We start from the raw sequence: 137,413 nt of genomic DNA, 5'->3' as shown, positions 1-137,413 counted from the left end.
GAATAATGCGGTTAAGCTTTAGAATAAGCTTGGCCGCAGCAGTAAAAAAAAAAAATAATTAATTAATTTTTTTTTTTTTAAGTTTTGGGGTTTTTTTGCACACACACTGCACACACTCACTGACCACTGCATACATTCACAGCACACTGCATACACTCACAGCACACTGCACAAACTCACAGCACACTGCATACATTCACAGCACACTGCACACACTCACAGCACACTGAACACACTCACAGCACACTGCACATACTCACAGCACACTGCACACTCACAGCACACTGCATACACTCACAGCACACTGCACACACTCACAGCACACTGCAAAAACTCACAGCACACTGCATACATTCACAGCACACTGCACACACTCACAGCACACTGAACACACTAACAGCACACTGCACATACTCACAGCACACTGCATACATTCACAGCACACTGCACACACTCACAGCACACTGCACACACTCACAGCACACTGTACACACTCACAGCAAACTGCACACACTCACAGCACACTGCACACACTCACAGCACACTGCACATACTCACAGCACATTGCATACACTCACAGCACACTGCATACACTCACAGCACACTGCATACATTCACAGCACACTGCACACACTCACAGCACACTGCACACACACACTCACAGCACACTGCACACACACACTCAAGCACACTGCACACACACACACACACACACTGACACACACAGCACACTGCATACACTCATAGCACACACTCACAGCACACTGCATACATTCACAGCACACTGCATACACTCACAGCACACTGCACACACTCACAGCACACTGCACACACTCAGCACACACTCACAGCACATTGCATACACTCAAAGCACACTGCACACACTCAGCACACTGCACACACACAGCACACTGCACACTGCACACACACACAGACACACTGACACACACACACACACAGTCTCACACAGTCAAATACACACACACACACACACACACACAGAGAGACACACTGTCTGTTTAAGGGAGCTTGCTCTCACAAGACAGAAGCAGAAGCAGGAAGCAGAGACAGGGAGAAGAGCTGCCAGATGCCAGGTAAGTGCTGTGTGCTGTTGCCGCTGCCCCACCGGCTCTGGGAACGCTGGGAGAGATCTCAGCTTCCTCCTCCGGCAAACACGGTACCACCACAGAAAAAAAAATTTAAAAAAACATTTCGGCGGCCATTTTTTCCCCGCGACCCCGTTTATAACGTGGTGGTCACGGGTAGCCCCCGAGGATCGCACTATAATGGGGTTAAGCTGTATTTTACTTTTGAGCAGATTAAAATAGATTTTATCTACACTCATATTGCTGTGTTTCACGGATTATTATCAGCAAACCACCATCCGATTGATCCGCAATTGGAACCACACTCAAATTGGCAGACAATCAACGTACGTGCATCTAGATAGCCATTCTACCCTTTTTGGGGATAGCTATATTATTTCTATTGGAATTGAGTGCAGCTAAGGGCTCAGTCCCCCTGTTGTTTTTATTCTTTATATTATTTACTTTGCCCATTGCACCATCCAAGAGTCAATTATGCGGAAACAGGAGCTCATTGCCATTTGTCCAAAATCAAATCAAAGCTAGATTTAAAAAACAGATATTTTTTTTTCAAACACAGAGGCCCTTTATCGATTATTTAACAAAGTATATTATAAATCGAAAAGGCTTTTGCCAATGCCACATGGAATGTATACAGACAATTCTGTTCAAATAATTTATGTAGTTGGTATACATTTATGTTTTCTTAGTTTCTTATTATAAAGGTATGTAAAATAGGTGGACTGAGACCAAATATTTTTTTATGATAGCTGATAGCTTTATGATAGCTGTCACTCATAAAAAAAAAGACACCTATTTGGTAAAGAGTTTAGTTTTCCTAGTGAAATTTAACTACATATCATGTAATACATGTGGAGGAGGTGACTTTTTTCAGATCTATGAATATTTTGCAAGGTCTTTTCTTGAATTTAAATGTTAAAAATATGCAAATGTTAGACCTTGCATCAATCTGCAATTCTGATTGACTGACAACTCCCAGACATGACTGAGGCAGTACTCTTTAATGTATAGTATAAAACAATAGGGGAGCCCATGCTACTGCCACAATGTATAGGGCGAGCTAGCGGCAGAAATAGGTAAAGAACACCTAGGTTGTAATGTATAAAACAATAGGGGAGCCCCTGCTACTGCCACAGGTCACCTTAGGTCAAACTACCTATAAGGGCACAGCACTACTTGCTTCATCACTACAAACCGATTTGAGAGGATTAAGCTGAGATCCATTTTTATTACTTGGTCTCATTATGGTATATTACTAAAACACGCCTGGATACCATAATTATGTACCAAATACTGTAAATCCAACTGACATTACGCCCATACTTGTGTAGCCCTGTTTCTGACGCCTTCCTAAGGGACTACTGGTACTGTACTCAACCTGCGGCTCCAGGAGATAGGAGCCTCCGCTAGCTGGGAGCCTGGGGTAAGGGTTCTAGTGCAGCGCTTCCACTTGTCCAGGATCCCCGTTACGTAAGATCGCCCTGGGCAAGAAACATACCAACAATGCGTGCAACCAAGTTTACTGTGCATAGGCAACCATATCTTACTCTCTATATAACATCACACATAACTTATATAATTATACTATAACGTTAGAGTCCTTATATTACCGTGGCTCAGCCACATTCCTAGCGAAATTGTCCCGTTATAACAGTGGCTCCGCCACGCTCTATAGAGTGTTGTCCTTGTAAGAGGTTAGCTAATATACTCAGTCCGCTAGCCACTTGCTAGTGTCACTACTAAGTCAGTCCTAAGGCGGGATCAGCTCCTGATGACCGGTGTTGGTGCACTTGCTTTACAATTGTACCTTCCGGTCACGGCGGTGACCGGTGCCTCTTCGCAAAGGGTCCGTTGCCTCCGCTCTGGACCTCCGGATGTCGCGGTGTCCAGCTGTCTGATCTCAGATGACTGTGACCGTCCACAAACTCCGTGCGCTGTCCCTAACTAAGGTGACAATTCCTTCCACTATCGGGCGTCCCTGCAGTACAGCAGCCTACTGTGACTCAGGGCAACTTCCTATGGGCCTGGGGAGTAATAGCTGGCCTATGCAGGCGGGTCACGGACCCCCTGCATTCACACTACCTCCTCTCGCTCTGTCCCGATCTCCTCTGCTAGCGTGGTCTCTCCCCCACGCTTCCTGTTCCTCCTTCCTTAATTCCTGCCCTCTCATTCGCTCCTAGCATCAGGTGACTGTCCCAGAGCTCGCGGGAGTTGTGGTCCATTATCAGAGCCTTTCCTTATTGGCCTGTCATTCGCGCGCTCCCATTGCGCATGCGCGACCTCTTCACCCCGTCAGTGTCCTTTGCAATATTGCGCAACAACATGGCGGCACCCTGTACTACCGTGCCGTCGCGGAACCTGCCGTACTCTCTCCGCGCGCACACACATATGGTATCTAACACACCCTTACATTCTCCCCCCCGCAGAACCCAACGTCCCCGCTTGGGCTACATCTACATAACTTTATACACAGATCAACGCAACACAGTACATATAACTTAGACTCTAGATTAAATTGCACAGTACAGTGAACATTACCACTACTGACTGTACACTGCGCCGAGCCCACTGCTGAGCCTCATAATGGGGTGCCCCAAATTGATCGTAAGCCATCCTCATTGGAGGTTGAACTGTTCTTTGGCTTCGACGAGGTTGTTCTTCAGCTGCCTCCTTTGGAGGGTAGCAAGTCTCAGTTGGCATTTCCATTTCCGCCCTTGAGGGGTTCAATAGATCTACAAAGTCTTTGTGTGGCACAAAGCACGGGCTCTGCGGGTCTAACGGCTGGCTCATTGGAGTCAGCGTATTTGTCTTTGGACCAAGGGGCTCTTTACCCGTAGCTCCTTCGGGAGATGCCCCTGTGGTCGGAAGGCCCCTTTGAGAGGTTCCCTCCATCGGATTCTCAGAGGTGGCATTTATTACAGTCTTTGGGCCAGCCTCTGTATTCTCATCTTCTCCATCTATTGCGACCGTGGGCACTTCCAGTTCGTTGTCCCCTACTTGCGGTATGGGGAGCAGATGATTCCTATGCCATACCTTTACCCGGCCTTCTTAATCCTTGATATGGTACACCGGGAGGCCAGGCATATGTGATTCTACCTCGTACACCCCGTCTCTCCAAAGATCAGCCAACTTGTGTTTCCCAGGAACGCCTAAATTACGTAGAAGGACAGCATCCCCCGGACGAATCTCTTTATGTCTCACCTTGTGGTCATAGCGCCTCTTGTTGCCCGCATTTAATTGCGCCGCCGTCTTTTCCGCTAATTTATACGCCTGCTGTAGACTGTCTTGCAGTCTCTGTACATATCGGAAATGCGTTCTGTTGGATACCCCATCAGTAGATATCCGTAGTCGCACATTTACAGGCAGTCTCGCTTCCCTTCCAAACATCAAAAAGTAGGGGGTGTATCCTGTAGACTCGTGGCGAGTACAGTTATATGCGTGCACCAGTGTCTCCACATGCTTGCTCCACTCCGTCTTCTGAGAGCCAGTTAGTGTCCCCAGCATGTCAGTCCTAAGGCGGGATCAGCTCCTGATGACCGGTGTTGGTGCACTTGCTTTACAATTGTACCTTCCGGTCACGGCGGTGACCGGTGCCTCTTCGCAAAGGGTCCGTTGCCTCCGCTCTGGACCTCCGGATGTCGCGGTGTCCAGCTGTCTGATCTCAGATGACTGTGACCGTCCACAAACTCCGTGCGCTGTCCCTAACTAAGGTGACAATTCCTTCCACTATCGGGCGTCCCTGCAGTACAGCAGCCTACTGTGACTCAGGGCAACTTCCTATGGGCCTGGGGAGTAATAGCTGGCCTATGCAGGCGGGTCACGGACCCCCTGCATTCACACTACCTCCTCTCGCTCTGTCCCGATCTCCTCTGCTAGCGTGGTCTCTCCCCCACGCTTCCTGTTCCTCCTTCCTTAATTCCTGCCCTCTCATTCGCTCCTAGCATCAGGTGACTGTCCCAGAGCTCGCGGGAGTTGTGGTCCATTATCAGAGCCTTTCCCTTATTGGCCTGTCATTCGCGCGCTCCCATTGCGCATGCGCGACCTCTTCACCCCGTCAGTGTCCTTTGCAATATTGCGCAACAACATGGCGGCACCCTGTACTACCGTGCCGTCGCGGAACCTGCCGTACTCTCTCCGCGCGCACACACATATGGTATCTAACACACCCTTACATTCTCCCCCCCGCAGAACCCAACGTCCCCGCTTGGGCTACATCTACATAACTTTATACACAGATCAACGCAACACAGTACATATAACTTAGACTCTAGATTAAATTGCACAGTACAGTGAACATTACCACTACTGACTGTACACTGCGCCGAGCCCACTGCTGAGCCTCATAATGGGGTGCCCCAAATTGATCGTAAGCCATCCTCATTGGAGGTTGAACTGTTCTTTGGCTTCGACGAGGTTGTTCTTCAGCTGCCTCCTTTGGAGGGTAGCAAGTCTCAGTTGGCATTTCCATTTCCGCCCTTGAGGGGTTCAATAGATCTACAAAGTCTTTGTGTGGCACAAAGCACGGGCTCTGCGGGTCTAACGGCTGGCTCATTGGAGTCAGCGTATTTGTCTTTGGACCAAGGGGCTCTTTACCCGTAGCTCCTTCGGGAGATGCCCCTGTGGTCGGAAGGCCCCTTTGAGAGGTTCCCTCCATCGGATTCTCAGAGGTGGCATTTATTACAGTCTTTGGGCCAGCCTCTGTATTCTCATCTTCTCCATCTATTGCGACCGTGGGCACTTCCAGTTCGTTGTCCCCTACTTGCGGTATGGGGAGCAGATGATTCCTATGCCATACCTTTACCCGGCCTTCTTAATCCTTGATATGGTACACCGGGAGGCCAGGCATATGTGATTCTACCTCGTACACCCCGTCTCTCCAAAGATCAGCCAACTTGTGTTTCCCAGGAACGCCTAAATTACGTAGAAGGACAGCATCCCCCGGACGAATCTCTTTATGTCTCACCTTGTGGTCATAGCGCCTCTTGTTGCCCGCATTTAATTGCGCCGCCGTCTTTTCCGCTAATTTATACGCCTGCTGTAGACTGTCTTGCAGTCTCTGTACATATCGGAAATGCGTTCTGTTGGATACCCCATCAGTAGATATCCGTAGTCGCACATTTACAGGCAGTCTCGCTTCCCTTCCAAACATCAAAAAGTAGGGGGTGTATCCTGTAGACTCGTGGCGAGTACAGTTATATGCGTGCACCAGTGTCTCCACATGCTTGCTCCACTCCGTCTTCTGAGAGCCAGTTAGTGTCCCCAGCATGTCAAGTAGTGTGCGGTTGAACCTTTCCGGCATAGCATCCCCTTCCGGGTGGTACGGAGTCGTGCGTGACTTGGCTATATTTAACAATTTCAACAGTTCTCTAATGAGAGTGCTCTCGAAGTCTCGGCCTTGATCCGAATGTAGTCGATTCGGTAATCCATAGTGAATTAAGTATTTTTCCCATAATACCCTAGCCACGGTAACTGCCCGTTGATCCTTGGTGGGAAATGCTTGGGCGTATCTTGTGTAATGGTCCGTGATCACTAGCACATTACTGATGCCCCTGGAGTCTGGCTCGATGCATAAGACGTCCATGCACACCAAATCCATGGGGCCAGAGCTTTTCAGATGCGCCATGGGGGCAGCTCGAGTGGGTAGAGTCTTCCTCTGTATGCAGCAGGTACACTGTCGGCAATGAACCTCCACGGATTCTCTCATCTTCGGCCAGTAGAACCGGTCCCGAATTAACCCGAATGTTTTGTCGACACCTAGATGGCCATGATCATCGTGTAGGGCCCTTAGGACCATATTCCGCAGAGTCTTGGGCAGGAATAGCTGTCGTCGGTCGGGATGGTTATGGTAGAGTATGACCCGATACAGGAGGCAATTGTCCAGTTCGAATTTTCCGAACTCATTTAACAAGAGTTTCACCAACTCTCTGGGGGCTTGCTTAAGAATAGAAGGGTTTCCTTGCTGCAGGGCTTGGCGGGCTAATTCTATCACTGGGTCTTGAATTTGATACTGCACTAGCTTGTTCCAGGGGATAATCTTGTCTTCTGTAATATTCATTTCGTCCCCGCTTCGGTAAGCCCGAGGGACAGCACGGGATTGACACCCTAATGAGTCGGCTACTCTTAATTCCGAAAATGCGATCTGATTGTCGATTACTGCGGCTGTGGAGCATAGAGCACGTATACCAGGCCCCGGAATCTCTTCCCACACCTCCTCATCCAGGACAGGTGGAAGCCCCGGTCTTCGTGACAAAGCATCGGCCCCCACGTTGGTGGGCCCTGGTTTATACTTGAGGTTGAAACGGTAGTTGGCCAGTGCCGCCAACAACCGGTGACCGGTCGCATCTAGTTTGGCGGACGTGTTAATGTATGTCATGGGATTATTGTCGGTCCGCACTTCAAACTGTACCCCATACAAGTAATCGTGTAACTTGTCCACTACTGCCCATTTGAGGGCTAGGAACTCCAGCTTGTGGACAGGGTAGTTCTGTTCGCTTGAGGTCAAGCTCCGAATCGCGTACGCCACGGGCGGAGCCCGGTGTCGTATTTCTGGTGCAACACTGCTCCTAGTCCGGTAAAACTGGCATCCACATGTAGCACATACTCGCGATTAGGGTTGGCATATGCCAGTACTGGGGCCTGCGTTAGACTGTCTTTCAGTTTCAAGAACGCTTGCTCACAAGCCGGGGTCCACTTTTCTCCAAAGTGTGTTTGCGCCGTGACACTTTTCCGACCCGTATCCTCAGGATAAATCTTTAACAGGTTATTCAGGAGTTTAGCTTTGCTTGAGTAGCCATCCATGAAACGTCGGTAATAGCCACAGAACCCCAGGAAGGATCGCAGTTCCTGGACGTTACTGGGCCTGGGCCAATTCACTACGGCCTCTATCTTCCCTGGGTCGGTGGAAATCCCTTCAGCTGAGACGATGTGGCCCATGTATGTCACGGACGTGCGACAAAATTTGCATTTGTCCAGGGACAGTTTGAGTCCCTCCTTCTGAAGTCGATCCAATACTTTCAGTAACCGCTCCTCGTGCTCCTCCAAGGTTTTTCCGAACACTATAATGTCATCCAAGTACACTAGGCATTCTTGCGGGTTCATGTCTCCCAGGGTCTGTTCCATCAACCTCTGAAAGGTGGCAGGGGCTCCGCAGATCCCTTGTGGCATGCGGGTGAACTGATAGAACCCTAGCAGACAGATGAAGGCTGTCCTCTCCTGGTCTTCCAGATCCATTGGTACTTGATAGTATCCTGACCGCAAATCTAGTACACTGAACCATTTGCTTCCCGTCAAGGCGTTCAGAAGGTCCTCGATGCGCGGTAGAGTATACTGGTCAGGTACCGTACGGTTGTTCAATGTTCTGTAATCTACGCATAGACGTACCGTCCCATTCTTCTTACGGACTACCACGATGGGAGAGGCGTAGGGACTGTGTGATCCTTGAACAATACCAGCTTTCTCCATTTCGGCTATTAACCTCCGCACTTCTTCCACATCTCGGGGAGCTAGACGGCGGGAACGCTCCCAGAACGGGGCAGCGTCGTTCATCCGAATGGTATGGCGGGCGCTGTGACTGCATCCCACATCCATATCACTCGTGGAGAACACCCCTCGTCGCTCTCCTAGCTTGGTCTGCAGTCTTTTTCTCCAGTCTTCCGTTAGCAGCGAGTCTCAGAAGTCAAAGGCCAACAGGGGTGTTACGGCATGAGTGGTGGCCGCCGGCCGTCATTCCAAAGCCTTCTTTTCGGGTATCACCGGATATATTCTGCCCAGCGGCTGCCGACGATCAATGCATATGGGGTACGGGGAGATGTTCTGCACATACACCCAGGTTCTGTTCGGAATCTTTCCCGGTCATTCCCTTACGGAAGCTAATAGTTCGTAGCCAAGCCGCTGATCATCCCGTGTCGTGCTTTCCACGGAGAAGAGCTGATCTTCCGGACGTCTATCCGGGTAGTGGCAGGCCGCGATCATCAATCTCCCTTCCCCGGGAGGGATCTGGGTCAGTCCCCACTCTTGACTGTACAACATTCCATGCTCCTCTTCAGTCGCGATTCTACCGCAAGCCTCTTGTAGGGCCGGACACGTAGCGAGGGCCAGCAGCGGGGCTTCGCCCACTTCTTGTAAGTACATGCGGATCACCGATTGCACAATGTCGGTGTTGGTCCCCATGATTATCGGGGCGCTGGGGTGGTCTTGCAGCTCGGGACACACCAAGGCTTCCACTTCCATGGGGTGGTGCTTACCGGTGTTCAGCTGGGGAATGTCCAGATGTACCTTCACCACTCTATCGATGGGATAATCTTCGTGGCTCAACCCCCTCAACCGTAAAGAATCAGCGGATAACAGCGGCAGCCTGTGTAAGTGTTGGTCATAGAAGGGCCGGTACACTATGGTCACCTGAGATCCCGTATCCATCAATGCCGAAGCATAGATACCTTCAATTACTACCCGAACGATGGCAGTGGGTCGGATCCGATTACTCGTTGAAGGCTGGGCCACGGCTCCACCGTCCTGGGGAGTACACGGCATAGACTGAGCCGGTCGAGACGCCGTTCTCCGTTGGGAGGGGCAGCGCGCCCGAAGGTGTCCCATCTTCCCGCAAATATAACACTGGATTTGACTGAGGTAGGTATCATTTCGTGCCGGAGGTGAGTTTCGCCCCGACACCGGGCGGTGCCGGGCAGCTGTCGGCGCCTCCGAATCCTCTTTGTCGGGGTCCCCGCTCTCTGATGCCTCGGCTTTAGCTTCTGACTTTTTGGTGTCCTTGTTTCCACCCGACGCCTTCTTCCCTGGGGTTAAGTCACGCCCCAGTAGCACAGTCTCATGCGCTTGGACTCGGTCCATTAGGTCACTAAACGCCAAGGCTTGTCCGGGTACTAGGCAGCCACTGACACGTACGGACACTGGATGCAGAGGCAGGAGCCCCCTCAGTAGCTGGGTAGTGCGCAATCCGTCGGCATCCACCTTCGGTACCACGCCCTTTCTCACCAGAGTCCACAGATCCAGATGCAGACGTCTAAGGAAGTCGGACACCATTTCTCCCTCTTTCTGGGCCAGAGCATGAAACTTGGCCATCGGGGCATAGACGTCCACAGGGGCTCCATAGGTCTTGGTAAGGCAGTAAATGAGTCCCGCCGCATCAGTGTCCGGGTGATCGTCCCGATAGCAGTGCACCATGTGGGACGCTGGGGGTCGGAGACATTCCACGATACGCTGCCTCCGAACGGCGTCAGTGCAGGACCATTCAGGCAGTACCTGTTCCGTGTGATCCAGCCACTCTTCAAATCCAACTTCTCCCTGAGGCATGGGTTTGTCACCTGAGAACGCCTTTAACTTCCGGTATTGGTGGGCCTGTTTGGAGTGGTGGATGGCTTCTGCAAGCACAGGGATAGAGGCATTATCCATTAGGCTACCCCCTGCTGGGGAGTAGGCATCTAGTCGCGACATACTGATTCTACCTAGTGCGGGCCTCAGGACGGAAGGGGTGAACGAAGTGCCCAGGCCCATTGCAGCAGGCCATCGAGGGTGCAAACTGGGGAGTAAAAGCTGGCCTATGCAGGCGGGTCACGGACCCCCTGCACTCACACTACCTCCTCTCGCTCTGTCCCAATCTCCTCTGCTAGCGTGGTCTCTCCCCCACGCTTCCTGTTCCTCCTTCCTTAATTCCTGCCCTCTCATTCGCTCCTAGCATCAGGTGACTGTCCCAGAGCTCGCGGGAGTTGTGGTCCATTATCAGAGCCTTTCCCTTATTGGCCTGTCGTTCGCGCGCTCCCATTGCGCATGCGCGACCTCTTCACCCCGTCAGTGTCCTTTGCAATATTGCGCAACAACATGGCGGCACCCTGTACTACCGTGCTGTCGCGGAACCTGCCGTACTCTCTCCGCGCGCACACACATATGGTATCTAACACACCCTTACATTTGGTTTATACAGCAATTGCCCTAGTGATTTACAGTTCAGTTATTTACCTATGGGAATTCCCTGTAACGATTCTTTTAACCCACAGATCCTTTACAAGGACTGTTGTCTAGTGTGTCATTAGGATTATCCTACTGAACACTTATATTGAGGATCCTAAGCCTATACGGCTATTAGTATCTGTATCTGAATACTTCTTCAGTTCGTCAAATCATACCCTTATTTTATTTGGTTGCTTATCAATAAAGATTATTTTTAACTACTTCATTAACCACCAGAGAGTGAACTTGAGTGCTATATGTGGGTTCTTTCTCTACCTGTTTCATACTCTTTAATGTATACAGTGGGTGGGGGAGTGGGGGAAGTGGATGGACTGGGCGCTTCCTAAACAATATAGTAATCAGTGTGATAAGTGACACACCTTAAATACACACAATAAACCTATCACCATATAGTGTTAAATAAAATAGTGTACAGTAGCAGCTCAACTTCCTCTGATGGGATCGTTCCTAATCCCAGGATGTGAAGTATTCTTTTCTTGGGGTTGAGGAGGAGCGCTGGATCTCGTGATATGTAAAAAATATAAATATATATAGTGCAGATGGTAATTCACTGCTTTAAACAATGTAAAACATAAGAAATGAACTCACAAAAATCGTATAAAATCACTGCATGTCAGAGATCCTTCTCTCTCTGACTGGAGCCCTTTGTGTTACTGGAGTCTATATCCTCTCAGTGAAGTGGATGATATGAAAAATAAAGAAAACCACAAATAGTGCAAATAGTATGAACTATACAAATGTATTATGCACAGGTTGTCAGGAAACTCACATTTTCCATTATAAGGTTGGGTGGTGGAGAGAACCGCCGATAGAAGCAGGCTGCTGTTCGGTGCTTCACTTTCCCCTCACAGTGTAGTTCAATGTCAATCTATGCCGTCGCGTCACTTCCGGTTTCGCGTCACGGGTGAGGGCGGGAAGCCAGAATGGGAGTGATCTCAGCAGTGGTTTGCCAGTCCTTCCAGGCGCAGAATCTCTCAGAACTCTAACTCTACGCGTTTTGCAACAGCTTCATTCCCCTCTCTGTATAACTCTCAGCAGTGTGTGTCTGGCAGCATGGGCTGCCACCCATGCTGCCAGACACACACTGCTGAGAGTTATACAGAGAGGGGAATGAAGCTGTTGCGAAACGCGTAGAGTTAGAGTTCTGAGAGATTCTGCGCCTGGAAGGACTGGCAAACCACTGCTGAGATCACTCCCATTCTGGCTTCCCGCCCTCACCCGTGACGCGAAACCGGAAGTGACGCGACGGCATAGATTGACATTGAACTAAACTGTGAGGGGAAAGTGAAGCACCGAACAGCAGCCTGCTTCTATCGGCGGTTCTCTCCACCACCCAACCTTATAATGGAAAATGTGAGTTTCCTGACAACCTGTGCATAATACATTTGTATAGTTCATACTATTTGCACTATTTGTGGTTTTCTTTATTTTTCATATCATCCACTTCACTGAGAGGATATAGACTCCAGTAACACAAAGGGCTCCAGTCAGAGAGAGAAGGATCTCTGACATGCAGTGATTTTATACGATTTTTGTGAGTTCATTTCTTATGTTTTACATTGTTTAAAGCAGTGAATTACCATCTGCACTATATATATTTATATTTTTTACATATCACGAGATCCAGCGCTCCTCCTCAACCCCAAGAAAAAAATCTTTAATGTATAACCTGTATTGAAAATGTTCCAATGAAAATATAGTTAAAAGAATCTAGAGCATAAACATGACGTGAGTGTACAAATGGTATATGTCATAATTTTTTGCATGAAACACGCACTAAGGAGCCTAATTGGTTGCTTTACCACTTGATTTCTAGCATGTTATGCAATATTACGACAGCCATACAAAAGGATGTGCCGCCGAATGATACAGTACTGTACTTTATTCTATGATTGAAAGGTAACGTGTCAACATCATCTCAGAGGAAAAAAGATCAACCAAGGGAGATGCCTTCAATGAATATTGTGAATCAGTTCTTTCGGTCCGAGGATAAACCCAAATAAAGATTTCCAGGCACATGGAATACATTTAAATGGGACTTTGTCAGCACATACTGTATTTGAGCTTTAAACTGTTCAACAAGGGAAGATTTTTTGGCCACTATATGGAGCAGGTTTTTGAAATATGTATTAACTGCAATTTATAGTTTTTATGTATTAATTTGTGTGCATACTGTTTTTAAGTGATGGATTAACAATACATTTGAAGTCTGTACGTTAATGTGGCTCCTGAAAGATATTCAAAAATGTTATACAGCAGGGCCCCTGGTATACGGCGGTTTCCGTTCCAGGGGCCTGCCGTATAGTGAAAATCGCCGGAAAGCAGATCCGGCGATTTTCAGTGATTTTGCATGCACAGAACGGCGTTTTTGCCATTCTGCGCATGCGCGGCCTATGGTCTGTGTGCGCAGACAATGGTCTGCGCATGCGCGCTTGGCGCAACCGCCCGTTCTGCGCATGCGCGACAGAAAATCAAAGATGGCGACCCCCTTCTCGGTGCCGCCGTATAGGCGCATCGCCGAAAAGCGAAGCGCCGAGAAGCGGGGCCTTGCTGTACTTATATTTTGTCAATTCAATAATAATTCAGATATTTTTTGAAAGAGGCAGTGCATGCTCATTATCTTCTTTCTTTTTCTTATTACATACATAGGGCCTCATGCAGTAAGCGCCGATAAGGCTTTTATCGCCATTTCCCCCAAAAATTGCCTTGCGATTTAGTAAGCGCCGATAAGTGGCCAAAATCGGCATTTTTTGTTACCGATAAAAATTTATCGGCAGGCGGGTGCCGATAAGCCACTTATCGGCACTTTTTGAACTCGGCTGAATTCAGATAGCCTCGATCAGCTTTTCGGTGCTGATCGGCACTCCCGAATTGAGATTTCACCGCCAATCCGTCCCGCCAAATAATGTTGGCAAGTTGTGGAGGATAAGCATCGGCAAGGTCGACACTTAGAAAAAATCAGGCCTTTTACCTGGCTGGGATTGATGCCGGGGGTCTCCGGAGCTGATACCCGCACCAGAGCCCCCCGGCATGCATCCGAGGCAGGCAAAAGGCATTTAAAGGCCACTTCATTACCTTAGCGGCTAACGCTAAGGCAATGAAGGGGTTAAGGCGCCGTGCCAGATTTATTGTGGGTAGCGGGGGTGGGTGAAGGGGGTATTTTGCCCTTCTTATTTGTTTAGGGCTTGCGGGGGGGTTGCGGGTGCACTAAACCCCTTCACGACCATAGCGGTTAATACCGCTACGGTCATGAAGGGGTTAAGGCCTCCCGCTACCCACCCGCAAGCCCTAAACAAACCATCGTTGGGGTCAATTACCCCCTTCACCCACCCCCGCTACAGACAATAAAAAAAAACACACACAACAGGCCCACACTTAAAAAAAAAAAAAACTATATAAATAAATACATATACATAAATATATATATATATATATATATGTATTTATTATATTTATAAAAATATATATATATATATATATATATATATATATATATATATATATATATGAAAATGGTCCCTAGGGGACTGAGGTTTACTAAAAAACCTACTTTTGAGACAAACATTTATTTTAAGACTAAATGGAATGATGCTTTGGAATCTTGTTCATTCACTTTAATTAAATTATTAATTACTTATAGGGAAGATAAATTGAATGAAATTGCCAAAGATATTGAGCAAATACAACATACTTCTGTCCCTTTTACAGAAAGTGATGAATTTTTAGAATTGGACAAATTGGTTGATTCTAGGGTGCTCCAATTTGAAAGAGAAACTAGTGAACGAAAAAGTAATAAGTATGTCAGAGATCAGACTGATTATGCTACTGACAAAGTCAGAGATTGGAGACGACATGATAGAAGTGACAGATCCAAACATTATACTCCAAAAAAATATAACAAATACAATAAATCTGACAACCATAGAGATAACAGCAGGGATAAAGGATCCACTCATTCAGGATCCAAAGATAAGGATAAATATGCTAATAAACCTGAAAAAACAGCACAAAAGTCCCAGTTTGTTTGTCCAGTGGAGAACAAATTTGAGGCTTTACAAGATATAAATGAATCATGTGAACAGATTATATTGGAGAAGAGAGAATCGGAAAAAAGTAGTGGTGCTATACCTAAGACCCAAAATAAAGAACCTAATAAAACTGGCTCTGAAAGCAACACTACCACTACAAATTCTCATACTGCGTCTTTTTTAGAATTGGTGACACAGCAGGAGACCCGAGAGAGGGGGAAATCCTACCCATTATGGGATCGACAACCGACTTACCAAGCATTCACACCTCAGCGAAGAAAGAGAACAGCGAGGAACCCGGGGAGGGAAGCGTGAACAAAGAAAGAAGGAGAGTAAGTTAAGGGCCAGCAATCCAGAAAGTCACAGTATTTTAAATTTATCTACATTTATTTTATCTACCAATCACATTTCGCTCCTGGCCAGGGGGCTCTCATTTGCACCCAGTAGTCTTCCTAATAGATTTGATCTATTTGTAGATTTGAATAAATATATTAGGAAGATTACTCTTATGAGACATTTTACATTACAAAATAAAGATCGACAGGATATATTCAGTGCACGAGAGGTTGCTTGTATCGATGCAATGACTGCATTACTTGTGGAAAATGCACCAACACCAGAGTTAATACAACTACAAGAGTTAAGTCAGTTGACAACACATGAATCAGATTGTCTACCTTCATCCAATGGTAATATTGTTTATGCTGCATCTCAATTAGAAGTGCTTATTGAACAGGATCAGGAGGGTTCATATTTGAATACAGAACATAATGAAATTCCTCAGAGTTCTATAGATATCAATCAAATGGATACTATAATACATTCTCCATTTACAACCAAATCCACGTTTTTCCGTACCATTCAAAGGGAGCCTTCATAGAAACTTTCTATGCAATGGTGCTAAAAGACTTTGAATCCATGTGTCAGAATACCACCACTATACATAAAAATAATTTATCCAAAGAAGAAAATATTGCATTAAAAGAGTTAAGTAATGTGGGTAATCTTATCATCAGACAGGCAGATAAGGGGGGGGGGGGAATAGTCCTGCAAGACAGAGTGAACTACCTAACTGAGGCATACCGCCTACTAGGTGATCAATCCTCCTATCGTGTTTTGGGTAAAGATCTTATAGAAGATTTCCAGGTTCAGTATAAGGATTTTCTGACTAAGGCTTTTGATATGAGTATTATCAGCAAATCAGAATTTAATTTTTTATACATTCGTTCACCCAGAACCCCTATATTTTACCACATCCCCAAACTACACAAACACATTACTATACCTCCAGGTAGACCTATCGTTTTGGGGGTGGAGTCGATGACGTCCAGCGTGTCCCAATATGTAGATTATTTTTTACAACCTATAGTGAGCAAATTAAGATCTTATCTTAGGGACACACTGCACGTCCTTGACTCCATCTCAAAAATTACATGGAAGCCCACATACATCTGGGCCACATGCGATATAGCATCTTTATATACATGTATCAAACATGATAAAAGTCTTCTGGCTACTAAACATTTTTTAGATCAAGAGAAAGGTATAGGTAATAGGCAGACTATATTCATACTACAAGCCATTTCATTTATTTTGGGGCACAATTATTTTTTGTTTGAAGATTTATATTATTTACAGGTATGTGGGACGGCCATGGGGCAGGTTTGCCCCCAGCTATGAGAACCTCTACATGGGTTTGTGGGAGGAACACCATGTTTGGTGTGAAGCACGTCTGGGGCCGGCCTGGTGTTCTATGACCGTTACATAGACGACATTATTATTATTTGGGATGGGCTTTAGAAGATTTGGAATCACAACTAAATTCTTTCAACAATAATTATATGGATTTGAAGTTTACGTTTGACATCAATAAGGAGAAAATAGTGTTTTTGGATCTAGAACTAGGTATCAATGAGGATCATAAAATTATCACAAAAACTCATTTTAAATCCGTTGCAGCAAATAGTTATCTACATAATAAAAGTAACCATTACAGAAAGTGGTTAGATAACATCCCCAGGGGCCAGTTTCTCAGAATCAGGAGAAATTGTTCTCTTGATTCTGATTTTCTGGCCTAGGGGGAATTGTTAGTTAAAACATTTACAGAAAAAGGTTATGATGTACACATTATTCATGAGACTTTCTGACAGGTCGGTGCTTTAAACCGTGTTGACCTGCTCGAGAAGTCAAAAAAGAAAATTTTTAGAGGTATTACTAAAAGAATTGATGAATCTAGAACATCTGATAAATCTCCTCTTTTTGTTATCACATATAACAACGCAGCTCAAGATATAACATCGATTTTAAATAGACATTGGAGTATTATTTTGAGAGATCCTATTATTGGCTCAAAATTACCATCAAGAATTCCTGTAGTTTTCAAAAAAGCAAGGAATCTAAAAACTTTATTGGCTCCAAGTCGTTTGAAGCAAAACATTGATCATTCCATACGTGTTATATCGAAGAATGGTAATTCATCCTGTGGGCGCACTAGATGTCTAACATGTAGACATTTACAAAAAGTGGATCACATTTCCTCACATTTCAATAAATCCATTCATGCAGTAAAAGGTCAGATCAACTGTCTATCTACTTTTGTTATTTACATCATTATATGCCCTTGTGGTTATCAATACATTGGTAGGACAGCACGTGCTTTGAGCACACGCTTTTTAGAGCACAGGCGTAATATCATTCATGGTCTGACTACACATAGCCTATCAAGACACTACCTTGAGAAACATAATAAAGATCCTTCTTCACTTTATGTTATGGGATTAGAATTAATCCCCTCCACATTACTGAGCGGTGATAGACACAAGAAACTAAATATCAGGGAGACCTATTGGATTTATATATTAGATATGTTGAATCCAAGGTGTCTCAATGATTGCATCGATACAAGTACCATAGTGTAATGGCTATTTTCCTTTTTTCATTGCCATTTGGGTTACAGAAGTCTGGTTTGAACATGTTTAGCATGTTCCCTCTGTTTCCCTATGTGGTTGCATCTGAAGGGTTCCCTGGCCAGGAGCATAATCTGAACACTTTAAATTTATATATAATTAAAATATGTAGTAATTTGTTAATTAATTATATCACATAATATCACTACACATATGAGTTTTTATTATTCACAAAATTATAGTATTTCATATAGACACATCATGCACATAGTTCTAATTATTTAAAGTATATAAATGGACACATATATTATTTATGAATTCATTTGGTTAATGTTAATTATATACATATCATTAGATATTTATATATGATGTATTTTACAATTTATCTAGTTATACATCTTTATATATATATATATATATATATATATATATATATATATATATATATATATATATATATATATATATATATATGTATATATATATAGAGAGAGAGAGAGAGAGAGAGAGAAGAAATGACCTAGGCGCAAATAAGCCAGGAAAGAAACAAAGAGAAAAATATCATAGGGCAGTATGTCTGTTACTTTCAGAGTTAAGGTGGTAAGATATACACTTACACTTAATCAGCCAAATATAAGCCTTTAATCCACCACTGGGATTCAGGAACACTGCTGCTGGGATTTCTTTGCTGTTTGCATGGATCTCAGACTCTCCACGTCTGCTGCTTGCTTCAGGGGTCACCTTTTCATCTGCAGCTGCATGTCTCCTTAACATGGGATATAGCTCACCAGGGAGGGGGGGGGGGGAGGGGGAAGAGGGACAATGGAACAAAAATAGTATAAAACCTTTTATTGTAAAAACTATCTAAAAAATAACAAACAGTATCTCACTCACATGGTGTGAAATAATTTCAAGCAGTTGAGAGTTTGAATTGAGTCTCTCACACTCGTAGAGTAAGCTGTCCGGTCCACTGCACTGCTGCTAGCCTGGTTTACTTCCGCTTCACGTGCTCCGGCTCCAATTCTCGCGAGACTTCGACCTCCAATGACGTCACAGCGCTATCTCCACTCCGTTCTGCAGCACGTCTCACTCTGCTCGGTTTGCAATGCCTGCAATGACTGCAGGGTCTGCCCTAACATAGTTCTAATTATTTAAAGTATATAAATGGACACATATATTATTTATGAATTCATTTGGTTAATGTTAATTATATACATATCATTAGATATTTATATATGATGTATTTTACAATTTATCTAGTTATACATCTTTATATATATATATATATATATATATATATATATATATATATATATATACATATATATATATATATATATATATATATATATATATATATATATATATATATATATTATTAATTTATACACTGTGAATTGCTGGTTTCTTTGCATCTGATCTCCATGTTTATTAATATTCATTCTTTGTTTACTCTTCCTTTCTTTTTCCTCTTTTTCCCCTTTTCCGTTTTCTATCTCCTTTTGTGACATTATATAATTGATGTATTAACACTCCATATAATGATTTTTGGAGAATTGACATTAATCTATTCCCTTGTCCTTATACTGTATATATTTTTCACATGATTCATTTATGATATACTTATCTAATAGAAATAACATACATGAGTATATATTAGATATATCTAAATCGTTGTTCATATATTCTCTATTTATAAAGTTTCATGGGTCTCTCTCAATTTGGTGTACATACATAATCCCGATCATAAACAAACACACCATTAATTTGTTCTAATAATCATTCCATTTATTATGCATAAGATCATTTATGGTATATTTTATGTATATTTTTTTTATTTCAATTTTATTAATATTTGGTTATTACATATGCTTTGTGCATTATGGGTTGTTTTATGTTTAACATTTTTGTTTCATATGATTAATCTCTGGTACATGCAGAATGTTTATTTATAAATATATGTCTCATTTCTTCCTTAAGTCACACATCGTTCTACTATTTATAGTATCACGATGTGTGATTAAAAATTCATCAAGCTTGGACATTTATTTCATTAACATCAATATAACGTATTGTGTTTTAGTTTAGTAATTAATTATTTTAGTTATTTATTTTAACATACAAACTCTGCAAATTATCCTTGACATTTCTTAATATGGTTGTGATGAAGATACATTGATTAATGACTGTTTAGATAGAATCATATTGATGTGTTATAAACCAATTGTATTTAATTTATTTGATATCTAAAGAAATATATAAAATTAACATTTTCAGTCATATAGGGTGTTTTTTAAAACTTCTATAACGATTAACTATATTTAAAAGATCAATGTTTTATGTAGGATACATGTTATACTTCATTATAGCCATTTGTGACATGTGATATAGTTCATCAATATTACTTCTAATCATTGTTCTCTCTCAAAGTGGTATGTTTAAACCTGTTACCTTAGTAACATCCAGCACAGATGACCTGAATCAATTATTTAAACAATTTGGATTGTATTTGTTTAATTGGACTGAGGCATTATAAATAGCAAGCCATTACAATGATTGTCCATCCCCTGATGAAATCCGCCGAGTCGTAAGAAACGCGTAGGGTCACGTGGTATAGGAACTACGGTGGTGGAGCAGCCCAGACGCCTAAACACAAAAACCAGAACAGGAGTTCCCTGTCATCTCATCGGAGAAAGAGCCGTGCCGAGCCGTGCTGATCAGGAACTGCAAGTTGCTCATTTGGGTTGCCGGAGAGACGCTGAGACGGTGACACCAGCAGCAGTGAAGCCTTGCGGTTTGAACAGCTAGAAGGAACAGAATGAACTTGCTGCGGTCTGACATCTGTTTGGTGCATGGGCTTGTCCCATAAAACGCTTATAATACACTGGCAAAGTGAGTGTGCAATTGTCTATGTTCGTGGTAAATTAAACCTTTATTATTGGATTTTACACATGGATCGGGCGCTTTTTCTTTCTCTTTTTTTCTAATAGGTATCGTTTGGGAGGTTGTTGACCCCAAGAAAGAAGCTGCCCGGACCACAATTTTCCTTTAAGGTTTTTTACACAGTTCCAGGACATTTTATTATTATTTTTCAATTTTTAACAGACATTTTTTTGAACTTTTTATTATACATTTTTTTTATGTTAATAATTTTAAGATTTTGTTTATTTGTATGGTTATATTTTATGTCATTTTTTCATTTGCACATTTTTTCACTTTTTTACTTTTAACATAATAATCACCTCCTTCATCCTGTTTCTTACCACATTTTTTAAACACTTTATATTTTGCATATAGGCATCTGTGCAGGGTGTGGCATTATTTCAATCAGGACTAGGGTTGCAGCAATTTGGGTGTACGGTATCACAGGCGCTGTCTATTTATTTCTTTACTTATATATATATATATATATATATATATATATATATATATATATATATATAAATACAACTGTATGCTCATCTGCATGTCTTAGGCAGGTCTGCAACCCCGCCTTTCCCCATTATCACCCAGCATACAGCACTTCCACTGCAGCAAGGGATTCTGGGAAATGACATGCAAATGAGCACACAGTGTCACTATAGGGAACCATTTTAAAAATGGTTTTTGAGGCAAAAAGTGACACTGTGTGCTCATTTGCATGTCATTTCCCAGAATCCCTTGCTGCAGTGGAAGTGCTGTATGCTGGGTGATAATGGGGAAAGGCGGGGTTGCAGACCTGCCTAAGACATGTAGATGAGCATACAGTTGTATTTGCATATTTGCTTTCCTGTGGAGGGTTTTTGTCACTTTTTTTACTCACCATAACTTAACTCAGTATTATGGTATATATATATATATTACATTACCCCAACAACCCCTATATCCCCCTGACATACACATACAGTATAGTAATGGGCACAATTACTATTATCCACAAATGGATAATAGTGAATGTGGCCATTTTAAATACATAAATAACAATAAATACATATAGCACTCACCCTTGTCCTGCTGCCACGATGAAGGCCATCCTCATCTTCATCCTGCCCATGCCCCCTCCGCTGCTGCAAAACATACACAAAAATAAAAATATCCAATGTAATGTCCCCTAACCCCTTAAACACCATAGCGGTTATTAACCGCTACAGTCATTAAGGGGTTAACCCAGTGTATCGGGCCAGTGTGGCTTAACCCCTTAATTACCTTTGCGGTTAATATCCGATAAGGTGTTTAATGGGTTAATTGATATCTGAATGTAATTGCAATGTATTGGCTATGTATTGGCTATGTATTTTGTGGGCAATGAAAGACAAGGATGTTGCTGGTGACGGGGGATTCTTATTGATGAGGTCAGTAGTACTTTATTTATTTTAATGTGCTAGTTAATGTGTTTAATAATGGACAAATAATCTATTATCCCTATCTGGATAATAGTTATTTGGCACATTATTGTACTGTAGGTGTTGGGGGGGAGGGGGGGAATGTATGTACTGAATGTATAGGCCTGGTTTATTTTTTTACATTCAGGGTTGGTTCCTTGGTTCTGCGTAAGACCTCTGGAGACCACCTGCGGTATCCTCGGGTATCTCAGGGGTATCAGGCTGGTGGTCCCACGGGTGACACCTGCGGGGATGAAGCGGTGGTCCAACATCCGTGGGGGCACCGCGAAACCGTAGGTGCGGGGATGAACCGGTGGTCCCACATCGGTGGGGGCACTGCGGACCCGTAGTGAGCACTCGTGAGCTCCCCAGACCCCCGTGAGAACCACCCGAGGCCCCGCAGACACCTGTGGGTCTGACCCGGGGCTCCCAGACATCCGCGGACCTACCGTGGGGACCCAATTGTGGCCCACGGTGTCCAAAGGAGACCACCCGGGGGCTATTGTGCTTGGCGGGACCCACCAACAGGCCTCCAGAACCTGTGTGAAACAAGTTGCTGGTACTCTGTAGGTCTGTCAGGTGACCCGCCAGCCCGTTGGGGACTCGCGTGGGGCTGGGGTATGAACCCTGTATGTAAAAGAATAAATCATGTATTTATGGGGGGGCACAGGGGGTGGGTAATGTATTTAATAAATAGAATAATGTTTAATGTGGGGCTGTGCATTGTTTTATTGTGGGTACTGGGGGTGGGGGGAGGGGGTATTGGCCCCAAGGGTATGTGGGTAGGCCTCCCTTGTGGTTAGTGGGTGAGGGTGGTTAGGCCTTATGGGGTGGGGGGTTAGTGAGGGAGGGTATGTAGGCGTCCCAAGTGGTGGGTGAGGGAGGGTTAACCCCTTAATGACTGTAGCGGTTAATAACCGCTATGGTGATTAAGGGGTTAGGGCACATTACATTGGATGTTTTTATTCTTGTGTCTGTTTTGCAGCAGCGGAGGGGGCATGGCCAGGATGAAGATGAGGATGGCCTTCATCGTGGCAGCCGGACATGGGTGAGTGCAATATGTATTTAATGTATTGATTGGTGTTTATGTATTTTAAATACACAGGGGGTGCATGTTTTTTATTGCAATGTTTATTGGGGGCAAATGTCCCCAATAAACATGCTATTCTGCCTTAACCCCTTCATTGCCTTAGCGGCTATCCGCTATGGTAATGAAGCAGCTTTTATGTATTTTTAATAATATTGTGCGGAAGCAGGGGGTCTCCTGAGCTTAACCGCATTCATTTGTGGCTCAGAGACCCCCTGCTTCCCGAGTTACAGGCCCCGGTTTGGGGCATCGGTTACAGTGTCGCCTCCATATTTATAGCGGGCACGGCGCGTAGAATTCTATAAAGATGGCGTCTACACTGCACCCACAATATGACACATTTCGTGGCCTGTAACTTGGGAAGCAGGGGGTCCCTGCTCCACAAAGCAATGCGGTTCAGCTCAGGGGACCCCTGCTCACTGTACACTATTATTAAAAATACATTCATGCTGCTTCGTTACCATAGCACATTACCGCAAAGGTAAGGAATGAGTGTTTATTTCTATGTGTGTTTTACTGATAGTGTAGATGTGCAGAGGGTCTCCGGAGCTGAACCCCTTTGGTTTTAGGTCCGGGGACCCCCTGCTTCCCGAGATTCAGGCACCTTTAGGGGGTGCCGGTATCCCTCTGCTTTGTTTACATTCCGCGGTCATTTAAATGCAGAGGGATACCGGCACCTCATAAAGGGGCCTGTATCTTTGGAAGCAGTGGTTCCCCGGACATGAAACCAAAGCGGTTCAGCTCCGGAGGCCCCCTGCACATGTACACTATGAGTAAAAGTTGTTTTGAAATGTTTTTATTTTGTCGATGTTTGCGCAGAGAGAGTGGCGGATCTCTCTCTGCTGCAAACACATATCGGCAGAAACGGCCTACCGGCAGGTTATCGGGAGCCAGCCTGTTTCGGCACAGGCTCATCGGTGTTTTGCTTTCGCAGTGATTCGGCAGGAATCGGCATGGATTCGGCCCTTACTGAATACTGCGAGGGCAAATCGCCAAAATAAGGCCTATCGGCAACCCTTGGCGATTGCACTTTTTTGGCGCTTACTGCATGAGGCCCATAGTTACATAGTTACATAGTAGATGAGGTTGAAAAAAGACGTACGTCCATCATGTTCAACCTATGCTAAATTTAGACAACAGATACTTTATCCTATATCTATATTTACTCATTGATCCAGAGGAAGGCAAACAAAAAAACCCCAGTGACATATCATCCAATGATATCTCATAAGGGGAAAAATAAATTCCTTCCTGGCTCCAAGAATTGGCAATTGGATTAATCCCTGGATCAACATTCTTCCCATGTATACTTATTTGGTATATCCCTGTATACCTTTCCCATCTAAAAAGATGTCCAGCCTTTTTTTTGAATAAATCTATTGTATCTGCCATCACAGTCTCCATGGGTAATGAATTCCACATTTTAACTGCCCTTACTGTAAAGAATCCTTTCCTGTGTTGTTGGTGAAATCTCCTTTTCTCCAACCTTAAGGGATGGCCCCGAGTCCTTTGTACTGCCCATGTGATGAACAGTTCTTTTGAAAGCTCTTTGTATTGTCCCCGAATATATTTGTATATAGTTATCATATCCCCTCTTAGACGCCTCTTTTCTAATGTAAATAAATCTAATTTAGCTAGCCTCTCCTCATAAGTTAAATTGTCCATCCCCTTTATTATATATTATATAGCATGGGGGGAATGAACCCCATACTGTTCGATGCTCCTGAGAGGTATGTATAACAGGGTATAAGTCAAGATTAACCTCAGATGGCAAAAAGAACTAATGAAGAAACAAGTGATCCCACTGCAATAAACATATGAAACTTTGAATGTATAAGAAAGGCGGCAATATGCAGACTTGATATTCCCAGGGGGGGGGCCCGTGATGCAGGGGTTGGTAAGGAGACAGGAAAGGAAGCCTTGTGTAAAACTCCCCTCCTGTACTCACAAATAAACCGTCCGAAGCATGCTGCCCTTAACCCGCCTGGATTCTTCACTGCTGCCTCCGCTGTACTCCCGGTGCTGGCTCCACATGGATTGCGCTGTCGGATGACGTCGTCGTGACCGCCAGGCTGGTTGCTGCGGGGAGGTTTCCAACGATGAGTCACAGATAGCCCTGCCACTGCAATGGAAGGGAAGGAAGTGACGTTCTCTTAGTGCAGGGGATCCTTGGCGTGCCCCAGCCGTGGATATGTAGTAACGGGATAGAAGGTGTATCGGCGGTCACTGCAAGGATAGAAACTCCGCCAAATTGTAAATAAAATCAGCTTTATTCAAGACGTGGTGCTGGACATCACAGAGATCACATCCTCTGACGCGTTTCGTTCCGTTAAGGAACTTTATCAAAGAGTATGGTGAATCTGATCACATGAACCTTTAAATAGGCAGGTCCCCTTCAATCATTGGCTGAAACCTGATCCGAACCAGTTGAAAGTGATGATTAAAACACTGATTCACAATTGAAGCCTTGTGTGTAAAGGGAACCTGTCTATGAAGGTATACTGTGAATACACAAACATGAAATAAGACAAGTGATAACAACAAAAAACATACTTAGGAAATTAAAAACAAATATAAGTGATGTGCAGCATTCCAATTTAAAAAATATATATTCATATATATAAACCGATTGCACTAAGGAAAACATAGTAAGAGTTAATAAGGAAAGATGTATATATAATATGTATTAATACATGATGATTAATGGTTATGTATTTAAAGTTTAAAGTTAATATATAACCCAATATTGGCAAAATCTATATACTGTATAAGCCAATATGTTCTCAACATTATATTGATAATCAATAAGATATGAAATATTGATAATTGGTAAAATAAGTATCACATTCAAATGTGAATCCCATGGAAAACAATCTTGAAACAATCTCAAAACAATTAATATTTATATCCAACATTACGCCGAATATAATGCACATTGCACGTGAACAATAGATTTTTTGATAAATTGGTTTTTATCCAATATTGCACAGAACATAAAAATGGTGTATACAACAAATAATCAAAAATAGATAACCAAATATAATATTATGTTGAGATGCATGGAGACACACTCCCAAGACTCCCCTGGCATTCAACCATGTAAGAAGTGTTTCAACTCCCACTCATGGTTGATGCCGTGTGGATGGAGAGTGTTGAGAGTGTATATCCAATACATCTCCTGTTTGTTTAATGTGTTTTCCCTATCACCACCTCTAGGGTGGCAGGGTATATGCTCTATGGCAGAAAAGGAAAAGTTCTGAATACCTCCATGAGGGCATTGTGCAAAGTGTCTAGGAACTGGATGATTTATGTCCCTTTTCTTGATTAAACGTACATGTTCAGATATTCTTTGTCTGAGTGGTCTAATAGTGCGGCCTATATATTTATGTCCGCAGCCACAAAAAAGGATATAGATAACAAACGAAATATTACAATTGAGAAAGGTCTTTACAGTATGTAATATTTCTTGGAATTAATGTAAGAAATGTATTTACTCTGGCAAGCGTACTGGCACATGGAACACATCCCACACTTGTAAAAACCTTTGGGAATGCATGAAATTCCAGTTGCTTTAGTTTTTGAATTAAACATACATGGTGACAAGTGTGATGCCAAGGTTTTGGCTTTCCTGTAAGAAAATCTAGGGCCATGTTGCAATAGTGGGCGAATGTCTCGATCTAGCAATAGTGTATGCCAATGTTTAGATATTATGTTGCAAATATCCTGTGATTGAGAACTATATGTACTAATAAAGAAGGGACTTTTGTTATTGTCCGATCTAAGTAATATTTCTTTTTGGTGTTTAGGTACATATTTTCTAGATTTTTTACATATCAGTTCACTCCTCTCAGTCTGATTTGCTTTGGAAAAAGCTATTGCTATATCTTTAGCTGAGTAACCCCGCTCCAGGAACCTCTCAGACATTTCATTTGCACGGGACAGAAACACCTCATTGTCTGAGCATAGTTTTTTTAATCTAATAAATTGTGCCCCTGGTATATTCCTGATCAGTGACCGTGGATGGGAGCTTTGAGCACATAATAATGTGTTTCTAGAATTCTGCTTCCTGTAAATATCAGATTGAATGGTTTTATTAGCATCAATATACAGGAGTAAGTCCAAAAAGTGAATATGATTAATGTGGTGCTCAAAAGTAAACTTAATATTATACGTGTTATTGTTAAGATAAGTGAAGAAAGAAAATAGTGAATTTTCATCTCCCCTCCAAATAAAGATCAAATCGTCAATATATCGCCTGTAAAAGACGATATTATGACGATATGAATTGTTACTGTGAAAAATAAACCGTGACTCCCATAAACCCATAAACAAATTAGCATACGATGGTGCGAAGCTTGTGCCCATTGCGGTACCCAAATTTTGTAAATAAAAAAGTGAATCAAATAAAAAATAATTGTGTGTTAATAAAAATGATATTGATTGTAATAAAAAGGTGCACTGTGAAATAGATAGAGTGGATTGATCAAGAAAGTGCTCAATGGCCTCTAGGCCGTGTTTGTGTTCAATAATAGAATACAGGGAGGTCACATCCATAGTGACCCACCTGTATTCATGTGACCATCGTAACTCATGTATACTGACGAGGAAGTCTGTAGTATCCCTGATAAAGGATGGTAACTTGAAAAACAGGGGTTGTAAAAACCTGTCCACATACCGCGATAACCCATCTCCCAAAAGATCCAATACTGGCAATAATGGGTCGACCAGGAGGGTCGACCAGCGACTTATGGATCTTTGGGAGATGGTGGAATACCGGAATCACGGGATGTGGACAGGAAAGAAACATAAACTCCTTTTTGTTGATAACATTTAGAATTTGACCTGTCTCCAGTAGTTCTAATAACTCAAGACGGTACTCAGATGTGGGATCACCGTTTAACTTATGATAAGTGTTTCTATCCCTCAATTGTCTGGTGGCTTCTGCATGATATTGGGTTTGTGACAATATAACTAAGGCGCCACCTTTGTCGGCATTCTTTAGAACTATATTATGTTCCTTCTTAATATGTTCAATCTGTTGGACTTCTAGATAAGACAAATTCCCATTTTTGACAAAAGAACTAGAAAAACCTTTGGACAAAATATGTAAATCCCGCTCAACCAGTTGTTCAAAAAGATTGATAGAAGGGCCCCTGTTGTAATTTGGACAGAACAGAGATTTTGGACGATATCCCGAATCCTCACGGCCAAAAAATGGCTGACTGTATGAAGTGAGGTATTCAGAACTTTTCCTTTTCTGCCATAGAGCATATACCCTGCCACCCTAGAGGTGGTGATAGGGAAAACACATTAAACAAACAGGAGATGTATTGGATATACACTCTCAACACTCTCCATCCACACGGCATCAACCATGAGTGGGAGTTGAAACACTTCTTACATGGTTGAATGCCAGGGGAGTCTTGGGAGTGTGTCTCCATGCATCTCAACATAATATTATATTTGGTTATCTATTTTTGATTATTTGTTGTATACACCATTTTTATGTTCTGTGCAATATTGGATAAAAACCAATTTATCAAAAAATCTATTGTTCACGTGCAATGTGCATTATATTCGGCGTAATGTTGGATATAAATATTAATTGTTTTGAGATTGTTTCAAGATTGTTTTCCATGGGATTCACATTTGAATGTGATACTTATTTTACCAATTATCAATATTTCATATCTTATTGATTATCAATATAATGTTGAGAACATATTGGCTTATATATAGATTTTGCCAATATTGGGTTATATATTAACTTTAAACTTTAAATACATAACCATTAATCATCATGTATTAATACACTACCGACACACTTTATTAAAGTGTGGCCGGTACCGCAAGCCGGGAGATTTCCCGGCTTGCTAGTGGCCGCCCCTCGGCGGGCCGCGCGTCATAGACGCGCGGTCACGCGTCTTCGGGAGCCTGCGCCCCCTGCACGCGCGTCCAGGGCTCCCCAAGGGAGCCCTGGTGTCCCGCGATCGCGGGACGGCGGCAGGGGGTTCCGGGGGACCCGGCGGACCCGGCAGCGGTAGGGAGAGCGCCCCGATCGGAGGGCGCTCTTCCGCTGCTTCGGCGCGCGCCCGTCACCCTCGGGCGCGCGCCAGGCTACTGCTGCGGCCAAGAACGGGCAAATGCTCGAATAAACTTGGCCACAGCAGTACGTATTATTTATACATCTTTCCTTATTAACTCTTACTATGTTTTCCTTAGTGCAATCGGTTTATATATATGAATATATTTTTTTTAAATTGGAATGCTGCACATCACTTATATTTGTTTTTAATTTCCTAAGTATGTTTTTTGTTGTTATCACTTGTCTTATTTCATGTTTGTGTATTCACAGTATACCTTCATAGACAGGTTCCCTTTACACACAAGGCTTCAATTGTGAATCAGTGTTTTAATCATCACTTTCAACTGGTTCGGATCAGGTTTCAGCCAATGATTGAAGGGGACCTGCCTATTTAAAGGTTCATGTGATCAGATTCACCATACTCTTTGATAAAGTTCCTTAACGGAACGAAACGCGTCTGAGGATGTGATCTCTGTGATGTCCAGCACCACGTCTTGAATAAAGCTGATTTTATTTACAATTTGGCGGAGTTTCTATCCTTGCAGTGACCGCCGATACACCTTCTATCCCATCCCCTTTATTAATTTGGTGGCTCTTCTCTGCACTCTCTCAAGTTCCATAATGTCTTTTCTTAGGATTGGTGCCCAAAATTGTACTCCATATTCAAGGTGTGGTCTTACTAATGCTTTATAAAGGGGCATAATTACTGTATGTTTACTTCCCTTCCATCCATTGCCCGTTTGATGCAAGATAAGATCTTGTTTGCCTTTGCAGCTACTGCATGACTTTGGGCACTATTGCTAAGCCTGCTGTGTACAAGCACTCCTAAATCCTTCTCCGTCAAGGATTCTCCCAATATATCTCCAATTAATTTGTAAGTCACCTTTTTATTCTTGCATCCCAAATGCATAACCTTACATTTATCTGTATTAATACTCATCTGCCATTTACCTGCCCACGTTTCCAGTCTCTCCAAGTCCAACTGAAGAGAAATTACGTCCTGCTCTTATTCTATTCACTTAAACAATTTAGTATCATCAGCAAAGATGGAGATTTTGCTCTCAATGCCAACCTCAAGGTCATTAATAAACAAGTTAAAAAGCAGGGGTCCCAGTACCGATCCCTCAGGTACTCCACTCACAATTTTAGCCCAACCTGAAAAAGTTCCATTTATGACAACCCTCTGTTGTCTGTCCTTTAACCAGTTTTCAATCCAGGTGCATATATTATTACTGAGTCCAATTTTCTTTAATTTGTACACCAACCTCTTGTGTGAAACCGTATCAAAAGCCTTTGCAAAATCTAAGTAGACCACATCAACTGCATTACCCTGGTCTAAATTCCTACTTACCTCCTCAAAGAAACAAATAAGGTTAGTTTTATCCTTCATAAATCCATGTTGACTATTACTAATAATTTTGTTTTCCATTAGGTATTACTGAATATTATCCCGTATTAAACCTTCAAGTAGTTTCCGCATTATTGAAGTCAGGCTTACAGGTTTGTAATTCCCTGGCTGTGATCTAGCTCCCTTTTTAAATATAGGCACCACATCTGCTTCACGCCAATCTTGTGGTACTGAGCCTGTGGAAATGGAGTCCTTGAATATTAAATATAATGGTTTGGCTATTACTGAGCTTAACTCCTTGAGAACTTTTGGTTTTATGCCATCGGGGCAGGTGCCTTATTTACTTTAATTTTTTCAAGTCGCTTATGAACTTCTTCCTCAGTTAACCAATTGTTCATTAATATGGAGGTTGTGGCTTCCTCCTGCAGCACTACTATTTAACTTGATTCTTCCCTGGTAAACACAAAGGCAAAGAATTTGTTTTATACCTCTGCTTTTTACTTATCTCCAATAATCTGCCTACCCATCTCACACTGAAAGGGTCCTATATTTTCTTTTCTCATTTTTTTGTTATTAAGGTACTTAAAGAACTTTTTAGTGTTGACCTTAATTTCTATTGCAATCCTTTTTTCATTATCCATTTTTGCTAATTTGATTGCCCTTTTGCAATTTTTGTTACATTCCTTATAATTCTGATACGATGTCTCCATCCCTTCTGACTTAAAGAATCTAAACACCTTCCTCTTCTTGTCCATTTCCTCCCATACCTGTTTATTTAGCCACAATGGTTTTGACGTATTTCTTTTATAATTATTACCAAGGGTATACACTGATAAGTGTGCTTTTCTAACAATGTTTTAAAGACTGCCCATTTATCTTCTACATTTTTCCCTGCAAAAACATCATCCCAGTGTATTACTTGTAGATTAGACCTCAGTTTATTAAAATTTGCCTTTCTAAAGTTTATGGTCTTTGTTGAACCCAAGTAATCTGTTTTGTGATCATTTACTTCAAATGAGACCATGTTATGATCACTGTTACCCAAATGTTCCAGGACTTGAATATTTGCTATTACTTCTACATTGTTTGATATGACCAAATCCAGAACTGCCCCTGTTCTGGTTGGTTCCTCAATAATTTGGGTCATATAATTGTCTTTAAGCACCCCCAAAAACCTGTTTCATTTTGTTGTAACACTAATCTCATTCCACCATTATGCAAACATGACCCAGTTTTAATGCCTTCTTCATTTGCAAAAGTATTTTAGCTTCCTCAATCTCACAGATATTTGGTGGTTTATAGCATATTCCCACAATCATTTTCTTTATACTTTTACCTCCACTGCTAATTTCTATTCACAAAGTCTCTACATTTTCATCATTCCCTTCATAGACATCATCCCTTATAATAGGTTTTAGAACCGGTTTAACATATAAACATACTCCACCTCCCCTTCTATTTGTTCGATCCGTCCGAAAAAGGGAATAACCCTCTAAATTAACTGTCCAGTCATTAGTTTCATCCCACCATGTTTCAGTAATGCCTATGATATCATACTGCTCCATTGCAGCTATTAATTAAAGCTCCCCCATTTTATCTGTCAGGCTTCTTGCATTAGCAAGCATGCATTTAAGTTTTTTTTCAGCCTGTAATATTATCTTATCTGCTCCTTCCTTTCTGCGCCCACTTGGGGTTAGTCTTTAGAAGTTTTCTAGTATTATTTTCTTTCTTTTGAGGTTTGTGGTCAATTGAAGTTGAGCATTATCTTACATACTTTAGATATATGCCCCATGTCATTTTGAGCCTCCTAGATGTTATTTTTTCAACATAGTTTTTAAATTGCATTAAAAAATACTTTTCTTAAGATTAATAATTATGGGCGAATAAATGCAAAATTCCACTCTTCAAGCCTGATTCATTATCTTGAGTGGCATTCTTTGCTAGATTATTGGAAATCAGGGCACTAGTGTCAATATAATGATTGGATGATTATGTATTTATTTCCTTTGCTCATTTGCATGTCATTACCCAGAATCCCTAGCTACAGTGGAAGCACTGTATGCTAGGAGGTAATGGTGAAAAGCAGGGTTGCAGACCTGCCTGAGACATGTGAATATTTGTCTTCGCTGTACACTGTACAGTGGAGAGTTTTGGTCACTTTTTTACTACCCACCATACCTTATTTAATGTGTGGTTGTTTCCTTTAAAATTGCCACAAGTTAATTGCCTCTACTTTCTTCCCTATGTCAAATTAAAGTATAACACCACCCTGGCTTCATCATTGGAAGTCCACCTTACTGCAATATAATTCTTCTCCACAATCCTCCAACTTTATTTTCTCTCTCCACTTTAATACATTAAAAATGTTGCCATCGCTCTTACCCAGCCGTTTTTTCTCATTTGCCAGCTCTCTGCTGGATTCATCTTTCGTACAAGAGTAGCATCAAAAGCTTTAATCCCCAAAGCTGTACAGGTATATTGTATGTTTCTCTAAATCATAGCCATATGTAGCACATTTCTCCATATGCCACCATTGTTAAATTATATCCCCTCTGTATTATTAAATAAATATATTCAATTGTCTGTAAATAAATACATCTGCAAAACTGTGATAGCTGAGTAATTCACCCTTCTCAGTTTAACAGCATCTCTATCAATTTTTATAGTAAATTTCTTAACTGCTAGTAATAGTATGTAATCATACACACTTGTTTGAAACACTGTATTGCATCAACTCCAGAAAGAAATGAGAAAATCTACAGCTATTTTCACATCTCTCAATCTTCTTGTGACAATGTATGCCAGCTGCTCATTTAGCTAAATTAATAGTTTTTTTTTTATGAGTGACCTTACCCATGTGCAGTACAAAACTGTGCAACACTGTCCGTTACTAAGCAGTTAATAGAACTATTATATTACCTACCATAAATTCTGAATAAATTATTTTCAGTGTTTGCTTATACTTTGCACCTATTCATAAGTCCCTTTATAGCTAATATTGTATGTACTGCAGTTTTTTTTATTAGCCCCTAGAACAAAACATTATGATTCATTGACTTAACCACCTCAGTGTTAAAGAGATTTATAAAACACACACCACATTAACAGGGAAAGTGGTAAATACATGAATTTGTCCTTGAAACATGTAAAAACAGTACACATTGAAAGTCTTTGTAAAGTACTGCACTGTAGTTAAGTTGCTCTCTCTTCATTCTGTGATTAACAGCTCTCATGTGAATGATTCAATGTTATCTCTCAGTGAAGGTGAACTTGTTCCCATCCCTAATGTTTTCTGCCTCATGCTGGTTAAGTTATGAATTTGATTAGAACATTACATTTTATACTACAGATATAAACTTCCTTGTGTTGTTTCAGTTTCTTGTTTCTACCTGACTGAGATTGCTACATTGCTACCTATGATTTGTGTATCTGCTTTGAATACACTGATATTTCTTAATACAGTATAAAAAAAGATGGTAGATGTACTGAATATGCATATGGATCATTTACATCTTTCTTACAAAAATCCAACAACTAAGTATTTTCAAAATATTTTTTGAAGTTACTTTGTAAACATGGTGAGTTGGGGCTTGGCTTTCTCTGGCTTCTACCTTGTTTGTGCCGACACTGTGTTCATGAAAAACTTGCCCAAACAAAATCCCCTTTCACGTACATGCCTGCTCATTAGAGATGGGCAAACCTGTCTGAATCTACTGTGCAGATTATTTTATCTAAATCCGTTCCAAACACCAAAATCCGTCTGTGGATTGGTTACTTAAAAATCAGAGTAGATTGTTTAGAATCTCTCAATGGACCTAATCCTCTCAGATGTTTAAAAATCCTGGTAATTTCCAGAATAGCTTTATCAGTGACATAATCTTTATGATAATCTCCCAGTGGTACACATACTGTATGTACTGTAGAAGACTTTGTATCCTTGAGGGTGAAATAAATTACCTGTTACCTGTCACAGTAATGTCATATTGATTACTGCTCTAAGAAGCCTCATTATGGTCATGGTTCACAGATTTAGAAATTATACTTCCTAGTGAGTAATTCTATATCGTCGGAAGTGTGAGATTTGCCAAACCCCCAATAAAGTCAAAAAAGACCGAAGGAGGTGTGAACAGCTGCTTTTGATATTATAGAATCACCCTTAAGGATTGTACATAACTAATAATATACACAAATTATTTTCATTAATATTTTTGTCTGTAATTAAACAAATATAATTGTCCTTTTGAGTATCCTTTAGTTACATATCTGGGCCCAAATGACCTTTAGGACTGTCTTTGAAGTTGGCCAAAACCAGACACGTATCAGCAACATGGCACCCACACTTATACATTTAGGTTTCTGGAGTTACTCAATCAAATAATAAGTGCAAATAAGCATATAAAACTGTTTACCATCACAATGCACACGTCTTCTCTTCTCTGAAGAAAGTACAGTACTTCCTTAAATGTTTTATTGCCTGTGCCTGCAAATTAAGCCACTTGAAACCTTTTTATGACGCAGTCCTTCCCTAACCAGAGAATTGAGAAAACTTAAGCATTCCTTGGCCACAGTGACAAACTCAGGCTTTAAATTGCCAGATCAACACACCCTCCATTACCTTTATTAGCTGTCTGTTAAGGACAACAGGGGATAAGGGTAAATAAAACAAATGATTGCCACTCTCCCATTTAGAGGCCCTGAAGAAAATTAATTTGTGCTTCATATCCAAAGAAACAAAAGCAGGGAAATATGTGCTTTACCTTTTCAGTGCATATCAGGGGCCCTTATGACTTATGGTGGCACTCTAGCAGGTATTTGAGGAAGTCAAATGCATTTTCAAATTCTTTACAAAATGTTGTTATTTGGTAATGTACCAGGGATTGTACATTTTTAAATAGCAATCAAATGCTGGAAGGTATTTCCCTTTCTTCAGCCTCTCCCTAATATACAGTAAGTGTGCGTTGAATTGCTCTCCATAGACAAAGCACACTCCCATCCTTCAGTTTAGCTTTTTCATGGATAAAGGTGTTTATAATTCTGATGAGGTCATCATGGGAACTGAAAGATGAGGATAGAGAAAACAATAGATTGACGGCGACAGTTGAATTTAAGGAGAACTCATTTTCTAAGAAAACAGAAACATGTGGTACAGGGAAGTCAATACCATTTGTTTAAAGAAGCAGATTTTATTGATTTGTTGTTTTAAAATAGATTCCTGTATCAGCCAAGTGTTTTTTTTCTTTACCCAAACAAATAATAATAATAATAATAATAATAATAATAATAATAATAATAAAAAAGGAGACACATGCTAATTTAACAATAAGAAACAAAATAACTCAAACTAAGTACATGTAAAGATAAAAGAGTTCATTACTTTATCCTCAGAGAATATTTCAATAAACAGCTTTGAAAAAATGTATGAGAACTCCGAGGCTCTGAATCCAGTTATTGCTGAATGTGAACATTTTCAGATAACATTGTGGGAGTTTGCATAGATCTGCAAATTGTAAACATAAGCCCTTATCACCACTGTATGTATTCTTCTTTAAAGTATACCAGTCAGAGTTCTTAGTGCATGTATTCAATTATTCGAATTTTAGAAACCAGAGAGCGATATAAGTAATTTGAAAAATAGGGAGATAATAGTTTTTACACTCTATTTCAGATAATGCCATACTTACTGTATTGTCTGTACCAGGCAACCTCTCAGTCTGTGCTGTTACCTTCCTAGATTATAGGGTGAGCAGTGCAGGAAAACATATTTCACATGCAGAATTGCTGTAAAATGTGAATTTTTGTTTTCATGGAAAATTAAAGACATTAAAATGTATTTGGACTTTTCATATGCAGATTTTCAATATGGCAAATTCTGTGTGTGGATGTGTAAAGAAGCTCACTAAGTGTGCCAGCTACATTACACAGCATTTACAGATAAAGGCCGACATACAATCAAGCTGCGGTAACCTAAAAAGGCGGTGTTATCGCCTCGAAAAGTGCATTTGTTTTATTATGCAATACATCAATTTTGCAACGCCAAAAATGAAGCACATTTTATCGGATCGTTAAAAATATCAGATCCAATAACAAGAAGCCAAACACTGCATTTTTTTCTAGCTATTCCTTAAATTTCAATATTTGTGAATCAACTCTCAACCAAAAGTGAGGAAATCACATGGAACATCAAGCAACTTAAGTGTTTGATGTACCATGTGATTCCTTCCCTTTAAGGTGACCTCAAAGCCCCAAAAAGGGAACAAATCACATACTGCATCAAATAATCAGGTTCCATGATATACAGTTTGATTTCCTCATTTTTGGTTGAGATGTCATTCTCAACCAAAATTGATGCCTGATCACATTTTACAGCAACTAATAGGATTGGTGGATGTACCATGTGACTGTCTAATGTGTCATCACATGCCTTATATAAGGCCTGGTACTGATGAAGCGGACATTATTCGAACACATCTCGGCGCCGATTTTGAGTTCTCTGCTGTTCCCCACGCGGCTAATCGCCCCAGGCACCCGCGCTTATCGCGGATGTTTTGTTTGAATTTCATGGATTCTGTTTCTTTGTTTGCAATAAAATGGATGAATTGTAATGTGTACAGTACTGTGCTACTGTGTCAATTCCATGTTTTTAAAAGCCAGAACATTAAAATTCGTTTTTCTGCTCTCGCCATGCTCGCATCTTAGTGCGTGAAGGCTGGAATTCATCCCGCGGTTTCAAATCGGGATTCCGATGTACATGACGCGTGAAGTGTTCGAATAACGGCTGCTACATCAGTATGTCTCATATGACAGGAAGAAGATGACTAGTCAACATCTGGAAGAAGAACGAAGACAAGAAAGGAGAGAGAAAATAATACATCAAGAAAAGAAGAAACAAAGAATTACTCACTGAACACTTCTCTTCAATCAACAGAGGATCAATTGCTTTGTGTAAAGATGGGGATCCATCAACCTTCTCCCAGGATGGCAGTGGATTGAGAAAGGCCACCGGGCCTGGATCTATTTTACCTGATGTTAATTTTTTGATTATTGTTGTGCCATTGGGCATGCATTTATTCATCCTGGTTGCTTTTTGTTGTTGTATATTTTTGTGCCATTGGGCAGGGATTCTTTTGCAAGTTTTTTTTTTTTTTAATTGGTCATTGGGCTGGTGTTGTTTATTGGTTTTAATATTATGGTTGGGCATCGCACCTTTCTTTGATTAATCTGTCTGCAGGTGCCCCTGAGGATAGGAGGGTGGCCTTAATCCTGGCAGGGGTAAGTAATACTAATATTTATTTAGGGTGTAGATTCATTGCCATTTATGAGCAGATCAAGTTCATCAGCAGTGAATGACCATCCTAATACTGCCTCCTGGCTAGAAAGATCACTGTAAGGAATCCACTACTGGCTTTGACTATAGCCTTGCAGAATCATGCAGTTGCAAGCTTCCCATGGCAATCAAAGGCACATGTGCTGCCTCTCATTGCAGCTTCTGCCCTGTGCTACTTCATTGGAGGAATACTCACACACCCTCCTCCTGTGATTGGATCTCCGCCCTTTATATTCTAGGCGTTGGCACTGAACCAGCGCCGAGCATAATTTCCTACCTGGACATTACTGTCTCTGCCACAAACCGCCCCAGGCCTCACTCCAAGTGTTCTTCCTTCCAAGTTCCTGAGTATCCAGAGGCCTGTTCCTGGACGTCCGTGCTGAAGCGTTGTTGCCAGCACTGGTACCTGCTGCATTCCCTCCTAGCTGTGGCTACCCTTCCTCTCCTGCGGCCTGCAGCTATCTCCTTGCAGTGGCCTGCCCTGGACATCTGTGCTTAAGCGTTGTTGCCAGCACTGGTACCTACTGCATTCCCTCCTAGCAGTGGCTTCCCTTTCTGTTCCTGCGGCCTGCTGCTACTTGCTAAGCCACCCCCGCGCTCACGCTCCTAAGCTGAAGCGGGGAACTCCTGACTTCCTGTTGCCGAACTCCTGCTTCATTAACGACGATGCTGCCTTCTCCAATCCTGACCCTGCGATGTACGACTATGAACTGCGCACTCCGGATCAGTCTGCGTGGACTAAGGTCGGTGATTATATAACCCCACCTCAGCCCCGCGGTCCGGTCCCGGTTTGTGGCGAGCATCTGTGTAACAATCACTAACTACTTGCTGGGACATCTTTCTTACCTATCCTAGGTATGGCATGTGAGTAATGGTCATTATTGAACTTCTATTTATACTTTATTTTAACTTGTTTGTGACATACAGGTAACACATTTTATGTTATATAAGGGTTACGTGCAAGCGTGCTAATACATTCCTAGTGCATGTGTTGTATTACAGTAGATGATAAAGAGCATATGCTTCTAGATCAGGGATGCAAGAAATAACACTGCGCATATGTTGAACTATGGTTTCATGCGTATACACACTAGTAGATTTTAACTCGTAGTTTGGCATTAACATGTTTAACACAAACATCTTAACGTACTGTTTAGCTGTCTGACCCTAATGGCCGTTGTTTTTGCATATACTGTACAGTATTTAGCTTTGTGGATCTCTGTTAAAATCAGGGAAGCTAACGTTCTTTAGTTGTTCTGACTTAACAGAGCTTTGTGGATCTGACTCCTAGAATTGTTATTTTGGAACTACTGCAAAGTAACAATAAAAAAAAGTTATTTGTGTCAGTTACACTCTGCTAACATTAGAAAACACTATGGAGTGTATTTGTATGGAGCAGTTAAAGGGGGTAAGGACAAAACACTTGCTACACATTCTATTTGCACATTTTCTGTATATATTGTGATCCCACCATCAGGTTGCAAGATCTTCTGTCCCAGATTCATACAAGAAACTCTGTTTTCTTTATACAAAGTGCATTTACAAGGCTTAAATAATACAATAATAGGCCCACCGTCCCTTTAAGGAAAAATAAATCATATAAATAACACCTAATCTTTTCAAGAGACTGTCTAAATATCAGCTCCCTCTCTGATTGCCACTGGCCAACTAAACTGGTTCCCAGCTTTAAATAACCCACCCAGTTAGCAACAATATCATAGACTTTAAGTACCCAAATATACAGTATTTAGTCATTATCTGTTTGTTGGGATTCAGTAAACCCAGAGTCCAGGAAATCCCTCTGGATCCAAATGTCCTGAACAGGACCACCCTGCTTCCACAGCATTCACATACTTTAACTTTTCACACCCTTATGGCGATTCTCTGACCCTTGTGGCTCCCCCTTTTCATGGCCACAGGTTCCTGCAGGTCCCAGGCACATCCCTCTGGGCAGTCCCCATAGCCTTTTGGCCTCACTCTGCAGGCTCTGGAACAGGTAGCCAGACCAAAATATCTCTCCCTCTCTGGGGAAAGCAATCTCTCTCTCTGTGTGTGCAGCTCTCTGTCTACTTTTTTCACTTTTGCTCACTAGGCTTAGTTCCTTTGCTGCACCTACAACAAGCCTTTCCAGTGGAGGTTAACTCTCAGTATTCTCAGTATTAAGCAGAAAGAGAATGTAGCAAATTACTGAAGCATATTTAGCAAAATTGCAAAGCACGTTCAGTTAATGCTTGGGGAATCGCATGCAAACTCTGACAAGGTCGCACATTTTTTACTGCTGGAAAAATGCAAATATCACCTGGCTCGCAAACTTGAGAGCAAATGTTACGCACAGAAAGAGCATTGGGATATAAGACATACTATTACTGTATGGTAGCAGGTAATGTCAAATGTACTGGAAAAGGATTCACTGAATTGTATCACTTTTTACAGACAGATCAAGTGACAAGCTATCGTAATGGTATTTGCATAATCTAAAATTGTCCCAAGAATGCTCCACTGTTTATGTTTCTCCAGTAATGATTGTAATACTGATTCACATATTATCTCAATTTAACTATACAGCTGTAAAAGAAAAAGACAGTTTTGGCAGATACACAAAGGATAATTTGTACAGGATCTATCAAATATCAAGCATTAAGAATAAATGGCCTTGCCATGGCACATTTGCTGTACATTACATTCATCTCAGGAGGACAAGAACAAAGGAATTCAAGTGTTTAATTTGATTAATACGGTGAAATATATATGTTAAATATGAACGAAAACATTTTTTATTATATAAAGGTCAAATATCCATGTTTTATTTTACTTTGAATCTTAATTCACTTTGAGAATATATCATATAACCATAGCAATATTATACTGTAGTAGGAACATAATGCTGCAAGTTAATATTTACAGAGCAGTGCTACGAATGGGCATTAATATTACTTCCAGAGTCAGAAGGTGTCTTGGGGCATAGGACTGTATAGTAAATATTGACACAAATGCAATACAAAGTATTCTGAAATTATCTTAACTATTTTAAAGAAGGTAGCTGTGGGAATTTTCTTTATGCAAACAACACAGTTATCTTTTAAATGCAATAATACACAAGTTCTCAAACTTTATCCTATGACACTCCAGTGTTAATATTTTTTTTCGAGGACCACCATTCTTACACTTTGCTCTGTTCATCCTCATATTTATACTAATGTGTTTGGACAGTCAGGACCGCAGATTTGAGAATCATGGCAATACAAAAATAACCAAATTAAATCCCTCATGGAGAAGCCTGAAACATGCAATTGCCTGTCAAAGATGGATCCTTTGAAACTGCTTAATTTTAAAAATGTAATTGATGACAAAGCCATACACTCTGTCCTTTAATTGATCTTTTTTACAATTACTTAAACTTCTTTTCCAAGTAAGTTATTTCTGCAATATACAGTATACTATGTCAGATTGGACCAAATTAAAGTAATGGCGGTGATATGTTTAATACAGCAGATTGAAATAAGGTGATTGATGCCTTTAATATTTTAAATAAATCAGGCAAAAACTGTAAACATACAGCCCTTACTGTCCCTGTGACCACAAGAAACTAAGTGCATTTAGTCGCATGCGCATTCTGTGGAATACATACCCCCGTCTTGTATTTAGGTGCATGCGTGTTCTATGGAACACATATGCAGGTCTTTGCATTTAGGCACATGTGTGTTCTATGTAACGCATATGGGGGTCATTTGAAAATGACAGTTATATGTAAACATAAATTTACCTTCATTATCCACTGGCAGAGGCTGATAATTGGGAGGCAGCAACCCATTGTAGAAGTTGTATGAATTGATGAAAGTTGTGTGCTGCCCACAGTTGTTCGAGCCGATCATGTACTCATAGTTGGTCGGTCCGTACTGGTACTGGGGCACATACTCTGATGGGAGCCGATCAGAGTGAACAGTTTGGAAAGGTTTATTCAATCCCTTTCTCTTTCAAATGTTGCCATAATCAAACATACACATCCATGATGTGCAATATCAAGTTCCCGACCCTCATGCCGAGGCACGCTATTCTCATTATGCAATTATTCATGCTTAACTTGTATCTAATCTAATTTTTCCAGACATTTTTGTTGTTATAGAATGGGTACTTCATAGTGATATACTGATAGATCTCAGATAGAGTGACCCTCTTATCGGTACTGTGAGATAATGGCAGAAAAATGCTCTTACCGGCCGACCCAAGCAACGGATGAGCCGCAGTGAACAAACTACTCACATGACTGTAATTTCGCACCCCGCCACGTCACAATGACAGTAAATCTTGCTACATCTGTTTATTGAGGCCTAACCATCCCGGACCCACTATACCCACCCTGTACCCATTGAGTGGCATAGTAGTACATCATACCAATGTAATATGTGCATTATAAGATACAATAGCAGTCTATGATCACACTACTACAAAAGCATGAATGTCAAAAAAACACAATAATAAAACAGATACAACATGCACCTAAACACCCAGAAACAAAAATTAAAAGCACTAGCCAACAAAGCAATTAACTAAATAAACCACTAGCCAATCAATAAAAGAAATAAAACCACTAGGCATTCAATAAAAGAAATAAAACCACTAGGCATTCAATAAAATAATTAAAACCACTATGCAATCAATTACATAAACAATACCGCTAGCCCAAAAATACATGTAATACCTAAAAGCAGTAACCAACACAACAATTAGTTCATACAACCACTAGGCAACACATTAATTAAAACCTGTAGCCACCAAAATACATAATTAAATAAAATCGCTAACCAATCTGTAAAAAGAAAAAAACAAGCCATGACAATTCAAATCAATTTAATCTAATAATAAAAAGACATAGAAAATAAGAAGACATGCATTTGCCAAAAAATGTATTGGCTCCCACTTTATTCATCTGTACCCTAAACAGGCACGGATTAATACATTAGCAGTCAATGGGCAATAAAAAACATAAAAAAAGAAAAATCCAATAAAATAAACCTATAAAAATAAAACTACATACTGTAGTGCCGACAGTTATTCTAACACAAACCAGTGGCAATCGCCAAAAAGACCCAGGTACATGCTGGGTACATGCTGGGTACATGCTAGGTCTAGTTTAAGGCAAGTTTAAGGCATTTCTGCATTGACTAATGGCCCATCAGATTAACAGCGGTGGTCCCTGGCAGTCCCATTCAAACTGAATGGGATTGCCAGGGACCCATGCTGTGTTAATCCGATGGGTCATTAGTCAATGCAGAAATGCCTTAAACTTGCCTTAAACTAGCCAGGTTACACCCAGCATGTACCCAGCATGTAACCGGGCTAGCTTAAGGCAAGTTTTAGAATACTCGTTGTCTCGTCTGTACATCCAATATTTATCTTACCTTTAGAAGCGTTGGCCCTCCGAATCCCAGTGAATCAGGAAGCTCTCGTACGGTGACATTATGACACACAATCCAACGCCATTCAAAATGAAGATCAGGAACAGGTACAGTAAACACATTTTTCTTTCTTTAATCTTCCATCATCTTCTTCTTTCTTTATCTGTGATTATTTCTTGCTTTTCTTAATCTTCTGTTTTTATCTTCATCTGTTAATCCAATAACCCCATGTTAAATCCACCCGTTGGTTGTAGTAGACCATGTGACAGAATAATTCTTGGGAAGTGATGTGACGTCATCCAAAGGGAGTCACATGGTCTACTACAACCAATCAGATTGGGGATATGGTTCTCACGCCCTGATTGGCTAAACTACCATGTGACGGCGCCATGTTGGATTTGGTGATGTCAAGTTAAAGGGAAAGGAAGCACAGCCATTCTGATTGGCTGGCTTCATGACGTCACATTAAAAAAAAGGACACAGTTTTCATAGCCAATCAGATGGAGTGTGAACCACTTGCCGCCCAAATGGGAAATCACAGGGCATATTTAAGGCCGTGACATCTCATTTGAGCTCAAGAAGCCGACGGTCAACATCGTTGATTTTACATGGGGTTATTAGATTAACAGATGAAGATAAAGACAAAAGATAAGGAAAAGCAAGAAATAATCACAGATGAAGAAAGAAGAAGATGATGGAAGATTAAAGAAAGAAGAATTTGGTTACCTGTTCCGGATCTTCATGGTGGATGGCGTTGGATTATGTTTCGTGACGTCACCGTATGAGAGCTTCCTGATCCTGATTGGGAAAGGATCCAACTGGACATCATTCACTCTCCTACAGTCGACATCATACTTGGACTGCCATGGCTCCAGTTACATAATCCTCTTGTAGATTGGACAGAATCTCAACCCTTTCAATGGAGTCCTTACTGTTTAAAGAACTGCTCTATTCCTTCCCAAAAACTATATGGGATTTCAGTGCTGGAACAGATAAACACTAACTTGCCAAAAATCTACTCCAAATTTCAGGATGTATTTGACAAGGTCCAGTCCAAGGAACTACCACCCCATCGGTCATTCAACTGCCCCACTGACCTACTGCCCGGTTCGGGGCCACCATGAGGATTTTCCTACCCACTTTCACCTCCAGAGAACAGGGCCATGAAAGAATATATTAAAGAAAATATGCATGTACACTGGCGACACACTTTATTCGAGCTCGGCTAGTCCCACGAATTCGGGTATACCCGGGTGTATTGAGGTTTGTGACTGTTTTCTGCCCGAGTGCATTGAGGTATTTTCTAGGCAGGGATTGAAGCATTTTATTCCCACTGGCTGCAATACTGCACAGTATATATATATATACTGCATTACAATTCATGAATTTCTGCCATCTGGTAGACACGCGAAGCATTGCAGCCTATTAAATCCTAATCATTATCATTTAACAGATCAGCCGCCCGTCAGCCAGGCATGAACCCAGGCTGGGAAGGCAAATGCAACGGGGCTTGTCAGAGGTGAGGAGCGGCGCATTCCAGGTATCTGCCAGGTACATACTGGGTATTTGCTCGAATAAAGTGTGTCGGTGCAGTAGTGGCTCAGGGGCTTACAACAACTTGGCCAAAATGTTAAACTAAAAGACCATTTTATTTAATAGATATCTATACATGTATATTTAGGCACTGTACCGTATATAAGTTTTACTGGATGTGCACTGAGCTCTGTCTGTGTTTTATGTTATGTCTCTGGTTTTAAACATATACTGTATATTGCCATGCTCAGTAGCACTCCTCTGTGACACTTATATGCTTATATATATGTTGTGGTTATTTTGGGGGTTCAATATGAGCTTGTGGGTGTCCTGTATGTTTTACAATTCTTGTTCAGCTAGTCTTAGCTGATTGGAGGGTGGCAACCTCCTGCCTAATTAAAGCTCACTCCCTCCCACATTTAAATGGTTAAAAGCTCACTCCATAGCATCTCCCACTCTCAGGGGAACTTGCTTGCTTGCAGTGTGATTGTGACAAATCTAATACAGAGTGCTTTTCCTGGTAATGTACAGGTTAATAAAAGCTTCAATCAGACTTAGAACTTTGCAACTAATTTTGACATATTTATTATAAATCATTCTTCCTGGTAATGCACAGGTTATTAAGAATTTATATTAGTGTTAGGGACCCTTGAGATGTGGTCTGCCGTGTAGTGGCTCAGGGGCTTACAACAATTTGGCCAAAATGTTAAACTAAAAGACCATTTTATTTAATAGATATCTATACATGTATATTTAGGCACTGTACCGTATATAAGTTTTACTGGATGTGCACTGAGCTCTGTCTGTGTTTTATGTTATGTCTCTGGTTTTAAACATATATATTGCCATGCTCAGTAGCACTCCTCTGTGACACTTATATGCTTATATATATATATATGTTGTGGTTATTTTGGGGGTTCAATATGAGCTTGTGGGTGTCCTGTATGTTTCATCAAAATTACAGACCAGCCTACATGAGCTGCTCGGCCCGTGGAGAGGCAACACGAAAACTGGAGGAGCGGCGGCAGCCATTTTGTTTGGTGCCGAGCAGCGCTTTCAATTTACATGCCCACTACGCAATCGAGAGCAGGAGCAAACTGCAGAGGAGAGAGAACACAGCTGAGGACTACCCAACTAACGGCTAATTTGAGGTGAGGAGTATAGGGATTCTGAGGGGAGTGGGTGCAGAACCCATGGGCCTCCAGGCCTTAAAATACAGAGACTGGTGAGTGTGGCTAACCCATAACTCTATCTAGGAGGCTTTACACTATCTTGGGTCCTGGTGCCTGCCTGGTCACCTCAGAGCCTGGTGTAACTGAACCAAACCCATACAACAGACTTCCAGAGCTTGCTGCAGTTTTCTCCTCCCAGCAGAGATATAGAGGAAAGGAAATTTAAGTTAGGTGAAAAAACCCCAAGCAGCTTTACAACAACAACAAATCTACTTTACATATACATTCACATCTACCTTCACCTTGGCTGGACTTCCCTGCATGGTGACTGAACTTTCCATCATCTGGATTGGACTTCCAATCAGATTGTTACAATTCCTGTTTCTTGATTCCACATCCCAGCAACTTTTTTTCCCTGCATATACACACCTTATGCAGGGAAACCTTATGCACCCTGTTATGGAAGGTTCCAGAGTGGTACGTGACTGGCGCCATGCAACTTTTGCAATTATGTTCTGATAATCAGTATTAAACCATAGAATATTTAGCCCTATAGTGTTTCCATGCACAGGTACAGCTACTCTTGAATTATATTCACCTTATAGTTAAGTAACTGCACAATACTAATAAATATTCCTTATTCAACTACGTACTTCTGTATAGGTTTTGTTTTTTGTATTGTGACAAAAAAAAGGGCAGAGCAGATGTGAGAGATCTTTAATTGGAGGGTTTGAGGCTGTGCAGAATTTTAATGTATGGTGCTTAGCACGCTTTTGTTTTTTTCTTTGTTTGCACCAACACCCCATTTTTGGGTATCAACATTTTTAGGTAAACTTGCCTACTGTGTCATTAATGCTATGCGTTCTCTAATGAATACAGAATAATTGCTCACACATACTTTACTGAAGCTCTATCCCTTCCACAGACAAACACAACAGTAAGCCAAGTTAATGTTGCCAAGATATTTAACATAGTTAAAAGTGTTGTCATGCTCATAATTCAAAGGAGCTGATCTTTTATTTTAGAATATGCATGATGGAGGGTGGGTGTTTTGGTGCATACTGATTAAAAGGTAAGTAAAAAAGCAAATATTTAAAATGTATGCTGACACATGCGTAGACAACTGTTGAACCAGACCGACATGCATAAATGTGTTTTGCGGTGTAACACTTACAGTACATGCAGTATGTAAAGCACACACAGTATTTAGGCATCTCCCTAAGCATACAGTATAGTACCGTTTGTGATTTACTGAAGCATCATCGAAGCCATCGAGAAAGGTATTCACTGTGCCATCTGTGCGAGCAGATACTGAAATTGCCATTAAAATGACCTCACCTAACCACGGATGTCATTTCGTAGGTTAGGCCGTAGTAAATCAAGTCAGGTTGAATCTCGCACTTTATCCCGATACTGTGAAGAGTAAGTCTTGCTACATCTATATATTCCCAGTCCTTCCTCTCCATTGGGAAAAACAGAAGATGCAACTATAAATCTTGCCAAGTATTCCAGAAGATACAAACTCTTTCTTTTCTCTCACTTTGAACCATTGTTCAATGTTTCACTGTAGTGAAAATATTTGCATGATTCATATGAATGGTGCTAATATCTGCACCATCACGTGTACTGTAGGAAGCTTCAGAGCATATTGAGTATGGGGGCCTTTAACATTTTGTATATCCTGCAACAATCTCTAAGAGATTGTTAATACCTCTATAATAAAAAAAATTCTGGGGTATTTTCACTCCAGATTCTCATTCACTGAAGTATTTTCAGAACATTTTAAATTGATTTATTTGTTGAATTTGTTGAATTTATTGAAATGCTGAATATGTTAAGTGAGATCAATAAAAAGTTAAACGAAAAGTCTTCAAGATATAAAGTCAAAGCCCAAATATAAAGAAAACAGCACCTCTGACATTTAAAATTCTGGTTTGAAAGGCTTGCAGAGCCTACAATATTTCTACAATATTTCTAGCAACTATGCAAATACTGTCATATGGTTCTTTTCAATAAATGTGGCATGATATCAAACCTCTTTGAATGAGTAACATTTATAATCCAAACATCAATCAAAAACATAGAGACACACAGAAAATATTCAATGATTTATTCTTGCATTTGGTACCTACAGTAAGTAGAGCAGATAAAGCAACATTTCGGGGACCCAGGCGCTTCCACAAATAAACGATAGTGTGCCTTTTATAGGGGCAACATAATGACAGCCCTCAGTACTTGGCACACCTCTCATTAAAAATGTTTAGGTTGGACTAGACATCCATGTTAAACATGTCTACAGGCAAAAGATATATAGCAAAATATCAAAGGGTCATACTGTACACACCAATGGGCATGCTGAGTGTAGGCATAGTCCAGACACACAGATGGAACGGACATGAAAATGTCCTTGGTGTGAGACCAAAACAGATGGATGTGCAGATAGCAAACCATATCTCACAATGATACACTAGGAAATGCACAAGATTAAAATGATTTAGGCTATTAGTTTGTCCTTTCTATAATGAGCAAACATCTCTGAAAAATGACTTTATTTTGAGCGTTCATTTTTATGCAATTTGTATACTGGTTGAAGAAAACATTATTTTGCTTTATGCCACAACAATAAAAACACATTTATGTATTTGAACACTTGTGTTCTTTTGAACTGAGGTGTAACACATTTTTAATATACCGTACTTTGCAGATCTGTGTAAAAACACAATACAAATTTAAGCAAAAATAATACAGTATATGTATCTGTGACGTTAAATATTCATTAGCATCTGAATTTCTTTTAAACCAATCTATAGTCCATAAAAGCTTGGATTAAAGAGAGGACCTACATTTATATGGTGTTATATATATATATATATATATATATATATATATATATATATATATATATTAACGAAAAGAAGACAGCGCGGCTCCCATAGCATTAAGGGAGCCACAAAGGGAATCTGACCGCTGTGTCCATACCCTGTCACGTTGGAGGATACATACTCTCGCGGGACTCCCATTCAGGGGGAGAACGGGTGCGCGCGCATCCTTCAGGCATCCACGAGAGGGGAGAGTGTTGGACTCCCTATACAGCAGAGATTCACGGAGGCTCGACCGGGTGATTGTCAAGACTTTATTCAATGCCTTTTATTTTAGTGCACATTGTAAGTGTCCTTAATTCACTTGCATGCTTATTTTAACCATTAAATTACAATATTATGCTATGGGAGCCGCGCTGTCTTCTTTTCGTTAATACAGGTCAAGAGGAAGGTGGTTTTTTCCTGGAGACTGGCAGCGACACCCAGTAGCAGCTAAAGGACATTTTTAACTTAATTTTTTATTTACATTGACTCATTCACCGGACTCTTGGGGCTCTCTTTTCCCCGTTCTACCCCCCACCCTTTCCCTTCCTTCCCCTCCCCCTCCTCCTCATCCTGTCCCCCCAGTTGTGTTATGCTGTATGTTCATGTATGTCATGTTATGTATATATATATTTTTTAATTCTTTTAGCAGTTATTTATACCATTAGCTTTTAGTGTCGTTTGAGGTATTTGTGTGGACATTCACTGCTTTGTGCATTCACCCTCTTTGTAGTGTATCATTCCGGCTAGCGCAGCAGTGTTTATCCCCTTTTTTTCATATATATATATATATATATATATATATATATATATATATATATATATATATATATATATATGCAGCTTTGTGGGTACTGTCAATATAGCGATTTTGAAGATGATATTGAATTCATTAATTATTTATGTTTAGACTTTTTGAAAATAGTTTTTGATGAATTATTCCTAACTTTGTGAATCCCTAGGTGGTTTTACAGAAAATCTGCCTTTTTCCAGAACTAATAAATAGGCCAACAGTGCCAAACATATTAAGTGATTTAAGTTGCATTTTGCTCTACCTTCCCTTTTTTGTTTGCTATTAAGCAAATGCTTGATTGATAAAACTATTAAAAATGCAAATAACTACAGACTGAATGCTTCGAGTAAATGAATGGGTAAAACTGCTGTTTAAAGGATTTTCAAGGTGTACTTGGCTTTATGAATGTAATTGGCAATATAAAGGCAAGCTAATTTTCAAAAGATATGTGAGAATGAAAAACGTTTAATTTGATAGGAAGCATAGAGTAAATAAATATTGACATTAATATTTCCCAAATGTTGCTTGGTGGATATTTATTTTCCAAAGGACCTTTCACTAATTACATGAAGATTTATTATTGGAAATGTCTAGCAATTTAAATTAGGACACTTCCAGAACTATTTGCAAATATCTTTGCCAATCGACTCTGAGCCACTACAGCTATAAAGGGCTTAGAACAGCTTATTGAAGTGTGGAGTACCAGAATCCATTGGTCTGAAAGAAAATCAATTTTTCCTGAGTAGCCACATGACAAATATAAATAATAAGCTCTTTTGAATCAGTGTGCTAAATATGAAGTTTAGTTTAGCTTTTATTGACTGAATGACAGTAAGACCAGCTCATCCTTGGTTTCCATTATGAAAAGAACTATACAGATAGCACAAGTAACATCAACATCAAGCTTGTGACTAAGATGATCAAAGGAAATACATTACTAACACGTAGCTATAGGATTGTGCAATTCTCAAAATAACATGACTGAAATCAATCTCAATTGTCCCGTTATCTGAAGGCTATAACAACCCTTATACTGTACCTTCCCATCGTTAAATCATGCACACAAAATACATACAGACATAACCCCTGGTAACACTGAGAAATGCTAAAACATTCACTAATCGTGTTAATGCAATAACATCTGTGACACCTTATTATTTACAGTCTTATTATAAAAAAATTAAGAAAAACTTGCCAGCATCATGTGTATGCCGAAATCTAGACAAACTCATATACCCAGATAACTGTACCCATTCAGTGGGTGAATCCATAATCTGTAACAAACATAGAGGACATCACCATGCCTTGTCATTAACCATTACTGTTTGTACATTAGCCCTGCATTACCTCTATTAGAGAACAGCATTAAACTCAATGACTAAGCCTGGAATATAGCATTCCCTCTCCTGCCAGGAGATCACACCACTACATCCTGCACTCACCCAACTCCCTTTACATCCATGAGAGAACTGCACCAAGCTCTGCTACCAAGCCCAGACAAAATACCATCCTGTTACTTAGCATGGGAAGTAACAGCACCACTCCCATTTTGAAGCAGGAAGAGCCTTTTTTTCTGACTTGCTAAACAGATGTGCAGAGATAAGGTTCTCTGACTAATGTGACAAAATGTTTCAACAAAATTGCCAAACATCCAAAATTGAATTTATTTTTCTTCGTTTTTAATTAGATTTTTTCCTATTTAAAAAAAAAATATGGACATTATTCCAGAATGACATAACATATAAAGAAAATAGCATTGGTCCTCCATTCCATAAAAACGTTACCACTTCCTACCTAACTTTTATGGACACTTTTACTAAGCAGTGCTACTCCATAAGAAACCGTCCAGCACATCATAGTACAGTAATTGGGGTACCTTACACTCCATTCCAGTCATGTACATTGAAAAAATTACATGAGGATACAGTAAAAACATTTGAAAAAGCTATATTATACATTTTTGTGCAGTTGGGCCTACTGTATGATATGTTCATAAACAGCTCTTGAAAATTCAGCAATAAACTGCTTCTAGAAGCAAATATTGTTTCAAATTTAGAATTAGTGTCCATAGAGGGATTGTTCTAAAACAATTGAAGCCAACCCAATTAATACAGACACCAGCTCTATTAAATATAGTATCTATATGTAAACACAAATTACTTACATTGAGAACTTAATCTTTGATCATTAACAATTAAAACATGATGTACTGTCCTGCACTACTGTTTGACTCAGAAAGAAAACACTTTGCAACAATGGATACAATATTAATTTCTTAATCAATCAATGTGAATTACTTCAGGCAGTTACAGCTATTGACTGTCTGTGATGACTAATGTGCTTCAAACAATTATGGCTGCCAACTTATTTCATTATCAAGTACAAGATGAAAAATTGATGTTTCCCCATCTGCCCTTTAAATTAGTTAAAAACACATTTATCAGATGTTTTTCAGAAAATAAGAGACAGATCCAGATAAAGATGCGTAAAAGTTTTTCAACAAATGAGAGAGAGGTCAAGATTAAAAAAGGAAATGCATATGGTTAAAATGGTGCCAGATGATTGTTTATCAGGAGTGCTTAATTAACCATTCACAAACATTTGGAGGTCATTTATACAAGTGAAAGGAATATTAGACACCAAAATAAAATCTTTTTTTGCTTTGTGTCCATTTAATATTAGTTATTTTATTAACTTCTAAGAAATGACTGAATAATATGTAAAACGAATAAAATAAATCTTACTGTAATTTATTATTTATTTATATTATCCCTATCCATACTGAACTCTGTAATTAGTGCCAAAAAGCCAGGCTTCAAGAATAAACATGCTATGGAGCCTATTCACGTTACTTCAATAAGTTCACTGCAACATCGAACATGTTAACATGTTCCTATATCACGATATGAAATTTGTAAACAAAACGGTATTCACTAAAGCAAATCGCATTTTTTTACGTGTTAAAAAAATAACATAGCGCACTAGTTTGTATTTGCCTAACAAGCGAAATGCCCGTACTGTGCGATTTCGCTCCAGTAGTCTGGAAAAGCTGTGCAGAGAGAGCTGCATCTCCCTGCAGAGCTCTCACAGGCAATCGCACTGTTTGTAATTTTAATAACATAGTATTGAAGCAAGGGTCACCAGGGCTGAATCATATTAATTTCAAATCCAGGGACCCCTTGCATCCGAGGTAAAGGCCTCCATACTGAGTGTAAGTTTAAATGTCCAGCATCACGGCCCACGTGACCAGGACATTTAAACTTACAAAAAGACATCAGAGCATGAAATGCTCAAGGAATCCGGCACTCAAAAGTCTCTCACAAATAAAGAAATAAGGCAGAAGTTCCGCTGTATAATCATAGAGTAATCCCTCAGTGGATGATAATACTCACGGCTTTGTAATGGGCTGCTGGAGAGGGGGAAGCCTTGTGTGGTAAATCGGGTAGATGTCTGCACGCTTGTATCAGGAGTAGACCTCAACTGGCACATCTCTCACGACACTGTTGATGTAGAGTGTGGAATCCACGTCTCCCGCGTTGCTTCTCTCTGCTCGGCAGTGGCTCTCACGGCTCCACATCACCGCCTGTAGTGATTCCCTCCGGGACCCTCAGACCTCTCCGCCCAAACCGCGTCACGTCATCTCTTTCATGTAGATAGTAAAAATGTATGGTGGCCTGTAGCTTCCAAATTTAAACAGCATAATGGATCTTCTGCTCTGCGTGCTCCCTGGTGTCTAGACCCAGTATGTGATGAACTACCCAGCAGGGGAAAACCAGTGCACAGCATTGATGAATAGATGAATAATCAGAAGGAATTATTAAATAAAAAACATGGACAAAAAAGAAAGCACTGATACAGTCATTGTACCTCAGGAAGCAGGGGGTCCCCAGACATTAAATTAATATGGTTCAGCTCTGGAGACCCCCTGCTTCAATACTATGTAATTAAAATTACAATTAAAACAGAGCTTAATTACCTTAATGGCTAACTGCTAAGGTAATGACGGGGTTAAACAGCAATACTTGGTTTGTTAGTGATAGGGGGTTGGGTAAAGGTTGCAGTTGCCCCATGATTTGTGGTTAGGCCTCCTGGGAGGGTTGTTGGAGTGGTTAACCCCTTAATTATCTTAGTGGTTACTACTATAATGAAGGGGTTAACCCCTCCCACTATCCACCTGGGAGGCCTTACCAACCACCCCCTTCCCCCAACCCCTCAAACACTAACAACCCCTCTGGATCGGATGTTGGGTTGAGCAGTAAAGTGCTGGACTGTCAAGTCCTTTCTTAGTGACTTTAGTCAGAAAATCACTCTCAAAAACAATTCTGCAAGCAGAATCCCATTTATTTGTGGTGTCCTTCAGGGATCTGCAATCTCCCAGGTTCTATTCAATATATATGTGAAAGTCCTTGGTGACATTATTAGTCGAAAACAAATTCAGTTCCATCAATACACAGATGATGTCCAGTTCATGTTGGACATCTCCAATGATGCTATTGTCACTGTGAACGGTGTGAATAATCGCCTTAGTGACATCTCTAATTGGATGGCATTGAATTGACACTCTATTGGCAATTCAGTGCACTGTACTTAATGCCTCTAAATTCGAGTCGCTCTTAAAAAACCTTAAAGCACAAACAGATGCTATGAGTAAGGACTTAAGCATTCTACAAATAAATAACTGCCCTATCCCATGGAAATAGAAGGTGAGAAGTCTTGGAGCTATATTTGACAAAAATATAATTTATCGGCCTCAAATTGCATCTATTGTGAAAAACTGTTACTTCCAAATCCATCGGCTGAGACGAATCTACAAATCACAGGCCTTGGTCCTTTCCACACTGGATTTTCAAAATTCTCTGCTGATGGGTCTCCAAAAACATAATATCAAAACCCTGCAGTTGCCACTGTCACATACTGTATGCATATGCCACTGTCCATCTTATAGCAGGCAAGGCAAGGAGAGACCAGTTTTACCATATCTGCCCTTACTCCCAGTGGAGCAAAGGGTTCATTTTAAGTTCTTGACCCTTACCTTTAAGGTATACATGGGCTAGCCCCCCGCCCCCAATTACATCCGAACAGTTATCCCCCCCAAACGGACACTTGTATCTACCATCGTCCCTTAACTTATTGAGCCTCGGTTTAAGGGCAATACAGTTAGCAGGCGAGCTTTTTAAAAACCGCCCCAAGACTGTGGAATAAACTCCCTGATGCTTTAAGAAATCAGGAAGTTTAACTTCCATTCAGAAACGAATCAAAAACCTTCAATTTTAAACAAAACATTGCAAACAGACCGTAATAACCTTTTCTTCTATCATTCATATTTCCCAATATTTTTTGGTTTCCTCGCATTCCCCTATTGGTTTCTTTATGGTAGGTCACGTTACATAGTTACATAGTTACAAATTAGATGAGGTTGAAAAAAGACATATAACCATCAACCTATGCTAAATTTAGATGACAGATACGTTATCTTATATTTCTACTTACTGTATATTCATCCAGAGGAAGGCAAACAAAAAAAACCTGTGAAATATCATCTAATGATATCACATAAGTGGAAAAATAATTTCCTTCCAGATTACTCCCTGGATCAACATCCTTCCATGTTTAATTATTTGGTATATCCCTGTATACCTTCCCTTTCTAAAAAGATGCCCAAACTTTTTTTATTTTTAACATATCTGTTACATCTGCCATCACAGTCTCTATGGGTAATGAATTTCACATTTTAACTGCCCTTACTGTAAAGAACCTTTTAATTTTTTTTGCTGGGGAAATCTCCTTTACTCAAACCTCAAGGGATGACCCTGTGTCATCTGCAATGCCATTGGGATGAATAGTTCTTTTGAAAGCTCCATGTATTGTCCACAAATATATTTGTATATAGTTATCATATCCCCTCTTAAACACCTCTTTACTAAGGTGAACACATCTAATTTAGCTAGCCTCTCTTCATAAATCAGATTATCGGTCCCCTTAATTCATTTGGTGGCTCTTCTCTGCACTTTCTCTAGTTCTATAATGTTTATTCTAAGGTGTGGTGCCCAAGATTGTAATCCATATTCAAGGTGTGGTCTTACAAATGCTTTATAAAAGGGGCATAATTATTTTTACTTCCCTTCCATCCTTTACCCGCTTGACTTTGCAGCTACTGCATGACTGGGCATCCCATCTAAAAAGATGTCCAACCTTTTTTTTAACAAATCTATTGTATCTGCCATCACAGTCTCCATGGGTAATGAATTCCACATTTTAACTGCTCTTACTGTAAAGAACACTTTCCTTTGTTGCTGGTGAAAGCTCCATTCCTCCAACCTTAAGGGATGCCCCGAGTCCTTTGTACTGCCCGTGGGATGAATAGTTCTTTTGAAAGCTCCTTGTACTGTCCCCGAATATATTTGTATATAGTTATCATATCCCCTCTTAGACGCCTCTTTTCTAATGTAAATAAATCTAATTTAGCTAGCCTCTCCTCATAAGTTAGAATGTCCATCCCCTTTATTATTTTGGTGGCTCTTCTCTGCACTCTCTCTAGTTCCATGTCTTTTCTTAGGATTGGTGCCCAAAATTGTACTCCATATTCAAGGTGTGGTCTTACAAATGCTTTATAAAAGGGGCATAATTATTTTTACTTCCCTTCCATCCTTTGCCCGCTTAATGCAAGATAAGATCTTGTTTGACTTTGCAGCTACTGCATGACTGGGCACTATTGCTAAGACTGCTGTCTACAAAAAATACACAGTGAAATAACTATATATTCTCTTGAAAAAGGGTCATTTAGTTCAATGTTTTGGCCAAAGCGTTATAAGCCTGCAAGCCACATCAAGGCATGGCCATTATCAGGTCCTAACACTACCTAATCAAAATTCTCATGTACCTCTATTTGGAGGGAGAATGACCACATTGATCTGTCCAAACCCAGTAACATATTATTGGGTTAGGACAGATCCAATGTGGTAATTCTCCCTCCAAATAGAGGTAAATGAGAATATATAGGTATTTCACTGTGTATTCTTGCCATATTTGATGTAGCATTGGGATTTTTGTCTTTTGTTGAATACATTTGGCCATACTCTGTAGCACTCTTTTTGGACACTTACATACAGTTGTGTATGGGAAAAAAGTACACCCTCTATGAATTCTATGGTTGTACATATCAGGACATAATAACAATCATCTGTTCCTTAGCAGGTCTTAAAATTAGGTAAATACAACCTCAGATGAACAACAACACATGACATATTCCACTGTGACATGTTTTATTTAACAAAAATAAAGCCAAAACGGAGAAGCCATGTGTGAAAAACGAAGTACACCCTTACTGCTTCCATAGGAATTAAGATGCTAAGTAACAGACAGGTGCTGCTAATCAAATGCCTTGATTAATTGATCAGCAAGTTTGACCACCTCTATAAAAGCCGAAGTTTTAGCAGTTTGCTGGTCTGGAGCATTCAGGTGTGTTAACACAATGCCAAGGAGGAAAGACATCAGCAATGATCTTAGAGAAGCAATTGTTGCTGCCCATCAATCTGGGAAGGGTTATAAGGCCATTTCCTAACAATTTAAAGTCCATTATTCTACAGTGAGAAAGATTATTCAAAAATGGAAAACATTCAAGACAGTTGCCAATCTTCCCAGGAGTAGACGTCCCAGCAAATTTACCCCAAGGTCAGACCGTGCAATGCTCAGAGAAATTGAAAAATACCCAAGAGTTACTGTTCAGTATCTTAAAGCTGCAGTTCATGCAATATCCTGCATGTGTGTTTTTTTAAATAATTCAGTTTTGTAGTAAGAAAAAATACTTTTAGCATTTTCTGTTTAAAAAACAACAACTTTGAAAGACCAATTTTCTTGTATTCTATTTTTAAAAGCATGCTTGTTGCTATAGCAACCATTCACAGTCCCCATATTTAAAGATGTCGCCAAACTTTGCTGATCAATAGACGGAGAACGAATTGACCGGCAGCTATGCAGTTCATTAGGTTAGTAGAGATTGCCCACATGAAACTATTGAAGTAAAAAAAAAACCTAAAAAAAAAAAAACGGGAGCTTGAACTGCAGCTTTAAGTATTTAAGTCGAGTAAATATACTGTATGTACAGTACAGTACTGCATGTATTTATGAAACTAAAGCAACAAAAGGGATAGACACCACTCAAAAATTGCAATAAATCGAACAAAAGGAACAAGGAGGGTGCAAAAGGAACAAGAAGGACCTTAATTTCTCTCAGACTCTACAGGTCTCAGTTAGCATGTTAAATGTTAAAGTTCATGGCAGTACAATTAGAAAAAGACTGACATTTTTGGGAACACCAGAATTAGGATGCTATAAATGCTATGTAGATGGTGGGAGTAATTAACCCCCTAGTGATGCTTCCCTGAGGAAAGTCCAAATATTATATACTTGAGCCTCATTGTCTGTAAACAATAAATTCCCAAAAACAGTATAATTAAACTTGGAGGAAATGTCCCACGGTGTCAGAAATAGTGACTTCAGTATTTATTAGATATTTTTTAAAGTCTTAATAGACTCACCACGTTGCTCGCTGGTTAACTTGCCCTATCCTTGAGGCAAACAATGCTAACTCCGCATTGTCAGAGCATTGTGGTAAACATCTATGGTTTTGTGAGTAATGTTTAATAAAGATGTACTCACTCCTTTCCTTGGATCCTCGTTGTGCTGTCAGCGTGCTCCTGCCGAAGTTGAATCGATATAGAGAAAAGGTTGTGAGGCGGCGCAACTGGGGAAATGAAACCGGACTGCTATACTCTCGTACAAATTTTTTTTATTGGCACATTAAAAGAAATAGCAAGGAAAAAAAAAACTTTTACGCGGTTTGCTCAGTGTTTGCGCTTTATCAAAGAGTTAAAAAGAGTTAAAAATGCTATGGTTGCAGTCAGTGTAGTAGCATGCAGGAAGGGGTCATATTTCATCATCCGCACACTACTTACTTATCCAAATATGTTATTTATCTTATCAAATGTTCGGGTGGTCTTGGATATGTGGGTGAGAAAACTCAGGCAGTGAAGGACAGGATTCGGCAACATAAAGCTGCCATCCGCAGATGTGACCCAGAGGCACCAGTTGCCACTGGTATCACAGGTTGCTCTTCTCCCTGAATTTTGTGGCGCAGCCCTTTTGGATCACCATTGGCAGTTCTTTTTTTGGGATCTTGCCTTATGTTGCCATTGTCTCTACCCACCTCTATCTCTGGACAACTTTCACGATATAAACTCTATCGCTTGAACGGATATGTTTTGAAGTTTAATTTAATATCTACAGACCAATCTAGGGTACCGGTACACCAATCAGATGGTTATTGTGTTTCTAATACCTTTATTAGACCCTTTCCTTTGCATGGTATTATTACATATTTACAGTTTTATATTTGGTTTGTTTTCGTTTTTATTTATATGCTGTTATTAATTATTATTTGTGTTCTTTTCCTTTGCCACTTATGACCCATGGAGTTAATCTGCTATGCCTTGCTGCCTGCCGTTCGAACCAGCTTACAGTCAGTGCTGGTTGTGTTCCGAGATCATTGTTTTGACGACAGAGGACACTCATATGATTCGTGGGAAGCGGTCCGCATGTGCATTCACATTCACGGGCGCGCGTGATGTTGACGTACTCAATGTTGCTGCAATTGAGTTTAGATCAGCATCTCCTGTTTGAATCAGGATGATCTCCTATACATGAACTGGGACATAACTGTGTGCAATTACTTGACCGCATTGAGTGCTGATGGGGAAGGCCGCTTGCGCATCCACACACACATGAACGCGCAATCTTGACATAACCGATGATTATTGCAGTTGATCTAGATCAGCATCAGCTGGTTGAATCGGGATTACCACTTGTACATGGACTGGGACGTAACTGTGTAACATCACGTTACCGCATTGAGTGCCAAGGGGAATGGCCACTTCTCAACACACCCTTTGATGACGTCATCCGTTTCTGCCTATTTCAACTGTAGTTATGCTGGGACTCATTCAGCAACCCCTGGTTGGAGCAGCAAGAGAGAGTGAGAGCTGGTGATTCACATATTGAGGACTTTGATGGTTGGATAAACATCCTCTTTGTTGCATCTGGAATTTATTTACTTTCCTTATGCATTAGTGCATTTAAGTCATTATTACCTTTTTTCATTTTTGGGGGTTTTGTTTAGTCTGTTGGGGATGCAGGGTTAGGGAAGTACCTTTGGTCCTAGAGGACCTGAGGGTATGGGCCTGAGGAAGGGGTCTTAACCCTGAAACGTTGCCCCCCTACATCCCTCCCCACCCACCCCCACTTCCCCCACACCCCACTTTCCCATTGTGGTTTTCCCAGTCTTTCCCCCTTCCCCTGTATTGTTTTCCCACATTTTTGTATTTAGGGTCATTTGCGTACTTGTGGGATATTCACTTGCATTATTCCAATTTTGTATATATTGTGCTTCTATTATTAAATTCTTCATTTTGGAATATTCCAACGTTAATAGTATTCTATTAGTTAGTGAGTGCTGGAACACACTACTGTATTTTGGTTATTATTTTGGAGGAATTAAGGTCCTCCTTGTTCCTTTTGCACCCTGTATTCGATTTATTGCAATTTTTTAGTTCTGTCTATCCCCTTTTGTTGCTTTAGTTTCATACATACATGCAATACTGTACTGTACATACAGTACATTTACTCGCCTTAAAAAATTAAGATACTGAACAAAAATTCAAATGTCCTGTTTAAGGACAAAGCCTTTCCCATTTGGGAAAAAATACATTTTATAAAACAAGATGTAGCCTAATGTGTGTGTTATGTCAGTGCACAGTTGTCACAATTACTGATACAGTACAAACCTCTACATATCCTTCAAAAGTCCAACTGTTGTCATAACCACAATAGCCGCATCCGTTGGCTGTATGTTGTGCAGCGTGCATTTCTTAGAAATCAAAGCTCACCCAGCCATGGTTGACAAACAGATAGAGAGATAGTATGGGTGAAAAGTTAGGTGAACATGCCGGTGCACACCATGAAAAAAAACACAGTACTTTATAGTGCAAACTGTCAAGGTTCAAAGAAGAATCCACAGGGAGAGTCTGTAATATCAGATCAATAGGAATGCTCGATGGTAGCTTGAACCAGAAGTCAAGATCATTGGTGCAATGTAAGCAGATGGGGTAGTCAGACAATCCAAGGTCAGGACAGGCGGTAAACAGAAGGGCAGTCGATCAAGCCAAAGGTCAGATCAGGGAGCAAGCAGCAGAGTAATAGGACAAGTTGGAATGAATACAAGGTTTTTGCTCTGGGAGCTTCCAAGCAGCAGTGAAACGGAGAACCTGCCTCCAGGGTAGCAAGCTTCTTATGAAGCACTGGTGGACAGGACAGGTGTTTTTTTTATAGGCGGTGCAAAGTCAAGTGTGTAGTCAGTATATCTGTTTACCGAGTGCCTGTATAGAATGATGCAGTCCCTGCGTGAAGGGTCCTTACTCAAACAAGATTATGAGCCCCAATATGACATACTTTACTATTGTGTGAAAGTGATCTCCATGTTATGACCTTTACTGTACTGTAGATAATCAACACATTTTTGGTTTTGATGTAATTGAACATGTTGAAAAACAGTCAAAATGCATTTATTGTGCAGTACTGTATCAGACAGTTTTATACAACAAACTCGTAAATAACTTGCCATTAAAAGGCCACAGTCCACCCATTTCATCATTTTAAACAATGGCGGGGATGTCAACAGAGTGAAGGTAGTGTGGGAAACATGATCGTGGATGCTTGCAGCTTTCCTCTTCCACTCTTCCTTCTTCTTTCTCTTCTTCCTTCCATGTGATGTTCTTTCTTTGTCACCATACTGTTGTTACACAGTGAGTAAGAAAGGTTATTGTGCACTTCATTCCATGGAGCTCATTTATCAATTTAAAAATAAATAAGTACAGCCACTGAACACTTGGTTGATTACCAACCATAGGAACGTTATGTACCCCTTGGGTATCAAACATTATAAAGGCTATTAATATGGCTTCTTACGTGTACTGTATCCCTCACATCCCAGTATATAGTTACATACAGATGTAGCAAGATTGACTGTTCTTGTGACCACGCAAAATCAAGTGCAAGTTATTGCATGTTGCAGTTCCCTGCCGCTGCTGCCAAATGGTGTTTTGCGGCTGCCGTAGTACGCCGCTATAATGAGAGGTGGAGCTAGTGTGTTTTTAACCTACATTTCATACACAGTATTCCAAGGCTACAGTAATGCACGTTTTATACTGTTCTGTGTAATGTAAGCCACCCATTATTCCCATACACTCTTTCAATGCTAGGAATCTTCAGATAAAGACAAAGCCAGCATTTATAAATCATGCGATATTTATTTAAGTAAATGGGAGAAATACTATGGGGCCTATGCAGAGAGCAGCGCTATTTCGAAATTCGCAATTTTTTGGAGAAAATCGCGCAGAAAACAGCAGAAAATGGCGAGTTCCGAAAAACGCGCCAATTTTTCTTTTCTATTTGTAAAACTCGCCTCGCGGCTGGCGAGAACCTCAATCTCGCCAGTTGTAAAAAATATCCTAATGCAGAGAGCCGCGAACGGCATCTAGCGGCTGTTCGCGCCAATAAAATGGCGCGATTGTCTCCTTTTTGCCTCGCCAGAAAAAATTGGCAAGAAGCTGCCGCTCGCGGCCATTGCAATGGGAAGAAAAAGGCGCGAATTTGTTTTTACACGTTTCTGAAGCGCGCATCTCGCCAATTTAAACTCGCCACACGCATCCATGTTAAACATAGCAGAATTCGCACTTTTCTGCATATGGAGAATAAAACTCTCCAAAAAAGCTACTTTTTACTAAATTCGCCATTTTTAAAATTCGCTGCTCTCTGCATAGGCCCCTTAATCTTTATTTGGTGTAAGATTTATGAAAACATGTATTGTTTTATGTAATAACAATGACTTGGGAAAATAATACAATCTTCTTACATCAACATGCCCTGTCTGTCTCTTGTACAGTTTCATCTGTAAAGTAATTGAGAAGAGATACATGAATTAACTAAACACTGTGCTGCTTTGCTGGTAAACCGTCAGAACTGGAAGAGGGGTCAGGCATCAGATATTGTATACTGTCCATGTACTCTGTGACATCAGGCCTTCTGTGATGACCTATATAAACCTCTCAGAAGACCGGAAGAAACTGAAGAGGCCACTTCCAGTGTCTGACAGAAGAAGAGAAAGAAAAAGATCTTTCAAGAAAAAAACAAGAAAATAAATTACTTACACAAGACTATTCTTCAATCTTCGATCAAGAGCTTTGTGGCAAGTTGAGGATTCAATGTAATTGGCTAGTAGGGCTATTGCTCATTAGTCTAGTGGGGGTTAGTTTTTTTTTGGGTGGCGTGGTAGTGGGGGTGTTGATGGGGGTAGTTACCCCAGGGTGGGTGTTTATACCTCCCGTGGGGAAAGTGATAGGAGTTAACCCATTGATGATCTTAGTGGTTAGTAAAGCATTCCATGGCAATGCTTTACTAGCCACTAAACTGACCAAGGGGAGTATGTAGTGTAGTTTAATGTTGATATTAACCCCCTTTTTTTTTTTTATCCTTTTAGCCCTTTGTGATCAGCTAATCATGGAAAACTATGACTGGTTGACCATGGGATACCAAGCAGTTAATATTTACTGGAATGTATTTAAAGTCAGTTTAAAGCATTTTTTATTTTGCTGAAATACCGCTTTTTTATTTTATTTCTGGAGCTTGATTTATCTGAGCCTATTGGGCTAATTCAATACAGATTGAAGCGGTCACTAGGGCTATTTTCGGGTGAAAATTACCATTGACTTCAATGGGGATTTTCATCCAAAAACATCTAAACAGTTGCTTGAGTCTTTAATGAATTGAAATAAATGTAAATTCATTGAATGTTCATTCTCAGATTTCAACCTAGTAAATATCACTAAAATGGAGAAGATTAATAGTGAGAATATAGTGAGAATGTAAATGAAAGATTATTGTTTTCTATTTTGGGCTCATCAGTATGATTATGTAAGGAATCCGCTCCGTGGTTTACTGGTTGCCTTATCTTGCAGACCTGTGCAGTCCTGGAGCACCTCTCCGGATGTTTGCTGCAGCCTGGTTTCACTCACCAAAGCAATACACACTCCCTCTGGTATCTATTGCAGCTGTGCAGCCTATCACTGCAACATAGACTTGCATTCACTCATTTGGAGCAGTACCTTCACACCCCCACCGGGGATTGGCCCGCTGGCCTTTAAGTATTGCTTTCCCATAATGCTCCTTGCCGAGCATAGTCCTAACTGGATGTCTACTGTTTTGCCACAAGCCCTCGCTTGTTCTCCTTTGCTGATACCAGGTTCCGCCCTGCGTCCTTCAGCTTCCTTCAAGCCGCTTGTTCTCCTATGCTGATACCAGGTTCCGCCCTGCGTCCTTCAGCTCCCTTCAAGCCGCTTGTTCTCCTATGCTGATACCAGGTTCCGCCCTGCGTCCTTCAGCTTCCTTCAAGCTCCCGCTTGTTCTCCTGCGCTGAAGCAAAGGTATCCCCTATGTCTTCAGCTTCCTGCTTTCCTGCACTGTAGCGGAGGTTTCCCTGTGGATCTTCAGCTTCCTGGTTCCTGGGGCCTACTCTTTCCCTAATCTAGAGAGGCCGTGTCCTGGTTCCTGCGCTGTTACAGAGGATTCCCCAGCCGCTCAGGACTCTTGCGCTGTAGCACTGGTGCACCCGTGCAGCAAAGCGGTGTGCTATTCTGGTCTGCCTACCATTTCCTGGGACCAGTACCATGGGCCATGGTCATCGCTCGCGCAGAGGCCAACCCCGCGCTCCTAAGCTGAAGCGGGGCTCTCCTGACTACCTGTTACCGAACTCTTGCCTGAACAATGTTTATCCTGATATCTCCTGTCCTGACCCTGGCTTGTACAACGACGACGCTGTCTTCTCCTTTCCTGATCCTGCTACGTTTGACAACGAACTGCGCAATCCGGATCAGCCTGCGCGGTCTCAGATCGGTGCTTTTACAACCCCACCTCAGTCTCGCGGTTCGACCCTGGTTTGTGGCGAGCAGAACCCTGACAGTATGCTCGGCCCTACAAACTCGGACCCCGCTGAGGTGTGGGTTGGTAAGTTTTTTCCTAAAAACCTGTCCCAGCCTGTAGACCAGTCCCAGTTTGAGAATAATTATTTGTGCTTTATAATACCTCTGATGGAAGATCCGTTTATGTTGGAGGGCTTGACTCCCTTGCAAAAGAAATGCCGTAATAATCTGGTTTATAAGGCTTACTGCCTCAGAGACTTAAAACAGTATCTGGCCAGTGTTTTGGTCATTGCTAACATTGCTTGCTCCCCTGATTCCCCTTTAACTGGGGAGGAGCTGAGTCCTGTGGAACTGGTCAACGCCTGTAGTACACTCAATGCCCTGGCTTTATCTTTGGACATTCCTGTAGTACTCCCGGAACCTTCCGTCATGGTGGCTCTCGCTCACGAGACGCTGCATTTACTTTCCCGTGCATTTGATGATTGCTTGTTAAAACAGGATCGTCTCTTAGCCGCTCACGCCGTCGTTTGGCGGTATCCCTCGGCTACCAGTCCTGTTGCTAAACCGGGGGACGTATCTCTCTCTCCGGGAGAGGACCAAACGGAACTATTACCAATATCTCCCAACGTAGTAACTGCCACAGTCCCAAGCTCTGATTGTATGTCCGGGTTCCCTGACACTAATGATATGTCTACATTAACCCCTGCCGATCAGTCCTGTGAGGTCCCCTTGGAGAACACATATGTGTCACTAACTAACACTAAGGTTCTTGTATCAGAGAATAAGTCCCTTAGTTCTCCTATTTCTAGCTTTGAATCCCTCTCTCTAGGTCTTGAGGGTTTTCCAGCTTTAAACTCTGCTAGACAGTTCTGTGCGCTTTCCCCGTCAGAGAAAGAATCCCTAAGTTCTGTTCCCAGGGTTATTTCTGTATTAACCTCTGTGGGGCAGCTCTCTGAGTTTCCTTTGGTAAATCCCTGTTCTCTGTCAGCCACGGTCACGCCCCTAGCTTCAGACGAGAGATTCCTGTGCTCTTCTAATACAGAGAAAAGGTTACCTATGTATTACTCTCAGGCATTGTCTGCATTAACCCCTGTAAATTCTTGCTGCCTCCAAGTTAATGCCTTCGTTGTAGCCTCAGAGAATGAGTCCACAAGTCAGACAGCAGAGGTTGCATTGAGGGATTCCCATAACCGTACGGAGTCTCTAGATATTCTTTGCTATAAATCCCCTGCTTCAGCTCAAGTTTCCGCAGTTTCGTCTCCGGAGACTTCGGCTAAAGTTCTGGTTCCTGTTAAATGTATTCAGGAGTTAGGTTTTTCCCTAAGCTTAGTCGCAGAGTTCCTTCTCCCGGGTATTTCACTGAACCAGCCTGTCGCCCACATAGCGGTGATCCCTGCTTCAGCGCATAGTTCCCACATTATGGAGTCTGCAGTAAGTTCTGGTTTCCCAGACATTCCTTACCAAATACCTACTTCAGAGACCAGTGCAGTTATGATTAACCCCCATGTACTGTCTGAGTTCTCCTCCTCTTTAAGCTTAGGGTTAAAGGCATACAGTAGTCTGTATGTCTCTCCTGGGGTTCATATTATGTTCCCAGGAATGTTTGCTGACGCACGGTTTTCTCCCAAAAGTGACGCTTTTCCATATAGATTAGTAAAAAGCTTGCACACTCTTTCCCTTTTCGCTGAATTGTGTCTTTCTAGTTTTGAGACTCTGAGAGGTAATGATTCTCCTTCTGATTCTGAAGCTCTTCCTACAAGGAGTATCCTGTCTGAGGGTCCCCCTGATTTCTCTCTCCAGGCTAATTCTCCAGGGATCAGTATATCTGTGGTCACTCCCTTAGTACTGTCTGAGGTCACCATGCATATATTACAAGTCCTGGGGTTTAACTCTGAGCTGTTTAGCTGTCCTGCCTTTGCTGAAACCCAGTCCCTCAGTACTGTGTCTAAATATGCCCCAGCAAACATGGGGTTACTCTGGGAAGAAATTAAAACTCCTGTCTTAAAGGGTATTTTTTCTCACATGTCCAGCAAATCTAGAACCTCAGTAATTGTTTCTAAGTCACTTATCAATACATCTGATTTTTTCTCTAATCAAACCCAGACACCCTCACTATCGGTTAGGAGTCCTGTGATCAGAGATTTTGCACTAGAAAACACACCAATTCATGTTTTTGTCAGGTTAGGTACCCCTGTGGTTAGGGCCATTGCAGTTTCGGAAAAGACTCCTTGTACTCCTAAGGTGCCTGTCATTAAGAGTTTTCATAGTTCATACTTGCTGCTTGTTGATTCTCAGGGCCCGGTCACTGAGGTACAGACTTCAGCTTCTGATGTTAGCTTCCCTCCCACCTCTACCCTGGCTCTGCCTTTTTCTCAAGCTACTGATTTGAAGATCCCAAGGACTATTCCTGATTCACTGACAATATTATCTCCCAAGGAAGATTTCCCAGTATTGGAGAGCTCTACTGTTGTTTGCTTCTCTGCTCCTGCTAAACCATGGTTTTGTCCCTCGGAATTTTCGGTTGCCCCTGTTATTTCCTCTCAGTTGGAAATACTCTGTACGTATCCCAAGATTTCGGTCCCTGTGCCTGGTTTACTGCTTGCCTTGTCACCTTCCATACCAATACCGGGAGATGCTTCCAACCAGCCTATACCCTTACTAACCATTACCTGGGAGCCTTCTAGAGGAAAAATTCCTCGCAAATTCCACCATGCAGTGGTCAGCCAAGACTTTTTCTGTTACAAAGTTCCTCCTGGTGTATTCTATCAACTATCAGGGCCGCTGATCCTAGATTCAGGTTCCTTTATTAAAGACTGGGCTTTCAGTGGGGGTTCTTCTACCGTTTCTGCTCTGGAACTCTCTGGTTCTTCACAGCCCTGGATTTCCAAGACATTTTGCGAGGCGAGCCATGTACCAAGGATGTTTCTTCCATCAATCTCATATCCTAGAACTGTACTCACCAAGGAACTGCTCGTTTACGGATCCCCTTTCCACCTAAAGAACTTTAGGAACAACTCGATGTCTCCGAGACCCATGGATGGTCCTGTCTGGCCGCAGTTTTCACCGTGGGGTGGGGGTACACTAAGGAGTAACCACGAGTCTCTGGACCACGACTCTACCCCCAATCCTAGACGGTTCAGCAACAATTCCCGGTTCCCCAACTCTATGTGTGCTCATGTTCGCCCGGAGGTCTCGCGTGAAGGGGGGGGTACTGTAAGGAATCCGCTCCGTGGTTTACTGGTTGCCTTATCTTGCAGACCTGTGCAGTCCTGGAGCACCTCTCCGGATGTTTGCTGCAGCCTGGATTCACTCACCAAAGCAATACACACTCCCTCTGGTATCTATTGCAGCTGTGCAGCCTATCACTGCAACATAGACTTGCATTCACTCATTTGGAGCAGTACCTTCACACCCCCACCGGGGATTGGCCCGCTGGCCTTTAAGTATTGCTTTCCCATAATGCACCTTGCCGAGCATAGTCCTAACTGGATGTCTACTGTTTTGCCACAAGCCCTCGCTTGTTCTCCATTGCTGATACCAGGTTCCGCCATGCGTCCTTCAGCTTCCTTCAAGCCGCTTGTGCTCCTATGCTGATACCAGGTTCCGCCCTGCGTCCTTCAGCTCCCTTCAAGCCACTTGTTCTCCTATGCTGATACCAGGTTCCGCCCTGCGTCCTTCAGCTTCCTTCAAGCTCCCGCTTGTTCTCCTGCGCTGAAGCAAAGGTATCCCCTATGTGTTCAGCTTCCTGCTTTCCTGCACTGTAGCAGAGGTTTCCCTGTGGATCTTCAGCTTCCTGGTTCCTGGGGCCTACTCTTTCCCTAATCTAGAGAGGCCGTGTCCTGGTTCCTGCGCTGTTACAGAGGATTCCCCAGCCGCTCAGGACTCTTGCGCTGTAGCACTGGTGCACCCATGCAGCAAAGCGGTGTGCTATTCTGGTCTGCCTACCATCTCCTGGGACCAGTACCATGGGCCATGGTCATCGCTCGCGCAGAGGCCAACCCCGCGCTCCTAAGCTGAAGTGGTGCTCTCCTGACTACCTGTTACCGAACTCTTGCCTGAACAATGTTTATCCTGATATCTCCTGTCCTGACCCTGGCTTGTACAACGACGACGCTGTCTTCTCCTTTCCTGATCCTGCTACGTTTGACAACGAACTGCGCAATCCGGATCAGCCTGCGCGGTCTCAGGTCGGTGCTTTTACAACCCCACCTCAGCCTCGCGGTCCGACCCTGGTTTGTGGCGAGCAGAACCCTGACAGATTATTGGTTTTGTACTCTTAAACTGTACTGCTGTCGAATTGAAAAATAAAAGAATTTAGGTGGTACAGTGCCACAGTTTTTTTCAGCCTGCAGGTTGCCTATTTTATCAGAAATATTCTAGTTATAGTTATTTGTAATACAGTACATTTTACGCATCACAATAAAATCCTTGAATGGTTTTTTATAGTCCTATTCCCTTTATGACTTTAATTGCAAATTCCTGATTCATGTGTGAAATGTATATGGAAAATGTTTAACATCTTAACATACAGAACTATCATCTAAGTATCATCTAATATTTTCCAATAATGCCAATGACATCAGTATTATGCAGCTATTTCAATTAATTAAGCATTGAGAACACTTTTGGCGCAATATAAATAAAGACATACAATACAATACAATGATTTAGAGCAACCGAAAGTCAATAAGACATGCAAAGAAGTGACTCGTTAGTGTTCTTCAGGGATTCATTTTTCCCTCAAATTGTTAGCAAATGTGTTCTATTTTCATGACAGCACCTTAAATGACATGTTATTTTGTTGGCAATGATGTTGGCGTTGCATAGAATACTTACGCAATAAAGCTAATTTAGCTCATAACATGTTTATTTAAATAACAGGGCAAACATAATGATAAAGTCTATCCCATCAATTGATGTCTTTGTTAAAGGAACAGTCCCAGGTGTTACTAGGCAGTGTTTTTGTTTGTGGTCAAAAAGCCTCATCACTCTTCTCATTCAAATCTAATCAGAGACCCACTAAATGCTTTAGAGCAAACAATGTTTTCAGTTTGGGGACAAAATTTGTTAGAAATCCACAGCACACATTCATGTCACAGAGAAAAGAACAGACACCATCTGGAAAGGCCTTGAAGGTAAATATAAAGTGTTTACCTAATTTACTCTACAAGTCCCACAGGCATTCATCAAATTATGAGCAAATATGTGAACACCTTTGTCTGACTCCTGGTGCAAATGCACAAAATCATGCTTTCAAACAACATTGACCCAGAGATGTTTGAATATATATATATATATATATATATATATATGTATATATATATACAGTCATGTGAAAAAGAAAGTACACCTCTTTGAATTCCATGGTTTTACATATCAGGACAAAATAACAATCATCTGTTTCTTAGCATGTCTAAAGATTAAGTAAATACAACCTCAGATGAACAACAACACATGATATATTACACCGTGTCATGATTTATTTAACAAAAATAATGCCAAAATGGAGAAGCCATGTGTGAAAAACTAAATACACCCTTACTGCTTCCATAGGAATTAAGATGCTAAGTTGCAGACAGGTGCTGCTAATCAAATGCCCTTGATTAATTGATCATCAGCAAGTGTGACCACCTCTAAAAAAGCCAAAGTTTTAGCAGTTTGCTGGTCTGGAGCATTCAGGTGTAGTAACACAATGTAGCCACGAGATCTCAAAAAGTATTGAGTAAAGAACCCCACTTAACTGCACTCATAACCTCAATAAGGGTATATATTACTTAATTGCAAAAAGCTGCACAGAAAATCCCTCTCAGAATAAGGAACCGACGAAAAAATAACAAATTATTTATTACATCAAAATATCACACTCAATGCTAAAATGTTAAAAATCCTTCTCATGTCTCCCCCTGAAGAAGCGCGTTAATCGCGCGAAACATATGTCGAGTCGGACACCACACGAGTGACGTCCAAGTGGAGCGGCGGCACAAACGGCATAGACAGTTGATACGGACTAAAGCAACCGCGTGTACCAGGAATCACGGTTTGTATACTCTTGTCCTGCTGTGTTTTGGGTTCTCCGTAACCCCTGTTTATGATTAGCAATTACTTGCAACCTGTACTGGTGGCTACAAGGTCTGGTGCGATAGGGACACATATACAATCACACTGCAGACCGCACAAATGGCATAGACAGCCGATACGGACTCAAGCAACCGCGTGTACCAGGAATCACGGCTTGTATACTTTTGTCCTGCTGTGTTTTGGGTTCTCCGTAACCCCTGTTTGTGTTTGACAATAACTTGCCACCTGTACTAGTGATCTATGAGGTCTGGTGCGATAGGGACACATATACAATCACACTGCAGACCGCGCATGACTCGTGTGTTTGGGGCAATAGTCACAATTAATTGCAGCGGGACGCTGGCACACACGCTTGCAGATCCACTGTTGCCTTTTGAGCTCACTGTGCCCTTATCTCTGTAGAAAGACACTGATATTCGTGCAGGTGGCTCATTAGGCTGTATGTGTCCATCATCCAATTGCAAGACGTCCTGCTGTACTTAAATAGGTCTTGTATCTGTCTAAAACCAACAGTTAGAGTGGAGACCTGACACACTCTTACAGATCATTTACTATCTGGGCTACTGTATGTATTAATATTGAGTCTATCACCACTTTCTAGGGGATGACTCACGGACAATACTAACCTTTGTAAGATATATGTGTTGCCTCTATACAAGTGTTTCAATTTCAAGTGTTGCTCTAACAGCTACTTTAAACAGATACTTTTAATACAGCTAATTTATCTGTGTCTATTGATGGGAAACCAACATCATTGTATGTGTCTATAAGACTAGCAACATTTTGCACGTTTAAAACTTACACCGATGTGTACGCAGGAGGGAAACTATAGTCTCTGACTACAATATCTTAGTAGTTAACTAATCAGAGATTGACTCTGGATTGCACTCCCTCGCTCCCACATGGGGATTTTTAACATTTTAGCATTTATTTTAACTATTGAGTGTGATATTTTGATGTAATAAATAATTTGTTATTTTTTCGTCGGTTCCTTATTCTGAGAGGGATTTTCTGTGCAGCTTTTGGCAATTAAGTAATATATACCCTTATTGAGGTTATGAGTGCAGTTAAGTGGGGTTCTTTACTCAATACTTTTTGAGATCTCATGGCTATATATGATACACCTCCATGCACCTACCTCATTACACATAAGACATTTAATATATAGGTGAGCGGTGGAATTTCTATTCTATGTATTAACACAATGCCAAGGAGGAAAGACATCAGCAATGATCTTAGAGAAGCAATTGTTGCTGCCCATCAATCTGGAAAGGATTATAAGGCCATTTCCAAAAAAATTAAAGTCCATCATTCTACAGTGAGAAAGATTATTGAAAAGTGGAAAACATTCAAGACAGTTTCCAATCTTCCCAGGAGTGGACTTCCCAGCAAATTCACACCAAGGTTAGACCGTGCAATGCTCAGAGAAATTGCAAAAAACCCAAGCGTTACATCTCAGACTCTACAGGCCTCAGTTAGCATGTTAAATGTTAAAGTTCATGACAGTACAATTAGAAAAAGAATGAACAAGTATGGTTTGTTTGGAAGGGTTGTCAGGAGAAAGCCTCTTCTCTCTAAAAAGAACATGGCAGCATGGCTTAGGTTTGCAAAGTTGCATCTGAACAAACCACAAGACTTCTGGAACAATGTCCTTTGGACAGACGAGACCAAAGTGGAGATGTTTGGCCATAATGCACAGCGCCACATTTGGCGAAAACCAAACACAACATATCAGCACAAAACCTCATACCAACTGTCAAGCACAGTGGGGGAGAGGTGATGGTTTGGGCTTGTTTTTGCAGCCACAGGACCTGGGAACCTTGCAGTCACTGAGTCGACCATGAACTCCTCTATATACCAAAGTATTCTAGAGTCAAATGTGAGGCCATCTGTCCAATAGCTAAAGATTGGCCGAAATTGGGTCATGCAAAAGGACAATGATCCCAAGCACACCAGCACATCTACAACAGAATGGCTGAAAAAGAAAAGAATTAAGGTGATGCAATGGCCCAGTCAAAGTCCAGACCTCAACCCGATTGAAATGCTGTGGCTGGACCTTAAGAGAGCTGTGCATAAACAAATGCCCACAAACCTCAATGAACTGAAGCAACGTTGTAAAGAAGAGTGGGCCAAAATTCCTCCACAATGATGTGAGAGACTGATAAAGTCATATAGAAAATGATTACTTCAAGTTATTGCTGCTAAAGGTTTTTCTAAAAGCTTTTGAATCATCAGGTGTACTTAATTTTTCACACATGGCTTCTCCATTTTGGCTTTACAGTATTTTTGTTAATAAATCATGACACAGTGTAATATGTCATGTGTTGTTGTTCATCTGAGTTTGTATTTACCTAATTTTAAGACCTTAAGGTGATTGTTATTATGTCTGGATATGTAAAACCATGGAATTCAAAGAGGGTTTACTTTCTTTTTCACATGACTGTATATATATATATATATATATATATATATACAGTGTTCGACAAACCTATACATTTGCTCGCCCCGGGCGAGTGGATTTAACCCCCGGGCGAGTAAATATTGGCCCAAGCAGCACACGTTTGGTACTAGGTGGCGAGTAGATTTTTTTGTGTGGCGAGTAGATTTTTTGGTGATTTGTCAACCACTGTATATATATATATATATATGGCTATATATAAAAATATATATATATTTTTTTTTTAATTATTTTTTTAAACTCAATTTACGGGAGAGGGGTAAATAGAGAAAATAAAAGAAGGGGGGAAGGGTACAAAAAATAAATACGGGGGGGGGGGAAGAACACATCCATTTAGAATTTTACCTAGCAAATCATCTTATAACATTCAGACACATAGGGCCTCATGCAGTAAGCGTCGATTATGTGAAATCGGCAATCTTACCGATTAGTCATGTTATTGGCGATTTTTCCTCTCCGTATGCAGTAAGTGCCGAATACATTCAAAATCAAGCCGAAAACAAATCCGCCCACTCTCACGATGATTAGCCGATCACACACAGGTGTATCGGCGTGCGTGGCGGGGTGCTGTTAGGTTGCCCAATCACAAATCTTGCTGAATCAGGCGAAACAAGCATGTTTTGGATTGCACGCCATATTTAAAGGCAACGTGTACTGCTAATCATTCTCTGTGTTGTTGGGAGTGAGAGAGAGAGAGACGCACAGAGCTGGCTGTTTGAACATTTGCATATTGACTGAGAGACTTGTTGTGTATTGGGTGAGCTTTGTCTATTGTTGTTTTGTTTACATCTTTGTCTTGTTTTATATGTGGAAGTGTTTCGTGTGATTGGCTGTACATTTCTTGTCTGTTTTTTGTGAGTGCTGGAAGTATGCCCGCAAAGCGTGGGAAGAGTGATGCTGGTGGGAGTGGGAGTGCTACTCGTGCGAGTACGCGTCGGAGTGAACGTACTGTTCAGGGGAGTGATGTTGCTGAGAGTGAGAGTGGTGTTGCAGGGAGTGGGAGTGCTGGTGCTGTGAGTGGTGTTGCTGGGAGTGTGAGTGCTGTTGCTGGGAGTGTGAGTGCTGTTGCTGGGAGTGGGAGTGCTGTTGCTGGGAGTGCTGTTGCTGGGAGTGGGAGTGCTGGTGCTGGGAGTGGGAGTGCTGGTGCTGGGAGTGCTGGTGCTAGGAGTGTGAGTGCTGTTGCTAGGAGTGTGAGTGCTGGTGCTAGGAGTGGGAGTGCTGGTGCTAGGAGTGGGAGTGCTGGTGCTAGGAGTGGGAGTGCTGGTGCTGGGAGTGCTGCTGGTGGCGCAGTTGCTGATGGGGTGGATGGTGGTGGCGTGCTTGCTGGTGGGCAGCTTTTGGAGGCTCTTCCATTGGAAGAAGGAGAGTCCAGTCAGCACCAGCCAAGCTCTGACCCTAAACCTGCTCGGAAGAAACGTGTGGAGAAGCCACGTAATCCTCGCTTCAATGACCAGGAAAATACAGCTCTTGTCACTGGCATTCTGGAGCACTATGACAGTATATATGGACATTTACTAGGTAAGTGTACCTTTACATTTATTATTCAAATACATGTGATCCTAGGTCATCTGAGTTTTGTTCATATGCAAATATGGGTTCACAATATCTTTCTATGTTAATTAGTGTGGAAACACAGCTTTTTATCATGCCTTACAAGGACAACTAAACACAGGCGGTCAATTTGCCATAACTGCATACAATATGAATGCAAGCTTGCTTACATGTATAGGTTTAGTAGTGAATGCTCATGTGCTTCACATATTACACCTAAAACAGCATGTTTGCTATCTCTTGGAACAGCTAGCAGTGTAGGAAACTGGTGCTTCTATTATTATTAATTTACCTCATATATTTTATATGTTTTTCAAGGGCGGACAAGTTCAGCAAGCAGAAAAGAAATGTGGGACACAATAGTCATTGGTGTCAATGCGTGTGGGAATCATGTGAGGGACAAGCGGAGTTGTCACAAGAGATTTGATGATATTAGGTCCAAATTGAAAAAGAAAATACAACACCAACGCGTGCATGCTACTGGCACTGGAGGTGGCCCGACACCACAATGTCTCATATTAAGTCCATTGGAGGAGCTGCTTCGGGCAAAATTACTTCCCGTCGTCGTGGAAGGCTTACCTGGGGACCGTGATATTGGAATTTATCCCTCACAATTTCCACCAGGTGAGAAATATTAATGTACTAGGCGTGTCGTTGCTTACAGTTATTTTGCATATTTACACTGCTTTTTATACTGTCTTCACAATATAAGCATACCTGCATCTATATATGTATATGTCTGATTCTGTATATATATATATATCTAAATAGACATATATGTTGTAGTCCTACTAAAAGCAGTAACTAATATAGCACGTGCCATTGCGTGCTCATTTACATGTGAATTCCCAAAATGCATTGCTGCAGTGGAATCAATTGATGGTGGGCGAAGATGGGGAACAACAGGGTAGTACACATGTGTAACACATGTTAATGAGAAATTATTACTAGCTACAGGTACAGAACATAAATATGTAGAATATTATTGTGTATTTTATTTATTTTACTCCGACAAACATGACATTACTGCCTATTTTAAGCATGCATCAAATATATTGCATGCAACGGCCTACAAACATCACTTGCACTAACACATCTATAGTTGTTAATGAAAAGGTCCATTTTTGATTTAAGTCATATACAGACAGCATAATGAGGCACACGTATCATATGTTATGTCATTGTTTTCATAACTTAAAAACTGCACACGACTATTTAGCTCATCTACCATTGTGTTAAAGCAGCTGCAATTAATATCTCATCACAGCATACACTTCAACAGAGGGGGTGGGGTTCAGCACACACACTAATTACAGCCTCATTTTAGGGTCAACTTAGTTCACACCATTTTCACCTGTTTCAAGTAATTGAAAGGTGTGGCTCATTAGGCTTTTTGGGGAAGGGAATACCGTTCTTACAACCTGACTAGCACAACTGAAGTTAATCACACTCATTTGAAAGCTTCACTTTAGCTACTAAATGCCCCAACAACTCATTACTTATCAAAGCGTACGTCCCACATTAGTTCACTCATATCTATAGTTGAACTACTATCAACGACAAATTATCACACACTGCATGTCTTGTCTTGTTGAGTCACAGCCACATTCAGGTGTGCCACATCTTATATTAATGTACCACACATATCCTCTACCAAATACAACACTTTTTGCAATATGACCACCTTCATGATAACCATTGTGAATGGTCATCTCATGATAGTTATGTACATTATGATACTGATATCACTACACAACATATGATTTTTATGTACTAATTTAATGTATTTTTCCTCACGCATTACTGCAGAACCATAGTATGTTGTATGTTAGGGAACTCAAAACTTCTAAGTACACAGGCATGTACATTGTTATTACAACTATTTATGTTCACTTTCACACACACATTTTGGGTAAAGGAACTGATGCTGTTAGGTACTCATAAATACAGAACATACAATAACTGTTTGTTCAATATTTACACATGTAATTGTAAAACTAATGTTATTGTTAAATATAGTTGCCCCTGGAGGACATGTGTCACCTGAGACGGAACAAGTGTCTTCACCTGGGTCAGCCAGCTCAACACACCTAGAAGGTGAGTGTATCAGTTGGTGGCCATATAATATGTGCTCTTCTATATGTTATGTTGTCATGTTCATTAATTGTTTAGCACATCTTCTTTAAATAGGATTACTTAGTGTATGTGAAAATGAAGTGTAAGGCAACATGTATTGTGTTACTGATGTTAACTATCATGTAGGAGTTGTGAGTTTAGAGCAAGTTTTCATTCATTCATATTTCATACTGAGTCCAAACATTATTCTTAAGTCAAGGTAGTTTTTAATGTGAGGTTATAAAACGTATGGAAACATGTTAGTTGTTACTTATGACACAGTAGAATTACATAGTAACACAGCAGAGATTAACATGCCATTTAATAATGTGTACATTTATTTGTAGAACATGATGAAGAGGATTATGATGATGATGATGATGATGATGACGCCACCGCCATAGACACACAAATAGAAGCAAGTGACCATGAAGACGTTCCAATTGAAACTGTTTTACCGCCAAATCGTCCAGCAAATACGACATACGATGCAATTGTAGCTTCTGAGGGAAAAATTGTGGAAGCAGAAAATCGTCGCCATTCTGACCTCATGACAGTGCTGGAAAGGATGATTGCACTGCAGGAAGAAACAGTTTCACAATTGGCACATCTCCACAGAGTCTTCATTGAAGTGCCGAAACAGTTGCAAAAAATCAACACCTCATTCGAAGCATTAGTAGTTCAGCAAACACAAGCTAATTACTTGAGAATGACGAATGTACCACAATTCAACTTGAACAGCTCACAGGCAGGATCTGTTCATGCTGGTCAGTTTTCACCACATGCTTCTGATCTTCATTCACCAGGTCCAAATGTTACCGGTCAAGTAGCAGACATTGCTGTGCAGGTTCCTGACGACATACTACCGCTGCCATCTGTACAAAATCAGCAGCTGACACCTACAAAGGAGCCCACAAAAACAAAACACAAGCAGTTACTACTGACCAGTTTTTGGTCAAAAACAACAAAAGACACACATGAAACAGACCAACCATCACTTGTGCAGTGTCTACCAACTTGCTCACATGTGTCAGTGGGCACAAGCCCTGTCGGTGAGTCACTGGCCACAAGCCCTGTAGGGGAATCACTGCCCAAAAGCCCTGTAGGTGAATCACTGGCCAAAAGCCCTGTAGGTGAATCACTGGCCAAAAGCCCTGTAGGTGAATCACTGCCCAAAAGCCCTGTAGGTGAGTCACTGGCCACAAGCCCTGCCCGAGAAGTGCCAGAGGCCACTCAAAGTGGCTCTGTTGTAGCTAAAGTTGGTGGCAAACGAAAAAGGAAAATTCAAGAGACAACAAGCAGGCCTGTTACTCGGTCTCAAAAGGAACAAAAAAAATAAATGTTCTAATTCACAAAATATGTCTTTGGCCTTGTTTTGTTGACTTCAGATTATCTAATTAATATTGTATGTATGCTGAAGAGTGTGTTGTTTCCAAACTTTCAAATATGTTCTTGTACACGTGAAGTTTTGGAAATGTTAACACTCCTAATTAATGAATAGTGTTATAAATAATTATGTTTTAATCGTCTGTTCAGTAATGGTCCACCAGGAGCCAGTTGCTAAGTTTAGAGAAGCTGCCATTGACTTTGCAGCAAAACATTGCATTTGGGTGTGTTACATGCATACAAAATGCATATTATTCACATGCAATTATAAAAGTACCTATTTAACTGCAAACATCTTTCTTGTACGTGTACAGCAGGATTTTGTGTTAAATATTACTTACCTTTGCTGGCCATTGTAATGTTGTCCTTTAATCATTTATGTGTTCTTGTTTCAAGAACATCTCTGAATTTATACTAATATATATGTAGTATGTATGCATATATGCACACACACACACACACACACACTGGGTGTGTGTGTGTGTGTGTGTGTGTGTGTGTGTATGTATATATAGTACTATCTAAACTGGTATAGATGTATTTACAAAAAACATACACTTCATGCTTCCTTGTGAAAACACAGTATTTAAATAATACAGGCCTAATGTTTGAGAACTATACTAAGTGTGAGCCTCTAACATTATTGGGCGCAAACAAATGTTTATTACTTAATTCACTCATGTTTATCACCATTTAAATAGGTTTCATACAAGGCCTACTTACTGCCATCAATATGTTGTGTGTACTCCAGCAATATTTAAAAAAATTAAAAAAAAAAAAAAAAATTTATATATATATATAATATATATATATATATATATATAAAAAAAAAATTAATTTTTTATATATAATATATATATATATATATACACATACACATACACATACACATACACATACACACAATATACATATAGTACAATATACACTTTATATATATATATATATTTATGAGAGAGATATATTTATATATATATATATAGATACACACGTATTTAAACTCATGCAGACAGGGACTTAACCAGACTTTCAAATACACACAGAAATGTATGTGGGAAAAAAACATTTCATTTTGCAGGTGTGTGTATTTACTGATATGGCTGTCTAAGCACTATTTTCACACAGTGCTCTTTGTTATTTTGCAAGAAAACTCAATGTTACTGAATGAAAAATGTAGTAATGTTTTCAGAAACGAGATAAAAAAAGGATACATGTTTGTCCCACATGCGGCTATCACAATCCACAAATGTTCAAGCAATTAAAACTAGAAATCCAATTGGCGTTTGAAATAAGGAGTTACAGTTTATACTTTTGTTGACCTTGAAAAGGAAACACAGCAATTTGTTAGCCATTGAGCAGTTTCATTTTGATGAGCAAAGAACAGATACCTGCACACATCTTTTGTGCTAATCTGCAATGGCTGATGAATTGGTGAAAATTATGAATCCGAATTTAGGTTATAAATACATGGTATCAGAAGCAATTTTATCAACTTGCGGACACAAAGCAAGCACACGCCAAATCTATGATTTGATTCGAGCAAAATATCCTTATTACCAAAACCGTCGGCATGCGCGCAATTTTAATTCCTCAATAAGATTCACTTTATCAACTAATGACTTTTTTGAACGTGTGCAGGATAAGCTAGAACACAACTATGGTTTCTGGAAGATTGCCAAAGAAAAACATTTCACCGTGAAAGAAGGCACATATATTGTGGTTAAAGGCATATTTATTCCTAATGCCAATAGCAATGGATCCGCTACTACTGTTCCGTGTGAATCGATACCTGCTGCAATATCTGCACCCTCCATTCCTGAAACCCACATTCTACAAGAACATAACTACTATGATTATGTACCAAGCCTTTCAGCTGAAAATGCATTGGAATGGGTACCCGAAGAAATGAACATACCTCCCGACCAATTGTTTGAAGAAAGCAGTGGCGATTCCTATGAGTGCTTCATGGAGGAGATGTGTGTCATACTGGATTCAGCGGGTGGGTCAAGCGTGGATGAAAAAGCCTTGCATTTCTGGAGCGACCAGTTGCAGCCAGACGAAGAGTTAATTCTAGAAGAATGGTAAATATAACAACCGTTATGAGTTGACTCTGCGTTTAAATTTTTTTTTTTTTTCTAACCACCATTTTCCCTTTCAATGCGTGGATACAGCGTAATATAGCAGACTGCATAACATGTAGCGATCACAAACAAATTGTTTCCGAATACAATATAGTAGAACCTGAAAGAGTAGTACACATTGCTGACGGAATAAATATACGTACTTTCCTATCACTTTAAACATATTAGCAACATTTTACCATAACTCTAACACATACCTGTTTTGTTATCATGCTACATCTACAACATTTAAAAGCGGGTCCACCACGTATGACGTGGGACCCTTGTCATGGCCCAAGGCGTCCTTAAAAAGGATTACGGATGTAAGTCCCGCCCCCAAGCGACGTGCGCGCCTCAAAGCCTATTGGCTGTCATGTTTTGTTATAGTAACGGTAACTGCAGTGTGTCATGTGTGGGGCTCAGTGTTTGTAGGCGTCAACTGGGCGTTAGCCGAATGTTAATTGAGTGGGAGGAGTGTTAGCGTGCGTTTCACGCTGGTTTAACATGACGTCACACGTATTGCATTTGCGCATTGTGTTATCAGCCGTCCTTTCTGTCCAAACACGTCTGTTTAAAAAGAATACAGATGTACTCGTTTAGAACGAATGTAGTTTCGTATTCATTGTATTTGAAATAAAGATTTTATGTTTAATGATATTTTCAAGATATATTGAACGCACAACGTACGCTTTGTTTTGCGCATGCGCAAACAGTTAGTGCAGCCAAGCGTGAAGTGCGTGCGCACACTAAGATGTGCGCGCACATTTTTCAGTATACAGGCAACGTTCACATCATATACATAGTTATGCCTGCTACAAATTTAAAGAAACATTACATACTGATGTACACTTGTAGTTCTAACATATAAGTGAGTGACGTGTGTATGTACACAATCATATAGAGCTGTGTAACGCGTTGTCACGGATACATATATAGTAAGGTGCCATCTTTGACCATCATGTGTTTGCTGTATTTCAGAGATGTCGGGGAAGATACAATCAGATCAATGTATGATTTCTGAAGAGTCTACCTTTATATGAGATGATTGTGAGGAGGAGCCACCGACTACTATACTACATATGGAACTAATTTTATATTGCTTGCAGCGCTTATTAACAAACAATTAAAAATGTGATACACTTATGCCTATATTGCATAAGCACTTAATTAACATAATGATGTTGCAAAATAGTGCCTCATGAATTTTTATTGAGTGTTCTTTAATGACTACTATCATTTTATGGCATGGTGTGTTTTATATATAACAACCATTCCCACTCTGCTAACACATTTGTGTATTCTATTGTGTAATGGAACGTATGACTGTCGAAACTATGTAACAATAATAATAATAATAATAATAATAATTATAATATGAGCATGTTCATGTATAGCGCTGCTAGTTGTACACAGCGCTTTACAGACACATTTTTCAGGCTCAGGTCCCTGGCCCGTGGAACTTACAATTTATTTTTGGCCGCCTGAGGCACAGGGAGATAAAGTGATTTGGCCAAGATCACAAGGAGCCGACACCGGGAATTGAACCAGACTCCCCTGCTTCAAACTCTCAGTGCCAGTGTGTGTCTTTACTCACTGAGCCACTCCTTCTCCCAATGTAAAGGACACTTACAACCAACTAGCCCTTTATTGTTAAAAATCTCTTGTTACATGGGTATGTTGATAAAATGGTTTGGGACTGTAGCAATTAATGTTATTGGCCAGATGTTGTGGTCCCCTACAATGCATGATGTTCTGAATATGACATCAACATCATGTAATGAAGTACGTTTCTGTGTATATTTCATTAACCTAACTAACTATAGTTTACTGTGTTTATTAAACTTTCTAAAAATACATAGTATAGTCAATATGATGATATAAGCTACCATAATAAAGCTGGTGTTATCATTTGTCGGTGTTATACATGGATCCTACACAAATTGATACAGACACAAACAGTTGTCTTAAAAAGTGTGTCTATGCTAATGTGCACGTGATTGACGTTACAATTGTGAGAATACTTGATAATTATCATCATGATAATGATGAAGTGACGTGATTTATATTGCGAAAATATTACCAACATTGTCATATTGGTAAATTAGAAATGCTAAATGACAGTAACATTTGCAACAAAATTGTGTTTTCTGTTAACAGTTTTACACTTGGTACATGTAGGACACATCCACACACGTGTGACTTATACATACACATGTCACAAATTTATATTAATGTTGACTATTAATTCCTAGCATTAAAAAAACACCAACTTTGCTAAATATAAGATGTAGTACGCATTGTTGTGATTACAGGCATTCATGCATGGAGTGTTATGATCAGTCAATTTTATCCGTGATGAATGAGCTCCCGTAAGTAAACAAATAAGTACAGTTATCCCCTTTTCTCCAAACACCTCTATATTACATGAATGGAATTTATAAGGAAACATACATAAAATGTGATGAAATGGGAGTAATCATTGTCTAATACAATGCACATGAAAGCTCAAGAGTAGCTAAATGCATATACATGATACAGAAAGTACATGTATGTTACATTTGTCTTTAAACCAATATGTTGTGTTTTTACTTAAAATAATTATAGGAAGATTGAGGTAGGCACATCTTATGAGAGATGTCAGCAAATATACATACCATGATCAGTCATACTGGAGATATACCTATAATGCAAAGGAACAATATATAAATAGCAAACATTGACATGCCATCTTCAGTACCGTAAGCAACACAGCAAAGTGTGTATTTGGTGTTAAATGTCCAACACCATGTATATGTAATCACATTCAAAATGTAAATGAGCCTGGTGTACACATCATATGGATGTACATGTTACACTGCACCAATAACATTGTATGTAATCATACTAGAAGCATGAATGAGTATGGGCATAATATGTGTATTGTGTTAGCATAAGGAACAACACAATGCTAAAATATGAGTGCTTTGTTACCCCAGTTGTATTCACATACACACAACTAATGTACAATTGAAGAGGGATTATATAACCTGTGCAACAATAACATACCGGTGCCACATCACTTTGTGCACACAGCAGAGAAAAGAAAGGTGTGCAACCCATATTCATCTGTGTCCTACCAGAAGGGTATATAAAAAAACATTATTGTTAAGATAACATAATGTAAGTATAAAAGTAGAACTTGGAACATATATGTTTTTACTTACAAGAAAAAAATGAATTGATGAGATTCTGGCGTGTCTGGCCACCACTGGCTGTTTGTTCATTTTCAGCAGCTACATGGGTGGGATGCTCGTCTACCAAAGGCTCAGCTAGGTCTGATTGTACATTGTGCCTGAGTGCAACATTGTGCAAAATGCAACAGGCAAGGATAATATCAGACACTTTTTGAGGCTTGTATAGAAGAGCCCCACCAGTTCTGTCCAGACACCTAAATCTGGTCTTGAGTAGGCCAAATGTCCTCTCTATAACAGATCTTGTAGATATATGGGCTGCATTGTACCTCTCCTCTGCTTCAGTTTGAGGGTTTAGCACCGGAGTCAAGAGCCACGGCCTAATTCCGTATCCTGAGTCACCTATAATGAATGGAGCACACATAAGCTGACATTAGTGATCAAATTGTACAATGCCAACATTCCTAAATAAAAATGTGTTTTGTGTTAGAACATGTAAATGTGTACTCACCCAGCAGCCAACCATGTTCAAAATGTCCCTCTTCGAACGCATGGAAGACTGAAGAGTTCCTCAGGATAGAGGAATCGTGACTGGAACCAGGGAATTTGGGTACCACATGCATTATCCTCATCGTGGCATCACATACCACCTGTACATTGAGTGAATGGTAGTGCTTACGATTGCGGTACACATGCTCACTCTGACTAGGTGCAATCAAAGCAACATGTGTGCAATCGATTGCACCCAGCACAGATGGTATCCCTGCTATATTATAAAAGCCAGTCCTGACTTCCAGCCACTCTGTTGCCTCTGTAGGAAAATGAATATAATTCCTAGCACGTCTATTGAGTGCATAGAGAAACTGGGTAAAGGCCCACGAGAATGTAGATTGCGAGACCCCGCCCACTATGCCCACAGTTGTCTGGTATGACGCGGAAGCAAGATAATGTAATGAGCACAGCATTTTAACAAGCCCAGGGACTGCACGACCTCTGGCTGTGAAAAAATCTAAATCTCCCCTTATCTCCTGATAAAGAGATAAGATTGCTGCTGAACTCAAACGATAGCGACTTACAATCTCCTCCTCACTCATCCCATCTAACAGGGTTCTCTCCCTGTACAGACGCGGACGAGGCACAACTTGTCTCCTCTGTCTTCTCCTCTGATCTCCTGTCCCTCTCCCTGTCCCTCGGCCTGTCCCTCTCCCTGTCCCTGTCGTATCCGCGTGACTGTCCCTGTCACTGTCCCTTGGTGTGTCCCTCCCTTGCCCTATATGATTCTCTTGATCATCAAGCATGTCATAGAAAAGAATGTTCCTCCGTCTCCTAAACAATCTCAACATTTTGAAATGAGTAGCTGTGAATGAGCAGGTAATGGGCGTCCTTTAAATAGGTATGTGATGATGTCAGGTGACATAGTAAAATGCAAGGTGTTACATTAACATAATAAAGTACTTGTGTGGCAAGCTGTGTGCAGTTCTTGTTATAAGTATTTGTTGTGTGTATTCTGCAGGGAATGATGATATTTGCCAATGATGTGAGGTGAAGCTTTGTACAAACATTGCTTACAAATAAATAGTTGCATGTGCAATGCATGTAAAACTTCTGAACGCAAGAGTCAGTCATGTAATGAGACAAAAAGGCTGAGATTGATGTGGGAAAAGTTTTGTGTAACATGTGTAATTAGCCATGTTATTGTGACATGTTGCCAACAATGAATAGTCGTGTGCATATGCATGCATTTCTGTAATGAGGATAGTTGCTATAGAATGAGTTTACAAGGTGTCCCAATGATGAATTACTGTACATGTGTGTATAAGTTAGGTTGAAGTGCTTGTAATGCTACGGTTACAATGTAAACATGCAATGTGATTGAGCGTCCAATAAGTGACGTCATGAAAATAGGGAGGACCCAAATGTAGATGTAAACATGAGAATTTAGATGTACATGAACGTTTAAAGATGCGTGACACATTACAAGCATTGTGTAATGTAAAGGAACATGAATATACTGTGTATGTGTGACATGTGTGACATGTGTGACATCATGTAAACAATTGTCGCTCAATTCAGTAAAATGTGTGATATGATGTGAGGTTCTCCTTTAAGAGTTGAGTATAGTATTTTCCCTTGACACATCATCACATGATGAGTAATGTGACACGCAAATGCTGAAAACATGTAAAAGTAGAATGTTATGCAAATAATACACGTCAGCTGTGACACAATGCAGGGAATGCCCCCCACACTGTAATGCAAATCCCCTTTGTATTGTGAGCAATGAAACGTAAACAGTACTATACTGTTATACGTCCCCGCTCCATTGACTCCATTGATGTACAGAAGATTTTTTTTTTCTAAGTGCCCTTCCGGCAGCCTTAGCGATCGTTCTCCCGTCCAAACTGCCAACTTTAGTTGGCGGGAGAAATCGGCCATAACATCTCAATTTCGTAGTGCCGATCAGCCCCGATAAGCTGGTTTTTTTTGTTGAATCCAGCCGATTTAAAAAAATGGCGATCAGTGGCGAAAACAGGCTTATCGGCAGCCGACTGGCCATAACAAAATAATCGGCTCCGAAACCTGGCGAAATCAAGCACTTATCGGCGCTTACTGAATCTCAAACCCAATTTTGGCTATAAAATGGTGATAATTCCCTTATCAACGCTTACTGCATGAGGCCCATAGTCAGTATATATAGCAATTTTACAACAAAATTAGGTGGGTATTAATATTTGGTTGACCAGCACCCAAAATCCATGGCAACCACACCTTCTGGAAATCTGCGCATGTATCATTGTTAAGACTAACCAATTTTTCCATGCCAGACTTTATTTTTAACTTTAGGAATTGAGGGGATAGTTGGTTGCTTCCATACTGCCGCTCGTTCGTGTCTTGCGGCTGAAGATAAGTGGCATAATAATTTATTCTCATGTCTCGTGAGAAGGTGATATGGTTTGTTTAATAGGAATAACCAGGGATCTAGGGGGAGGTCCAAGCCAAAAAACCTCTGTGACCATATCTTGATTTCCAGCCAATAAGCTGAAATGTGGACACCCCACCACATATGGAGAAATGTGGCCTGTACTCCACAACCCTTCGGACATAATGTTGGGTACTCTGGAATGAATTTAGCTAGTCTCATGGGTGTCAAGTACCACCTCATCATAACCTTATAGGCGTTTTCTCTAATCGTGATACACATTGAGGATGTAGCAACCGTCTGAAAAATATCATTCCAGTCTTCCATGTATAGTTCCTCCCCCAGATCCCTTTCCCATTGGATCATATATTTTAGTTTTTGATTCATATGAGGAGGAGGGCTAACAAAGTACCCGTACAAGTTAGATATCAGTTCAGACGTATTTCTGTCTGCTAGACAAAGTGACTCAAATCTAGTTAGCAATTTGGGAGGTCGGATTTTGTTATAGAAGGCATTTAATTGAAGGTATTGGATGAACTGATTGTTTGGGATAGCTTTTTCTTTATGGAAATATTCAAATGGTCTGGGAAATCCCTCTGAACCTACATCTTTTACTCTTGTGACACCCGCTATTTTCCAGTCGCCAAACCCATTGCTGCCCACTCCTGGACCAAATTCTGGGTTGTCATATAATGGAGTCATAAGAGAATTATGTGCTGTAAGTAGGTGTTGAATTGCAATCCCATAATTTGAGTGTGTGGGCTATAATTTGGCTGGATTGGATAATTTCGGGTCTCTTCCTCATGCGTGACCATAGAAGATTACTTAATTCAACAGGGACAACTAAGTCCGTTTCCAAAGTTACCCAGCGTCTGTGGTCTGAGTTAGAGTGCCATAGGATTAGCTGACTTGTCTGGGCTGCCTTATAAGAAGACATAAGGTATGGGAGACCCAGACCTCCTGTCTTGTTCGGTATATTTAAGATTTTCTTACCAATTTTTGGTGTTTTATTTTTCCAAATAAATTTGTTTATAATAGACTGTAGAGTCTTAAATTCCTCTAGTACCAAGGGAATGGGCAGAGTCTGGAAAAGATATAGGAGGCGGGGCAGTATGTTAATTTTTATGCTATGTATTCTGCCTATCCATGATATAGCGTGGTCGGACCATGACACAATGTCACCTCTGAGAGCTTTCAGGACCTTTGGATAATTATCCATTTAGAGGGTGTTATTGTCTTTTGTGATAAATATTCCTAGGTATTTGATCACCTTCAGTTGCCACTTAAAGTCAAAGTTTAGAGCAGGCCTGCACAACACACGGCCTGCACTCCTGCACTCATTGTGCAGCCCGCAGCGGCTTTCCCCGTCCTCCTCTCCCGGCCGCGAGCCGCTATCACCCCCTCCTCTCCCAGGTGTGAGCCGCCATCCCCCCTTCCTCTCCCGGCCACGAGCCCCCCCTCATCTCCCAGCTGTGAGTCTCCTCCTCTCCCGCCCGGGGAGCCACGATCCCCCTCTCCCGCCCGGGAGCCATGAGCCCCCTCCTCTCTCGCCCGGGAGCCTCGAGCCCGCTCTCCCCCTCCTCGAGCCTGCTCCCAGGACTGCACGAGTGTGCTAGTCCTGCCTGCTCCGTGAGATGCCATTGGGGGGAGTTGAGGTGCAAGGGGGGGAGGTGAGGTACAAGGGAGGGAGGTGAGAAGCAAGGGGTGGGGGGTGAGGTGCACGGGGGGGTGAGGTGCCATGGGGGGAGGTGAGGTGCAAGGGGGGGAGGGTAGTGAGGTGCAGGGGAGTGATGTGAGGTGCAGGGGGGGAGGTGAGATGCAAGGGGGGGAGGTGAGGTGCAGGGGGGGTGGTGAGGTGCAGGGGAGTGATGTGAGGTGCATGGGGGGGAGGTGAGGTGCAGGGGGGATGTGTAGTGGGGTGATGTGAGGTGCAGGGGGGAGGTGTAGTGGTGTGATGTGAGGTGCAGGGATGTGATGTGAGATGCAGGGGGGAGAGTGAGGTGAGGTGCAGGGGGTGAGGTGCAGGGGGTGTGAGGTGCAGGGGGTGTGAGGTGCAGGGGGTGGGATGGGTGTAGTCTGCAAGGGGGTATTGTGTGTTATGTGGAGGGGGAGTATTATGTATGGGTGAGGGGGAGAGATGCGGGTGTGAGATAGAGGGTGAGTCTCGCAAAGGTTGATGATGAGGGGTGCAGGGGGAGATATGAGGATGAGGGGTGCTGGGGGAGATATATGAAGATGATTAATGCTGGGGGAGATATGAGGATGATGAGGGGTGCTGGGGGAGATATGAGGATGATGGGGTGCTGGAGCACGTGAGGATGATGAGGGGTGCTGGGAGAGATTGATGAGGGGTGCTGGAGGAGATATGAGGATGATGATGATGATGATGAGATATGATGATGATGATGATGATGACGATGACGATGACGACAACGACGACGACGACGACGACGACGACGACGACGACGACGACGATGATGATTTTACCCGTGCGGCCCAAATCTGTTTTCCTAGGAGCAGTTCGGTCCTTCTCGCTTTACAAGTTGTGCAGGCCTGGTTTAGAGCAATCAATTTAACTTGGTCTTTAGATAAATTTATATTTAGTGCCTCAGACTTGTTACTATTAATTTTGAAACCTGGGATATCTTTAAAACAAGACTGAGTGGAGTACAGGTTAGGGAGCGAAGTTAGAGGTTTGGTTATTGTAAGGATCGCATCATCTGCATAAAGTGCTATTTTGTATATCTGTCCCTTCACCTGAACTCCTGCTATGTTGGGGTTGTTTCTTATGTTTGCAGCTAGAGGCTCCATACAGAGGGTGAATAGCAACAGAGATAAGGGAAGAAAGGTGATGTGTGATTGCGCTAATGGGAATAAAATAATGTGCCCTACTCTGAGGGTGAACCCTAATGGTAAAATAGGCAGCCTGATGATAACTGATAGTACAATCAGAATATATAGCATAAACAAAAAGAGATACTGGCGCCTAACGAGTCCAAAATGATGGAATCCTGGATATCCAGTAGAAATAGTTCCAATCCCAAGATAATCAACAGTCTCTGAATCTTTGGGTGCTCAGATATGACTTCATGCAGGGGAAGTGGAACATGAAACGAAAAAAAGAGATATTTAGTGTAACACAGCTAAACAAATTATACAGACATTGAATTGCAGACTGGCTGGCACTGGGTGACAAGACAAACAGACACAACAAGACAAACACACAAAGCAAAGATAATGATAAAAGTTAATTTAATATAACTGGATGAATAAAATGGTAGGACAAATAGCTGGTGAGCTGCTCCGGTCGGTTAAAACCTAGATAACACTCACAAGACAGCAGATAAAATATCGCAGTGAACTGATGTAGATGTAGGCTGGTTGCCACGTGTAGAGGGTCCGCAGAGTGCCCTGGATGCCGTGTATTCCCTCCGTCTCTCCTAGCTGGAAAGAACCGGAAATGACACATCCGTCGTGTCGAAACCGGTAGTGACATCACCGGATATGGCGTCAAGGCCTGGCAATCTCCAGAGAAGCCACAGGAAACGGCAATCCGCGCCTCCTTGTCCCTCGATATCTCAAACAAAGCACTCAGCGCTTGTACTGCTTGTACTGTTGATCAACAATAAATGTCCAATTCGTAATAAAATAGCCCTGCGCGTTTCATGTGTCCAAACACACTTCCTCAGGGGATATAAAGTGATGGCAGTGATGCCTGGTATATATACCCTCAACTTGGCTCCGATTGGTCTGTCAATCAAGGCAATCATGAGGGTACACCCATTAGCATATTGAATCACTGACATTTGATTCAGCTTTGCATAACATAGAACATTAGTAACCTAACACAACATTTAACATAAAAACAACAAATAAAAATAGACAATATAATGTATACCAATAGCATTTGGCAATGGACAGTTAAATACTATAAATTCCCCTACTCAAAGGAAAGGGAATAAGGAATAGACGTCTACCTAATATTACAGGAATGCTCCTAACTCAAAGTCTACATTTAACCCTTTATGGGATAATGTTTGGAGCTCATATATCCAGTATGCCTCACGCATACTGGATCTTTGTAATCTATCACCACCTCTTACACTAGCAGAAATGGTCTCAATAGCTTGACATTTAAGACCGCTAGGGTTCTTGTCATGATGTGTGAGGAAATGATGGGATACGCTTTCGAGAAAGTACCATTTATTACACAATATAATGGCATGGCACCAAAGATTAAAAAAAATAATCAATAAACATTGGCCAATTCTCTTGAGGGATGATATTCTAGCTGGAATTCTACCTATAAAACCACAAATTATATTCACTAGGGCATCAAATTTGAAATCAAGAATAGCCCCAAGCTGTCCACTTATCCATCAAAAAGAGAACAGAGCTATGATAGATAAAGGTTTTTTTAAATGTTCAAAGTGTATGGCATGCACATATAGTAATAATACAAAAGGATTTAAATCAAACGTCACAAAGAAGGAATATCCTATCAATTCACATATTAATTGTCATATGTGTTATGTCATATACTTACTCTAATGTCCTTGTGGCCTGCAATATGTGGGAAGGACCGGAAGAACGTATCAGAGGAGAGTGTATGAACAGATATACAATATAAAAAGAGGACTGATAACTCATAGCGTATCCCATCATTTCCTCACACATCATGACAAGAACCCTAGCAGTCTTAAATGTCAAGCTATTGAGACAATTTCTGCTAGTGTAAGAGGTGGTGATAGATTACAAAGATCCAGTATGCGTGAGGCATACTGGATATATGAGCTCCAAACATTATCCCCTAGAGGGTTAAATGTAGACTTTGAGTTAGGAGCATTCCTGTAATATTAGGTAGACGTTCATTGCTTATTCCCTTTCCTTTGAGTAGGGGAATTTATAGTATTTAAATGTCCATTGCCAAATGCTATTGGTATACATTATATTGTCTATTTTTATTTGTTATTTTTATGTTAAATGTTGTGTTAGGTTACTAATGTTCTATGTTATGCAAAGCTGAATTAAATGTCAGTGATTCAATATGCTAATGGGTGTACCCTCATGATTGCCTTGATTGACAGACCAATCGGAGCCAAGTTGAGGGTATATATACCAGGCATCACTGCCATCACTTTATATCCCCTGAGGAAGTGTGTTTGGACACACGAAACGCGTAGGGCTATTTTATTACGAATTGGACATTTATTGTTGATCAACAGTACAAGCAGTACAATCGCTGAGTGCTTTGTTTGAGAGATCGAGGGACAAGGAGGCGCGGATTGCCATTTCCTGTGGCTTCTCTGGAGATTGCCAGGCCTTGACGCCATATCCGGTGACGTCACTACCGGTTTCGACACGACGGAGGCGTCATTTCCGGTTCTTGCCAGCTAGGAGAGACGGAGGGAATACACGCATCCAGGACACTCTGCGGACCCTCTACACGTGGCAACCAGCCTACATCAGTTCACTGCGATATTTTATCTGCTGTCTTGTGAGTGTTATCAAGGTTTTAACCGACCGGAGCAGCTCACCAGCTATTTGTCCTACCATTTTATTCATCCAGTTATATTAAATTAACTTTTATCATTAGCTTTGCTTTGTGTTGTTTGTCTTGTAGTGTCTCTTTGTCCTGTCACCCAGTGCCAGCCAGTCTGCAATTCAATGTCTGTATAATTTGTTTAGCTGTGTTGCACTAAATATCTCTTTTTTTCGTTTCATGTTCCACTTCCCCTGCATGAAGTCATATCTAAGCGGAGATAAGGGACATCCCTGCCTGGTTCCGTTCAATATAGGAAAAGTCTCAGAAGAGAAACCTTGGGAGTATACTTTTGCCGATGGTGTATTGTACAAAGTCTCGATGGCTCTAAGGAAAGCGTCTTCCAGTCCAAATGCCTGCAGCGTCTTTGACATGTATTTCCAGTCGATTCGGTCAAACGCCTTTTCTGCATCAAGGCTCAGGACCATTGATGGTATCTTATTTTTGCCAGCTAACACCACTAATTCAATAATGTGTCTGGTATTGTCCACAGCTTTTCTTCCAGGGACAAAACCCACTTGATCCGGATGGACCAGTGACAGGAGGACTTTATTTAATTTAATAGCTTTAATAAATTCTGACTTGAATATATATTTTAACGCATGGTCATTCACTAAATGGGAGATTCAACCTTCCTGAGTAAGGGGAAGATGTAAGCTCTCACAAGCTGGGCCCTTGTTACCTTATGCATCTGTTTCATTTTTTTGTTGCTATTTTAATTTCTTTCGGTTTTTGTAATTTATATGATTCTGTTTCCCCATTATACGGCTCTGCGGAATATGTTAGCTCTTTATAAATAAACAATAAAAATATTATATACGGGCAAAAGTTCATTACCTAAAATATGAGACATAGTAGAAAAATAAACTTCAAGTACTGTACATTATCATCATCAAGATCACAGGCACAGAAAAAAGAGATGACGTATGTGAAGCAGAAAATCTGAGATTCAGTTCCAGTTGCTTGTGACCAACTATCTCCCAGCACTTCAGCCTAGCTTCCAAAATTCCTATGATAAAGAAAGCACAAACATATGTATGTTACATACAGGAAAAGTGTGCAGCCAAGGCTACAGATTGGCTTTTGAAAGTTCCTATGATCAAGATGTGCGATTGTATTGCTTAAGTTCGCTAATCAAGCAAAATGTGGAAGATTTTTGTGCAAAACATTTAGCAAAAATATAACCCCATCTGCAACTTATATCTAATTAACAACTCCCTGGTATGTCTGTCTGAGCTGAATACTTCTATCAATTTAACCCCATCTGAAACTTATATCTAATGAACAACTCCTTGGTGTGTATGTCTGAGCTGAATAGGAAAACGCCTCCCTTAATTATTTGTAAAGTGAATGTGTAAAGTTTTTAAATTAGTCTATCTTGGCTGTGCCACATGGCTGTGTAACATTTTAAGAGTCACAAATAAAGTGTCTGTGGAGTTAGAATTGGATGTGGACTATAGGAAAACCTGGACTCTGCACAACAACAACAACTCTGCAACTGTGAGAACTTGACTTTCTAAATGCTCTGATAATTTGTACTATGCCTATCCTCCAATACCTGGGAAGTCTTTGTCCCTGCATCTCATTATGCCCCCCCCCCCCTATTGCTTTTCTGTTTACTCTTTCCTCACTCCTTTGTAAAAGTTTCTGTTCTCTCCAAGTTTCCCACTCCCTTCCTATCCACATTTCTTCATCTCTCCTCCTCTCGACCTGTGCCTGTGCCCATACAAAGCACCTTTATTTCTAAACCTCTTTGCCAACAACTTCTTTACCCCTGAATAAAAAGTACCCCCACAAATCTTCTATACACAACTCATTCTTTCTGCCGGGATATATCTCCTAATCCTGGACCAAAACCATATACACACCCGCTCTCAACCACGCGTCCCTGCCACCTCATCCCTTGCTAATGGTGTTAACCTATCTGATTTAATACTGACTAACCTTAACACTCCCCTCACAAATCAAACACCCAATAGCCTGTACTCGTAGCTATTGTTCCACACCCACAGTCACCCCTACCAACCATTGTGGCCAAGCACTGACATCTACAGCACTTATTCCCTCACCAGCAATCTCTGTAAAACTCCCATCATACCACTTAGATTGTAAACTCTTTAGGACTGGGATTTCCTTTCCTATTGTCTGATTTTGCTGTGCTAGTTGTATAATATTTCCCTGTGCTGTATTCTTTTTGAAGCGCTGATTACACTTTTGGCGCTATATAAATAAAAATATACATACATACTGTACATGCATACAGACAGACAAAAATGGCAAGCTTTGCAGAAAAAGATTGTCAAAAAATGCAATACTAGCAAGTAACACTTACTTGTTTTGTTTTTTTCTTTTATTTCAACTAAAAAATGTTTATGATGATTAATAGGGTCAGTAGCACTTACGTTTTATACAGTATGTTAAAATGGTGATTGTGGTTCAGTCTACTGAGATTAACAGCTAAACAACCTTAAAATAGATAAATCAATAAGGAGTTTTAAAGGCTATTGAAAGTTATTTGAATAATTTCTGCTGGTTTCTAGTGTGATCAGGAGAAAGGAAATATGACTATATAATCTCACAAATCACATGTATTTTTCTAATACCAGGGACATAGAGCCATATTTACTAAGTGGTGTTATTGCATCAGACACCATCTTATGGTGGAAGACATCTTACAGTGCATTCATGTGAATGGACTAGAAGGTGTCTGGCATAGCACCGCTGAATATATATGGACCATAACCACTGTCAACACATAGGTGCACTTTCACTGCTTGATGCACTAAAATTAATATTTTGGCACAACACTAATTATGAAGAAAATAAATTATTTCCAAAATATTCTGACGGCAGTAGTCCTGAAATTACCTTTGTTTTGGGCTTCTCTGTTAACATGTTTTCTATAGTATTTTGATGTTTTAGGCAATCAGCAAGTATATTCCTAATTTCCTAATTGGGTAGTACATTCACAGATAGTGTAATGTGAAGATGGAAAAAAGAAAAGCAATTAAAAAGTAGACAAAAGCAACAAAAATAAAGAAGCTAAAAAAAATAGCATAGATTTTCAACTGAGCTGAAAAATTGCTTCCGCTTACCAGAGATGCATGGGAATACTATAACAAACAGTTATGAAAATTTGATGAAGGTTATAGCTTAAAATGCTGAAACAAATGGGTAATTGGCTAATAAAAAATATGATAATAAAATATTACATGAAACAAGGCTTTACTGAGAAAATTACAAGAAATTAAGCAATCCTGACACGCAAGAACAAAAATTGAATATTCAGGTCTATGCAAGACGATGCCAAGTGTGTATGTTAAGAAGTAAGATAATGTAACTGTGATAGGGTGAAGAAGATTACAAAGGTTGAATGCAGTAAGAAGAAGCCAAACATCACTGTAAACTTCCACAGGAAATTGTACAAGAACACAGATTTATTTATACAAATGTTTAACCAGGAAGTAATACAATGAGAGTTACATCTCGTTTCCAAGTATGTCCTGGGCACAGAGTTATAAAAAATACATGGTTACATTAAAGAACAGGGGTTATACAGTCAAATCACTGACAGATAGAGTTGGAAAAAAGGGTACAAGGGATAAAAGGATTGTGAGTTTTAGATTGAAATAGTGCAGCTTTAACATCACTTTAACATCACTAGACATCAGCGAATAGCAGCAAACGGCTCACACCTTTGGCTGCCCTTCGGCTGCGCCAAACGCTGTGCGCCTTTGGGTCAACGCAGATGCACAGTGGGGTGGGTGGCTGAGATGCAATGCAGCTGTGAACAAAAGCTCTTTGTGTCCTCATGGTTCATTAACATTCCAGAGTGTGGGGTTGACTTTCAACAGAGAACAAGCAAATGTTAACCCTTAGCACGCTGGTCCTTTGCAGAAATAACACAGAGTATACAGTAATCAAGCAGATGAAAAAAACATCCATGAGAAGTACAGTACAGTAGCATAGGCAATAAAATCCATTAAGAATGGAAAGGTCACCGTGGAAGATAGAATTACAATTGAAATTTTGAAAATAGTAGAGGAAATCCTTGCAGAACTCTTTACATGTTGCAGAACAGGAAAATTGCAGAACAGTGGAGCAATGCCATAGTTATCCTGATCCATTAGATAGGAGACAAAGAAGACCTCAAGAACTATAGACCAGTCAGGTTACTTCAAAACACTTACAAGATTTTCACTATAAGAAACTACCTTATTGACTACAACAGAAAACAACCACAATGACACGTCGCTCACCATAAACAACACAGAACACTATCTGGTGCAAGGGGAAAAAAAGGATTACAAACATATACAAACAAATGATCCTAAGAGATCAAAAAGAACCCCTAGTAATTGCACTCAAGATAAGTCACACTAAGATGTGTGGCCATCATAAAGGCTTAAATAGCCAAACCCACCAATTAGTATCGACCGCTATTTGGTCACACAAGAGTACAAAAAATAATAAAGATTTAATAAACCAAATAAAACACGACGAAACACTTAAAATAGTGAAAATAAAATCCCCATGCGCTGGGTGGGGGAAGTGATATAATGAATCAATATCCAGCTGAAGCAGGTGATGACCGGACTTGCACAACTATTGTAAGGGGTTATGCCTAGTATATGTATAGTCAGGGAGAACATATCATTAATGTAGACACACCCAGAACACATATAGCCTGTATGTAGAAAGTAGGCTACTGATATGAACACATTTATAGTCTGTCCGTGTCCATATCTAGCTGCTATATACAATACATGTAGTTGTATACTGGCTGTGAGTTCCAAATAAAACAGCATACAGCCTGTCAGCATCCACATCTAATCTCTTTGTGGTGCATTGGCTGTTAGATAAAGGCAAACATATGACCTGGCTGCGTCTGTAGTGTTAGTCTCCCGCCTTGTACATTGAATAGGCGCCCGGAGTCAAAATCTGTCTGCTTCTCCTGCCTCCCTCCTCATGCGCGTGACCGTCAACGTAATGACGTCACCTAACCCCGACGTACATTTCGCGCGTCACTGCGCGCTTTCTCAAAGGGGAGTTTGTCCCTGAAGAAGCTCCTTTGCTGGAGGGAAACGCGCGTTGGACGCGCAATGTTGTCAGTCTCCTACTTGGAGCTGTTTTAATGTAGTGTCTGCAGTCTCCTGGTCCTAACTGTGTAGACCCTAGTAGTTAGTTATTTATTCATTTATTTATTCATTTATTGCACTCCATGTGAGGCGGTTTCACAGTTCATTAATGTGAATTCACCCCAGTACTGCTGTGTTTGGCATTTTCATGATGCAGTGAATTTACCATCATTATCAATGTATGTGCCAGCTCTATCACTTAAGCACTCTCATTCTAACACACTATTAATCTTTTATTGAAGTGCGTAGTGATGTTAAATTTAGCAGGAAAGCTGGATATTTAATCCGTCGGCCACTCACTTGTGAATATTTATATACTTTTTACCATCTGGTCTCACCGTTGCTCAAGAGGGGTTAATACCCTGACCCATAGCATCCTCCGTCCTCTATACACTACCGACACACTTTATTGAAGTGTGGTCGGTACCGCAAGCCGGGAAATCTCCCGGCTTGCTAGTGGCCGCCCCTCGGCGTGCCACGCGTCATAGACGCGCGGTCACGCGTCATCGGGAGCGTGCGCCCCCTGCACGCGTGTCCAGGGGCTCCCCGAGGGAGCCCTGGTGTCCCGCGATCGTGGGACAGCGGCAGGGGGTTCCGGGGGACCCGGCGGACCCGGCAGCGGTAGGGAGAGCGCCCCGATCGGAGGGCGCTCTTCCGCTGCTTCGGCGCGCGCCCGTCACACTCGGGCGCGCGCCAGGCTACTGCTGCGGCACAGAACGGGCAAATGCTCGAATAAACTGTGCCGCAGCAGTATCCCACCAACATTAAGTGGTCAACTGGGATAGCATGACTCTATAATTGAGGAAACGGATGCCTGATAGCGTTGATTTAATACATTTTTAAATTCACATTACACATTACTTTGGTAATATATGTTTTAAGTAAATTTATTAAAAGTTAATTTTTACACTTTGTTGGTGTGCATTTAAGTGAATTCTTTTAGGGGGCACATCCAATTTGTGTTTCTCCTTCTTCCTTTTCTGATTCACTTTTCAGTTCACAGTTTGCACCCACCATTTGATTACCTATTTATGTACCCAATTACTTTATTCAATTAGTATGGCCCTGTGATCACTCCCTATCCCTTTTGTTGTTTCCTTGTTTAAAACATTGAATTGGGAAGAGAAAGGAATCAAAATCAACAGTGAATCTTTAATAATCCTACGGTTTGCAGACGTAATTGTAATTTTTGCCACAAGTCTAGAAGACCTCCAGCAATAAATCAGACGACTCACCAAAGCAAGTTAGATGGTGGGCCTCCGTATGAATCTCAGCAAGACTAACGTGATAGGTCAACTCTATCTGCAAAGATCAAAATAAATGGAGAATTGCTAGAAGAAATTCAAAACTATGTGTAACCCGGTCCCCCCGTTTCCCCTCCATTACCTCCGCTGTTGCGGGAGATGTTGTGGAAGGTGCAGGGGGCGACGGGCGACGCCATGGTTGGTTGCACTCGCACTCTGGGAGGTTTGCGCATGCGCAGAGCGCAGTCGGTGGCCACTACAAGTCGCTCATGTGCAGAACGCCATGCGCACGCGGCCCCAATTTACTGAAGGCTCTGCGGGGACAACAAGCCCCATAGTGCTTAGGGGCTGTGTACCACCTGATGCCAGGGAACCAATGAGACGGCTGTTTCCCCTGGAAGGGGAAGAGATAGATATTCGCACGCTGGGAGTGCAGAGGTCAGTTGGGATCCGGACAGAGATGGTGCAGGTAGGGTCCAGGGAGCAGTGCTTCCCTGAGCCCCAGTAGATATTGTGAACATTGCATACTGTAGGGAAAGGCCTAAGATTGGGACACTTCCACAGTAGTAAGAGTGAGAGATATGCTGCAGGACAAACCAAGACTCCTTTATAGAGACTATTTATAGGGGTACCATCCAGCTGGATGCCCCTCCAGAGGCATCAGCCTAAGGATCCACCCCGGGAAGGAGCAGCAGATTGTGGCACGGATCCACGCTGCTGATCCATGGAGTCGTGGTCTGGACTGAGACCAGGAAGGTATTGTTAAGTGCACCAACGGGCCCCAACACAGGGAAGCGCGCTATCCCACAAACACTCTTTGGGGGAGGGATAGCTGGTGGACCCTCAGTGGTTAAGTGCCCAGGCACTCCAGAACTTTGAGGTTTACAGTCGGGAGTTGTTAATGTGGGGAGATACATTGCGGGGCTGTGTTATGTGGATGGTATATATTCTGTGCATAGTAAATACTGTTATCATATATCTGTGTGTAATTACTGTGTGTATTGGTTCCGGTGAGGGGCTCCTCCCAACACGTTGGGATCCCTCGCCGGTGGAGGCGCTGCACCTAGACGATAAGCATATCCCATGCTTCCAGTGGCGTAGGCTCAGGCCACATATTATCCGAACAGGTCAAAGCAGAGGTAGTTTCAGTACCCAGGGGGTACAAGGGCTACATATGTCTACAGTGAATAAAAATAAAAGAAAATAGTGCACTACTAAAATTAATTCACACAAGTGAAAAGGAGCACTCAAAAATACGGAATGCCCTCACATGTAAGTGTAATACGGTGAGTATACAGATAAATACAACCTCAACCCATACAAGATACGGAGCATCTGCAACTGTCAAGGGGGGTGCTCAGCACCCCTACCCACTGGAAAAAAAGAGAAAAAAACACAGTGCACAACGCTCATCGTGAAGAGTGAATAAATATACAGTACCGACACACTTTATTCGAGTGTGGTCGGTACCGCAAGCCGGGAAATCTCCCGGCTTGCTAGTGGCCGCCCCTCGGCGTGCCGCGCGTCATAGACGCGCGGTCACGCGTCTTCGGGAGCGTTCACCCCCTGCACGCGCGTCCAGTGGCTCCCCGAGGGAGCCCTGGTGTCCCGCGATCGCGGGACAGCGGCAGGGGGTTCCGGGGGACCCGGCGGACCCGGCAGCGGTAGGGAGAGCGCCCCGATCGGAGGGCGCTCTTCCGCTGCTTCGGCGCGCGCCCGTCACTCTCGGGCGCGCGCCAGGCTACTGCTGCGGCAGAGAACGGGCAAATGCTCGAATAAACTCTGCCGCAGCAGTATATATTATTATTGATTCAAGGTTCTGCGTACATCAAATATAAAGCCAACATGCATGTCATGTATCATAGGTTACCACACACTGGAAACACAGATCAGGTAGTTGATATCAGGATCACTTTTCCTCAGTGGCAGGATGGTTAAGTCCTCACAATCATGAAATAAGTCTCTCATAACACAGCACGTGGTCCTCCGTGTACAGTATGTAAAGATAGAGCCCAGCTGTTACATTGCGTTACATTACGTATAAACTTATGTAGATCTTTATACAACTGAAAACCATCAGGTCCACTTGACCTAGAGAAGGTAAGACCTTTATTTTTATATTGACTCACACTTATTTCATTTTTCTCTCAGAATTCTTTCTGCAGGTTTGTGGAACTGCTATGAGGACAAGCTTTGCCCCTAGTTTCGCAAACCTGTATATGGGAGAATGGGAAGCACAGAGAATTTTGACTAATAACCCATTTAAGGATAATATTATTATCTGGCGCCGTTATATAGATGACATTCTCTGTGTCTGGGAGGGAGATGTGTCAACCATCAGTGAGTTCATTCTTTATTTGAATGATAATGAAAAAAATTTTCACATCGATTTCAGATACCAAAACAGTTGATTTTCTAGATTTGAGATTGACAGCTTCTGATGATGGTAAGGTCTCCACTAAAGTCTTCTTTAAAGAAGTGGACTCTAATATCCTGCTATTGGCCTCTAGCAATCACAGGAGATCTTGGATCAATAACATCCCTAGAGGCCAATTTATAAGAATTTAAAGGAATTGTAGCAGAAAAAAGGATTTTGAGGAGCAGGCCCAACAATTGCTACAGAGGTTCATTGAGAGGGGCTATCCATTAGACAATCTAAACAGAGATCTGGATAAGGTGCGAAATATGGATAGGCAGTTAATGCTCATTCCCAGAACTAGAGAAAAAATTGAAGGTCTTGACTGTAAAATTGAGAAACCATTTGTCACGACCTTCAATTCTGTGAATGGCAAGATGGAGGAAATTTTAAAAAAAACATTGGAGGATATTATGCAATGATCCTGTCGTAGGTGACCATATTGCTGAGACCCACAAATGTATATATAGGAGAGCAAGAAACCTGAAAAATGTACTCGCACCGAGTGATGTTGGGAATTATTTGGACTGTTTAAATAATAAAACATGGTTAAAAAACAAACCTATTGGTAACTTCACTTGTGGTAAATGCTCAATATGTAAATATCTTCACGTTGAAAGAAAGACTTTTAAGTCACGTGCTACCGGTGAGAACTTCACTGTCAACGATTTTATTAACTGTTAGTCAACCCATTTGGTGTATCTGATTTGACAGAGTCCCTGACTCAGTAAGCTGGAATGGAGAATATGTGTACTTTCCAGCACTAAACCAGTTAACCCAGAGTTGGAGAACTGCATACACCTGCAACCTAATTAAGCAGGAGGCCTGAGAGACTGCAGGTTTAAAAAGCAGGAAGTGGCTCACACAATGTGAGCTTGTTTTGCCCCAGGAGGGTGGAGAGACTTCTCCCGGCTGAGACCAGCTGGGACCACAAACCAGGATAAAGATAAAGATTGCTGCGAGCTGGACACAGCCTGCTCCCCAGAACCGGCGTTCCTGTTTGCTATTGGAGCTACAATACAGATAAGACATTATTGTTATACTTTATTGTTATACTTTGTGGAGCACATGTTTTGGGCATAACCAGATTAGCTGGCTGCCTTGTTAGTAAGGGCTCAAGAAGTTGAGTTAGTTTCCCTAACGGGAATAGGTTTTATTTTCTATAATTTGGTTTCTTAAAGGGACGGTGCACCCGTAATTTATTTGGATGTGGCTAATAAACCACTACAGTTTAAAGTTTCCCATCGTGTCTAGCGTCTTACTGACCCCTCCGCGAGGCCGTCCTGCCACAGGTGGTGGCAGCGGTGGTATGCTACGCCTCTGGGGGTCAGAAGATGAAGATTTGTTGAGACACTGAACTCAAGCAGAAAACCAAAAAAATGATTTTTGCTGAAGCATGGAATTTACAGCTAGCAAGTGCTGAGTGTAAAGTTTGCCCCGTCGGGTATGAAAGGATTGCTGTGTAAAGATAATGCCTTTTGCTGAAGCGAGTGAATTTGCAGCTACTGTAGCAAGTGCTGGGAGTAAAGTTTGCCCTGTCTGGTATAAAAGAAAGTGAAAATGGATTTTTGCAAAGAAGTTACCCTAAGAAGAACCCAGAAGGTTCAAATACTGTAAACAAGTACAACTTACGTGTATTGTGCAAAGTCTGCCCCGTCGGGTGTGAAAAAAAAATGGGGTTTTAAAATGGCCGCCGTCAAGTGTCCGGTTTGCAATTTACGTAATCATACAAAACATTGTCCCTTCAGGCCATATGATGACGATGATGACAACTTGTGCGTGGCCACAGGAAGAGAGCCGTACCCGCAGATGAAAGCTGCAAAAGTGACCAGCTTCCAGAGCACAGGACCCCATAACCTTGGAGTCAGCGACCAGGAATTCAGAGTCGTCCCGGCTAGAAGGAAACCAGGTGACTTTCTAAAGGATTCAGTATGCTGGGCCTGTCATGAACCAGGTCACACGGGAGAGGTGTGTCCCCAAATTCTCAAATATAAACAGTGGCAACAGGAGCAACATGATGAATATTGTCTCCCACAGCTGCAAAAGCTGGAGAAACAGAGAGGCAACTCCATTCCCATGAGTCAGAATACCAAGAAGAAAGACGCCTGGAAAAAAAAAAGCAGCAGCGATCCTAGCGACAAAAACTGCAGAGCTTCAAAGGATGGAGGCGCTGATGCGAACCAGATCAAGCACCGGGAAGAGTTGCAGATGCAGATGGCTGAGTGCGAGATACAGCGCGCCAAGAGGGAGGAGGTGTCCGTCAGGTGGCCTGCCTGACATTGCACCATGAAACCGAGATGGCTGATATCCAAAAGCGGCTGGAGCACACGGTCAATGATGGGGCCCGGCTACAGCTGCAGCTGGACAAGGTCCGGGAGGAGCACCAGCAGCTGCAGATCCCGAATAAAGAAAGAGAGACAGATTTAAGCTTTGCTCTGAGTCTGCTAGGAGATGTAGAATCGTGACTCAACTCTAAAGAAGCTGAACTAGCAGCTGCACTGGGTAAAAGAAGAAAGGAAGAAGGACAGCTTCGAGACCTGAGGAACGACCTGGAGTCTGAGTGTGCTGGCCGCAAGATGGCGGAGAAACAAAAGTGTGACCTAGGCAAGGAGCTCGAGGCTGTGAAGATTGAGCGGGACGCTACGTTGGACTCTGCTGCTGCCCAGCAGGAGGTTTCTCAGATGAAGCGGGAGGAAAAGCTTACAACCCCAAGACAGACGTTTGGGTCACTGAAGCAGTTCAAAGAAAAGGTGGCGGTAGCGATAAAGGAAGGGAGGCGCTCCAGGAAGCATGACCGCGATACCGCTGAAGTACTACAGTCTAATTTCCACAAGGCACGGAATGCGAAGGACAAATTGCGATGCACTAGCACAGTAAGAATCCAGTCATACTACAGTGCCCAGGGGACCCAAAGTGGATTCCTTGCCATGAGGGCAGTTACTGTGAAGAGATAGTCGCGAATGAGATGGAACTGTGCCCGTGATTGTAAGAGGATAAAGACCACACAGATTGTCCAGCGACTCTCCCAACAGAGTAAGTTAAAGTGTCAAGTGTCACGGTAGCTAGTGATAGGTTATAATATACACCAAAATATCTGGGTTGAATTGAACACGACTTAGATATAATAAATATAGTTTATTCCTTAAAGAAGGGGAACACACAAGATGGTACAAATAACAGACAAAATATAGCACTTACTTAGGGGTTGGACAATGAAGCAATCAGGTACAAGATTGGCAATTCATTCAGCAATACAGGATACAGATGAAGACATCACGAAGACAATGGGTATAGGGTTTACACTGGTTTATATGGGATTCCAGTCCATACCCTGGCATTGAGTGCAAGACATTGGATGGCAATTATCTGCACCCAATCCCTCCTTGCCACCTCACTTTGAGAGGCAAAGTAATACCTGTCCACTGGGTTGGCATTATTCTAATCAGGGGCTTATTTCCCTAGCCCCCCTCCCACAAGACTGGCGTCGCCCAGTCTGCTTGGGACAGGAAAACTTTTGTCCCAAGGTGTGAAATACAACACTTATCCCAAGCACCCACGTCCTGCTCTGCTTTGTTCTAGCATACACAAGCAGGGTGGGGGGGGCTTTGATCAGGGGGCTTATTGTAGACCACTTGTCTCCCCCCTGAGCATTAACATACCATATGGGCTCTAGCCTTCCCAGGCTTTTACCCTGGACCCAAAACATAGTACATTTTCACAATCATATTTATATTAAAATAATCCATTCTGTGGGACTTAGCGGGCTGAAATCTGCCAGATCCTCATGCCGGAGGACCCTTGCCATAGTGGCCAAATATCAGCCCTCCACGACCCCCAGAACCGGAGATACCGAAACACAGTTTTAATAGCACATTTTCCAAAGAGGCTTTATTCTGCCATGCAAGTCAATGGCAGAAACCCAAACTTTGCAATTACACTGACTCCGTTCTGTTGCCCCGAGAGGGTCGGTATTTGCTATGCAATCCTGCCGGAACTAGGAATACATGGTGGCTGAATCTCAGCCCTCTAGGTTGAACAGAACCGGAGTTATGGGTTCCAGGTTTCTGCTCACTCTGACTTAGCCGTTTTTTACTCGCGGTTTTAACCTCCACCAATAGAGTCTATGTTGCGACCCTTATAACGAGCACGACCCTTTACCGGGGTCATTAACTCTCGGACCTGGTTGGGGGTCAAGTGAGGGGGTTCCTAGTGTCTAGGGGTAAAAATAACTTTATTCCTGGGTGCCCTAGAACCTAAGATTCCCACGTCAATTGAATTTGAACTTGACCGGGGAGTGATCAAAGCTCTCTTCAAGACAATGTTTCCGCTCTTGCGGTCTGCAGTTTGGATGGCTGCCAACCTGTTCCTGGAGGTCGGCTCGTGGAATCCCCATTGAAATGAATGGCTCCATTGACTTACAATGGGGAACCGCCACTCATCTTCTCGGGCGCCACCTGCAGGTCTTCTACGATATCAGGCCCAAATCGCCGGAATCTCCATAGGGTTATATGGAGCCCCAATGGCGACCTATGGATAAATTGCAAAATGGAGCCTGCAAAGGCGGGAAAAGGGACAAAGGGCCATAAACACCAAATTAACATTAACCCTTTCCCTCCCTCCTGGAGCCCAGTGTATGTGGTTGTTGCATACACTGCAAAGGTACAAACTCCCATAATTGTACCAACGTACACATCTAGCAAATAAAACAGTTTGCCATGAGGCAGGGGCATAAAAATACATTAATTCCCTCTAAATGTGGGAATAGGATAACCAAGGGACATACCTTTTGGTTATGAAGCAGGGGCACATATGTATTATACGTAAATTTCTGGTTAACCCCTCACTTCCCAGACGGTGGAAGGGGGTGCCTAATGGGGATGACCCCTTTATTACACGCTTGGCACCCCTCCCCCGTCACACCTCCCCTGCTCAATGGGTGCCTTGTGGCCCAGCTGCCCACCCTGGTCTACACTAGTCATGGTAATTAATTATATATGTTAACTTATTTATTATTTGGTTAGGAGAAAGAATGACGTTTCATTTACATCACATCACATCTTCAATAAAGTGCAAATAAACTTAAGGAGCATCAACATGCAATAATTGTTGCAACATACAGTACATAATCCATCTAGCTACATAAAGCTTAGGATATTATATATGACAATGTCAATTTATACACAAGGTTCACAAATTCGTATCATCTTTATGAATTAATAACACCTCTGTTATATACAGAATCTTAACAATATTAGAGAGCTATTACTACAGTCTAATCGCATAATAAATAAGTTAACATATATAATTAATTACCATGACTAGTGTAGATCACTTAATTAATATAGTACTTATACACATATAATTATAAACAATATTTTATTACTCAAACATTGTCTCATCCTATATTTGGAATCCAAATATCTTCAGTGATAAGCTGCACTTAGTATAATTATCCCTACGCTGTCGCTATAATTAAAATAATTATTGTAATCCCCTAAAACAATTACTGTTATTTCCTGGTATAACTTTAAGCACCTTGCATATTGTAAAATGCTAATAGATAATAGGTTACTGTGATAACCGATATATAGAGCACTGTCTTCATTAACTGACCCATTATTAATTAATTATTGAGTCCTAGTTCTCTGGTTTCACCATTTATTATATTAACATATTCTAATTATATGTATAAATATACAATTTCTCATTGATCAAGAAATATACCTATAGTCTATTTTTATCTCCTGTAATGACGTTTCATGATGTACAAATATGTATTATATACAGGCATTCCCTGCTTTAAGTACACTCACTTTAAGTACACTCGCGAGTAAGTACATATCGCCCAATAGGCAAACGGCAGCTCACGCATGCGCCTGTCATCACATCCTGAACAGCAATACCGGCTCCCTACCTGTACCCGAAGCTGGGCGCAAGCGGGGAGACTATAGAGCCTGTTACAAATGCGTTATTTACATTAGTTATGCATGTATATAACGAATGCAGGACAGTACATGCATCGATAAGTGGGAAAATGTAGTGCTTCACTTTAAGTACATTTTCGCTTTACATAGATGCTCCGGTCCCATTGCGTACGTTAATGTGGGGTATGCCTGTATTCTAATAATGTGATCGCTTTGTAATCTACTCTATTTTACTAATTAGTACAGCTGTGCCTAATAATATTGCACATAGCGTGATGGGCATTGGTCTAATTTTAGATAATTGTATTATTGGATTGAATAGGGTATATATATGCACCTTTTACCCCAAGCATCCACAGTCCTGACGAAGCCGAATGCAGCCTACCAAGACTGGGCGAAACGCGTAGAGTGGTGCTTTTTCGACTAGTGGACGACCCGTAGTTTCTCAAACCTCAGAGCCGTGACGTCAGACGCACAGAAGGACGCACAGAGAGGAGCAGCAATCTCACACTGCAGGCGAAGGAGACTTGGAGTATCCAGGGGAGGCGATGAGAGCTGCGGTGAACCCACTACACACATATATTGTGACAAACAATTGTTTTAATTTTGCACATTGTAAGTGCGCATTTTTATACCTGTTTTTTATAAAGTATATTTTCTACCTGATCACGCTATGTAGTGCCCTTTCCCCTTTTTTATATACAATACCATCCCACTAATGTGACGAGCCTGGAGGGAGATCCACACACCACGTTTACCCATGGGTAGCAGCCCTATCTGCAACACGCATTTTTACCTCTGACATCTTGTGAGTAGGCATACCATCAGAGCCAAGATTACACCCTAATACTGTACTTACCTCATTGTCAATACATCTACACTTACATTTTGTACTGTTTTCTTCTTGTTTGTTCCCATATATGCTCCTCCTGGATTGTATGAGATCTATCACACTTCTTGGAACCCGTGAAACAGGTCCCACCAGAGGGTTTGAGCAGGGTGATTTATTATTTATTTGCCTTTATTTTAAGTTTATTAATTGGCACATTGCACACTGCACTTATTATTAGTTGCACTGATTATTATTGTTCACATTTGGAGTTGTTTGCACCTATTTGTCACTATTATTCACAAATCAGTGGTGGTGAGCATTGGATAACACATTTAGGCATCGGATAACACATTCCGGCGTCGGAAATTGGCCCATAGGGTTGCATTGTAAAGCGTTGGATATGCCATCTGTTGTAAAGTGAAACGTTGGATAGAGAGGACTACCTCTCTCTCTCTCCTCTCCTCTCTCTCCTCTCTCCTCTCCTCTCTCTCTCCTCTCTCTCTCTCTCTCTCTCTCTCTCTCTCTCTCTCTCTCTCTCTCTCTCTCTCTCTCTCCTCTCTCTCTCTCTCTCTCTCCTCATCTCTCTCTCTCTCTCTCTCTCTCTCTCTCTCTCTCTCTCTCTCACTCTCTCTCTCTCTCTCTCTCTCTCTCTCTCTCTCTCTCTCTCTCTCTCTCTCTCTCTCTCTCTCTATATATATATATATATATATATATATATACTGAGTGCTCATTTGCATGTCATTTCCCAGAATCCCTTGCTGCAGTGGAAGTGCTGTATGCTGGGTGACAATGGGGAAAGACAGGGTTGCAGACCTGTCTAAGACATGCAAATGAACATACAGTAATATTTACAGTTGCTTTATGCTTTACTGTGGAGGGTTTTTGTCACTTTTTTTACCCACCATAACCTTAATGACAGTGGTGATTACCTAGTCTAGTCTCAAACCTGCTAGCCATTAAGACCAGCCTCACACTGATGATACCCATCAAGGTTGAAACATGTATGTGAGTAGGTCTAATGGCTTTGCATCTCATCCCAGCCTCTGTTTAAAAGCTGTGTTTAAAACAGCATGCATTGGCTTGAGGATTGGCTTGTGTAATACGAGCTTGAGACAAAAGGTGGCACTGAGTGCTCATTTGCATGTCATTTCCCAGAATCCCTTGCTGCAGTGGAAGTGCTGTATGCTGGGTGACAATGGGGAAAGACAGGGTTGCAGACCTGTCTAAGACATGCAAATGAACATACAGTAATATTTACAGTTGCTATATATATATATATATACACACACACACATACAAAATCAAGGACAGCCCTCAGGTAAGTCCGGTGAAAGAGTTTTGTACTGAAACAAAATGACACTGGAAATAAATGTTTCGGTCCCACAAATGGGACATTTCTCAAGGTGGTGCAGCGAGTGAAAGACAGTGTAACACTTAAATACCCTACATGACAGGTGTGGCTAATGGCTCTTAATTGCAACCAATTATGTCATTAATTAAATGATTGATTGAACCTGGCAAAAGCCCACCAACCTCTGTTTCTGCAGACATTTTGGAATGCGTGTCTAGCCTCCTAGATTCCGGTATGCAGATGATCCTGCTTCTGACATATAAGCTGCTTCTGAAGAGCCTGAAACAGTAATTCAGCTGCAGGAAATGATCTAGACATCGCTGTGAGCAGGAACACGCTGAAAACAACATATTAAGACACCCAAATTGTGCTAAAAAAATTGTGGTGAAAGTACATAAATACTGTATATACACAATGATTATGTAGCTGAACTCCAATAAAGTATTGGTCACTGAATAAAGTAATAGTCAATGATATACAAAAATGCAGATATCTTAGACAGCATTTCTTGGCTCCCAGTCATATTATGGCAAGTTGCCACAATCAATGTCCAGCTGTGATGCTAATAAAGAGATATAAACAATGAGATCACAGATTAGTACACACAGTCATATAATAATCTCAAATAAACTACCAAAGCCATTGTTCACCTGTACAGCCTGTGGAGTGATATGCCGCGTTGTTCTGAAAGAAGCACATTGCAAAGTTACAAATCATACAATAAATAGTCATACTTTATAAATGCGTGATGTATCAAACTAAAGGTGACCATAAAGCCTAGGATGCAACTGGCCAATAAAATGTCAACTTATGGCCCCACAAAGAGGCATCTATTACTTCAGATTGACATGATCCCTGTATACTACAAGATTCAATCATTTAATTAATTAGATAATTGGTTGCAATTAAGAGCCATTAGCCACACATTAGCCACACCTGACATGTAGGGTATTTATGTTACACTGTCTTTCACTCACTGTACCACCTTGAGAAAGGTCCCATTTGTGGGACCGAAACATCGGTTTCAGTGTCATTTTCAGTTTCAATACAAATCTCTTTCACCTGACTTACCTGAGTGCTGTCCCTGATTTCGCTTAAAAAAGATAATGTATGTTTATCAATCATTTATGGAACAAGCACCTACCTGTATGGATTTACCAGTTGAGTGCCAGCTAACACTTGTGTTTTATATATATGTAGCCCTGTTTCCCCCACCCCTAAGTGAGATCTGGGGGTAGGATGTAAATAGCTACTGGTACTGCCCTTTTACCTGTTGGCTCGCAGGAGTCTAAGCCTTCGCCGTTGGGTGCCTGGGGTGAATTACTCTTTCCACTTACTATGTGGTGCAGCACCTCCACCTGTGAGGGATCATGGCAGAGTGGAAGAAGCCCCTCACAGGACACTCTTATAATGAACACATTAGTAAAAATAGAAAGGGATTTACTGGTAGCATAACTATGTGTAACACATCACATAACACTCTATATGGATCACTAATAATACAACTATCCATTCAGAGCTCGCAGGGCCATATCCCCACCTTGTGCCCAATACTGTGTATCTCACACAGTCCTCAAGAGTCCCACAATACCCCAAGGGTGTGACTGGTGTTAAAGTTGGTGCATTTGATGACTGTACCTGCCGGGGCTCCTGCACCTAGGTACAGCAGAACAACAGAAGATGACCCATCTGTGTCCAGCGCCGAAGTCTCCGCGATGGCGTCCTCCTTACAACGGAATGATCTCAACACACAGATAGTCCCTTTTTCTGTAGTGAGACAGGTTTGGTCCCAGACCTTATTTGCCAGGCCACATCGCACACAGTTGTGTTCCTGACTATACTGTCCTGCTAAGGGGATCCGTTCCCTATCTAGGGCATGTCCCTGTAGCAGCCACCAACTATCAATGACTGCGGCCTATCTTGGGCCTAGGGGGTCTCTGGCCTAGTGCTGGGGCCACTTGCTCCCTGCACCTACACAACCTCCCCTATCTGTGTCCCAGCTCCTACTCACACTCGTGCTCCACTGTCAGCTTCCTGACTCCAGTGCGCAGCAATGTATCCCCTTTGCAGCAGGAGAATCTGTAAGCGTATTGGCTGTAATGCACCAGGTGATATGGGTGAAATGGCAGTCCCCAGAGGCTTCTGGGTAATGTAGTTCCTTTAGAGCTTTAGATCTCCAATGCGCATGCACGATCCTGTAATGGCCGCCGCTACTCTTCTCTGTGCATGTGCGACTGTATAATGGCCGTCACATCGTGCGATCTCCTGCACAGGCTTCTGCGCATGAGCGAATGGTCGTGCCAACCCCAACATGGCCGCCGGATCACCTCTGTTCCTGCGCAGACACATTAAACATGGCGGCATCCTGCCGCAGCTGCCTCCGGGAGTCCCCGGTGATGCGGTTGTCCCTGCAGCGCCTCCGTAAAATTGGAGGTAAGGGAGAAGAAAACCGGGAGTCAGGGGGACCGGAGGGACCCTGGTTACATATATATTTACAATTTTCCATAAAATGGGAAGCCTACATTTGGAGCAGTATTGTTGTTGTAAAGAAAGTGTCAGAATGTTCTTATGTTGCCAGGTCTCCCTATGGGTTCCTCTGCCCTCCCCTTACCACTGCAGCCGGCAGGTTGTGCACGGGTACCTCTGGTGCGTGCGGAAGCTTAGGCAGGCTGTTTGGAGCTTAGGCAGGGTGACCGAGTTGCCGGCGGCTCCCGTAGCAGGGCACCGCCATATTGAAATTGATTGCGCATGCGCAAGACTCGCACATGCGCAGAAGGACCCCACAAGTGGCCGCCTTTAGGTAGAGGGGCTCCACGGGGACTACAAGTCTCATCAGGCATAGGGGCAGCAAACCAGGTGATGCCACACAGCCAATAGGGCTGCAGATTTTCTCTGCACCACAGAAGATACATTTTGCGCGCTGGGACACCTAGTCAGTTGGAGAGAGACCTTTGTGTCCAGAGAGCAGTTCTCCCCTGGGCTATGCCAGAGCTTTTCCCTTACGCCCCAGCTAGGCCCCAACTCACTGTAGCTTGTGGCTGCTATAGGGAAAGCCCATAGTTAGGGACCTTTCCCAATAGCTGCATATAGTCAGGTACAGCACCGGTGAGACATCACGGGGTGACTGCGGCCTGTGGTCTGGGACCAGATCTGTTACGCAGTAAAGACGGTAAGGTGATGTTATCCATGCCGGAATTCATCCCACGCGGAGGCGGATGCCATCGCGGACAAGAACGTTGGATCAGACGGATCCTCCTTGTTATTCTGCAATACCCGGGTTCTGGAGCCCCGGGCAGGATCTAAACCAATTGCACTAACACTCCACGGGATAGAACTATCTCCAACACTTCGGGTGGGCCTTGACATTGGGAAAGGGGCATCAGAGAATTGGTGCCTGGCACCCAATGTACTTTGGGGACACTCACTGTTGGTATCAGGTTGGGGTCTATTTTACTGTGTGGTATAGGGTCTAAATAGTATTGTGTTCAGTAAAGGTTGCTAGCATATATTTGTGTGCGTGTATCATTAGTATTGTTCCTGTAAGGGTCCATCCCTCCAAGTCAGAATCCCTTACAGGTAGAGGTGCTGTCACCATACGACTCAGGTACACCCCAGGCTCCCAGCGGCAGAGGTTCAGGTCTTCTGTGAGCCACAGATAACGCACCACACACATCGTAGTCGCGATATCCTCCATAGGGTGGGGGAATGTGTGCTACAGTACTTATATGCCTCTGTAATGTCTGTTGTTATTATACAACAAAATGTGCATTTAAATTAGAAATCCAGGGGGGCTAAAAACAATGTATTAAAATTGACTGATTCAAACAGAGATAACATTAGCTACTTCAATTTCAACAATTGTACACCAGTCTTTTTCCACCTCTTCTCTGGAATCGCCACATTTATGGACATTCAATTCATTTGTTAAGACAGATCAAGGTGCCTAATTTACCTACAAATAGGCCATTTACTAGTTTAAGGTTGTAATAGTATATCTAGTTTTACACTAAAATATTTACATTGAAAATTGTTGGTCTATTTTTATTGGTTGAGAATGGGTCAATTTTTACCTACTGCATATTCTCATGTCATAATCCACTACCAATAATTTACATTTTATTATCCAAGTGTTAACAATTAAAGTCCATTCAATTAACACATTTCTCTTTCATCTTTCTAAACCCTGCAGTTTTACAATCAGAGGATATTGAAATTATATACATTACATTCTTGATGTAACAGACATGGGACTAACGCAAGCAAAATTACTTTTGAATGTCCCTAGGTATCTAATTTGATTATGTTTTTCAGTATCTTACTGTATACTTAATTAAAATCAAAGGCAATGTTGCTATAGTAAGGGAAAATGCAAATATAATGTTTAAGAACCAGCTTCTGCTTGCTCCCAAATGCTTTAGCTATACTTCTAACGGCATTGTGTAATCACTGCTGCACAATTCTGTTTATGCTCCAACCTTTTAGGAAGAACTTCACACGTTGGGCTCTTTTTAAACCAGACCAAGATCCTGCAAATCTAGATTCAACTCTCGGATCATTTGATCTCAGATTCAACGTTTTTCATTCAGAATCTGGTTTCTTCCAATGCTATGTTTTTTTTTGTAAAGAGTCCATTTGTACTAGTTAAAATAAGTTTTCTTTGGCGAGAGGATTTTCAGCAGATGAGTAGGGGAAGATAAGCTCCCCTGTTTGAAGTTTAACACTCACAAGAGATCAGTCATGCGCTCAGGACCCTGCAGCTGTAATCTCATGCTGCACAGCATGGAAAATAAAATGAAATTCCTATCCTCGTTTCATTTACCATAGCCTTCCAAAAAATCTTTTTCTAAGGAAACATATTTTATGTAGATACCAACTCTACTTCAAATAATGCTAACAAGAGAATAATAAATCTATGGATAACAAAATGAGGATGGTTTCAAAGTCATTCAATATATCACAAAAGTTTAAATTGTAAAACACAATTTTCTTGCTACACTTAGAATATTTGTATATGTTTATTTCTTTTGATTGTAACACCCCTATAAACACTGTGATGGTAGGGGGTAACCAGGCTATACAATAAAGGTTAAGCCCACCTGGTTACCCCTGAAACTGTGGGGTCCGTGGCAGCTACATAGCACCATAAGCCAGGGGCCATGCAAAATAAGATGCAAAAGATAGTGTCCCCTGCTTTTTCACTTTCATGTTGCCTTTGCCCCAGACTCATTAAACTTTCTGTGTGTAAGTTTTAGGTGGGATATTTGGGTAAAAATGCAGTTGTTCTGTTTGCAGGAGTTTGGGAGCCAAAGATAACAGTAGTCCCCTAATTGTCCCCGACGTGCAGGCATGATTTGCCGGTACGTGGGTTCAATTACACCAGGGGTGCCCTGTGTCCCCCAGATTCCTAGTTTTCGAGCCCAGATATCCCAGTCCTACGTCTCGCATAGATATGGGACTCCCCAAGTTAACAAGTTATCACCAGATGTTTTGAGCATATTTTACCTTTACGTTAACATATCTTCACCAGTGGTTTTGAGCATCTTTTACCTTTACGTTTACTAAGTTCACAGTTAAATCACTTTGGTCCACTTATACTTGTATGTTGTGTGAAAGCACATTCTAATTGCACTGTGTGAGGGTTAAATGCTTTCTCCCCAAGTTATAACATGTTTTCAAATATGTTTTATCATGTTTGGTGCATTTACAATAAATGTCTATTCAGTCAGCCTAGGCATCCATACAGGTGCCGGGAAGTCTGAATAGAAATCGTAGTTCAAAGAGGAGACAGGATGTTGAGAGGTGCCGGATGCTAAGTGGCCGGGACAGGGCGGAGTACTGGGTCCAGAGAACAGAGACCCCCTGCGGGGAGGCCAATCTAATCTGCCAGACTCAGTGGAGCCTGCCAGTAGGTGGCAATGGGTTGACTGGGAGAAGCGGCAGAATGTCGGCATGTTTCTCATTGGTCAATTTATATATCCCGCCCACAGAGCATCCCGAGCCGACTTGGCACGCCCCTCCTCTGACATCTTCCAAAGGACGAGCCCCTATTTTGATTGGCTGACAGGGAGGAATTTCCGCTCTCTGATTGCTCTCACCTCCTATTTCCATGCTGAACATAGAACAGTGGAAGGTATGTAAGGAGAAGCCCCAGTCAGAGAACCAGACGATCCTGTGACTTGGGCCAGTGATGCAAAGGCGGGCTTTTCAAAGTTGCTCTGTTACGAATAGCAGAGAAACCGTCTTCCTTTTTGGAGCTAAGAAAGGCTGCCTAGCTGAGGCTAAGTCAGACACAAGGTCCAAGTTCTAATTTTAGAATGTAGCGGTCGTGGCTAGGGATTTTAGTCGAAAAGAGGACCAGGAAGCCCGGGTGGATATCCCACTCAGGGTAAACCTTCCGAAGCAGGCACCCTGCACCTATTCAAAACTAGGTTTCACCCACAGAAACCCCAGTAAGTGTGTATTTCTTCTGTATTTTGTGAATTCATTGTGTGTATGCAATTTTACCTGAATAAACTCCATTTTATTCCACTTCTGTGTTTTGCCTAGTGAATGCACCTGGTATAAACAAAAGAAAAACTGGCACACAGCCAAGAATGGGTCCCAAATGAACATATAAAAAATCTTCTTTATTAAGCCATCTTAAAAAAATGGAGGTGAACACCCTCCTATGCGTTTCGTGTAAAACACTTTATCAAGGTGCGCCAGTTTTTCTTTTGTTTGTTCCTGAAGATTCATCTTATCTCACTCTACTTGGCTGCACGCCTATCAGGATTTTGGACAGGGGCATCGGTGAGTATCATTTATTATTCTCTTCAAATAGTTATAGTGAGTCCAGGATCCATCCCAATGAGGGTTTGACTGGGTTTCATAGCCCTTATCTTACCCTTCAGGGACAATTGGTCTGTCTGGGGACTTTACTACAAGCATCAATCAGAATATCCCCCTGTCCTATCCTGTTTAATTGTATATTACATATACCATCATATGGAAAGGATCCAGCGTTGGCACGCCTTTGTCACTTTAACCTCCGGCTCCTGGTATAAAAGTGTTAAAAGTCCTGGTCTCCCGTGACAAACATACATAATTATAATGATGGGATGCCCTCCGTCCAATTACTATGAACTAAGTTAAGGCCTGAGTAAAGCCTACAACAGTGGCTTGTATGATTTTGAGAGCTGTAAAGAGCAGGCAACATAAATGGTACAAGAATGGAGCGGGTAGTGGGAATAAGGATAAGAAGTCTGGATTGCAGAGAGCCTTACAGGGCATGCATTGGCTATCGCACAAGCAGTTAAGGAAGAGGGAGAAGCTGTCACCCCTTTTAAGTACCTGCAAGCACTAGAGAGTACATTTGCGGCGACAGAGAACAGGGAAGACCTCTACGTCCAGTTTAAGGGAATGTATAAACAAGAGGGTGAGAAATTGTCGGAATCCCTATGGAGGCTAGGTTGTCCTCCAGAGTTTCGTACAAAAAAATGATTTATCGGTAGATAAAGTTCATCGTACTCTAATAGATTAGTTAATATGAGGGGTCCCTACTGGGGATGTTATGACTTTGACTACGGATAGAAATCAGGGATGAAGAAGAATAGATAGCCCTGCTACCAGTAGGGTGTAAGATTGAACAAGAGTGTTCAGTTAGCAGTCGATGGGGGTCGGGAAATAGCGCCGCTAAGGCGTGGCCGGTGGAGGAAGACCCGTCCCTAGCATGCATGCTTGAAAGGGCGAGCTAGGCACGGATCCAGTTTGACAGTGGGAGAGCCCTGCTCAGTCTGATTGGTGGAAAAGGCCCCGGTAGACCACCAGATGAGATACCCCCTAGGGGGAATGAACTGAAGGGGTCCCTGTTTACCAGACACTAACCCAGACATACGCAAAGCTGTAGAAAGAAATTGAATCTGTAACACGTGGTCAAGAGGTTCATTCAATCTGAGACCAATCAGGGGAAAAAATGCTCTCGGTGAAAGAGCAAACTGGGCCCCATGTAGAGAAGGGTTCTGCAAAGGAAATGCTATCAGTGAAAGAGCAAACTGGGCCCCACGTAGAGAAGGGTTCTGCAAAGGTTATGTCGGCCAAGAGACCGGATTGTTCACACACATGCCCAATGGCCTTCTAGGTCTTTCTGCTAGGGTAGAAGCTCATATCAAAGGAGTAAGATGCAATGTCCTTCTAGATAGTGTCACAAGTGCTTCAAACCATTGAACGACAAACATCTGCCATTGCAGCCATTAGATGGACTTCTCATGTGGGGCCTCAGTGATACCAGTTACTATTAACTAGGGTATGTGATAGTGGAGTTAAATTTCCTGAAGAAAGTCACAGGTGTGTTGGGACCATTGACTGTGGTTGCATTCATATGTCCGTAGGTCTGAAGTAAGGATGGGAAATGGGCTGTAATTGGAATGAATGCAAATATCTTTGGCCAACTCATCAGATGGTGTTAGATGGTTGGTGAGGATTATTATGGTAGGACCATTCATCCTTTATGCTTCAAATCCTACCGATAAGTGGAGAAGAGAGTACCCCGGATGAAGATCCGATACATGAGATCTGATGGACTGGACCTTGCCCTGTAAAAGTGTCACAAATAGTATCTATCTAATAGTAGGAATAGTGACCATCCATAAAGAAGTAGACAGCCCCAAGGTGATGATAGATAGTCCCTCTCACAGAGGATTGTAAATGAAGTGTAGGGTGATGTTAGTGTCTGCTGGAAGCTAGAATGACTAACAGTCAAAGTAAGGAACTAAACCACACATGATTTGTTGGTTAGAAGAGATACAGTGATGACAAACCTGTAAAATGCTGAAGTAGTAGGTCAAGCCGAGCAGAGGAAGACAATCCTGGGAGATTGATTTCGGATATGTTTGACTTTGGGGACAGTGTGGCCCCAGAGGAGTGGAAGCAGCTCCAGAGGGATAATATGGCCAAAAGACTTTAAGTATTCTCTACCCATGAGTGGGACGAGTAAAGGGAATGGATCACTGCAAAAGGTCTACATGATACCCATCCATTTAGAGAGAGGTAACGGAAACTGGCCCCAGACGATGTTAAAGATGCGAGGTGTCATTTGCAGGAATAATATCAGAGTTAAGAAACAGTTATGCTATCCCAATTGTGGTTGCCCAAAAGAAGAGTAAAGCAGTGCGGATGTGTATACAGTAGATTACTTATGTTGAATAAATGAACCATGCTGGAACAGTATACTATGCCCTGAATAGAAGATGCGTTGGACTGCCTTAGTATGTGTCACGGACGTGCTCGCCACAAACCTGGACGGATTGCGGGGCTGAGGTAGGGTTACATAATCACCGACCTTTGGCCTCGAAGCCGGATCCGGAGTGCCAAGTCCATGGACAAACAAGCTGGGTCCAGACTGGAGAAGGTAGCGTAGTCTGAGGACAAGCCAGGGTCAGGATCGGAGAAGGCAGCATCGTCGTGAATCAGGCAGGAGTTCGGCAACGGGTAGACGGGTGCTCTGTGCTTCAGCGTAGGAGCGAGAGCGGCCTCTGCGCGAGGAGCGGGCATGGCCCATGACGCCGGTCTCTGTAGGGGGAGACAGCAGGCTGGCTGAAGAATACCGCAGGGCAGCACCAGGGAAAAACCAGCGCTTCAGCACACGAGTCCGAAGTAGGCCTCTGCAAAAGGGATAGTGCAACATGCCTCAGTAAACAGGTACACAGACTCTGCGTGGAGAGTAGCAGCAGGTCACAGGAAACAGGAACTAATGCATAGAACTAGGAACAGGAACATGGCAACCAGGGGGCTTGTGGCAGAACACTGTAACATCCAGAGTAGGATTATGCTCGGCACTGAATTAGTTCCAGAGCCCAGCATATAAAGGGCGGCGAGCCAATCACAGGAGGGAGGTGAGTGAGCATTCATTCAATGACAGAGCACAGGACTTAAGCTGCAGTGAGATGCAGCACATGTGCCACTGATTGCCAGAGGGAGACTTTGAAAACTGCAAAGGTCTGCAAGGCTAGAATCAAAGCCAGAAGCGGATTCCTTACAGTATGAGTAAGTGGTTCTCAGTCCTCGATCTTCGAAGTGGCTACTAACAGATTCCAATGTATGAGAATGACAAGGACAAGATAGCCATCATATCTCCCGTGGGGCTCTAAAAATTCAAACGTATGCCCTAATGAGTTTTCAGAGCCCCTGCCACTTTTCAGAAGTTAATGGCGCAAGTTGTGGGCGATATGAACCTACTAGAAGTACTAATGTACTAGCACCTTAGAGGAAAATGAAGCTGGTTGGTAAGAATGTGGAACCTGCTGAGTGAGTGTAAATTGAAACTGTCTCTCGACAAATGCCAGTTTTTCAGGGCTTCAGTTACCTATGTGGGACATATCTCCAGAAAAGGGGTAGCCACTGACCACTCAAAGCTGCAAGTTGCCCCTATTGACCCAGGCCATAGCAGTGGCCAGAAATTAGGTTTAGGGTTTTCTGGGTACTAACAAAGATTTGTGGTTAACTTCTCCACCATACAGTAGTACAGCCTTTTACACAGCTAGCAAAGGGCTATCCCCCATCTTGTGGATGTAGTTTGACCCTGAGCACTAATGGTCAGTACTATTTCAAAACTACAGAGCTGTTTGAAGCCAGGTGAACTACGAAATGCAAGGAAAGATTCCAAAAACTCAAGACCCACCTCACCAATGCTCCAGTGCTGACTTTTGCTGACCCCAAGGCACTAAACAGTATGTATTGCATGTAGATGACAGTCTGGAAGGACTGGGAGTGGTGCTGTACCACAACAGCCCACTTACAGATGTAGCCAGACTTACTGTTGTTGTGGCCGCAGAAAAAATGCCCAATCGTGGCTCAAACATGTTCCGATTGTAACCCCTTATGGCCACAAGGACAGTAAGACTTTCTGCCTCAAAGGGATCACACTGCATTGGTCCATGATTTTAAATGAGACTCTGCAGCATTAATTCATCGCTTGATGGGCAATCAACTCATGAGAGAAATACCGTACTCACCTTTCAGATGAGCAGCGCACTCTCGCTTTTTATTATTATTTTTGTACATAGGTTTGAAGCAGGGGGTCTTCAGAGCTGAACCCCATTAATATCAGGTCTGGGGATCCCCAGCCTCCAAAGATTCAGACGTCCATAGTGGATGCCAGTATCTCCTGCAAGTTTAAATCTCCCGCGTTATGACCCACTTGACCGAGACATTAAAACAACACCAAGATACCGGCACCCCTTATGGAGCGATATGGGGGAACCTCGCTCAAACTTGACAAATAATGTAGAGATACTGTGTGCTACCTGGGAGATGCTTTGGGCAGCAAAATGTACACAGGGGTACTGAGAAAAAAGAAATCCCTTATCGGTGCACTGCAGTAATGGTATAATGAATTGATTAAAATAGACAAACGTATTAGTTATAATATTTAAATAAGGCATCCAAATGTAATTAAAATACAAAGAATAAATTAATAAGTGTTGTCTCAATTATAACACAATACTTACTCGCGACCGGATTAGTGCCGGATGGCTGTAACTGTTGCATACTGCAATGTTGCTGCAAGTGTTGTATCATGTGGGACCAGACTATGTGAGATCAGGAGATCAAAGTGCAGCCGGTATGTGAGAGCCCGACGCACATTTAGAGAGGTTAATTTCTACCTGCAACACATGGCAGTACTTACACCACAGCCTATGTTAAATGAACAGACTTAAAGTTACCATTAGGTCTCATTAAGAACAACTGTTAGGCTAAGGCCCCGCTGCATGCGCCCGCACGGCCGCCTTGCTTGACGGCGGAGCGTGCAAGTTACTGCACCGTGATTTGCGGTCTGCAGATAACTTTTTTTGGCGTGGGGAGCGTATCCAAAACGGGGCGGGCCAAAACATAGAGCAGGGGCAGCCTGCAAAGTGGGCACCGGAGTAAAATGTGGGGGGGGGGGAAGAGAGAGAGCTATGCACGGATGGGGGGAGAGGGAGATCTATGCATGGCTGCCTAACTCACAGACTTCCCTACCAAGCCGCCTCCCTCCTTTAGCTCCTTCCTCCTCCCCTCCTCATTGGCTGACTCGTGCACCACGTGAAGCATCAGAGCTGCAGAACACAAGCTGCTGGAAGCTCCGGCAGGCTGACGCGTCACAGCACGCAGTCAGCCCTGTCGGAAGGAGGCAGCGGGGACAAGCACACATCAGGTAAGGGGCTGGTGGCCTGCACGCACGTGGCTGCGCGTGCTGCCGATCACAGCCTTATGAGAGTTTGACCCTTAGTCATGAGCAGATAAGCACTGAAGTATTATACTATGGGGGCTATGCACTAAGCAGTGATAAGTCTTTTTAAGAGCGCAAAGTGCTCTTAGAACGTGAAGTTCCGCCGAGCGCTATTCACTAAACCGCGCAAACTGGCACTTTGCGTTCTAAAACTGACTTTTTCTTGAAATTTTTTCAAAGTCCAACTTTGCTCGTACGATCAGCTGTTTGCGCTGAATCCTGCCCTTCTGCGGGATTCACTAAGCAACGCAAACTGATCGTACGTGAAAGTTGCGCTGAATAAAGCTCACCAGCTAAAGGCTGGTGATAAAAAAGCAGGACTAAGAAAAAATTCTTTATTTACATTTTTGCATGCTCAACACCAATACAACAGGCCGGCGGGTGTCCCCGGCTCACCAAGCGGGGGTCCCCGCGGGAGTGCGGGGGTCCCCGCGGGCCTGCGGTAACAATGTTGTGCCTCCAAAAAAAATAAACAATATTAATAACTAAATACACCCCCCTAACACATACAATACAGTAATGGGCAAAATAACTATTATCCACATATGGATAATAATGCATTTGCCCATTGTAAATACATATAACTTTCAATAAATACAGTCAATACATATTACACTTACCTTTTACAGGCACCCACGATGAAGGCCGTCTTCATCCTCATCTTCATCCTGCCCATGGCCCCTCCGAAGCCTTTCACACACTCACTGTGGTGCCATCATACCATTATACTTATATCCCACACTATGGCTATCAAGTGAGCATTCAAGCCTTTTACTGCACATGCATTCTCTTGAAGTTAAACTCTTTCCTGGACTCCAATGCTATATTGCACAATATCACTCAGACATTAGTAGCACCTATCGGGGATTCATTTCCCATATCTACTGTATTTAATAAATAGAATGATGTTTATTGTGGGGATGTGTATTGTTTTTATTGTGGGTACTGGGGGTGGGGGGAGGGGGTATTGGCCCCAAGGGTATGTGGGTAGGCCTCCCGGCTGGGTAGTGGGTGAGGGTGGTTAGGCCTCACGGGGTGGGGGGTTAGTGGGGGAGGGTATGTAGGCCTCCCGAGTGGTGGGTGAGGGTGGGTTAACCCCTTAATGACTGTAGCGGTTAATACCGCTATGGTGATTAAGGGGTTCGGGGACATTACATTGGCTGTTTTTATTCTTGTGTATGTTTTGCAGCACCAGAGGGACATGGGCAGGATGAAGATGAGGATGAAGACAGCCTTCATCGTGGGTGCCTGTAAAAGGTAAGTGTAATATATATTGACTGAATTCATTGTAATTTATATGTATTTAAAATGGGCAAATGCATTATTATCCATATGCATTATTATCCATATTATCCATATTATCCATATCCAGTTTGGGGCATCGGAGGCCAGTGTCACCGCCATCTTTATAGAGCCCACGTCGCGTCTTGGACGCTATAAAGATAGCGGCGACACTGGACTTTGATGCCCCATACCGGGGCCTGTAACTCGGGAAGCAGGGGGTCTCTGAGGCAGAAATCAATGCGGTTCAGCTCAGGGGACCCCCTGCTCCCGCACACTATTATTAAAATGTACATTAATGCAGCTTCATTACCATAGCAGATAGCCGCTACGGTAAGGAATTATTGTTTATTGTTATGTGTGTTTTGACTGTAGTGTAGATGTTTAGGTGGTCTCTCGAGCTGAACCGCATTGGTTTCAGGTCCGAGGACCCCTACTTCAGGAGATACATGCCCCGTTATGGGGTGCCGGTATCCCCTGCAGAATGTAAATATCCCGGTCACGTGATGCGGAAGCTTTAAAGTGCAGGGGATACCGGCACCCCATAACAAGGCCTGTATCTCCTGAAGTAGGGGGTCCTCGGACATGAAACCAATGCGGTTCAGGTCGGGAGACCCCCTACTCATGTACACTACTATTAAAATGTATTTATTTAGTGTACGATCGCCTGTAATAGTCTTGCATGGAGATCGCAAATCTCCATGCAAATGTTACATGCAGCTTTCTTTTCTATCAGCTAGCATACGGGAAGTTTCAGTGCGCTAGCAGGGGGAAAATACATTGCACGCACGATAAGCCAGTTTTGGGCACGTCCAATAGAAAATGGGCTCAGGGCCTTAGTGAATCGCGCCGCTGGCTTAATTTTTATCGGACGTGCTAATTTTTTTCAGCCCAGCGCGAAAGCTCGGAGCTTAGTGCATAGCCCCCTGTATGTTGTGTCAGTTTGTATGATGCACTGGCCTTTCTGTTTGTATATCTTGCCTCGCTCAGTAGCACTGCTTTTTGACACTAATATATATGCTGTATATATATGATGTGAGGGTGGGTTTTGGGGTTCTGGAGCTTGATAGTTTATGCAGCTGTTGTTGCTTGGAGGTGTGGCCCTCCTCCCCATGGTGTAAAGCTCGTCCCGCCCCACTTTCCAATTAGCAGTTTTTATCATGATCATCTGAATCACAGACCCAGTATGGCCTTCCTCCCTCCAGCAGAAAAGAGAGGTACATGAGAATTGTGCCAGGTAGTGTTAGGACCTGCAGATTGGTCATGCCGTGAAGTGCCTGCAGGCTTATAACCTTTTGGCCAAAGGGTTTAACTAAATGACCCTTTTTCATGAGCAGATAAGCACTGAAGTATTGCACTATATGTTGTGTCATTTTGTATGTTGCGCTGACCTTTCTGTTTTTGTTATTATGAGAGTTTGTTTGAAAGGTTTTTTAGACCTAATCTGTTTTAATATATAAGCACAGGAATACAATCAGTGACATAGATATATGATTCAGGCAATCCCTGGCCTCACAGATACATACTTAAATTATTACTGCTGCCCCACTAAGTGGCCTTAGTCTGTAGTTGCAAATTCAGTCAAAGAGCCTTTGATAGAGACATCATCATCAACGATCATGGTCCTCATGCTGTGAAATCCGATAGAAAAATTGCCAGGGATTTTAAATCTCCAAATTTGACAGTGTTGCTATCACGGTATGCAGAAAGCCCCGAATACCAGTGATAGCAACATTTGCAAAAATAGCAAGTAGCCAGTGATGAGATGATTGACACTCTGAAAAGGGCTCACCCGGAGAGTTGATTCTGCTGCAGAGAGAGAGAGCGCCTCTCTGCGCAAATCTCGCCGGAAATAAATTATTTTTAATTTAAATTTTATTACTAGTGTTCATGTGCAGTGGTTCTCCATAGAAGAACAGTGTTGATTTGAGGTCCGGGGACCCCCTGCTTCCCAAGATACAGGCCCTGTTATGGGGTGCCGGTATCTCCTATGAATTGAAATGTCCTGGTCACTTGACAAGGAAAATTTACATGCATAGGAGATACTGGCACCCCATAACGGGGACTGTATCTCAGGAAGAATGGGATCCCCAGAGCTGAAATAAATGCAGTTCTTCTCCGTAGACCCCCTGCTCACGTACACTAGTATTACATTTATATGTGACAGAGTTATTCTTGGGAAAGGATGTGACATCATCCAAAGGGAGTCACATGGTCTGCTACAACCAACCAGATTGGGGATATAGTTCTCACAATCTGATTGGCTGAAATATCATGTGATGGCAGCCATGTTGGATTTTGTGACGTCATGTTAAAGGGAAATGAAGCACAACCATTATTATTGGCTGGCTTCAGTCCCTTTACATGACGTAACATAAAAAAAAATAAAAAAAGGGCACATGGTTTTCACAGCCAATCAAATGGCGTGGGAACCATTTGCCATTTAAGGCCGGGACGTCTCATTTGAGCTCAAGAAGCCGACAGGTCAACATTGTGGATTTAACATGGGGTTATTGGATTAACAGATGAAGACAGACGATAAAGACAGATGATAAAGACAGATAATAAAGAAAATACAGAAATAATCACAGATGAAGAAATAAGAAGATGAGAGAAGATTAAAGATTGAAGAATTTGGTTACCTGTTCTGGATCTTCACAGTGGATGGCGTTGGATTGAGTTTCATGACGTCACGGTACGAAAGATTGCTGATTCCCCAGGATTCGGAAGGGCCAACACTTCTAAAGGTAAGATAAATATTGTATATACTGTATGTACTTTTTATTTTTACAGGTTTTTTTATTGGATTTTTATAAAAAATGTTTTTCACTGCCCATTGACTGCTAATATATTAATCTGTGCAAAACGTGGTATATCAAATTTGGCACTCTAATATAGAATTTAAACACGTGTTAATTTAATATTAATATATAAACCATAAATTAAATAAATAAAGGTGATACAAACAAATCCTTAGAATGCTGCTGTGACCCAGTGCAGGACTGCTCTCTCAATCCCAGGTGAGTATGGCGACGTGGTGATCAAAGGAAAGCGCAAACATGTGGAAATAAAAAATATAAAACTGATGGTGCAGTATTGTGCAGTATTGTGACAAATGAGTACTCTTCTTTAGGTCTGATGGTAATATACTCACAAGTGTGAGAATGATGCTGTGTACATAAAGGTATCTTTAGGTATATCTCTGCAGTGGGGATGAGCTGGCTTGAGCCTTGATGTAGGAATGTATTCCTTAAATGGTTAAACACAGAAAAGCCAACATAGTGCGATCTGGATAAAAACTGGTTAAAAATATAACAATACACTCACATGATGTATGCTATTTAAAAGCATTTAGATACGCAAATGGATCTCGCCACCGGTGTCTTTGAGCTGTATTTCCTTCCCTCTTCTCGGCATGCGTCTCATGACTGCATTCAGCAGGGCGGATGTGACGTCAGCAAGGCTTCTGGAGTTCCGGTTGACGAGATAGCTGTGAATCACCTTCACTCTACGCGTTTCTCCCCTTAGGGTTTCTTCTCCTGAAGATCCATTTGCGGATCTAAATGCTTTTAAATAGCATACATCATGTGAGTGTATTGTTATATTTTTAACCATTCGAATACAGTTTTAATCCAGATCGCACTATGTTGGCTTTTGTGTGTTTAACCATTTAAGGAATAAATTCCTACATCAAGGCTCAAGCCAGCTCATCCCCACTGCAGAGATATACCTAAAGATACCTTTATGTACACAGCATCATTCTCACACTTGTGAGTATATTACCATCAGACCTAAAGAAGAGTACTCTTTTGTCACAATACTGCACAATACTGCACCATCAGTTTTATATTTTTTATTTCCACATGTTTGTGCTTCCCTTTGATCACCACGTCGTCAATATATTAATCTGTGCCTGTCTACGGTACATATGAATACAGTGATAGTCAATGCATTTTGGGCCAAATGCATTTCTTCTATGGACTGTTATATTCTCTATTTCTGTTTATTGTTTAGTTTAAATTGTTTTGAATTGTGATTGCTTGTGTATTTTTTGGGGGACAGATTGATTAGCATTTATATTAAATTATGTATTATGTTGGCTACTGGTTTTCATTTATGTGTTGCCTAGTGGTTGTATTAATTAATTGTGGTGTTGCTTCGTGCTTTTATGTATTAAATATATTGTTTCGCTAGTGGTATGATTTATGTCATTGATTGCCTAGTGGTTTTAATGATTTTATTGAATGCATAGTGGTTTTATTTATTTCATTGATTGGCTAGTGGTTTTATTTAGGTAATTGATTGGTTGGCTAGTGCTTTAAATTTTTTATTTTGGGGTTTTAGGTTCTTGTTGTATATGTTTGATTAATGTGTATTTTGGACATTCATGCATTTGTATTATGGTGACCATTGACTGCTATAGTAGCTTATCATGCCCACATTATATGTGTATGATGTACTACTATGCACTCAATGGGTACAGGGTGGGTATAGTGGGTCCGCGGTGGGTGGTTAAGCCTCCCTGGTGGGTAGTGCGGGAGGTTGGGTTAACCCCTTAATTACTATACCGGTTATTAACCGCAAAGGTGATTAAGAGGTTTGGGGCCATTAGATTATATTTGTATTTATTCTTTCTGGCAATGGAGGACATGACCCTGCAGTATGCTGATGCCCTTCATAATGGCAGGGGTAAGTAGAATGGTTTTATTTACTTTATTTATGATGGCTGCCTGGCTAATGTTTTGGTTAATAATGGGCAAATGATCTATTCTCCATATCTAGATAATAGTTATTTTGCACATTACTGTACTGTATGTGTTTGGGGGGGGGATTATTTAATTAAATGGAGGCCATCTTTTTTTCTTTATTTTTTAAAATACGAATGGTACCGCAGACCAGCGGGGACCCACAGGGACCACCCGAGGACACCCAGACACACGTGGGAGACACCTGCCGGCCTGTGGTATTAATCCTGTGTATAAAAAAAATTAATTATGGTTTTATGGGTACAGGTTTGTATATTGGTGTTTATTACATATTGTTATGTTGTTGGTGGCCTAGGAAGTGGGTAGTAGGACTGTTGTGTGTATTTTTGCTTATTGTGGATAGCGGGGATGATTGAAGGGAGTAGTAGCCCCAAGTATGGGTATTTAGGCCTACCGGGTGGGTAGTGGGAGGGATTAACCCCTTAACCGCTAAGTTAATGAGGGGGTTAAGTCCACACGCAACCATCCCGCATGGCCTAAGCACATACCAAGGGCCAAATACCACCTTCACCCACCCCACAATAAGCATGGCACTGTTGGTTAACCCCTTCATTGCCTTAGTGGTTAGTCGCTAAGGTAATGAAGTTGCCTGTAACTGCATTTTTCATGCACCTGATTCATGCTGGGGCTCTCCGGTGCTGTGTTAATGTGTATCAGCTTACAGAGACCCCTGGTATCAATGTGCCAATTTAGCAGGAATAACCACTTCATTTATCTACTGATACATTTCAAACAATTGCTTTTTTTTTTGTTTTGTTTTTTTAGAAGAAGAATTCTTTAGGTAAATCTGGGCAAAAAAAGCAGTACCAAAAAAGCTTTGTGTTTGTATTGTACAGTACCTCGCAGTATATAGGTTAAGGGAAAATGAGGACTGCTACAGTACACTCTCACTAATAAATATTAGATTTTCTATTTATTGTATATTAATCAAATGTACAGGTAATGCTCTGCAAAATCAATTCACCACTTCAATTCCCTAAATGCTATTCTGAAGTAGTATCATGTCTAGCGGAAACCCATGAAGAAGAATTTGAACAATTTTGCTTTTTGATTATATACAGTACATAAAATAGTAATGGCAAAATCTTTAGATGTCATTACTTAAATGTTATAGCTTTAGATGACAATGAAATTGAACAAAAGTGTTAGGGACATTTAAAAAACATTGTGAAGGTATTCATAGCTCAGTTCAACGAATGGCCATGCTGAGAAGCATAACAAAATAACCAGAAAGTTATTTAATTCCTAATTAAAACCTGTCCATTTCTGAAAGCATTGTGAAGAGAAATACACTATGTGTTGCAGTAAAGCTACCTAACCATATGCCTATGTAGCCAGGTCCCCCTCTGGCTCTCCGGTTCCTGGTGTCCCCCCCTCTTACCTCCGCTGCTGTGGGGGGTGGCGACGAGTTCGCCGGCAGCTCCCTCTGCAGGGCACCGCCATGTTGGGTGTGCGCGCACAGGATCGGAGGCTCGCACATTTGCAGGAAGAGTTGCGGTGGCCATGACAGTTTGCGCATGCACAGGAGATAGAGCAAGCGGTGGCCAGTCAAGAGAAGAGGCTCCGTGAAGACTACAGCCCCAAGCATGCATAGGGGGCATGCAGTCACAGGGTATAGAACAGCCAATAGTGCTGCAGCATTCACGGAGGACTGCAGTTGTTACATTTGACGCTTCAGGACCATGTTAGTTGATGCTGGGACAAAGGTAGGGGAGCGTGTATGTGCAGGGTGGGTGTGGCCCCTGCCTAGGCCAGAGACTCCCCAATAGGCCCCAGCTAGGCCCGACTCCCATATTAGTTTTGTGGCAGCTACAGGGACTGGCCTCTTATGTAGGGACACGGCCCCTTTAGCTGGTTAGAAGCAGGGACACAGCTACATCGCTGCAGAGCCTGTGCAGAGTGGTCTGGGCTCAGATCACTTGGCAAGATACCAAGACTGTCTGTAAGTGGGACACTCCAGTTGGATACCACCCACATGAAGGAGGACCCACCACAGAAGCATCGCTGGATCAGCGGATCCTGTGCAGCTATCAATCAGCACACCCGGGTGCTGGATCACCCGGCAGGTACCTATATCTTAAGTGCACCAACAAAGTACACACACAATAGTGGCAGCGCTGACCACACACAAGGCTGGGGTTGGTATTACTGTGGACACCAGGGTGGTTGGGTTACCAAGGGCCCATCCGGTACTGTGGATACAGTGTGGGTTACACAGTGGTGGGTTAAGGCCCTGCGAGGCTGAAGGGGTAGCTGTAACGAGTATTATTATTATCCGCTTAGCACTGCCTATTTACATGTTCTCAAGTAAAGGTTATTATTATCATATACTGTGTGTGGATATCAGTATTGTGGTTCCTGTGAGGGGATCCTCCCACGACGTTGGGATCACTCGCAGATGGAGGCGCTGTACCAAGTTGTATTGTTATATCACCCCAGGCTCCCGTGGCAGAGGTTTGGGATCTCCATGAGCCAACAGGTAAAGCCAGCACCCATAGACTCTTTACCCTAGGGGGAAGGAGGGCTACACCTACAACATTCATCAAACAGTACTGCCATGTTTTGTGGTTCAATTTGGGTTATTAGACTGCCACAATCAGCATTCATTTTGCATCCCTTAAGTTGCTAAATCTTTGTGACAATTAACTTATTTTAGATAATTGAATTATATTTACAAAAAGTAACTAAAGGCAATGTGCCCTGTGGTCACGTGACCCCAGTTGTTCGAAGTTGTGTAAATGTCTTCAAATTGGCTTTGCAAAATCTTACACAAAAAACACACAATTCTTCTGGTTCACGAACTTGTGCAAACATTTTCGCAATCTGTAGAAACAATTCGGTCTCTTTTGTTTTTTCAGTTATCGAACCTATTTACTTGTAGCTCCTAAAATAATGTCCACCTTAATCATAAACATCAATGGCCATATTTACTAAGCAGTGCTATTTCATAAGCCACTTTCAAGCATGTTTTAGAAACAACTACTGTACCCCTAATTGGCCCATTCAAGTGAATTAGCTGTAGACTGTTTTGTGTCTTCTGGTGATGTAATTGTCTTACTGGAGTAATATTTCTTAGTAAATATGACCCAGGCCAGAATATTCATAATTCATCAGATTCAACCTCACCCACTCCAGCGTACATCTGCGTTGCACCAAAGGCGCACAGCCTGATGGGCCCCCCCAAGAACTGATCCCCTCTGCACAGGACCAGCGTGCTAAGGGTTAACATGTGCTTGTTCTTTGTTGAATCGCCAGCCCCACCCACTGGAATGTTAATGAGCCATTGGGTCACAAAGAAAAGATCTTTTTGTTCACAGACGCATCAGATTCAACCTCACCCACTCCAGCGTACATCTGCGTTGCCCCAAAGGCGCACAGCCTTTGGCGCAGCCGAAGAGCAGGAGCCGTTTGCTGCCGTTCGCTGATGTTAGTTGATGTTAAAGCTGCTTTATTTCTATCTGAAACTCACAAGCCCTTTATCCCCTGTACCCAATTTTCCTACTTGATCTGTCCATGAAATGTCTGTGAAATGACTGTATAACCCTGTTCTTTTATTGTAACCATGTATTTTTTATAACTCTGTGCCCAGAACATACTTGAAAACGAGAGGTATCTCTCAATGTATTACTTCCTGGTAAAACATTTTTATAAATAAATAAATAATAATGGCAGTTATCCTGTGGCTGTAATATGGCAGAGATTCATACTGGTATTCACTTGATTCACTTAATTTAATGAGGGGAGAAATATAATTGTCACAAAGAACTAATGAATTATATTTTACTGTCATTGTATCTGCAACCATGTTGATTGAGCTATAATTATAAAATAATAAAATAAATATATGATGGAGGCGCATGCGCGACGGCAGAGAGAATGGATGCATGATTCCATTGCTCTATGCCCCGCTCGTAATATAAAGAAATAAAATACCTTTACTCCACACTGAATTGCTAGAAATGAACTCCTATAACTCTACTAAGCTGCCAGGATGTCAAAGCGGCCAGCCAAAACCCCGAAATCAAAGGGGCTCCCGCAATATTTCAACAGCACAAGGAGCAGCGCGGCGGAGGCCATAATGGCGCCGAGTTCAAATCAGGGCTCTGATTCGGAACGGGAAGGAGAGAAGGAGGACGGCGAAAATCCTGAATATCGGCCTGTTCGGCTTTGTGATTTCAATCGCTTGTATACCGACCTCAAAACCCTTTTTCAGGCAGAAATTAAAGAACTGGGGAGGAAACTCGGCAGCCTGGGAGAGCGCACAGGTCGGATTGAGACCCAATTGGACATTACTAACTCTGCAACCAAACGCAATGCTAAAAAAAACAGCAGAGATGCAGATCCAAATTAATGACCTTAAAGAAAAGCAGGAAGATGCCGAAAATCGGGAGCGGCGCAATAATATCAGAATCCGGGGGGTCCCCGAGGAAGCAGGGGACTGCGAGGAATTCGTCCTGAGATGGCTGGGGGATTTGCTGCCGGATACCCCCAGGGAAAGACTAGAGATGGATCGCTGCCATAGAGCCCTACGAACGAGGCCCATACAGTCTGAACAACCGCGGGATATCATAGCGCGGTTGCACTACTACAAGACCAGAGAGGCCATCCTTCACAAGACCCGCGCTACCCCAACGGTAGAATTTGAAAGAGCAAGATTGCTCATTTTCCAGGACCTATCCCCCCTAACCTTGCTACGACGCAGGGCCCTGCTCCCAATAACAAAAGTGCTGAGGGACCACAGCGTTAGATACCGTTGGACTTTCCCTTTTGGCTTGTCAGTCAGCAAAAATGGCCGGGCCTTCCATATGAGGGAGATTGGGGAGGGAGAGATGTTCCTCCAGAAGCTAGGCCTCGAGGGGGCCCCGCCAGCGCCGGCGGAGGAGGAGGAGATCCCGGGCCCTAGCTGGGCAACTGCGGGACAATCGCCCCGGTCTCCACGGAATAAAAGATGAGGCCCAACAAGGCAAAGTCTCTCTAAATAATCCTCAGTGTTTGGGTATTGAGTTTCCCAGTTATTAGTTCTAAGTTATCTGTTATACCGCTACGGACTTAAGCCCGCTTAAATTACAGCAAACTGCAGGGGAAACACGCTCAGCATAAAAGCTGGAGAGAGCTCAAGCAGCTCTGCGGAATTTGTATCAAAATCCTCGTTTTCCCACCTGTAAAAGACAATGTACTCACTTGGATGAAGAAAGCAGGAGGCCGAAGATGGCGGCACCCACGAGGCGAGAGAAAAATCCAACCTGGAACGCAGGAGCAGGAAATCACCATCACCCAGGAGGAGAGCGCGAACACAACCGCCCAGGACGAACGACGCTTCCAAAATGGCGGCGGCCGGATGTCCAGGCGCCAGTAGCGGAAGTGCACGGGCGGCCATTTTGGAGGAGGCAGAAAGGACTTACGGACGTCACGAGGCGGCGACGAGCGTCATGCGAGCAGCCCGGTCTGGCGGGAATTTCCATTTTCGCCTGCCCCAAACGCCGCAATAGCCGGAGCGGCAATAGCCGCATGTGACACACCACCGGAGAAAAGAAGGCCCAATGGACATACTCCGGGAGGGTAACCAGGGGTAGAAGGCCACAGATGGGGGGAAAGGGGATCTATATAGGGTAATAAGAGAGGGCAGTTAGGATTAGTGGCGGGACGCAGGACAGAATAAGGGTAAAGCAGGTGCAGCATATAAGAAGGTGGACATAGTCAGGGGGAGGTCGAGAGGGTGGAAGAGGTAAGTGAATAAGAGGGACAGGGCAAGAGGGAGGCGTAAGGGAAGGGGTGGGAGAAAGAAGGTGACAGGATGAATAAGCAAGATGAGTTGCAGTGGTGAGGAGGGATGTGAGAGAGGAAGGCAAGAGCAAGTGGTTTTACTAAAGGAAAGAAGGTACAGGAAGTGATTAGAGAGCAGTAGCAAGTAGAGGAGGGTGTGGTAGGTTTTGGAAAGGGTTAGAGGGAAGGGAGACGCAGGGAAAAGGATAGTGTCATAAGAGAGCTAGTCAAGGAAAAGAGATGGAAGAGAAACTGGAGTGGAGTGATAGCACACCAAAGAGTGTCCCCTGGGAGGGGAGGAAGATAATGAGACCACCCAGCTAGCCAGGTAAATAAAGGGTAGGGACATAAGCGGTAACACTAAATACCTGGGTTAACATTAAACCTAGGAGTTATAAGATATATAGGTATTGTTCAAGTTTTCGGTTTAAGAGCGGGGCGGGAGCTGAGGGATCTCAGCCTGCTCTGCGGTCCGTATGGGCTAGGGGCTGGGAGTGGGTTGTCCCAGCGAAGTCCTTTGGGAAGGAGGGGGATCACGAGGTGAAGTAACATCGGAGGGAGACCAATGGCAGGTGCCCAGTCCCCAAAGGCATTGGACTCTGAGCCAAGTTGGCAGGGGCACAGCTCAGAGGACACTAGTTGTTTATTGTTTTATGTGTGTCATTCCCCATGTTTCCCTGTTGTTTCCCCCCAACCCACAGGACCCACCAACCGAAGACCATCGTGAGTGCTACAGGTCGGAGACTGCTCTACCTCGGTCACGGTTAATGGCGAAACACACACCACCACCGCCCCCGTCGCAGGTTCAATCCAATTCAAAGATGAGTAACGATCTGATCCTTATCTCCCATAATGTCAAGGGATTCAACAACCCAATAAAGCGCAGAATTGCCTTCAGGGACTATATTCGCAAAAAAGCAGATATAGTGTTTGTCCAGGAGACACACTTCTCCAAATCGAATCACCCCAACTACCTGGACAAGCACTATCGGACAGTTTTTATGTCCTCTGCGAAAGTTAAGAAAAGGGGAGTGGCTATTCTAGTACACCGCAGAGTGCCCTTTCAAGTGGTTAAATCATATAAAGATTCGGATGGACGCTATGTTATAGTCACGGGCACAATTAACAACCAAGAAGTCACATTAAGCTCAATCTATGCCCCCTGCGAACAGACACCGCGATTCTTCACGTCATTTTTTGATAAATTACACAAGGTGGCAATAGGTTGTATATTCCTGGCAGGAGACATGAACCGAACCCTAGACCCAGACTTGGACAGATGCACGGGGACTAACTTACCACAGAAACAAGACGTACTAACCATACTTCAAGGGCTCCGGGACTGTCAATTAATTGACATTTGGAGGGAACAACACCCCACAGAAAGAGCATACACTTTTTACTCACACCCCCACAACAGATACAGTAGGATAGATTACTTCCTGGTCTCTAACAAAGCGGTCTCCATGGTCTCCCATTCTGGGATCCATGATATTTCATGGTCGGACCACGCACCAACTGAGCTGCGATGTGCTCTGCGGCTGCTGGACAGACCAGGGGCGAACTGGAAATTAAATGAGCTGCTATTAAAAAACCCAATATCTGAGCGGGCGATAGGAGATAAAATTAAGGAATATTTCGAAATCAATACGGGGAGCGTTTCTTCTCACTCTACACTCTGGGAGGCCCATAAGGCAACCATGAGGGGACTTCTAATGAATTTAGCAGCACAAACCAAAAGAGCTAAGGAGTCCCAGATAAAAGATTTGCGGGAGAAACTAGCACGCCTTTCCGCACTTCATAGTCTCAATAAACGGGGTGCTACCCTAAAGGAACTCTCTGACATCAAAACTAGACTCAATTTGTTGCTAAACTCCAGAGCCGAGAGGGAGTTGGCATGGTCCAAGCGTAAGTTTTACGACAAAGCCAACAAGCCAGATACCTTACTTGCCAATAAATTACGTAACAAACTGCCTAATTATAGTATCTCCTCAATCCGCACCAAGGGGGGGGACCTTACCTCCGACCCTAGAAGAATTGTCGCAGAATTTAAAAATTTCTACGAAGTTCTCTATGATGGAGATAAGGTCAGCCACACACAGAAAATAAGAGGAAAAACCCAGAAGTTCCTAGAAGAGGCACGCCTTCCCAAATTGAGCAGGGTAGAGAGGGAGGCATTACAGACCGACTTTACATTCGAAGAATTATCAGAGTTTATAAAGGCCCTTAAACCAGCCAAAGCTCCGGGACCAGATTGTTTTTCAAAATTATATTACAAAAAATTCCTTAAAATACTAGCGCCACAGCTTCTAAAACTATTCAACGAAATTTTAGCGGGGGGCTCCTTTCCATCCCAGATGCTCCAGGCCTCAATCTCCCTGATCCACAAGCCAGGCAAGGACCCGGTAGACTGTAAGAGCTACCGGCCCATATCCCTGATCAATTCCGATGTGAAAATATTTTCTAAACTGCTAGCTAACAGGGTGGGCATTGTCCTGCCTGGGCTAATCCACCCGGATCAGGTGGGATTTATTGGAGGAAGGCAGGCGGCAGACAACACAAGACGGATCATAGATTTGATCGATCTGGCCAATAAAAAGAATATCCCGTCTATGCTGTTGAGTCTGGATGCTGAGAAGGCCTTCGATAGGATCGATTGGTCCTATCTGAGGGCAGTACTAGGAGCATTCGGGTTCGAGGGACGCCTCCTAGAATCCATCTTAGCCCTGTATAAAGGCCCCACAGCTAGGGTGCGCCACCATGGCTTCCCATCGGAGCAATTTAACATCTGTAGCGGGACGTGACAGGGGTGTCCCCTGTCCCCTCTGCTGTTTGCATTATGTATAGAACCCCTGGCGGCTCATATTCGCCTAAGCCCAGATATAACAGGGATAGACGTAGGGGACCAATCCCATAAAGTGGCATTATACGTTGATGACGAGATACTGACCCTGTCGAAGCCGCTCACTTCCCTGCCCAATGTCTTTGAGATTCTGGGAGCGTTCAGCCTCATTTCCGGGTTCAAAATTAACCAGACAAAGTCTGAAGCCCTAAATATTAGTCTCCCGCGCCCAATGGAGAAATTAATTGAACTAAATTTTAATTTTAAATGGCAAGCCTCCTCTATCAAATACTTAGTTATCCAAATTACCAAGACATATGACTCATTATACAAAGCAAATTATCCCAAATTATTCCAAGCTCTAAGAGAGGATCTGAGGGTGTGGGCGGGGTTTGGAATTTCTTGGTTTGGACGGATTCATAGAATCAAGATGAATCTCCTACCAAGGGTGCTTTACCTGTTCCAGGCCCTGCCAATACCATTGGTGCGGGCAGATATCCTCGCCTTACAGTCAAAGATAATGAAATTAATTTGGCACAAGATGAGTCCACGAATTGCTAAGAGTATACTAACCAGACCCACGATTAGAGGAGGACTAGCGGTACCTTGCTTGATGGCATATTACAAAGCAGCAAGATTAGGTCAGATTGTCCAGTGGCACCTTGACCCGTCTCTGCGGAGATGGGTGGCACTGGAGAAAACCTGCTGTGCTCCAATTGAGTTGCAAAACTTAGTTTGGCTGCCAAAACGGTGCGATAACACAGTGGGGATGCTGTTACGGACCATGGTGAACTCTCTGGCGGTGTGGAGGAGTTCCAAATTTAAACATAAGTTAACGACGAAACACTCCTTAATGACCCCGCTCTTCGATAACCCAGATTTCGCCCCGGGGATGGCCGGTGAGTGGCACTTCAAAATTTGGTTACAGTCTGGATATAAGCGGTTAATAAATCTGGAGGGGCCCACGTATATTAAAACATTTGAACACATCAAATCAGAAAAGGGTCTCCCAAACACTGAATTATTCCGCTACCTCCAGATAAGAGCATTCTATATCGAATTTCCAATTAGACCAGCCAGGACCAATTTTGAGCAGCTGTGTTCTAGAGCTACGGACACACAGGGACTTACCTCTAGATTATACCGGGAAGTGATCTGTCCGGGTGGACCCGACGCCGACAAACTGAACTACATGACTAAATGGGAGACAGACCTAGGGGAGACTTTAGAGGACAAAGACTGGGAGTGGATTTTACAGGCGGCCG

At 42.1% G+C, this 137,413-nt stretch overlaps 1 protein-coding gene across 1 annotated transcript; it reads left to right on the top strand.

The window, feature by feature from the left end:
• The first annotated feature begins 16,009 nt into the window (after positions 1–16,009).
• LOC142492388 (uncharacterized) lies at positions 16,010–126,511 on the top strand. Its single transcript, XM_075595031.1, has 7 exons — positions 16,010–16,111; positions 17,266–17,584; positions 77,114–77,191; positions 77,557–78,342; positions 100,881–100,944; positions 102,894–103,054; positions 126,453–126,511. Exons 1-7 carry the CDS (start codon positions 16,010–16,012, stop codon positions 126,509–126,511), a joined length of 1,569 nt encoding a protein of 522 aa, XP_075451146.1.
• The last annotated feature ends 10,902 nt before the right edge of the window (positions 126,512–137,413 follow it).

The sequence above is a fragment of the Ascaphus truei genome, chromosome 4 (genome assembly GCF_040206685.1).
Source record: "Ascaphus truei isolate aAscTru1 chromosome 4, aAscTru1.hap1, whole genome shotgun sequence".
Lineage (NCBI taxonomy): Eukaryota > Metazoa > Chordata > Amphibia > Anura > Ascaphidae > Ascaphus > Ascaphus truei.
This window is presented reverse-complemented; position numbering and strand designations above follow the sequence as displayed.

What these genes read in the sequence shown, in the direction of transcription:
- LOC142492388 (XM_075595031.1), top strand. Translation starts at nt 16,010, where the DNA reads ATGGTGCTAAAAGACTTTGAATCCATGTGTCAGAATACCACCACTATA. An exon ending in ACGTGTTATATCGAAGAATG is followed by an intron (nt 17,585 to 77,113) that starts GTAATTCATCCT and finishes TGTTAAATATAG; the next exon opens with TTGCCCCTGGAGGACATGTG. An exon ending in CAGCTCAACACACCTAGAAG is followed by an intron (nt 77,192 to 77,556) that starts GTGAGTGTATCA and finishes ATTTATTTGTAG; the next exon opens with AACATGATGAAGAGGATTAT.